The 105,454-nt window shown below is 38.0% G+C and overlaps 9 protein-coding genes and 2 long non-coding RNA genes across 14 annotated transcripts; 5 read left to right on the forward strand and 6 right to left on the reverse strand.

Moving 5' to 3' along the window:
* The first annotated feature begins 13,694 nt into the window (after positions 1-13,694).
* LOC121328798 (cellular nucleic acid-binding protein) lies at positions 13,695-18,427 on the forward strand. Of its 2 annotated transcripts, XM_041273869.1 has the most exons (6): positions 13,744-13,804; positions 15,070-15,111; positions 15,448-15,609; positions 15,804-15,866; positions 16,032-16,230; positions 17,408-18,427. In XM_041273869.1, the coding sequence occupies exons 3-6, from the start codon at positions 15,471-15,473 to the stop codon at positions 17,523-17,525; spliced, it is 519 nt and encodes a 172-aa protein (XP_041129803.1). In that variant the 5' UTR covers positions 13,744-13,804; positions 15,070-15,111; positions 15,448-15,470; the 3' UTR covers positions 17,526-18,427. The 2 variants fall into 2 exon arrangements, with proteins under 2 accessions (XP_041129802.1, XP_041129803.1); XM_041273868.1 differs by lacking the exon at positions 15,070-15,111 and having other exon boundaries at positions 13,695-13,804.
* On the reverse strand, positions 18,345-21,849 carry LOC121328801. The gene is made up of 2 exons (XR_005951720.1): positions 21,765-21,849; positions 18,345-20,770 (listed from the first exon to the last, which is right to left on the reverse strand). It is a non-coding gene; the product is annotated as an uncharacterized LOC121328801 (long non-coding RNA).
* LOC121328797 (coiled-coil domain-containing protein 150-like) lies at positions 20,769-23,268 on the forward strand. Its single transcript, XM_041273867.1, has 2 exons — positions 20,769-22,288; positions 22,461-23,268. The coding sequence occupies exons 1-2, from the start codon at positions 21,293-21,295 to the stop codon at positions 22,746-22,748; spliced, it is 1,284 nt and encodes a 427-aa protein (XP_041129801.1). The 5' UTR covers positions 20,769-21,292; the 3' UTR covers positions 22,749-23,268.
* A 70-nt stretch (positions 23,269-23,338) lies between these two features.
* On the reverse strand, positions 23,339-29,956 carry LOC121328800. 2 transcript variants are annotated; one of them, XR_005951719.1, is made up of 3 exons: positions 29,909-29,956; positions 26,026-26,122; positions 23,339-24,970 (listed from the first exon to the last, which is right to left on the reverse strand). It is a non-coding gene; the product is annotated as an uncharacterized LOC121328800 (long non-coding RNA). The 2 variants fall into 2 exon arrangements; XR_005951718.1 differs by lacking the exon at positions 29,909-29,956 and having other exon boundaries at positions 23,339-24,293; positions 24,749-24,970; positions 26,026-27,190.
* Positions 29,957-29,981: 25 nt separating this feature from the next.
* On the forward strand, positions 29,982-37,952 carry LOC121328437 (pre-mRNA-splicing factor ISY1 homolog). Its single transcript, XM_041273095.1, has 11 exons — positions 29,982-30,054; positions 30,711-30,733; positions 31,038-31,089; positions 31,340-31,405; positions 31,774-31,816; positions 31,915-32,027; positions 32,499-32,616; positions 33,521-33,643; positions 34,825-34,946; positions 35,793-35,879; positions 36,755-37,952. The coding sequence occupies exons 1-11, from the start codon at positions 30,052-30,054 to the stop codon at positions 36,860-36,862; spliced, it is 858 nt and encodes a 285-aa protein (XP_041129029.1). The 5' UTR covers positions 29,982-30,051; the 3' UTR covers positions 36,863-37,952.
* Positions 37,953-38,678: 726 nt separating this feature from the next.
* On the forward strand, positions 38,679-51,415 carry LOC121328715 (haloacid dehalogenase-like hydrolase domain-containing 5). The gene is made up of 8 exons (XM_041273711.1): positions 38,679-38,915; positions 42,810-43,013; positions 43,885-43,997; positions 45,412-45,505; positions 47,227-47,260; positions 48,277-48,451; positions 50,320-50,508; positions 50,977-51,415. Exons 1-8 carry the CDS (start codon positions 38,811-38,813, stop codon positions 51,371-51,373), a joined length of 1,311 nt encoding a protein of 436 aa, XP_041129645.1. The 5' UTR covers positions 38,679-38,810; the 3' UTR covers positions 51,374-51,415.
* A 5,029-nt stretch (positions 51,416-56,444) lies between these two features.
* Positions 56,445-60,505, reverse strand: LOC121328716 (ras-related protein Rab-43-like). The gene is made up of 3 exons (XM_041273712.1): positions 60,244-60,505; positions 58,623-58,806; positions 56,445-58,222 (listed from the first exon to the last, which is right to left on the reverse strand). The coding sequence occupies exons 1-3, from the start codon at positions 60,430-60,432 to the stop codon at positions 57,972-57,974; spliced, it is 624 nt and encodes a 207-aa protein (XP_041129646.1). The 5' UTR covers positions 60,433-60,505; the 3' UTR covers positions 56,445-57,971.
* Positions 60,506-65,422: 4,917 nt separating this feature from the next.
* Positions 65,423-70,601, forward strand: LOC121328238 (kinetochore protein Nuf2-like). 2 transcript variants are annotated; one of them, XM_041272797.1, is made up of 12 exons: positions 65,424-65,577; positions 65,804-65,878; positions 66,173-66,249; positions 66,512-66,573; positions 67,292-67,365; positions 67,947-68,040; positions 68,363-68,425; positions 68,646-68,783; positions 69,142-69,282; positions 69,374-69,549; positions 69,955-70,090; positions 70,325-70,601. In XM_041272797.1, the coding sequence occupies exons 6-12, from the start codon at positions 68,017-68,019 to the stop codon at positions 70,409-70,411; spliced, it is 765 nt and encodes a 254-aa protein (XP_041128731.1). In that variant the 5' UTR covers positions 65,424-65,577; positions 65,804-65,878; positions 66,173-66,249; positions 66,512-66,573; positions 67,292-67,365; positions 67,947-68,016; the 3' UTR covers positions 70,412-70,601. The 2 variants fall into 2 exon arrangements, with proteins under 2 accessions (XP_041128730.1, XP_041128731.1); XM_041272796.1 differs by lacking the exon at positions 66,512-66,573 and having other exon boundaries at positions 65,423-65,577.
* An 88-nt stretch (positions 70,602-70,689) lies between these two features.
* LOC121328239 (platelet glycoprotein IX-like) lies at positions 70,690-72,520 on the reverse strand. The gene is made up of 2 exons (XM_041272798.1): positions 72,379-72,520; positions 70,690-71,710 (listed from the first exon to the last, which is right to left on the reverse strand). The coding sequence occupies exon 2, from the start codon at positions 71,707-71,709 to the stop codon at positions 70,966-70,968; it is 744 nt and encodes a 247-aa protein (XP_041128732.1). The 5' UTR covers position 71,710; positions 72,379-72,520; the 3' UTR covers positions 70,690-70,965.
* Positions 72,521-73,411: 891 nt separating this feature from the next.
* LOC121328329 (platelet glycoprotein IX-like) lies at positions 73,412-74,014 on the reverse strand. Its single transcript, XM_041272947.1, has one exon. It carries the CDS (start codon positions 74,012-74,014, stop codon positions 73,412-73,414), a length of 603 nt encoding a protein of 200 aa, XP_041128881.1.
* A 3,497-nt stretch (positions 74,015-77,511) lies between these two features.
* On the reverse strand, positions 77,512-99,644 carry LOC121329400 (EF-hand and coiled-coil domain-containing protein 1-like). Its single transcript, XM_041275000.1, has 8 exons — positions 98,697-99,644; positions 97,658-98,073; positions 83,351-83,469; positions 82,550-82,685; positions 81,361-81,526; positions 79,528-79,686; positions 78,997-79,066; positions 77,512-78,870 (listed from the first exon to the last, which is right to left on the reverse strand). Exons 1-8 carry the CDS (start codon positions 99,381-99,383, stop codon positions 78,737-78,739), a joined length of 1,887 nt encoding a protein of 628 aa, XP_041130934.1. The 5' UTR covers positions 99,384-99,644; the 3' UTR covers positions 77,512-78,736.
* Between the last annotated feature and the right edge of the window lie 5,810 nt (positions 99,645-105,454).

The following is a 105,454-nucleotide window of genomic DNA, read 5'->3' on the forward strand; positions in this document are numbered from 1 at the left end:
ATTTTCTTTAGTTATTCGATAAGTAATAAGTGTTTTACATACATGTAACGGTAGTTCCTCACACCCATCGGCTATCATATTTTTTCTAAATGTGATACACATACATATTTGTACTTACATGGTAATAACAAATTGTGTGTAAATCGTTCTAGCGTTATTCTTAGGTTGTCTGCAATTTTCTCATTTTGAGTAAACGAGCCTCAGATTAAGCCCTTTTATGTACTGGTATTTAAAATAGCAACAGCTAGTGTAACAGTAGTTAATGTCATTATTTGCACGGTGATGTTATTATTGTTCGGGCAACTTTACCCCACTATTTAATTTATTTTTTTTTACTCGTACCGAAGCAGAAATACTGATAGCGAGATCAATAGAATTAGTTCATGCAAATCACGTAAATGTGTAGAAAGATTCCTCAAAGTCTTTGAGGTGGTGCTTAGAAACAATAGAATGTTGCTCATGCAGACAGGGATAATAGATGGGGGTCTAGTCTTCTGCCTGCACCATAGCAAAGGCGGTGTGGTAATCTTAAGAGACGCACAGGTGTTGCATGAGTGCCTGAAACAGACAGAGCCTGGGAAGCAGCACGCACGCTCAACGCACTGCCCAGAATACAGATCCCACTCTACAGCTGCTGCTCCGCCCCTGGCCTGACAGTGGCCAAGTCTGAAATAAAGAGGTTTATAGTTCATTTAAACCAAACAAAGTTATCGCTGGTTCATTACAAGTCAAGCTATCTGTTGTTTGCACTGTATAGAGTTCATGGGAATAAAGTCAATCCTCACCATAAGACACTTTAATGATGCTTCCTTTAAAAGGTAACTAATTTTGTCCTCAGCTATGCTATTGACCATGTGTTAAGCAGATATGATGTTAAGAAGATTCTTCTTTTGCTGGGGGCTTAAGGGGACAACAACCCTTTTATGTGCCTCCCCACTATTTATTTTGTTTTATTTTTTGCCCACCACACGCCACTGCTTATATATTGTTTAGGCTTCTCCTAAGATACCTGCAGATCTTCACACTTTTATCAGATGTATATTAGATCAGCAGGATCGCAGGTGGTATTGATATCGGTGCAGACTGTTGTTGACACTGCTGGAAAAGCGCTGCGCTGCTTGACTAAAAGGGTGCTGGCACAGAGTGCTGGGCATTGTGCCCTCATGCAGAACACTAGGCAACGTATTGACTTACATGCTTCCACGACCTGAACACCACCCCGCACCCCACACCCCACACTTCACTTAATCACCCAGACAGAATACCTCGGAAACTTTCAGGCTGATTCAAATTCTTCTTCCTTTTTTAAATTAAAATGATAAACAGCTAACAAATACATAGTCATTTTGAGATTCAGCAGAACAAACATCATGATTATGGGAAATCGAGATGACTCAAATAGCAACGGTATTCATGGTTTGCCTTAACGATAAACATGGTTTATATTTATAACAGATACAGAATATAATGTAATATTGTTATCCCAATGTAACTACCTGAGTAATTAAAATGGAATAATGTAAAATTTTACTGTTATTATCATGTGTTCATATATAATTACTTTTTTTTTTAAAATAATGGAAATCAAAACAAAGCATCGCTGGAATAACAGAATTTATCTTTTCATACAGAATCATTCATCGTCTTTTTGGAAATATTGTGAATATGTTTTTAACTGAACAAATTTACCATACAATGTGTCTACAATGACTTTGTTTCAAGTAGAATTTGACTGGAGATGTGCATAGTTAATTTGACCCTCATATCATGGACAACATGATCAGTTTACTGTACTTCTTTTCTTTTTATGTTATAATTAAAATGTACATTCAGATATGCTGTAATGAAGACATAATTTGTGAATCAGGTGATTTATTTCATATGTGGTTTAAAATATGCCTATCATATTATCTGTTGCAATTAGTCTACCTATTATTATTGATAATGTTGATATACTATACATGTTACTGTATGTAACCTTTCAACAAACACCCATTAAACATGTAACTAATGGGTAAAGAAAGCACACTTACAGCACTAAGTGTTGCTTTTAGCACAGATGGACGTTACATGCTGTCCATTCATACATACAATTCAATTTCATCTATATCAATTTCCACAAACAGCCAGGGGATTTTGTCTTCAATAATGCAACGGCAGGTGATTATATTCTTATGGCAGAGCTCTGCCCTTTAGAAACTGGCAGGGATGGGGTTAAATCCCCCTACCTGCCTGGGTTCATTGTGTTCAGGTGGCTGGGGTTGATTAGTTGATTAGATGATTAGTTTAATGATCAATCAGCGCCCAGCCACCTGACATAAAAGGAGGCCTCTGCTTCCCAGTAGGAGGAGGGAGCTGAGGAAGCAGGTTTCGGTTTCGGTTTCGGTTTCGGTTTCGGTTTCGGTTTCGGGTTCTGGTTCTGGTATCCAGTGAAGGCATTGCCCAGCCTGGAAACCTTTATTTTTGTGAGTTTTGCTTTTTGCTTTATTTGCATTTAAATATCTTTTATTTTGCCCTTGTGCACTTTTGTTTTGTGTTAATTTATGATAAAAACATTATTTTTTTGAACTGCAGTCTGTCTCTGGGCCTCTATCCACTCACCAGCCTGTCACAATTCCCCTCATTTAAAAATTGCTGGACAAACAGAACCTGTTTCATTTCAGGGCAACAAGGAACCACAAGAAAGCTTGTGGAGATGAAATTGAACGCTGTCATTATAAACGTCCACCACTGCACTGCAATTAGAGAGTATGAGCAGTGCTGAGTGACTAGAAACTGAACCGCACTCAGCAACTGCACTGCAGTGGAGCCCCTCGCTGATGGGTCTCCAGGCTATTTAAAGGTGCAGACATTCAAAAATAAAGGTCCTGTATTTTTAAGGATTTTGGTGCTCAGGAAACCAAAGCCCCTGCGACAGATGTCTTGAGGGTGAGAGGGGCAGTTTGGTCTTCATGTTCAGACAACCACAGGCATCTCTTTGCCTTCCAATGTGCTGCACTAGCAGTACTTCTGTCATTTGTTTCATTTAAGAGGGTTATAAAGGTCCCATGTATAACCCTCTTAAATGAAGCACAAGGAAGCTTGTTTGTCTAAAGCTAAAACTAACATTCGAAGAGGAGACACACACAGAGTTTGGCCTCAGTTCATTGTGAATAAACACATTTACAAAGTGTCACCAATATTAATGTGCAATGTGACGTGGAATGATGTTATACACATATAAATTCAATATGAATTCATCAGGAAAGGTGTTAGTTCAGGGTCATTTTATGACATTTCAGCTCAAAGGTCTTTAATTTCAATGTTAGTAAAAGTGCATATTGATTGCATTTGTCAATATTTATCAACTGTTTAATTAAGCAAGGGCCTATGCTTTGTTAAGCTCTGGAGAATTTTGCAGATGCTGATGAGTAAAGGCATGATGAAACAATTTCCAGCCACTGAGTTAAACACTCTAATTATAGAAACTGTGGTCCACACCTCGATGACTAGCCCTGTTACTTTTTGCCACTGTGAAATCATTTTACACCCTCTTTCAAGTGTTGGGCTGTCACAAGTGTATCCGTTTTTAACCACCTTTGAATCATATTACTCGCATGCTCAACTTGTATTATGCATTCTAATAACAAACTGTGCTGTTAATATGGTTGGCTTGTAAGGCTGTGTCAGTGTGATTCAAATTGTACAAGCATGACTAATCTGTTGCAAATTAATATACAAAGTCAGAAAAATTGCAATGGCTAAACAATGCAGCTTTTGAAGGCTGTGATCACCTATTGTATTCACTGCAGTACCTGTATGCTGACACTGTACTGTACAATACTCCAAACTCGCCCCTTAGAAAGTGTAGAAAACAATAGTTAACACAGGGTAAAGCGCTGGGAATATGGGAATATGGTCTATTATTTAATAGACCATGTAACAACAATTTAAAATTAGTCAGCTAATCCAAAAAGCTTTCCAGGTGTCAAAGCCTTTGACTGGGTGTTCAAATGCCCCCCCCCAAATGCCTTGATCAAGCTAAACATCGGGCTCGTTTCATTTAGCACAACAGTGTATTACTTGATGCTGAAGAGATAAGGAGTTGTTTATTAAAATATTAGGTAACTGTATTCACTGTAAGTGTTTATCACTGTTGGCTGTACAGCGCAGACTCTGTTCAAGCATTCAATTGAAACCCAGCAAAACAAAGCCACACATCTCTATAGCTGCTGCTGTGCTTTTTATACAGACTGCACACTGACACTGACATGTTTTGCTCACTGGAATGAAAAAGGGCGCCACTTACAGGACAGAACATAACACTTCAGCTCGTGAAGATTCAATTTATTCAAACAGATAAAAGGTGTTCCTCTCCTCGTGATGTCACTTGCTACGATTACCTTTTGGAAGCCTCACCACAGTAATTAACCGCAATTAAATCTGCAAAGCAAGCTACACAGACACATTGCAAAGGTCTTTTCAAACCCACCTACTTCTAAGTGTTTCCTGATAACTTACTTCCAGCTAATTAACACCTTACTGCTCTGTGCTTTGTAAACTGCACTGCACAATCACATGGCATGTAACATTCACATAGCATGCTGTGTGCTTTGTAAACTGCACTGCACAATCACATGGCATGTAACATTCACATAGCATGCTGTGTGCTTTGTAAACTGCACTGCACAATCACATGGCATGTAACATTCACATAGCATGCTGTGTGCTTTGTAAACTGCACTGCACAATCACATGGCATGTAACATTCACATAGCATGCTGTGTGCTTTGTAAACTGCACTGCACAATCACATGGCATGTAACATTCACATAGCATGCTGTGTGCTTTGTAAACTGCACTGCACAATCACATGGCATGTAACATTCACATAGCATGCTGTGTGCTTTGTAAACTGCACTGCACAATCACATGGCATGTAACATTCACATAGCATGCTGTGTGCTTTGTAAACTGCACTGCACAATCACATGGCATGTAACATTCACATAGCATGCTGTGTGCTTTGTAAACTGCACTGCACAATCACATAGCATGCTGTGTGCTTTGTAAACTGCACTGCACAATCACATGGCATGTAACATTCACATAGCATGCTGTGTGCTTTGTAAACTGCACTGCACAATCACATGCTGTCACATGTAAACATGTAACATTCACATAGCATGCTGTGTGCTTTGTAAACTGCACTGCACAATCACATAGCATGCATGTGTGCTTTGTAAACTGCACTGCACAATCACATGGCATGTAACATTCACATAGCATGCTGTGTGCTTTGTAAACTGCACTGCACAATGCAACATTCACATAGCATGCTGTGTGCTTTGTAAACTGCACTGCACAATCACATGGCATGTAACATTCACATAGCATGCTGTGTGCTTTGTAAACTGCACTGCACAATCACATGGCATGTAACATTCACATAGCATGCTGTGTGCTTTGTAAACTGCACTGCACAATCACATGGCATGTAACATTCACATAGCATGCTGTGTGCTTTGTAAACTGCACTGCACAATCACATGGCATGTAACATTCACATAGCATGCTGTGTGCTTTGTAAACTGCACTGCACAATCACATGGCATGTAACATTCACATGCATGCTGTGTGCTTTGTAAACTGCACTGCACAATCACATAGCATGCTGTGTGCTTTGTAAACTGCACTGCACAATCACATGGCATGTAACATTCACATAGCATGCTGTGTGCTTTGTAAACTGCACTGCACAATCACATGGCATGTAACATTCACATAGCATGCTGTGTGCTTTGTAAACTGCACTGCACAATCACATAGCATGCTGTGTGCTTTGTAAACTGCACTGCACTGCACAATCACATGGCATGTAACATTCACATAGCATGCTGTGTGCTTTGTAAACTGCACTGCACAATCACATGGCATGTAACATTCACATAGCATGCTGTGTGCTTTGTAAACTGCACTGCACAATCACATGGCATGTAACATTCACATAGCATGCTGTGTGCTTTGTAAACTGCACTGCACAATCACATGGCATGTAACATTCACATAGCATGCTGTGTGCTTTGTAAACTGTAATGCCCAATCACATGGCATGTAACATTCACATAGCATGCTGTGTGCTTTGTAAACTGTAATGCCCAATCACATGGCATGCTGTGTGCTTTGTAAACTGTAATAACTTGCATGTAATATTTTCATAACACCGCCTCACAGTGTATTTAGTTTTATTTCCTAGGATAAAAAATACAAAAGTGTCTGATCAATTGTCCAACCATGGCTCTCAATGGTTTAATATCTAACATATGTTTTAAAAAAGGTATTCCGTTCCTCTCACACGCTCTCTCCAAGTTATTAGCCATTTATTATTCTGCTTATAAATAATAGAATCTGTTCACTATCCAACTAACATCAGTGTTGTATCCAATCACTCTCAATCTGTAGCTCAGCAGGGCCTTTTTTAATCCTACAGTGTCTTTCTGCACAAACTTCATCCAATTGTATCGTTTTGGCACCTGATCTGGAAAGAATCCCAATTCATGCAACACCAGGTGGAAATCCAGTTCCCTGAAGAGTTTAATATAGGTGGCTTTCAATCCTTGAGACCCTTTCTTTAGCTTTAGTTTGCAAGTGCACATGGAGAAGCAGCTTTAGATTTTGCTGGAGATATATTTGGTAATCGCAGGCCCTATAATCCTACAGAGACTCATGATATGTCACTGCATGGTCTGTGAAGATAGAAACTGAAGGACGGCGACAAACAGGTGCTCAAATCAATTGGTTTGTGTTACAGGTTAGCACTCACAGCCTGTGAGAGACAGTAGTAACACGCATGCAGCTCAAAAACTTGAACTGCAGTTCACAGCAAACACTATTAAAGTTCTTTACAGGCTTATCACACAAGCCTCTGACATGATGTCCCAAGGGAAAGGGGGTTGGTGATCATTAACTTAAACGACACGTCTCCTGGGTTAGAGACAGAAACAGGTTCAGAGGCAGACAGGTGGGCATATTACCCTGTGCATGCACACCATAGACAATAAACAAAGCAAACAAGACTCCTGCCGTCACTGGAAAGCTCCTACTTCAACAAAGCAGCCCCCCCCCCCCCCCCCCCCCCCCCCCCAAAAAAAAGAAACCTCTCAATTTAGTTTTAAGAAAGAATTCATTTAATTAATCCAATAGGACGTTTTGAGAATAACCAGAACTTTCTCTTATTCTGCGGTTTCAGAAAAAAATCTCTCTCCACCGTCACACAGCTGTTTACAGTTGCTTAAAGGAATTGGCATCTTCCAGGACTGTTAAAGTAGGTAATGAAGGGCTTTCTATCACACATACTAACTGACTGCCAGTACTAACATATCAGTTGTCATCACTTCTAGGCTGCTAGCTGGTCAAAAGCAACTTATTAGTTAAACAGGTGCACTGTAGCACAAGCAATTCAGGTTTATTTCAGAACTCACCTGAAATATCCAAGGCAAGCATGACTAGTGAAGCAATCCCCCCACAACAGGTGACAATAACAGACTGCAGGGGGCTGTGCCACTGTTGAGCTGAGGCAGAGCCGCTGGTTGCATTACTTGCCCTGCTTCCGTGTCAGAACAAGCGATTCCTCAATAGCAAAGCACACTGGCTTCATAAAGACAGATGAACGCTGCACACACTGGACACCAGAGCCACTTAAATGCTGTTCAGGGTTTTTCTGTGAAAGAAAAAGAGATTTCCGTTGTCATCTTCTCTGTAAAGTATTGGGGAGTCCCACTTATCCATCATCCTCCAGATTCATAGGAAACAATGCTAGAGCCAGTAGCTCACATGATTACAGAGTGATGATGATGAGCTGCTGTCTGTGACAGAGAATCAGAGGGGATATTTAAGGTGTTCCCTAACCATGGCTTTTTTCCATTCTATTACTGTACATTCTTAAAGGGGTATAGCAGCTTTCGTTTTATCAGCTGGTAACACAACTGTAAACTGGATTCTGTAGGGGGGGGGGGGGAAATCAAGGCTAGAGTGTGATTTCTATATTTGAGCCTCTCAGTCTGATAAATGCCTGCTCTCTTCATTGCTCTTGCTATGCATGGGATACAAGTCCTCCAGAAGCAACAAAGAGAGAAGGATGGAAACACATACATCTAAGCTACACTTGCATTTCAATTCAGTACAGTATGACATCCAAATCTAGTTGTGTATGAATTATACATTGGCTTTAATTGGAAGTGTTTTAAGTCATGTCTCCGACTGAAAAATATTAGTATAAATAAAACACAGCCACATTCAATTCCAGATCTGCAAACAGTGATCACACATAGTCTTGTCTACATAGCAGTGCAGTTGCTTTGGACATCAGAATGCAATCCACCTTAAACCACTAGGTTGCTATCTTATTGATCTCCAAATAGTTGAAAAGGGTTAGCAGAGACTAAAGAGGTTGCTTGAAGATCAATCAATGACATGACTCATACATAAACAAGCCATACATACTTAAAGTGTTCTCCAGAGTGGGAGCTTAGTAACAGCATGCAAGGCTTTTAACTCTTTCATGGCTGAATGAAATTACACACAATGTTTGATTTTCAGATCTGTTTTGACAGACCAAGGCAATGCACTGCTACACACTGTGAGATGAATACCACTCCTATCTGGTACAGCAGCATTATTGCATTGCTATGATTTGCATGATTATTATTTTCTTCTAAACATGCTGTCTAATGATAGAACCACAGATCTGTAATCAACCCATTCCAGGCCACTGAATCTTGGTACTGTCCATGCTTTCAGACAAGGCAGTATCCCTGGCAAGTACCTTTTAGTTGATTCATTATACAGCTTTTCTTGTGGGGGGGTTGGCTACAGTCAGACAAAGTCAATTTACAGAGCTAAGAGGACACTTAGCACTCTCTTCTTCTCACACGCTATCATTTCATATCAGTAGCATCATCCCATGTGAAATAATCACCAGATCTGGATGGATAGCAACATTTTAAGTGTCCTTTTATTCCAGAGTATCCTTCTCTTCCACTCAAGTAAGTCAATAATGAGCTGGCCTTCTTGAAAAGGTTATTGGTATTTAGCAGTTTTTGGGTTTTTTTTTTTCAATGTGTTTCCACAGAGAAAATGTTTTCATACAATATTAATGGAATTGAAAATTCATAATTCATAACAAGATATTTTGCTTTGAATTGTACTACTGTACTGTACTATTACATAATGAATTGCGAACAGAGGTTGTGGTATTACAGCTATTTCAGAAAAAGTAATTTAAATAAAGTGTCATCATATTGTATACATCCTGCACCTTGCCTTTCCAGAACTGGTCACATTTCACACAGTAGCATTGTTTGCCTTTTTAATATGCAGCCTTACTAAGAACTTTGTTTTAATATGTTGTAGTTGAACATGAATTACTTGATTTATTCACTGGTATTTTACAACACGTTCAGAGCTAAATGGTTGTAACCTCAATACCAGTTATATATAGGCCTGCCCCCAATGGTTTTTGATATGCTACTTCAGATTTGTTTTAATTCTAAGGTAAAGATGTGTGTATCTGAGGGAAATTCATGAAAAAGCGTGTGCTACCTATTCAGCTCCTCCAAGTGGCGGCTTGCAGGTACTACCCATTAAAACAGAGGGTCTGTTTTTTATTGCACCTCTAGAGAGAGAGAGAGAAAGAGAGAAAGAGAGGTATGGCATCCATTGTTGTAAGACCATCTTAATAGATACAAAATTAAAGAGCTAAAAAAGGCAAAATATTAAATACCAAGATAATCTGAACATAATTTATTCTGACAGTCTGTGATTAGTAATGGAGTTCAGTTTACAAGTACAAGCTATCCTCCTTTGTGGAGTAATTTCATGAGCCTGTTTGTCGGTTTAGGGTGGAACTGAGTATAGATGCTGCACCCAAACACCTGTTTTTTAAAGGCAAAAAGGCATTAAACGTGCCACATGCTTGCTCAGACTTTTTTGGCAAGAAATCTCTTGCCCTCACCAGTATCTTCCTTTTCCAGCAGGGGTCACTGTTAAAAAATTGATTGAAATGGATTGAAATGAGAACAGATATCAAGACAGGAAAAAGGAAAAAATACAAAAGAGCTGTATCATGAAACGATGCTATGTCCTGGCATCATACTTTTACTGTTAAACTGCTTTGTAATCACAAATAGCAAAGTAGCTATATCGCAGTTAAACTTAACTACAGGTCAGAGTAAATCTGTCTTTTTTTTTTTTTTAGTAGATAATTACAGTATGTAGAATCAGAAATGTTTAAAAATGGTTCTTGTTTGTACAAACAGATATTAGAAATATATGATACACAAAATAAATGATACACATTGTTATATAAGACTTAAACGTGTCGTCACGTATATATATATATATATAATCTGTATATCTATAATAATATATAATATATCTATATATGGTAATGTGTGTGTGTGTGTATATATATATATATATATATATATATATATATATATATATATATATATATCAGAAACTTTAAAAAACTTTTGAACACGACAAAACTCAAAGTTAAACCTATACATGGGCAGCTAATATGAAGTGTTGTAGTAGCTAATCCATCACATTTGACCAATGGTTCTCAACGGGGGGGGAGGGGGGGCTGCAAGTAAAAGGTGGTCATATAAAAAGTTATTTATTTATTTATTTAAACATTTATAATGTATACGTGACACGACGTTCTGTAGATGGCCCCAAATGTGTACAATGTCTAAGACTTTTTGCACAGCAGTGTAAATGTAGATAGATAGATACTTTTTACTTTTTGAAAAAACTTTATTTAACAATTAAATAGAATACACAAAATCAGTATTTATAAAACAAATATTGTCACAAAATCAATTCAGATCCACCCAAGGTGAACAAAACAATACATAAAATACTGTGGACACAAAAAGTCACATTACAGATACTCCTCCAGATCACCATCCTTAACAGCACACAACATGCTCTCTACACACCAGGCTTCCTCAAACACTGCTACATTATGCATTGCTTTATAGAAATTAAAATCCAGTCTGACCTGTGTTAATACAAGTATTCTAAAAATGACAAAAGGATCAGTATTTAAAACGTCATTCATTTTGTAGATAGATAGATAGATAGATAGATAGATAGATAGATAGATAGATAGATAGATAGATAGATACAAACTCTAGCCTTCAATATGCAAACTAAATGAATTCCATAGCTATACTATAAATCTAATAAAATTGTTCACTGTTTGTTTAATTGTTTATCAAAGTAGAAACACTGTTGCTGTCTACTGGTACATTCGTAATTTCCTCATGAGGATATGTAATAAAATGCCCTTCTATAAAATACAGATAAAATAGCCCTGTCTACGTGACTTCTTAATGCATACATGCAGGTTCGTGCAACATAGTGTGGCTCAGAGTCACAAACATGGCTGTCTAGGCAACAGGAAAATCCTGCTCTTTGCTAGAAGTGAATCCGTTGAAAGTCAGTGTAAGACTACAGAAATGTATTCATTTTAAATCGTCAACACAACATTTTCGTTATTGAAAGGCAGCGAAGAAATCTGTGCAACATATTTAGGCAAACTATGGTGGGCAAATTAGTGAACGCCAAAACAAACGTAAGCACAGAACAGGATCTCTTAGCTTTGGGGTGTTGAATGACAGCATCTGCCTTCCAGTTACTCCAGCAAGATCTCAGACTGATAGCAGCAGATGTCTGAAAGTTTTGCAGCTGACATTGTGGTCAAATGCATGCATGTGAAAAATTAGTACCTTCTGACCTCTGGCCTACTTTAGCAAGAAGCCTGCCATGATTTACTATGGTGATAATTCTGAATATTACCTTATATATCTCACACAGCCCTCATGCATGTACAGGGGTGGGAGTGGGGAAGTGCTCACAGCGCCATACTAAACATGCACTCCGTTCACACCCCAACCTTCCTTTTTCACATATTCATATAAGCCTGGCCCCTTTCTGATTTAATGATGTATCTCCTTCTGACATTCCTCATGAACCCTGCCTTCCTAAGATAGACGGGGCAGGCCTCTTGCAGGCTCTGACAAGGCATTGTGCTGTTTTGTTACCAAACTCCAATCTTCTCAATTCTATTTCAGATTTAAAAAAGAAACATTTTGATTGGCTGTGTGATTTTTCGACCAAATATTGTGTGTTTTTCTTAAGCAGTGTTTTTATTATTATTATTGGGAGACAAAAAGCAAATCCTGTTATTGAACTAAACAAATGCTATTAAAATAATACACCAATTATTAATCAGAAAAAAAGCAATGTTTTAGCTCATTTCTGAATAAACTTTACCACTACTTGTGTCAGTAGAAACACTTGGCGCTAAGGAAGACATATTCTTTACATATGAAGTAGCTTTTCAGCAAGTGTACAGTAACGTTATTGCAAGATTATGCAGTAATTCTAGTAAGTTGAATATATGTACCACACATTTCTACATCTGTGCGTAACTGTACCATATTTGCCATATTCCCTACCACTGTTAGTAAAGAGGATAATGTTAAGAAAAGCAGACACTGTTTGGCTTTTAATTTCTAGTGCTCAGTAGAAAACTCATTCAAACCCTCACTTTTAACTTTGAGATGTATCCCTTTCTAGCTCATCGTCTGCCTTGAAGTGCTTTGAAGTGTAATTTTCCTCTGGGATATGATACAATGTAGGGTACAGAAAGCTGATTTATTCGCCACTCACAGTGAATCTTTTTACTTGCTTTAAAATGTACCCCAGATACAGAGCTATAGACCAATCAGGGCACATCCATCTTGTTTGGATTAGTGCAAATGGAGGCATTTCCAACAAAATGCAAGGATGGAAATAAAGACTCCCATTGCATAGCAGTCTGATCAACTCCTGGTTTTACTAGGCGTTTAATAAGACACACCTGAGCTTGTTAACGATACACTGTGGCTAATCAAGCTGGTAGTAAAACCTGGAATGGGTGAGACTGCTGTGCAATAGGAGTCATATTTCCATCCTAGAAAGCCTAAACAATTCCTAAAATATAAGAGGAATGATATGTTTTTTTTTTTTCTTTACTGAAGTTAATACAAACAATAAGTGTAAGGGTGGAAATCCACCAAATTAGTCTGACATCTATATAGTACTGGTCCTGCGTAATCAAGCTGCTTGCCTAGAAACCTTTTGATGCATTTCGTTTTTTCTTCCTGAGATGGTCTTGCCACGTTGTGTAGTTCAAATTGATTTTTGAAAGATATGTAAAGACATCACACTCGTTTGTGCCTGCGGTATAATACGTAACCTTGAAATCTAATCAGAGCAAAGGTTAAGTTTTATGTTCATATACTGCTGATTTAAGAGCTGTTTGATAATGCACTGCACTTACAGAACCTGTACTTCGGCAGTTTCTCCGTGACCGTTATTTACAACGTTTAAAGTCAAATACACAATAATGTACAGAAAATCTGTTTTGTAAACTACTACTTTGCTCTTACAGACTACGGGAAAGAACGTATTCTTTATTTGGTTTAATGTAAACCCAGCATTTAATTCCTTATCCCATGCACCAACGATTACCTTAGAAACAGTCCCACTTGGTTCCACACATGGGCTAGTTTAGGCAGGGAATTGGCCGCCTCTCATTGGACTCCTTTGTGGTTTGCAACACTCGCTTGCCATTGGTACCTGAGAAGCATCGAGCCGTGTGCAGAGGCAGCCTGGGTGGGGGAGGGGCGCGCAGGAGGACCGTGTGCAAACCGCGTGTGGCGCAGGGGAGAGGAGGAACGGAAAATAAACAGCGGCGAGTCACGTAGCAAAGGTAAGTGAAACCAAAGGCCAGCATACGAAAAAAATGCGGTTTTACAGCTGTGTTTTTGCGTCGCATTAATTGTGGCACCTCTCGAGTGAGAAACAAGCCAAAACAACTGAGTTGAAACCGAGCAAAAATTAGAAGGTAAACAGGTAAAATTTCCGACGGCGCACTTTGGCCTGCTGCGTCAGGCTCCGCGCGGGAAACACGGTTAATTTAACCGATTACAAAGCTTCGTTTAAAGTTTTGTATTCCAGTAATCGATATTTATATTGGGTTTTGATTTATTTTTACGCTAAGGTAGGCTTAAAAGCGAATTTGAATGTCCGTGGCTTATTGGGAAGGTTGAGTTATTTTACTCTGTGAGGCCCGGGCGTGGGTGGGCGGCGCATTTACTATTCCAGTGAACTAGCTGCAGTAACACGGCGTGGGGCTGGTTTAACTGGACAAACGAGCACTAATCGAGGTGTTTCATTTTCACAAACATAACTGAATACCAAGTAAATCTAAACAATAAGGCGTATTTTTACCAAAGTGTGTTGACCATGCGTCTCGTCGCGATCTCACAGTTCGCACGTGAAAGTAATCGGTGAGATTAAACTATCGAGGTTTTAACTTTAGCATTTCCTGCAGTGTCAAATGTACATTTTTTATTATTATTATTTTATTTTTAAAGGTATCATTTTGTTCGGCGTGAATGTCTAGAAACACATTTTATTAGCGGACACTGGTGATCTTAGTACTACTACAGAAGCAGGGCTGAATCTTACCATGTGTAAATACTGTAATGTATGATATTTCAACTTGGTGAATCTCTTGATGTATAATCTTCACGCGAATTGAATATTCTCATGAAAATTAAGGCACATTTTAATACATGTGTTAGTTTTCTTACATTGACAGTAAATGGGCCTAGAATGGCCTACAACGTTCTACATCAAATCAAGGAATGAATCAAACCGTTTTAGTTTCGACCTGAATTTGTATATCATATCATGAATGCTTATCTTTAAGTAGTTTCTTAAATGCACACATCTTAATTCATAGTAACTTTAACAGCGCGATGTTAGCTGACATTTACTGATATTTGTGAAATGTGCATCTGTTTTGCTGTGTTTGATAATATTAATGTATACATCCTAAACACTAGAAAATTACTACATTGTAGTTTATAGTTTGTTTTTTTCCGGGGGGGGGGGTTCTGATAAAGCCAAACAAAGGTACTAAGACCCTTTTGTGATCTAAAAGCTGTCCACTTTTGGTCTTGATTGCAGAATAGAAAAAACAGCTGTTGAACTGACTGATTTGAGAAACAGGTGCAGTAATGAGTATCTTGACTTATTACCCAAAGTTTCTAAAAAAATAAAAGCCCTGTGGTTGTAGTAGACAAATGCCTTTTGTCATTCTGAAAAAATGTTGATGGAAACAAATGTTACCCAAAGAACCCCAGGATAGTATGAAGATTAGCTTTATATTGTCTTAATGCAATTCAATTTCTTTTTTGTTCCCACATGCCCCAGAATTAACATACAGAAACCCGCAGCTTGTATTTACTACTTTGCTGGTTGCATTCATATTGTCTGTGTTTATTTATTTATTTAATCTTTCAGCATGGTCATTGTGCTAAATCTCATTGAATGTCTTATGTTTAGTTTTCAGCTCACATACTGTGGAAATGAGCAGCAACGAATGCTTCAAGTGTGGCCGCACAGGCCACTGGGCCCGTGAATGCCCCACTGGAGGTGGCGGTGGTGGAGGACGTGGCGGTCGTGGGGGTAGGAGCCGCGGAAGAGCTGGATACAGTTCTGCAAGAGGTAATCTGGGGGGACTTGGCTGGCACCCAATATCTAAAACTGAAGACACCAAAGGTAGTTTACTAAATGTTTATTCCTTGCTGAAGATCCAAATAGAGTAAAATAGCCAACAGCCAAAACACATTGTATAGATCACTGTCAGGATAGTTGTGCATAAACTGACCCCCCCCCCCCCCCCCCCCCCCCCCTTTTAGACATCTGTTATCGCTGTGGAGAATCAGGCCATGTTGCTAAGGACTGTGAACTTCAGGAGGATGGTAGGTACCTGCTGTTTTAACTCCACAGCAGAAACATACCCAACCAATGTTAAAATAAATGTTTGTTCTTGTGTCGCTATGTAGACTTCAGTGGTGGATATACTGGGTAGTATAGTTAATATAATAACTTGTGTCTCATTTTAAGACTTTCTTCCTTTTTTTAAGCTTGCTACAACTGTGGCAAAGGTGGTCACATTGCCAAGGATTGCAAGGAGCCCAAGAAGGAGCGGGAGCAGTTATGCTACAACTGCGGCAAACCAGGGCATCTGGCCCGTGACTGCGACCATGCAGATGAGCAGAAATGCTATTCTTGTGGAGAGTTTGGGCACATCCAGAAAGACTGCACCAAAGTGAAGTGCTACAGGTAAATGGGAATACCATTTGCTAAGACTGCAGTAAAGCAGTATTAAAGTGATGCTTTAATACAGGAAGAGATAGTGCCTTGCAGTGATCTCAATTGTTGTAATTTGCTTTGAAAAGTGTTTTTTGAATACAATGTGTCTTTAATAAAGTAGATCTTCTCAACATGACTTGACTGCTTTGTATACTAAGCACATTACAAAATTACTTCTAATGTAGAGGCAATAATATATTAAGGAGAAGGTTTGTCCAGGTGGGGAGAGAACCTGGCTTGAACATCATAAAACAATTTTTGTATAAAGAGTTGATCCCTTAAGGCCAAATGGCTTTTATTACATAGTTTGCTGTTGGAGGTTTTTCGACCTACATGTAAACCCATGGTGTCAAATCTCCCGAATCCTAGCATACTGTTACAACCTGCATATTAGCAAATAGACTTCCCATCAATAGCTATTCTTTGGTGCTGAATTGAACAACTTTTAAGTTATCTTCACTGGTATTCTCTACCTTTTTTCACTCGAAAGTGAAAGTAGACCATTGATGCACCTCCTAGGAAGTGGAGAGGTCCTTTTTTTATATTGTAGTGTTTTGTAGGAGTACCTTGGTGTATGAATTGTTTTAAATAATAAGATTGTTCGCCAAGAATTAACCATTCCCTTGAGGCACAAAGGTGATGTAAAACACAACGTCAAATAGCTGCACAGTACACATTTTCATGGGACTCTGACCATTTTACAGTTGGAAAATCAAGGTCCACTTGATTTTTGAATGCATCCAAGATCAATCTGACATACATTTTTGCATACAACAGAATATTTGTCACGGCTAGACAATATCTGACCAAAACAACATGGGTGTTCTCTTTTTTTTTTTTTTTTTTTTAACATTTTTTTTCTTGGAGATTGAGGGGGTAGTCGTCTTTCTCTAAAAGATAATTACGAATCCTAGCTTGACATGCTTTGACTCTAGGACAAGTCCTTTCACCGTGCCTATGGAATTTGGTACAAGTCAGCACCCAAAGTAAGCATCTGAGTTGGCCTATGGTAATAAGTGTTATTTTTGTTTTGAATATATATATGTATAATTTTTAAATAACATTTTTAAAGGTAAATTATTTAAAATGCATTTTCAGTTTAACTGACCATAAGGAATTTCTGATTAATTGTGATTTCTCTTGTTAGATGTGGTGAAACCGGTCACGTTGCCATCAACTGCAGCAAGACAAGTGAAGTCAACTGCTACCGCTGTGGCGAGTCTGGGCACCTGGCAAGAGAATGCACCATCGAGGCTACAGCTTAATCCTTTTCCTTTGTCGCCCCTCCTTTTTCTGATTGATGGTTGTATTATTTTCTCTGAATCCTCTTCACTGGTCCAAGGTTGGCAGATAGAGGCTAGTCCCAGGCCAGTGAGCTTTACTTGACATGTAAAATGAGGAAAGGGGTGGAAAAAAAATCGACTTTCTGCATTTAATACAAAATGTTTATGTTTAGTTTGGTAGAGGTGTTATGTATAATGCTTTGTTAACGATCCCCCTTTCCATGCCACTGGTGAAATAGGGATTCATGAGTGTAAAGAGATGTCAGATAAAAACCCTCTCCGAGTTATTGGAAGTGATCCTGTGTGAGGGGGGAAAAAAAATAAATCTTGGAAGTTTCTGAGAACTTCCACATATGATTTAATTTTTTTTGTGGAAAAGTAAATGTTTGGCCTTGGAATGTTTGACCTCTGAAGCAGTTCACAACATGAGTTACATCAGTTTCGGGCCCTATAAGCAGTACACAGCTAAGTGGGAGCTAACTGAATATGAAGTAAGTTATAAATAACCTGTTTAATTTCAGGAGAAAAAAATCAGGATACATTCTTTTATAAAAGCAAGCCGCTCGCAGCGACCTCGTCGGTGTTGGAGCCACAGATTAGGTCATGGTTTCGGTCACAATTTTCAAAGTAGTTTAGATGAGTAAACCCTGGGAGAAAAACAAAAAAAAAACTTCAAGAACAGAAAGCAGCATTTGAAGTTACTTGAGTAAGAACGTGTTTTCACAGAAATCAAAATGTTATTTTTGTACAATATATCAATTAGACTACTGTAAAAAATATCATTTGCTTGTACTCAGTTTTAAGTCGGAAGGTAAATGCAACTGAAGTCCTATAACATAGAAATGTAATTTTAAACTATCAATAAAGCTGGAGGAGAAAGGGGAGAAAGACTAACGTGTGGTTTTTTTTTTGAGGTTTTTTTTGGTGGTTTTGTGAATGAGCACAGTACTGCATCACACAAAAAAAATGCGTGTTTGTCATCTTTGTGATGAATTATTGAAATGAAGTAAATAAAGTTACTTAAAATAATGGAAAGTTAACATACAACAGTGTCTTGTGTGGCACATTTTCCTTTGGATAACTTCAAATAGTTGGAATGCAGAAATGTCTGCTGTGGAAAACTACACTTAAGTGAAAACTGTTGGTAAAAAAGAAATGTCAGTTTACATTTTTGTAATTTGCTAAAGTGTTTATTTAAATTTAAAAACAAATCCATAAGTTTATATACAGTCTGTGTGGTGGTTGTGGAATAAAGCCTAGGCAGGCTTGTGGATATGCTCGGATACTGGGTGAAAACAGAGTACATTTGCGTGCTAGTTCGACAGCATTTATTAACAGGCGCATGTGTTTCCTGTTCATTCAATTGACAATCCATTTTATAAATTAAAGCTTAAAGTACACTAAATTGTCACCTAGTGCTTGCTAAAAAAAAAACCCTTGTATTCAGTCAGTAAACAGTACAGATGGTAAGTTATTACTCCTAAAGTCAAATATGCTTTTCTGTATACAGGGCGATTAGAAAGTAAGTACGTACCATATCATTAATGTGGTAAACTTACTCTCTAATCACCCTGTATAATATAACTAGTTCATTTCAATACATGAGTACGGCATAACTAGAGTATTCTTTTACCACTAGTGTAATATGCTTTGGGTTATGCAGGTGGTTTCAGAACCTGACTGGCAGTGATCTTGGACTAGTTTAGGTAGGTAAGTTAGTCCAACATTAGTGCTAATTGAGATTCCTGAAACATGCTGTTCTTGTGTTACAGTAAAGTCCACAAATATAAATACGAATGAGGCAAAGGAGGTCCAAATGCCATTCCAACTAATGTTGCATTAGCCGATGCATTCTCTCATCTGTAGGATCAGGTTCAGCACTGAAGTTCATACTGATTACACACAGTATAAAATTAGTCACCATAAATAAGTACTGCAAGTTTCCACAACCCAGTCTGCAGTAATTATTTTTAAAACCATATCAAATGCTGGTAGTTTGTTGTTGTATACATGTAGACTATACAGAACAGTATCCCATTTCATGTTATTGTTCATCTTTAATTATCTTCGATACAATATTTGCATTTCAGGGATAGTGTGTTTCTATTTTGTTGAAAAATGAGTTCTATTTGTGTAATAAAGAGAATAGACTGTCTGGTCCGTTGGTTTTGCAGGTCAGTATTTCTTGTTCTCGATAAAGAACAATAAGGTAAGGTAATACTCTTCCAGTTTGCAGCCGCTTCTACAGAGATGCCTGATATTTTGTAAAACACCGTACCTAATTAGTCATACTTCTTTAATAAAGTCTAGAGTTTTTATTTGATCTGAGATATTTTAAAGGTTTTCTGAGTATTTAGATACCTAATGGAAAAAACGCTGCCTTAAAACACATTTTTCAAAGGGCTCTACCATAGCAAAATGCTTTCCACAGTATACCGGTCATGTTGTTCCCGTAAGTGAAACCGATACCTCTGTAAAGCAGTATTTATGGCAAGCCAAATTATCATTGACATATCTCAAATTGCATTTTAAGATATTGTGAAATACTCGGAGATACCGCTAATGTTTTTTTTTTTTTTTTTTTTTTTTTTGAGTATCTTAAAATTATTTACAGGTATCTAAATGAAAAGCAAGTAATTTCCAGATATCGTAAAATTAAATAGACAGGAAGTCACAGTGAGATATCTGAATATGATTTAGTGATATTTCAAAAACACTTCAAACTTTTGTATTCAAACCCTGGTCTCCAGAAGTAAAAGAAACGAGAAACACTATGCCAGCTAGCTCCTGGGTCGATCTTGTGTGAATTCTGTTCCACGCTATTTTTTTATTTAGTGTTTTGTTATCAAGCAGGTGATGGTGAATCTGTAAAAAAAAAAAAAAAAAAAAAAACAATACTGCTTTCAAGTGTTACCAGCCCATTTCTAATAATGAATACGGGATACTGTTACGATCATAACCGCTTCTTAACTTTACAGTAATCAACAACAAATTGCTGTGAAGTGCACACTAACTTTTATTTTGGACACTTGGGTAGTTCATTATAGTGCTGAAAAAAACTAGGTATGATTTGAGTGTGATGGTGATGAATCACTGGCTGCAGTTCATACAATGTAACTGGATCCTTGATCACCTGGTATCCTTTAACAAAGGCGGAGGTTTTCATCAGTGAAGGAGAGAAGGGCTGAATAGCTGATAGACTCCTGGGAAGAGTCAGATCTGGAGGGCTGTGGGAGATCACGGGTGGTAGAATAAAAAACACTGGAGGTAAGGCGGCAGGATCTTTTCGGGGATTTTTCTTAGTTTTTATAAAACTAACAAAACCATGACAAGGCAGCTTTTTTATATGCATTAAAACAATGTCTTTTAACATTGCACAGTACTGTATTTGTCAGCATAAAGAGACATCTAAATACTGTAATGTGGTTTATGTTTTTAGGAGTGTAATACAATAAAAAATAAAGTATTACTATAGAAAATAGTATTTTTAAATATATTTGCAGTTTATCAGAAACCCTTTTTCCTTAATATGCGTAGGCTGACTAGAGAAATGACATTCTTGACCACTGTGACAGATTTTCAGTGAATCCTAAATTAAAAAAAAAAAAAAATCAAAATCCTCTTAAGTTATTCTTTAATTGCAGAAAGTATTTGTTTAAAATTGTATACATTTTTAGGTATTGTAAAACTACCATATCTGTTTATACTGAATATATCTAACTGTGACTCTTTTCAAAGCGTTCTACAAGATGAGTGCTCTTAATGTGGTTACAGTCCATAACAGCATGCATTTTGAAGATGTAGAAAAGCATCTAAAATGTGGAGAACAGGCTGTGACAGATGAAGATACTGAGGAGAATGATTGCATTGGCTCTGAAAACACTTCCAGCAAGAGACAGGAGGCAGTGATCACACAGGAGCTGGGTGAAGAAGACACTTTAGAAAATAAAGACCATCTCCCAGACAGTATGAGTGACGTGATTTACTATGTATCTCCTCTGGAGTCTATTAAAGAGTTGGATGAAATGGATGGGAAAGAGGAAGTGTCTACAATTGAAAGATGCCCAGGAGATGGGGCTGCCAAGATCAAAGAGAAAGCTGCTGATAGAGAAGTCACTGCTCCTCAAGAGGAAGAGGAAGAGGAGAACTATCTGGCAAGCATGGATGACTCAATGCAAGCATATTTAGGAGCTCTCCTTGGTGATAATGGAGGTGTTTTACCTGCAGATCACGCCTATACAAACACTGATAGTGCTCACTCTGATCATATCACTCCTGGAGGTGAGGAAGACCATGGGACTTCAGTGAGTGCACTGCTAGAGGAGGGAAGATGGGAACAAATTGTTGCATCAGACTCTAAGGGAGGGAGCAAGGCTGTAGAGGAGCATTGCCCATTAATCGAGAAAGTGGGTGAGGACAACTTTTGTCACATTACAAATTCTACAGATTGTAGGCTGGATTGTGATTCTCTTGGGGAATTGCAGGCTCTCAAGCTAAAGCATGCTTCTCACCAGACTGAAATAAACATACTGTGCGCTGAGCTGAATGACTCCAAAGTGAGGATACGGGAGCTGCAATCAGAGCTGAACTCTGTGAAACTGAAAGACGAGGACCATGTCCACAGAATCAGGGAGCTGGAAACTGAAGCAGCTAATAGTACTCTAATTGAAGTGCTTACTGAGTGCAAGTCAAAGGTGGAACAATTGGAGGAGCAAAAATATTCATCACAACAACTGGCCATTCAGGTAAGTCTCATTCATGCAGTTAACCAAGTTAATCATTTTGAGATAGTATTTAATAGAATTGCAAACCAAACCTGTGGTTTGTTATCACTGAACTAGATCTACGTTTTCTAGCACACTTTCCTAGGAAGAAAATCAGTCCGACTGATTTTGTGTTGTGTGTTGTCCATTTCAGCTTCAAGAGGTGAACAGGATCGTCGGCCACTTGCAGAAAAGAATTGATTATCTGGAGGAAGACAAGAATAAGAAACCTGTGGATATTGTCAACCTGACGGATCAGCTGGCAGAGACCAGGGGGGTGAGAGATCAGAGCGAGGAGATGGAGAACACCAAGGTGCTGGTGCGGACCTTGAGCGAGCAGCTCGGAAACAACCCGGATCACATGAGCAGCCACATTAGTGCTCAGTCTCGGAGACAAGCCAAACAAGACGGAAGCGATTCCAAAGTCTGTGTGCTCTTGTGATAACAAACCAGCAGCACCCTGCCCAAAGTAAGCTAGTGGCACAAATTGTTCCATTGTTCTGAATGTAAGAGTGTTGAAGAGATGATTATAAGTTTAGATCATAAAGACTAAATAATTCTAAATCTTCTGTACATAGTCTAATGTATCACGTGCTTCAGCCGTAGTGTTCTAGTTTTTTTTTTTTAAATGTTTGACATGTTTGCAAAGGGTGTTGAATTTGAAAAGGAAAATATCAGCTGTGTAGGTGTTTCATGTAAAATATGATCAGTATCACGAGATGAGAATGCAGGTTCTATACTGAGGGGTAGTGCAAGGGAAGCTATAATCATGTGAACCATTGGTACACCAGTGGTAACTTTATTTTTATATCAAAAAGTCTGAACCAACACGCAAGCAATCTGTTGCATATCCCAAATACCTCCTGGTTCAATAACAGATCAACTTTGAGCTTTTTTTTTTGTTGATGATTTGCATTTTAATGGATTAAGGATATATGTTTTACTTCATAAGAAGATTTTGTGGATTTCCTATGGAGCGACCCAGTGGATTTGGAGGCCCAATGGATTTGGAGGCATGCATATTTTGTTTACCTGTAGGGACTTTTATCAGTTATTCAAATGAGCGTCTCACCAGAATTTCAAAGCACTTGAAAACCGCTGTGCCTGCCAAGTTTGTGCAGCGATGACAAAGGAAAAAGCAGCAGGTTGCAGGCATTATCTCAAGTGCCAGCTGATCAAGAGCGCCTGTTTTTCTCCTCATTTAATTAGACCTGCAAAGTCTACACAATTAACCTTGATTTGGCTGTGCTAGTAAACGCTCTGATTGGATCCTGAGGGCTCTATTGAGGATGTATTAACAAAGTTAACGGGGCTCCCAGCTATTAAAGTAATCAACGCATTAAGGTTTGCAATGATCAAACAACACTTTACCAGCACCCCTTTTTTATTTCTCAGCAATTAACAGTAGACAAAAATGAGAAACGTCTGCTGCCTGTACATCTGTGTGAATGGGCTGAGATGACATCTGGTATGTACTATGTATTCAAAAGTTGCCAATGCTCAGTTCAGTACAAGTGCCCATGAAATAAATAAGCTGCATCTTTCTTTTATCAAGTCCAATTCTGCCAGGATGGTCAGAAAGTCTGGTGCACCCCCTGTACTGGTTGGAACTATCTTGGTTGAGGAATTGGAGAAACGGTTTATGGTGAAGGTTTTTACAGAGGGTTTTACACTGTAAAACAATTGCTCTTCTCCTGTGTCTGTCTAATTGAATTGAGAAAGACTAAACATAGACCTGGTATCACAGTTCACTGTGTGTCATACAAAATGGAGATTGGAATTATGGTTCCGGCCCTGTGAACGGGGTGCTTGTGGCTCATGTCTCATCCTCTTCTCCAGCCTCACTGTGTGTACGATGCAACCTCAGGTGACCTTGAGGGTAGACAGATCTCCCATTCACTCTTACGGAAAGGTATTGTCTGTGTACGAAGCCAGTCCCTGGCGTTTCATCACTTTCTGTTTTACTAGCAGATACAAAAGGCTGCCACTGTGACGAAAACAAAATGCAAATCAATTATTCATACTTCGGTATCAATAATTGCTGCAGTGTAATCAGGTTTGTTGCTTCTGAGAATTTTTCCCCCGCAAGTAGGACTGGAAACCAGTGAAGCTCAGTGTGGCTGGAGCTTGGTGTGGAATTTCATGATGATTCCTTTTTGCAGTTTGTTTGTTGGGCATTAATTAAAGAAACTTCAGAAAAGGAGCCTAAACAGTGTAGAGGGCTGGGGCCTTTACCTTTAGCACTTGTGTTGAATCTGACCAGCACACAAAGTGAATTAGGTTCTGGTGTTGTAAATCCGTATCACTGAAAATTAAATTAGAAGCTTAAGCAGAAATTTGGTCGAGGGATTCTTGAATCATGGCGCTCCCATCTAGGGTTATTGAATAATTGCCTCATTAGATCACTTCCTCGTACGTTGTATAAATCTCAGATAAACTTACCAGGGCGTTGCCGTTGCAATCCAGTTGTAACCCTACCCTTCACCTCCATAACTTCCACCTTAATGCAGGCAATGCCCTTGTTGGGGGGGAAGGATGTGGCTTCGTCAGATAATTTCCTCTTTTCAGAAGGTGGTGGCTTCTCCTTCTCCCCTTAACAGGCGGGACTAGCATCCAAATAGTCTATAATCACCTCTCACCATACCCATACAAGCAGTCATGATCCTGACATTGAATATAAATACAAACAAGCACACACACAAAATTAACAAGATATGTCACAGATATCACATTACAGGTGTCAGTGTCACTGTGACCGACTTTCTCAGCATGTAAAATAGTATATCATAACAAGGTAAGCAGTTCCCAAAATACAGCTTGCAATACCTTAGATCAGGTGTCAGTACTGTAAAACTGTAGGTCACTATTGAGCTACATTCAGTATGTGTAATAACTTAATCTGAGTGGTTCAGGATGAGAACATGTGCTGCCAAATACCCAGTGTCTCCATCTTTGGAAAATGCACAGAACTGTGAACAACCTGGCCAGTTTACAATGTCTGCTTTCTGGTGAAACACAGTTATGGGCCACAGTGTCTTTTTAAATATTCCTCTACATGTCAAATGCTCCTACTGTTGAAATGACAGTTCATTTAAAACGTGGCTACCACCATCTCCCCCAGGAGAGCTATGGATAGGGTTTCTCTGCTGAATACTGGGAATTTGAATCCTGGCTGTGTCTACAAACAGCACTGTCAACAGCCATTGAGTTAGTCAGCGGGCTGTAGAACCTGTGACAAAGGACATGCCATCCTGCAGCTTCACCGAACTGGCAATAATAAAGGACAGCATTCTCTACGAGCAATGAGATACAAGGACAGCCAACGCGTCTCTAATGAAAATGGATAAGCTTGTACAGTGGGGGGTCACAGGTGGAAGATGTTGCTAGTATTTGGGTTATTGTCTTCTTAAAAGTGCAAACTCTTCTTGTTAATAAGATTGCATTGTGTGTGGCCAGTCACCAAGACCACTTGGAGTCTAGTGGAATAAAACAGCAAAGAAACCAAGAGCCAAAATTGCACTTAGGCAAAACCAAAGTGCAATTTAAAAATGGCATTGTCATATGTCCAATATATTATGAAGTATGCACTGACCAAAAATGTTTCAAATGTTCTAGGTAGTGTATTTTTAAAATAGTTTTTAAAAATGGCCAATTTCAGAAAGCCAGTTCAGCAAAATTCACAGAAAGAGAGGCCAAAGGTTGGATGGGCAAAGACTGACCTGTTCCCTCACATGGTATTACTGAAGAGGGTGATTGCAGGTTGCTGGTCAGGCAATGCAGGATGCTGACGTTGCTGGTGTTTGCACTAGACCTGCTCTGTGGATAAAAAGCAAGGATTTCAGTAACCTATGTTGGCAATCCAGCACCTTTTGCGGGCATTACAATTATACAAATTAAGAAATTAAATCTTTAAATCCAGACTGAGCCAATTGGGTAATGTGGTTAGTGCAGGTCACAGTCACAAGAGGGGAGAATGGTGCCTGCAAAGGAAGGTACTGGGAGGAGTTGGAATGAGCAGAAGACTTATCCCATTGTTTAACCATGACTGCCAATTGAAAAATAGCTTTCTCAGATCCTTTTTTATGAAATTGTCACAATAGCCTCTGTATCTAGCATTTCTTGTAGACAATTGTTTTTTTGGTTTGTTTTTTTTCTTACTTGCTAATCCTCAAAATCAATTTTCATTACATTGCTGACATTTTATTTTTCCAAATTTTCATTTGTAAAGTTTCTGATTAGCATTGCACATCCTGAAACGCTATCTAAGGTAAATAAAAACACTGTCATCGCCCCCTTATCACGTGTACGCTGCTTTCAGCGACTGCAAGAGGATGACACATAATTTGATTCTTCCTTGAAGGGCAGAGAGTTGCATCAGCAACCTTAGCACAGGGGCAATCACTCAACAGCACTCCACCTTTGAGAAGCTCCGAATACATTCATCAGCAGTGTGCAGCAATCAGTATGTACAGTACATACCTAAGACAAGTGTCTTTCATTTTTGTTTTAAAAGAAATGCCCTTGCCTTATGTAACAGGTAAATTGTTATTACGCTGAATACATTTTCTAAATGGATAATTCTAGAGGTATAACTTTATTTTAGTGGAAGCATATATGATTTAAACAAGCAGGAGGTGGCTTAAAGAGTCTGAAACAACTGGCTCTAGCTGTGGTTGTGAGATCAATTTCCAGCCGAGGCTGAAGTCTAAAACGAGCGCTCCAAGAATGGCTGGCCACCTGTCAGAGGGGTACGGATTTCCTACTGCAGGGCTTGATAAAAATGAAACACACAGTGTGCAGCCCACTGCTTAACAATGTCTGTCATTTCTTGTAAGAACAGGGTAGACAGCTTTGTTAAATGTCACAAATTTTGTCAGTTTTTCATTAAGTATATGGGAAACAAAGTGGTATGTAATTTAATATGTTAACGTAACATTATTCAGTAGGTCTCATTCAACTTTAAAAAGCTAAATTAGTTCATTCTATAGGGTGATTCTAAACTTTTGGCCATAGTTGTACACATGCCTAGAATATTAACTACCACAAAATAACCCTTTTTTGGAGTGATCAAGTACATTGTAAGTCCCACTTTTTGGAAGACTGTGCTAACTTGAGTGACATGACCAGTGTGCTGCGACATCCTCTTTTGAGTACACCAGTTGTTTACAGTATTTCTCACTTCCAAACGGAATTACTGTCCTAGAAAGCACTAAGAATAAATCCAGCAGTACAAAATTGCATTTAGAAAAGGTATGCATAATAAAGATTGAAACTGACAGTACGATTATCTTGCTATCTAGTTTGCTTAATAACAACTATACATGAGCAGAGATCTGAACACCCACCTCTTAACACAGAATTTGTTTCCTATGTAAGTATAGCAAAGTATTGTTTTTGCTAATATTAATTGATATACTTTACCTGCTTTTAATTTCAACATTTCAAGTAAACCAAAATAGTACTGATTCCCCTAAAATGTGTAAGGACCATCAGGAAAACAGGTTTCTACTAAAAATGATCTAAACTTTCTTTCGTTTCAAGTGTCATTTTCAAATGTGTGTGTGCTTGTTTTAGCTCTCAACTTGAAAATAAGCGCCACCTGGTGCTGACAAGGCACTTTACAGGAGCATGGTATGTTAAAAAAAAAAAAAAAGACATGGCTTGCAAGTCAAACCAAGTCCTGTGTTTGTGAACTACCCACAGTTAAGTATTTTTTTTAAAATGTATTTTTAACGATTCAGAGTTGAATGTTTAATAAATTGTTCCACTCTAGCTGCATGTAAAACTACAGACACAGCAGTGATTTATTCATGCTGTGAAGTGCGATCAGTTCAGAGCAGATTTACCAGGGGCTTGTTCAACTACTACAACTGGCTCATTTTAACAAATGACCAAAACAAGGGAAATTCTGAAACCCAGGACTGGAATCAAGGCTAGTGCAAGTTTAAAGCCCTAACACACATATTATTATTATTATTATTATTATTATTATTATTATTATTATTACATAAAATACAAATGGTAATTTAAAAAAAAGTGATCAAAGTCATGTCATACAATACAATGCCATACCATACCATTCTGGACCGGTCATTTGAATCACAATAAATATATAATAATGAAGATTTCTAGATTTAAGGAAACAATTTATTTCAACAGGCCAATTTAAAAGTATACATTGTTGTTACTTCATGCAAAGTTGTTTATATGTATGATAGGTGTTAAAAAAATCACTCATCATGAAAATACATACAATAAAATGTAATTATCAAAAAGTATTATAGCACTTCATCTTCTCTGTCCACTGTGAACAGAACAGGGTTTGCTCCAGGTGAAGTGAGAAAGCGAACAACTGCTCTTTGTTCCTTTCACAGAGAATCTGGTCATTTCTGAAAATGACACTTGTGTTTTTTTTTTAAAGAAAAAAAAAAAAAAAAATTCAAACAAACAAACAAAAAATGCAAATTAAATAATAGAAACCAATATAATGCAACTGTGTCTGCTCCTTTCAGCCAAAACAGAAGCAGCCACTGATCTCAGTCAGTTTGCATTTTTTATACCGGGTCAGTTACTTTTAAAACAGCGACCTGCAGTCATCTCGCATATAATGTCTGAATATTAATGACAGCACCACTACCTCACAACTCAATGCAGCGGCTGCGCAATATTCATGCTGTGCTCTAGCATTTCCAATACAATACTTTACCGACAGTTATGATTTGAACTGCAAGCATCGCACGTGAAATGCAGTTTTATTGGACTACCGTTTTTATCTTTGGGTCTTGACGAAGCCTTGGGAAGATAAAATTCTCTTTAAAATCACCGACACACAATAAGGCGCGTTCCTGCCACACATTGGCTCAATGTGTTCTACAATTCATTAGAACTTTTTTTTTTTTTTTTTTTTTTTTTTTTTATAAATCAGTATTTCTCACATTAGCTTTTCTTAAAAAAAAAAGAAAAAAAAAAGGAGGTATACCATTTAACCCCCCGCACCTATACTGCTACTATTTTCACTGTACCTGTTTCAACAAAGACTATCCGTTATAACTGAGCTTTTTTCACACCCATTGCAGCCTTCACCTCTGAATCAAAGGAACCATTTGCTAAGAACTCGGATACACATGGTTTAAGTCATTCACGTGTTTCTAGTTCATTTTTGTTATCTTATTTGACAAAACTATTACATTAAATGAAGCTACATCTTCAACAGATCAGCAATGTGTATACATTTCGCATTTTGTATGATTATTTTTGACTAAATAACGTCTTTTCTAAAAAAAGAGAAATATCCAAAACATACAGTAATCTTACATTTTGCAAACACAAACATGTTATGTTAATTAAAACAGTTATTAACTTACGTGCATACATGAAAAAATACATTTACAGCCTATGGTGTACAACTACTCGAATTGGTACTACAGAGTCGAGATACACTTCAAACACCTAAAACAACTCTTCCAAGCAATTGCATAGTTCTGTTACAATAACACAAAACACATACTAACTACGTGAATAATTCCTTACCGCTTCCTAACACATATATTAACCCGGTAAATAATTTCTCAATCCTTCTTAACAATCTCTACAAATGTTTACCTGCTGCTGTTACCGTACTTCGAAACACTCTGTGCGAACTCTCAACCCTGACCCTTGTAACAAGCCCTTCCTGTTTTCATTCAGCGTGGGGAACTTGGAAGAAGCGTCGCAGGATTCGCTGTGCTGTGCGTTGAATAGCGAATATGGTACGTTGTTAAAACTGTGTTTTCATTATTTACATGTATTAGTTTGGTCTCGATGCTTTCTTATAGGAAATATTGTGGCATTTACTGTAGCTGTAACTAAGCACACTTTGAGTTTGATGTACAGTCCTTCACAAATTCACAGTCACATACAACTGCCCTGAAACGTTAACGTACTCAAATACCACTTTCCTAAATACAAATACTCTTGGTGTGTCACGTGATTATAAAACAGATAACATCTTTTTACACATTTTGAGACATAATTTTCAATGAATTAAAGATTCACTAAACTTTCCTCCTGCATTTGCCTGAAAATGAAAGTGGATCCCTGTTGTGATATGCCAGATAATATGTAATATGCACTAGAAACCAGCCTTCTGATTTGCACCACTGTTCAAAGCTGGCACGGGTCATGGGATTTCACAAACTAATTTGAATTATATTCCAAGGGGGGGGGGGGGGGGGGGGGATTTAAACAAATTAGCTAAAATTTTGTTGTAAATTAATTTCACATATTACAGTGGGTACAATTATGTTTGAAGCAGAGCAAAAATGTGACCACACTAAACCCTTAACAGAATTTATGATAGAACAAGGTGGTGTATAGTCATGATGAAATAAACTTCTGTTTTTTTTTTTTTTTTTTATAACAATAGGCTCGAAATGCTGAAAAGGCGATGTAAGTATAGTCTTTTAACCTGTGGTGACTTTTACCTATTTTGAAAATTGACTGGGGATTTGCATTATGTTGCTAATACACTGATATGCATGTCTTGTAATTTTCTAACAAAGAGTAAGAGTTATCGTAGTATTTTCAAATATTATTATTATTATTTATTTTAATTAGATGTTTTGTTTAATCATGTGCCAAGTTTACTTTTTATTTAAATGTGCAGACTATGTTGCTGCCTGGAAGTGCAGTTTTATGTTGTTATAAAATGCAGATATTTTTCTCCCTGCCTAATGTTGTTTTTGTCATGCAGGACAGCCCTAGCGAGATTTCGCCAGGCTCAACTCGAAGATGGAAAAGTTAAGGTGAGTGGAAAATTCCTAGAAACATTATTAATGTAGTGGCAAAAATCATGACATTGAGGCCATCTAAAAATGATGATTCTTACCAATAATTCAGTTCTGTTTACAATACTTAAAAAACGTCAAATAACTATGCTAAATATGTGTAAATATAAAGGGCATCAGTGTTATTGACTTTATGATGTTAACTTGCATAACTAAATCCTTCTCGCTGTACCCAAATCATTCACTTTAAATGTGTTCAATCCAACAGGAGAGGAGGCCTTTTCTTGCTTCAGAATGCAACGAGTTACCGAAAGCAGAAAGATGGAGAAGACAGGTAAGAAGATAAGGCAGTGTTTGTTAGGAGTCGGAAATTTAGTTTAGAAGGTCTGTAACTTTAAATTGACAGTACTGTTTTTTCACTAAGCTGATGTAACTTCACCTGTCACTGATAATGACATTAATGGGATTGAAACAGGACCATGTTTTTAAGTGGGCTACATCTTAAATCCATATCAATTAAATTGTATGTTTTATTTCTTTTGAAACATTAAAAGCCACAGGCTTGGTCTTGTATGATTTTTTTTGTGTTAAGTCATTCTCTTGAATTATTTTGTTTATGGTTAAAATATTGAAGCTAGGTCGCATGCATGTATATTTAACTGTGAAATCTTTTTTTTTTTTTTTTTTTTTTTTTTTTTTTAGATAATCAGTGAAATTTCTAAAAAGGTTGCACAGATTCAAAATGGTAAGGAATTTGATCGTTTATTTTATATATATATATATATAATAATTGGCCCTATATCCTGGCTCATTAATAATCAAAGCATCCTTTTCATTTACTAGCCGGCTTGGGGGAGTTTAAGATACGGGACGTTAACGATGAAATCAATAAGCTTCTCCGAGAGAAGGGACATTGGGAAATTCGGATTAAGGAGCTGGGAGGTCCTGATTATGCAGTAAGTTGCTTTCTGAAGTAGAAGAATTCTGTTTCAAATACACACGTGACCCTCTCAGATTTATAAAACACCTTGTTTTCCATCCATATTTAAACTGCAAAATAATTTTCCTATCAATTGTTAGATGTGTAACTTTCTTGACTTTGTTTGGCATCATGCTTCCAGTGATACGGCTATCAAAGCTGTTGTACAGTAATCCGTGGTGTATCTGGTCTAGCCGTTTATCCGCCATGATCAAGCCCTTCAGCAATGTCACCCACGTGTACAGCGCTAATGCAAAATGACTTAATTGATTTAATTTTTTTTTTTTTTTTTCGTAAACCGGTGTATTTTGCTACTGTGTAAATTACCAGACACTAATGTAAGTGTATACAGCCCTATAAGCTGGTACCTTTAGTGCTGATCCTGCTGTGTCGCTTCAGTTCTCTGTAAGAGCAAACTGAAATTCTGTCATTTTTTTCCCCTTCCCAGAGAGTTGGACCTAGGATGCTGGATCATGAAGGGAAAGAGGTGCCAGGAAACAGAGGCTACAAATACTTTGGTGCTGCCAGAGATCTACCAGGGGTTCGGGAGCTCTTTGAGAAAGAGCGTAAGTACATTTAAAGGACAGACGTCCGCTCCAAAGCTGTGCCAAACTCAAGCTTAATTAGCAAAGATTATAGCTATGTTAACTATACAGTAAATGACTGGGATGTTGGTCACACAGAACCTATTAGCAATTTTCCATTTAAACTGTGTAATTGCTTTTTTAATCTCAGAAATGTTCTTTCGGTCTTTCGGTTTGTGATAATAACAGAAAAGGCTCTGTACATATTAGTCGGGATGCAGTCATTTTTTATTTTTGTGAATATACCAAGAGCATGATATTTGAAAATTGACAACGGAAACAGGTCACAATTTTTACATTTTTTTTTTAAAACTAACAATGTAATTTTAAAAAAATGGGCAAATTACTAGGTATATATTTATCAACAGGTATTTATATTTGAACTAAGTCGGGATAGGGAGGCGGGAATACTGTGTGGCAGGGAGTTGGTTGAAATCCTCCTTGCAAAAACACATGGGGATGTGGCTGGAGCGTCAATTGAATACATAATTAAATGATTAATTAGGCTCCAGCCACAGGTGTATTTAAAGGGTGATCAAGGGTGTTCGGGAGAGGAAAGGATAGATTTAATGTTGGTTGTGAAGGGGAAGGTTTGTGTTCTGTGTTCCATGCTGTGCTGTATTTACGTCCGTACCGTGCTGTTTTATTTTGTTAATGTGTTTTGTTCTGTTTAATGTTCAATGTTTTTGTTGAGTAAACGTGGGCATTAGCGCTTCACTGCAGCTTTTCTGTGTCTGAGTCTGTCTTCCATGCCGGTAACATCCGGGCCATGACACTATCCTGTAACAAAGCCATATTAAACCTCCAGCCAACCCAAAGCTGAGTATATATTTTTTGTGTTGCATACTGACTGAAGCAAGATTCATTTTCTTTTCTTTTCATCTAGCACTCCCTCCTCCAAGGAAGACTCGTGGAGAGCTTATGAAAGATATTGATGCAGAATATTATGGCTACAGAGATGAAGATGATGGTGTTTTAGTGCCTTTGGAACAGGAATATGAGAAACAAGGTATATGCCCGTAGTATTTTCAGGTCTTGTAAAGTTTAGAACCAACAGAAATGTTCAAGATCATCCTTTAATTCTGTCCATGTGCAGCTATATGCACAGGACCCAAGTTAGAAAGATTGAAATGACACACCCTGCTAAATCCTGTCATGTGAGCGCTGTTCGATTCCTGTTCTTGGATGGGGGCATACAGGTAGCAGGGCATTGAAGAGGATACTGCAGGTTTAGGGACAAAAACAGCTGGAACAACCTCATACTGGTCAGGTAACAGACTAACCTGACAGGACTTGAGTCCAGGGATCAGAAGCTGATCAGTTATTGTGTAGGAAAAATGGCAAAATATAGGTTATATTATGAGAGCCAAACAGGTTCTTGATAGATATTTGACTAGGTCATTTGTTCAGCATCAGTTAACTTGTCTCATGCAAGAGAATAGTTTTTATTTCAGAGGCTCATTGCAAAACTTCGAGGAGTAAATACTTCAATTCACAAACAGTGGTAACTTCAGTTGAATGTAAATAGAAGCCCAATGTGTATCAATCAGAATATATTTTTGTACTGCTTGTTCTTCTAAGTTCATTCAGCCATTTCAAAGACAACCATGTGACAATATTCATTAGCTATTGACTGCACAACTGTTTCAGTCTCATACAGTTCAGCTTAATCACTGGCTTGCAGCATTTAATTACTAGGATGCATGAGGAAATGCAGAGCATTACCCATCATTATCTAGTCTAATAAAATCGTGTATATTAATTGCAATCACGCTTGAGATGCTGTCTTGTGCTTTAACACATGACCACAGTCAGATGGACTGCGTTTATAAATTACTACTCAGGTGTATTTTTGGGGCTTGTTTGGTTTTGAGGGGTGTTGAGTTTTTTAATTTTTTTTAAAATGTATTCTTTAATGTATATTTTAAATACATAACATAATGCTGTGAAAAAGTGAACAGATATAATTTATAAAAATAAAACAAAAACATTATAGTTATTAATGTTCAGTAGTAGACAGCAAAAGTTTCGTTTAACCTTTTTATTACAGATTTAAAATCAGATTGTCATTATTAGAAGCACGGGTGATTGTTTTGCTGGTGTAACATCATTGCAGCAGCAGTCCCACACAGCCTCATATTGCTGGAATACTATTTGCACTGGAACTTTAAGCGTTGAGTCTTGTTTCAGTCTTAGCTGAGGCTGTGGAGAGATGGAAGGCAGAGAAGGAGGCTCGCCTGGCCGGGGAAGAAGCAGGGGACAAGGAGGAAGTGGAGGAGGAAGAATATATTTACGCGGTTCAAGAGGATATGGTAAATGCACAGCCTGCAGTACACTACTACAGTCAAACCTGCATGAAAGGCCACTATGAAAACGCATACCTGTCTACGTTGACCACTGGGATGAGTCGCAACGTATATGCCCTCGTTTACCAAAATGTTATAAAACTGGTTTACTCAACTCTGACAGCTTGTCTACTGAAAACTATGGTATCCTTGAATAGCTCATCTCTGTTCTTCAGATATATTCTTAAAAAAAACGTTTGCCAAGTGCAGTGGTACCCCCAAAACGTATTACTTTTCTAAGAATGACCAACAGGTGGATCAGATATTTAACACCAGCAAAACACCTTAGTATCGCTGATTAGGTAACTGTCCCCTCTTCAAAAGTAGTCAAAGCATTTTATATAAGCAAGACATGTAATATTGCAAGTGCAGTGGTTCATGGTCTCCTTTTTTATTGAAACTATCTGCTTTCTATGTAACATTACAGTGTAGCAAACTGGAAACCCGTTCACCTACTCGGTACTTGGTTCTAGCAAGCAATACATATGTATTTTACAGAACTGTAAGCAATTGTGGAAAAACCCACCAGTTATTCATTGTTGTAAAAGTGTACCAGAAATAGGCTGGTTCTCATAAAATAGGTCTTTGTTGCATAGCATTACACATCAAAGTGGAACCATATGCTCTCATTAAAAATATAAATACTACAAGTAAATAGTTTTGCAGCATGGATGTGTACTGTCTACCTGAGACTCATGAACAAAACCAGCGTGTAAAAACGTATATAGTGAATGTGGTATTATTGATGTTTATGATATGGGACACAGAAGATGATAGTTATTTCTCATAACCCAAATCTGTTTGTTTATGCAGTCTGATGAAGAAACTGGCGAACCTCTGGAAGGCGAGGAAGGATCACAGAAATTTATAGCGCATGTCCCAGTGCCCTCCCAGAAAGAGGTAAGAACTTGCTGGTGCTCTACATACAGAGCATCCACACGTAGCTGCATAATACTTGCACAATACCTGGTTAAAATGTGTGTATACAATAGAGAGTTTATTAGACTCTAGCCAGATGCAATCTGAACTGTCTGTAGGAGGGACAGGAGTGTATGAGTAAAGACAGGTGTAAAATGAAGGTAGTTATGTTCACTATGACTCTAATAATGCATATGCATAGGTAGAATTTTGCTTTCCTGTTGGAGAAAGATTTACAATTTTGAAATCGTAGCAAATTTATATAGGCTGGAAACTAAACCTGTTTATCCAAGTTATTTTGGTATTTTAAGTCAAGAAATATGCAATTATTTTCACCAAATAGACTTAGACTAATAAAGGTACATTGTGAAGATGAACATTCTTCAGTGTGTTTCTATGAAAGACGTTGACACACATGAGAGTACGAAGGCTTTTAGTTTTGCTCATCAGCTATATAACCTCCCCTCTGTAAGTAATAGAGTCACATTGCACAAGCCAAGGATTAATTTGCTTTAGGTTCATAGACGTGTATTGTGTCCAGAATATGTACTAAAATAGTTTAAGAAATTGGTGTCAATATAATTTTTAATTTGGGCAGACATTTAGGCTTGCGTTAACTGCTGACTTTTATTGAGGTCTAAGACAGATATCAAACATAGCAGCTGGTCTTGGGTATACATGCATGACTTTAAGTTGGTTTGCTAATTGTTGTATGTACATTTCGTGTATTCATTATTTGAGAAAAGGTTAAGAAATGTTTTTTTGAGGAGCCACGTAAGATATTTGTACCAAAGTGTTGATCGGTTTCCAGCCTTTTAAAAAAACAGTATTCTGAAATGTATTGTTTGCGATTCTAGATTGAAGAGGCCCTGGTCAGAAGGAAGAAGATGGAGCTGCTGCAGAAATATGCCAGTGAAACTCTAATGGCACAAAGTGAAGAAGCGAAGACACTTCTAGGATTGTAGCATCAGCAGCCAGTGGATGGGTGGAACATGTTTGTTCTGCAATTATGTGTCAGACTTTTATGAAAGAAGATTGGCTTTAATACCTCTGGGGTCAAAGACTGTTGGCAACATAACTCTTGTTGTATGTCCCCCACAGGAACTCGGGTTTCATTGGAAAGCTACATAATGGGATAAAATGTTGTGTCATTAGCTCTATTGACATAGGTACCAGTGAAGCCAACCACTTACGTTGCACCGCAAACATCTCACAAAATATTGTACATAACAAGTTTTGTTTTTTCGTTTTGTAATAGGAAATACTTTTGTGGATCATTTTAGTAAACTTATTTTGTAAAGAAAAAAACAATTAAAACAATTTTATTTGTTTTAAAAGCATGTCGTCTTCTCTCATAAAGAGTAAAAACTAGACATCAACTAGAATATTAGGATTGAAACTTCATTTAAAATAATATATTAACATATCACTATTCAGCAGGTTTCATTCAACTTTACGAAGGAAAATTAGTTAATTCTATAGGGTGATGCAAAACTTTTGTCTAGAGTTGCACAGATTCTATTGGATTTTGTATGACTGTTGAAGTGTTTGTTTTGGTTCAGTGACCCCTCTATAGTTACCAAGGTGCTGATGCTAAGATACAAATCTGCTGCCCTTGGAGCTGTTATCACAGATTGGAAGATAAGAGGCTGATAGCATCTGTCAAAATGCAGGGTACACCAATGATGAACTGGATGTAAATGGTATTTACATTTCACTTTGGACCCTTCATACGCTACATTAACACAGCATGGTTCAATAACTACGTGTACGGTAATTACATCTTTGCTGTATGCATTTGAATGCTATGCCATCTGATTCTTAAAGAAATGTATTTATAAATGCATACATTGTATTACTGGAAACAGCATAGGAATGTTTTAACAAGCACCATTTGGAATGTACCTGCGGGGCCTGTATCGTACTGGACCAAACCGAAATAACAAAACTTCTTTAGCACATACAGGGGAAGGTCCAAAATATCTGAAAAACTTGAACTATGAAACACTGTTGTGTAATGTGTCTTGCTTCACATGAAGGATTAGTTTGTTATTCTAATAAAATTCCTGAAATGCATTCTGTAATACAGTATATAAAAGCTGCATCTCCCTGTTGCACAGACTGATAGTAGGTGTTTGGTTGGCAGGTCCAGTATTATTTGTTTATTTTGCACACATCTTTATCCAAGGTGACATACAGAGACTAGGGTGTGAGCTATGCATCAGCTGCAGAGTCACTTACAACAACATCTCACTGGAAAGAATGAGCACAAGGAGTGACTCAGGGTCACACAATGAGTCAATGGCTGTACCAAAATTTGACCCAGGGACCTCCTGGTTACAAGCCATTTTCTTTAACCACTGGACACAGCCTCCACAGTATCCAAGATTTTGCAAATATATCACATTTCACAAATGATAATTCTATGGACCTTTTGTTTCAATCATAAAAGTCAATGAAGGAATGGGACAAAGCATTTTTAATAGTTCCTATGTTGGGGGCGGTTTGTGTAAGATTCAAAGTTACTTATAAGTCGATTTTGTGTGTGTGTGTTTATTTATTTATTATTATTTTTAAAGGATTTCCTCACAAAAGAATCTACACGTCCATTACAATTCTTAAAAGGACCAGGTATGTCATTACAGCTGCGCACGACTATTTCGTGTCCTAAAAGCACCCCATCCGCTCGTTGGCTGACTCACTGCCAGAGGAATCTAATGTTTCTCCCCCGGCCCTGAAAAGGTTTTGGACACCTCCCTCTGTGATGGCGTCACAGTACGTCCTTGAGAGATATAACAGAGGCATAGAACAGTGGGGGAAGAAAGAAGGGTATATCCGGCATTTTGGTTAGTTTTACGCTCACCGGTTGCATTAATCTTAGTCTGGTTCTCCGGTGAGCTAAAGAAAACGACAATGAGAGGTTTCTCATATTTAAACCGGGCTGCCAACGCTATTTGTAGCCCGCGAGTTGAGAGAACGGTTCGGCTGGGACGCTGCGGTATTGCCTCAGACAGCAAGGTAAGCGATCGCATCTGTGAAACATTGTGTTTGTTGTTGGGAGTCCTTTTTTTTACTCGGTTGTCTTGTGTATCGCTGCTGTATATTACTCTATTTGCTCTTTACAACACCACCTTCCGATAAATAAACACTGTCTTGTGTAATTATTTGAACTTTTCCAAATATAATCAGGTTTTAGTTTTACAGTAATCAACAAAGGTGTTTTTATTTTTGTTTTTAAATTATTGGTTTGTTTAACAACATATTAAAATGCACTACACTGAGATGGTTTGTAGTACACAGATTATGTATAGAAAATAACATGTACTTCGAGAAATGGTTGGGTATTTTTGCTCGCGCTGTAAATGTATCGGCTGGTGTTTTTTGGTGGACCGTGAAGGTAGCTCTTGTTTTCTGTAATGTGTAGTCCATGCCTTATTGTCTCTCAGCTGCTCACTTCCTGAAGTTGTGCTCCTCAGCAGTAATTGGTGTGCTTTCTGAACACCAGCCAAGAAAAACATCCCCAGTTTTCTCCTGTGGTCGAAGACAATTAATCTTTAATAACAGTTTGCCTGCCTGTACAAATGCACTACACATGGTAAAAGAAACAGAACATGTATTGCTTCATGTTTATGATACATTCATTTGAAACCACAATCAGTCCTGTGTAAGTCTTCTTACCTGCTTTTTTATTAACTCCTTAACACTAATGCTGTCTTTCCCTGCAAGTTATCTTGGCGTTGTATCTGTCAGATGGGGTCGCATGTTTATTTTTAAGTTCAAAAGATATCCTTTCAGATTGCGTAAGTGATTTAGATCCGCTGCGAAATGTAATTTAAGATGTCAGAGCAGCGCACATGTGATCTTCCCCCTTGTTTCACTTGCTGAGTGGGCTGCGTTTATTACTGTGTTTCAGTATCTTGCATTCGTAGGCATGGTTTGTCATTTCCACCAGTATTGGTTGCTATGCACAAAATGTAACTGTCAGATTGCAGTATTTCCCAGATTTTTGCTCCTGATTTGGAATGCCCAGTCGCTTTTCCCCTCACCACAGCAATTCACCATGTGGCTCAGGAGACCCGAAGGTTCAGTTGGTGTCTTCTGATCCCATGACAAAGTCAGCTTCCTTTTTCACCCTGGACAAAGGCCAGCCCTGCAGGTGTCCCATGCGGTTTTACCTCCCTAACTCACGGGAGCACCACAGCCAGGACACGAACCTGCGCTGAGCGACTCGCCCTGTGCACCACACGGCTCTGTGTCTACCAGATGGGCCACTCAGGGACCCAATACTAAGTTTTCAACAAAGTCCAGCTACAGCTTGCATGTCATTGTACTGTGAAAGGGGGTAGAAGTAACCCCTCCCCGGGTATTGTGGTGTCTGAGCCGCCAGGGTTTGGGTGAGAGCGTGGGAGTACAATTGTCAAGATTGACTGGACTGGACAAGTGCCCCATCTATTATATAAAAAATGAGGAGATTTATTTGTTTTTGAAATGGTAGCAGAGGTATTGTTTGGCATTTCGTTAGGCTCTGGAACCTAATCTGAATGTGGCCTATTTAGCAGAGCATTGGAAATCATGTTTTTAAAATGATCTCTGCTGGATGTGCACTGTTCAAAGCAAAATCCCTTTCACTTGGGCATCACACAAATGTTTTTTTTGCAAATGCGAGCAGACTGGACGAAATCTGTGTAATCCCCAAAGAGGAGAAGAAATGCACTGACAATGAAGCTTAAAGCACAAAAACAATGAAGTTACAAATGGACACAATTTAAAGCTGTTAGGCGACACAAATGATGCGAAAAGTAAATCTGGAGTCTGATCTACTTTTGACATTTAGGATCAAACTGCTGTCCTTCATTTCATGGATTCAGTTTTTTGTTTTATGCCTTAAAATGAATACCAGAGAAGACGATGCACCTGGAGATTCGGGAATGACACATTACTGGTAGTTTTACTACTGAAACATTTACTAGTTGGTGTGGTATACTGTTTACATATTCAAGAATACACTCAGGAGCCAATGTAAGGATATGTCCAAAGTGATTTGCGGCTGCAAAACACCCATACTGCTGCCAAAAAATGTGTTTAGGTGGCGTAAAGTGGGACATTAGTGACCACTAAAAATGCGGCGTATGTAAAGAATGTTTTTCACATGGGGCTTTGCACCCACTATCAAATTAGGACTTTTCCCTCATTAATTAGTTTTAAGTGATATCTACATGTATTCAGATAAAGAAAAGAGCATGAATTGGACAGGAACCTGGAATACTAAGTGGGTGTAAACATTATAATGAGATGTAAGGATTTTGCATTGCACTTGGGCAATTGTTGACCCTCCAAAAACTTTTCACCTCTTCTGACAAGGTGCAAACCATGGTAGAAGCGAGTAATTAAGAGCTGTATAAAACCACACACCTTCAGAGACCTGTCATTAGCCTCAGGATGGTAGCTGTGGTACACTTCTTGAAGCGGCTACGCCTGGCTCTTGTTGAGGAGCGGCAGGAAAACCTTCGGAAGAGAAGGGCAATGGTATCATAACTGATGTTGGTCATAAGGACTTTCAGCTCCTCCTCAGAAAACTTTTTTTTTTTTTTTCCATGTGCCAAGAGGACTTTGCTTCCTTCCTTAGACATTTTTTTGGTTTGGTTTGATTTTCGTGCTCCACAAATCTCATACAGAGCCTACTGCTCTCAGTACTCCTAACACATCTCACCTCTGGGCTGTAAGTGTGTCCGCTAAATAGCCCGATGCACAGGCGGCTCTCATTGCGACCCTCATTATTTGTGGGTGTTGCATAATTTGCATTGCTGTCAAGCTTACATAGGCCGCAGTGAAAAATATTTTGGATTTTGCGGCTACAGTTGTTTGCATTGCACCTATCTTTACATCAGCCCCTACTAGTCCAATACACTAATCTGCACCTTATTTGGAGTGTAAAATAAGATGGAAAATTTGATTTTCCACTTTGATCACAAAAAGACTGTTGGGTTCACTGTGTGTTAAATTGCTTCCTTGGCGTGCTTAAGAACATTTTGTACACTTTATTGAATTACATTTTCTTTCATTTGAGACTTCCTTTACGTTGCGGCTGGGAGCAAATTTAAAGCTTTTAAATTGGGGTTGTAATAACAGATGCTTAAAAACAGGGAGGTTAATGCTTGCCCTTATTTCGGCAGGAAGGTTATTCTAGCTTGATGGAGCAAAATAAGCAAATTGAATCCCAATTATCTCCTGGTCTAGAAGTTTTCTAGTGCAGTGTTTTAGTTTTGTTTGTTGGGAGTGTTTTGGTAAACGGATCCGTGATCCATGGCACTAATTTTCCAGGACTGGCATTGTACTGTAGCCGTATCTTCAACGCACCTGATCCCAAGCTACTTTTAATTAAAGTCTCCACATGTCTTTGTTCTTTTAAGTCTCTCTGAGTTTACCCTAACTAAATAAAAGATAAGTGTTTGGAGAAAGTGCCTGTTAAGTCCTCATGTGAGGCTAGTGGGGCAAGTTGATCAAAAAAATTAATGATGGCACCTGTTGCCTGGTAATTAATGATGGCACCTGCTGCCATGCGAATTGTAAATAACTGTCCCTACTATATTGTTAGGGCTCTTCGTTTTTATTTTTGATCACATGACGTCCCCCATTTTTTTTGCTGAGCTGACTCCGTTCAATGAAACTCTTGGACAAGTGATTGTGAAAAGCAATGTAACTGAACTCTCTTTTTGCATTCGGTTTGAATTTAAAATTAAGGAGCTGATTAGTGTAACTTGGCTTTGCCATGTAACATTTTATGTATTGAATTGTGACTATGTAGTATTTTACAGTGCTACTAAAATGTTACATTAAAGCGTGATCACCATATTTCTGGCTTTACCCCATTAAAAGTTTTTTGTTAACTGTTAATTTATTTTTTTCCTTCAGTTGCAGCCTGGCTTTGGTCTCCTGTTTGACATTGATGGAGTGCTGGTCCGAGGAAAGACGCCCATCCCAGCAGCGAAAAAAGCCTTCCAAAAATTAGTTAATCCTCAAAGGCAGTTCCTTGTGCCTGTGGTGTTTGTCACAAATGCAGGGAACTGCCTACGCCAGACCAAAGCAGACCAGCTGTCTCATATTCTAGGAGTGCCTGTGAGTATCGGTTTGGCTTGATTAAACCTGTGGGATGGTAGTGTGGTTTATGTGTCAACAGGTCAGCCCCCCCCTCCCCCCCGCCCCCCCCCCCCCCGCCGCCCCCCGCTCCAGGTTGTCAGTGCTTCAATTCCCATGATTCCCCCCCCCCCCCCCCCCCCCCATCTGAAGATACAAGCCATTGCTTTAACAAGTGGTGGTCACTACAGTACAATAGAAATGTTAGAATGGTGCCCCATGACACATGGTGTCAAATACCACCAAGGTTCATTTCCCTGTATAGCACATGCTTTCCCTCATGCGTATATATATATAGATATAGATATAGATATATAATATGTGTGTGTGAACTGGGCAATTGACCTGTACTATTACTGTACACAAGTGTCTGTCTCTTCATCTGCAGTCTTGAAAGTTACTCTTTTCCCTTTGAGGTGATGCTTCCTGCCATCAGTTTTTAGTTTGTTAGTTTTGTGGTGAAAGGGTTTGAATTGCTGATACATCCCTATTCCTTGTTTTATGACTGTGGATAAAAAAAACAAAAACACAGACCATCCTGTTTCAGTGCTGACACATGACATCCAATGAGTGTTGAGACAGAAGACGACATAACAGTGTCTTTCATGTTAAGGAATGATAAAAAAAAAAAAAAAAAAAAAAGCCCTTAATATGCAACACAGGATTGAATACAATATGATCACAAGGCACTTGACATGAACTAATACTGACACATCACATTAACATCGCACATGGCTTCAGATCTCTGTGCTGTAGTGACATGCAAGTTCATCTTTTAACAGATATGTAATGTATGCATATTTATTTATTTTATTTATTTATTTATTTATTTATGTATGCAATTGATTTACAGATTTCCCAGGACCAGGTGATGATGTCACATAGCCCTTTACGAATGTTCAGAAAGTATCAAGACAAGTGTGTGCTAGTGTCTGGACAAGGACCAGTGCTCGATATTGCCAAAAAGTATCTTTTTTTTGTTTTGTTTGTTGTAGACATCTTTTTATAATTGCCTCAACTGGTTTGCATGTTAACATACAAGCATACTTTAATATCGCCCACTAACCTCCACATTCAATGCATTATGCAATCTTTGCCTGGCCATTTTTATTTTTTGTAGCTGAACAGATTCAATGCATGCTTGTGTACTTCTAAGTACAAGCTATCAAGAGAAAATGAATAGTTATGCAACAGCTGACCAAAATGACGCATGTACAGAATATTGGGGTGTTCCTTTGTAAATACAGGGTTTGCAAACTGATCTGACAATCTGGGCACTATTGTGTTTCAGATGGTGAGAAGAAATTAACTGACACCTATATATGTAATTACACTGAAACAAATCCAACTGGTTGTTAAATCTGTTTAAGTGCTTTGAAAAGTACAGGGAAGGGTTCTTTAATTACCTAACCTTTTAAACACAATAGTTTAATGTTTTTGTTCACTTTAGTTGACCTGTTTTTTTTTTTTTTATTAATTATATATAATATATATATATATATATATATATATATATATATATAAATATATAGATATATATATATATATATATATATATATATATATATATTGCCTCTCTACTGAAGGGCTGTAGAGCCTCTTAATGAAGGGCTGTAGAGAGGCATAGAAGTATTTTGGCTGTGATAGAGATCACTGAACATTCCAGCTAAAAGTTTATTTATTTAAGGTTTCTGGTCAAGTTATATATCTTGTTATATTATAAAAGGTCTGTCACTGTAAATAACTGCAGTGTCATACAGAAAGAAGCTTTCCAAACCCTGTTCTGGTGGTAACAAAGGGATACATTATACCTTGCACTTTCTAAATATAAAGCGGCTTGTGCTTAAGTCATTATTTACCAGGTTTACTAACCAATGTTCTCTAACCCTTTCAGTCCTGGTGGAACCTCAAGGTGAAAATCAGATTAGTTTGAAAGCCTAGTGAAATAGTTATCTAAGCAGAAACAACAATAGAGCATGAGATGGTATAAGCAGTGTACTGAATAGGGATTGGACAAAACCATGACCGGCTAGAACACTGGGTATATTTCTTGTTGTTTCTTGTTGTGCAGGAACACAGCACTATGCCTGCATGCTTTCTGAAGCATCAGTCTGCTGTCTGGAGTCCAAACCAGTAATCTGGGTGTTCTCGGCTAGGAAGTATCTGCCAGTCAAACACATGTTCTAAACCAAGCCTGGCTGATTTGATAATGGATAAAACTTGCTTTAGGCAGGGTGATGTAGCATTGATATAGCAGCGCAGAAAAATACCATATGGTCATACAACTCTGAGCAGTAACCATGCCTGTGACTTTGTTTTTTTTTAGAGGTATAATCTTCTATCTGTTATATTTGTTTATCCTTAACCAACCTTCCAAAAGCTTAGGTTTTTCCAAGGTTGTTACTATTGACGCACTCCGAGAATCATTCCCCTTGCTAGACATGGTCGACCACAATAGAAGACCGAAAGTACTGGTGAGTGTTCAGAGTAATAAACCTCTTCATTTTCAGTGGCAGCAGCTGCTATTTCCCAGTGCGCCTGCAAGAGTACTTCTCATCTAGATTGGAAAAACCTTGATGCAATTGTACATAGATATGGTCTGTTGAAAGGTGAGTAATTGTACTGCAGAGAGAAGGCTGTCGGGTTCAAAATGCATGGAGAAATTCAGAGGAAGCATTTCCTTTTCATTTCCGTTAAATGCAGGTGCTGTAAAATTCTTTGCCCACCATGTGAAAATGTGTAGTTGAGTTCTGGTGTGGTAGGAGAAAGCACTTCAAAATGCCGTTCCATTGGTCAGAAAATAATTTCACTTAAATGTATGTCTTAGTAGGCTTATTTCAGAAGTTTCTTGCAGGTATATAGTTCAAGCTGTTAAGTGATAAGACATTGATAACTGAAAGGATTACTATGGAATGAAATTGATGCATACTACTTTACATGCATTCTAAATTCATATGGTATTATATTACCTTTCTACAAAGAATAAACTGCACTCTTTTTTTTTTTCCCCCTCCAAGAATATTTTGTTTTGGTCTTGAGCAAAACAAACGAGCACAAAGCTCATTGATTTCATTGTTTTACATTGACTGAAGCCAGTTCATTTTGGATGCAGCCTCTAGTTAGTGGGGCAGAAAATGTGTTTGTAGCCTTACAAATTTTTATTTTGTTCTAATGCTGTAATAACCACAGAATGAATGCCTGTTGGTAGCTTACAAATCAATTGCACAGTTACAATCAATACCAACCTTTTGAGGACAAAGGCCTTGGTTTGAGAGAAAGTAAGTAGTTCATAACCTCTGAATATAAAGGAAGCTGTCAAGTTCCGTTAGTCTGTTGTGGCCATATTGTAAAGTGTGGCAATCATTTGTGGTGGAAGGCTCTGGCTATAAATTGGGCTGGGGGAGATAACACTTACCATTGCCAGGAAGCAGGACATGCATGAACTTTAAGATTACAGCTTTAAAGACAGATGTTGTCGAAATAGGGGAAAAATAAATAAAAATAAAATTGCGTCCAAAGGTATTCTATATCTGTACATGTCCAACAGATTCTATATATTTTGTTAACCAAGGTATTTAAAATTTCCTATAAAATAAGAACCCTCAGAATTTAAATTCGGTGCTAAATTCGGTGTTGTGTGTGCATTTTTAAAAAGACTGTTTTTTTGGGGGGGGGGGGGGTTGTGGTTTTTTTAGGGTCTGCTTTAACCTGCACATGTTGTTTTTTTTCCCTTTTGTACGACATGGTTGGGGTTATTCTTCAGGTCTTTGTGGAATGTTGTAGGGTAGCCAAAACTGGCTGCACATGCTCTGTCAAAGAAATCCATACCAGATCATTGGTTGAAGTTAAGAAATTACAGCCTTTCCATTTTGATGAGACACCTATCAATGTAAACATTATTACTTATTCAAATATATGCCTGTCTTATTAAGAGCCCAGTTTCTATATGTCCTGTTTTTTTAAGATGATGGAAGTTACATAATTCAGCCCAGTTGTAACTGGTTTCAGCTGGAAAAAGGACAGGCGAATAAGTGTCTGGGTTTAAAATGTTATGCATTAACTAACCAATCTGTAGCGCTTACAAAAGATCAGTCTTTTGAATATGCAGCCACCTGCATAACAGAAATAAAAATGTATCTCAAATTAATGAGTGTTCTCCCCCCCCCCCCCCCCCCCCCCCCCCCCCACGCTGTAGCCTTCCTCTGATGTAAATCTGCCGAAAATAGATGGTAAGTACAATATTTCATGATGAAAAACAAAAATCGATTTGAAGCTTCTTAGATTTTCCTGTTCTGTTATTTGAATGTCAGTTATGAAAGATTACTTCTCATCGGTATCTGTTTTTAAAATTATGTAAAATTATACAAAAATTGTGTATTTAGTACTATTGTATATTTTTAACTTAAGGGACAACTCTCTCCATATCACTTCACAGACTAATTTGGGTTACTGTATCTTTAAGAGAAAGTTACTCCCCAGTGTCTGGGGGAAGCATCATTTTTCAAGAGAGGGTCCTGTAGCTGTGATTCTCTTCTCGTGGAGAAATGTTCTGTAGCTGTGTTGATACCGCATACATTTTGAAAGCTGTTTGTCTCTTTACTTGCCTCTTGACTAGAGTGAACTGGATGATCCATTAACTGAATGTCACTGGCCTTTTTAAAGGGGTGGATAACAGCATGATGTGCTGTACAGACCTTGAAATGAGGTGGTTCATTTTAACCTGGAACCTTTTTAATTGTCTTCATACCTCCTTGAAGATTTTTAAACAAAGGGCAATTGGGAGTCTTATTAGGTGTTGCCGTCTTGTTCAGCATCAAGACTACGGACTTCCATCCTTTTTCCAAAATCAATTGTTCATACAATTGCAAAATAATCAATTTTAATAATGAACAGTCTGAATAACACAACAAAAAAATGGCTACATGACACTTGACATTGCAGTAACAGATATTAAGCTAACAACCTCCTTGAAATGGGTTTTACCTCCTGTGTTTTGGTTTTTTTCCCCAAGTTGCATATTAAGTGCGAAGACTTCATGTAGTCCACCTGGTACTTTGTTAACTAGGATCAATTAAAAAAAAAGTCACGACTTCTGGGATTCGGCGCATGGTCTCCCCAAGTTTATACGAAGTAATCCTCCATTCTCACTGCAGTGTAAATGTGTTGCTTCGGTTTTGAATTGGTCAACCAACAGCTATATAGATCGGTTAGTTGAGGAGGAAAACAGTATCTCCTCTTCTTGCAGCTGTAATTCTGTTTGGTGAGCCAATCCGATGGGAGACAAACCTACAGTTGATTGTCGACGTTTTACTGACCAATGGGAACCTAGGAGGTGCCCACAACAGCCAGAGCTACCCGCATATACCTGTGCTGGCCTGTAACGTGGACCTCCTGTGGATGGCTGAAGCACAGTCACCAAGGTAGGCCTTGTCTGATCTCGAAAGAAGGGGGGCAGCTCTGTGCGCAGTGAGCATGGTCTCAAAATTCTGCTGTCTGTTTTACCATTCAGCTGAAAAGCTTTCTTGGTTCCCCGATTCGATTCCTATGCCGCTGTGTAGGAACAACTTGGGGGCTTGGTTACTTGCGTTCATTAAACTTGGAACATGCCTCAATCCTTTATTTATTTATTTATTTATTTATTTATTTTATAAATGTCCTTTCTGTTTTCTAAATAAAAGTGGAAGATTGTCTTCTATTTAATTCAGCGTTATGATTGTCTGTGTGCGAGAAAGCATTTATTGGCATTCACAATTGCTCAAAACACTTGCGCAGTAAAGGGTTAAAAGAATGGTGTTAGTATTGGTTCTACATGCTCTCTCACCTTGGAAAGGGCAAGCTATCATAACCACTAAGGAATAATGTGCAGTCAATCCCTTTTAGTACTGTACATGCCGCTGGCCTGCAGGGGAAACGAAAGAAACTGGAAATGCATTTTATATATATATATAATTTGTGTGTGTACTTATATTTGGATTTTGCACCTTTTGGTACACACGTTTCCCACTGAGTGTGTGTCTCTCCCTGTCTTTCGTGAGTGCGTCTTATTTATTTCATTGTTTTGTAGAAATCCGCGTTCTCATTGATTACAAAACAATTTGTTTTTTTAATAATTTTGCTTGACCACAAAGGAATAGGTGTAAAATATCTCCTCTGTTTATGAGAAAATAATAGATGTGCTTTCACAATATCATGAAGACCAGATCAGAGAGATCTAAACAAGGTTGATGTAATTAGGCTATGCAGTGGGGCATAACGCTTGCATTTCTAAAACCTTGCTTGTTCTTATGCTGCCTGTGAACCCTACTCGTTTAATGTAGAATATAAAAAAAGAACAATGAAGAACTAAAAGATTATGAGAACAGTTAATCATAAATAGACTTAAAGCTTGCTGATGAAAAATCAGATTGCCATACTGATAAATGTAATGGTACCACTTGTTCTACTGGTTTATAGCGCCCAGGCATGCTTTTGGAATGACCGTTGACCAGACATGACCAACGTCTTTGCATCATTGTTAATCAACCTTAATTTCAATACCTTCAGGGGGAGCAGATAGTACAACAACAGAATACTTGTTGCAGTTTTGTCTTAATGTAGTACAGTAGAAATATTTAAGTACTGGCCAACTGGAATGCAACATGTTTTTCTCATAGTTCCTGTTGCAGCGTGTGCTTGAGCACAGAATCATCTGGTCTCGTGATCTCCTGGCTTGTCATACTGGTTGGGCTGCTGGTAAATATGCTGGCCTCCAACTAGCAGACCAAACATAAACCATTTGTTAATTATTTCTTTGTCCGTTTTCCCAACAATCAAACTAGGTTTTATTCCTTATATATATATATATATATATATATAAACAATGCATACGTTCATTATAGTAGTCCAGTTCCTCTCTTTGTTTATTTATTTATTTTTGTGTGGTGGTCTTATTAGTATCCAAATTTAGCTTGGGATTTTGATCTTATCTGCCTCTGGGGCCTGGATAAACATACAGCGTGCTGATGTGAACAGAGATCAGAACATGCTGTGTTTCACTACGTGACTTGTTTCAGGAACATAACATTTCATTTATTTCCAATGCTGCTGTGGTAATGTGCCAACACCTGGCTTCCTGTATCTTTTTAAAGAAGACAAAAACATATTTAAGCCCTTGCCTTCTGAAAAAGTATTTGGCAAAAGCAGTCTCAACCACACACCTCAATAGAGAATCTTTCTTGGTATTTGTACTTGCTGCATGGCTTCAACTCCAGGCACTGAATATTCACGACAATGTCGTTTATTCTTTCAGGTTTGGCCACGGGACGTTCCTAGTTTGTCTGGAGAACATCTATAAGAAGATAACGGGCAAAGAGCTGAAGTACGAGGCCCTGATGGGCAAACCTAGCGAGCTTACATACCACTATGCAGAGTATCTGATCAGATCTCAGGCTGCGAAGAGGGAATGGAGGAATCCGATTGGAAACCTGTATGCCATAGGGTGAGAAATAATCCACGTTTTCCAGTATGAGTAACCATGTACTATATTAGCAACATACCTGAAAGAATTGTATATCAAGGGCATGGAAACTGTCAAGCTGAATTGAAATACCACCCCACCCCAAAGAATTGAAAAACTAAACTCAGATCGCCTAACAGAACCCCTTCAATCACGATTTTTTTTTTTTTTTTTTTACATATTTTGAAATTTAAAAACAGTTTGTGCGTACTCTATGGTGTTTGAGAAGTTGCCCTGCCACAAATGTGGAAAAAAAAACCCATTATAAAATAGATAGGGAACATAGCATGGTACAATTATGCATGCAGTGAATGAAAGGGATGTATATTACCACAATAATCCCCTCCACACAGTCATATATTTGATACACATTTTTGATACACTGTTGGTTTGAGCATGTGTACAGTTTGCTCATCTATAATATCTTGTGTGAATTATTGAATCTTACAGAGATAACCTCATGACCGATATCTATGGTGCTAACCTGTACAATCGCTACCTGGAAGAGAACTCTAGAAAAAGTTCCAAAGCACTGGCCAAGGTGGTGGCGGGGACAGGGAGCAATGCCAGTGCCATTTCCCAGGAGGAAGAGTCGGACAATGCCTGGGAGAGAGAACTGGCCCCCCCCTCTGCTACCAGCTGCAGGTCTGTTCTGGTGTGCACCGGAGTCTACAATCCCCACACGCAGGTACCGTCCGACCCCAGCCAGTGCATTACAGAGACTGTGTTCCACGGCCACAGAGACTTCCGCTTCGACCCGGCACTGGTGGAGCCAGGCTATCTAGTGCAGGATGTAGATGCTGCTGTACAGCTCATCTTTGAACAGGAAAACTTTGCGCCTCTTTAAAGACCAGTTATTTTTGTTTTGTTCTACCATCCTGATTTAGAAGTTGTTAGCTCTCCCGATGCCAAAAAAAGAGAGTAGAGTATAAATGATGTAAAGGGTTGTCATCTGATTTTGTGGACATTTTACTGGTGCATAGACTTTTTTTTTTTTGTGAATACATTGGGTACCTACTAACCAGAAATGTTCTGACCACCCTCCACCTCGTAAGTGTTTTCAACACTGTTCTGTGGGGTTTTTTTTGTTTTGTTTTTATAAAAGCTTCATCATTAACTATTGAGAATCATTTAAAACTCTTTTTGTCCTGTCAAGAAACAGATGAATAGACATCTATTGTAAACCATACTCTTCAGCATATTAATAATGCCCCTTTCCCATTCATAAACAGCAGTTCTGTTTCAAACATGAACCATGTATGTACAAAGTAACATAAAGGTTTTAATGATCTGCCCATTGGTAATGGTTGACCTAATTATTGGACCTGTATACTTGATAGATTTATCTATCTATCTATCTATCTATATATCTATCTATCTATCTATCTATCTATCTATCTATCTATCTATCTATCTATATATATATATATATATATATATATATATATATATAATCTCTTAACTCCATCAGAATAAACAAGATTTTTGATTCAGGTGTTGTGTATATGATGGATTTTCAGGGCAGTTTTTAAAAGCTTTGTATGTATGTTTTACTGTACATATAAAAGAAGCCTGGTCCTTAAAAGGTTAGTTCTATGTTTGTTTTGAAGATTAAGAATCTTCAATGCAGTATTAGGAATTATGATTTTAAGTTTTAAATTCACAGATGAACACCAAAACAAACCAGAAAGAGTTGGTCAAGTCACTCGTAGACCATAAATTTATATATACAGTACCAGTCAAACGTTTGAGTACACGTGTTGGAAACTAGGTTTTTTTCATAAATGACAATGTTTTACGTTGTATGTGTTTCTGTAATTGAAAATGGAAACACATGTTACAAAATACAGAACAAAACATAAGGAGTATCAAAGCAATGTTCAGGAAAATTGAAAATTGTCTCTAAATCTTGGATTCCTCAAAATAACCACCCTTTGCCTTAATAACAGCCTCACAAACACGAGGCATTCGGTTAACAAGTTTCAGCAGGAAATCACCCGACATGTCTTCCCAGCTCTTCTGCAGCAATTCCCATAGATGTAGGGCACTTGTGGGTAGCTTTGCTTTGACTCTTCTGTCCAGTTCGTCCACTACAAGTTCTATGGGATTGAGGTCTGGAGACTGGGCAGGCCAGGTCATTAGATTGAGTTGTCCTTCACTTTCCTTCTTTGCCAGATAGTTCTTGCACAACTTTGAGGTGTGTTTGGGTCATTATCTTGCTGAAGAATGAAGGACTGCCCAACTAGCCATAATCCTGATGGAATGGCATGCCTCTGAAGTATGCTATGATAGCCATGCTGGTTGAGCTTGCCATGGACTTGGTAAAGATCACCAACTCTGTCACCAGCAAAGCAACCCCAGACCATGACACTGCCTCCTCCATGCTTGACAGTGGGAACCACACATGCGGAACTCATGCGCTCACCCTCTCTGCGTCATACAAATACTCGGCGGTTGGATCCAAATATTTCAAATTTTGACTCATCGGTCTATAAGACCGACTTCCACTCCTTAAACGTCCAGTTTCTGTGTTTTTTGGCCCAGGCAAGTCTCTTCCTCTTATTCTGCACTCTTAACAATGGTTTCTTTGCAGTAATTCTTCCAGTTAGGCCAGCTTTTATTTTAGGGGCAATTAATTGCCAGTTTTGCAGACTTGTGACTTGAATGAACTTCAATGAATGTTCTCTGATTCTGAGGTCACCCTTGGCCTGCCTGATCTTGTTTGGTCCTTATGAGTGCCAGTTTGTACTCAAACTTTTGACTGGTACTGTGTGTGTGTGTGTGTGTGTTTATACTGGTATATATATATATATATATATATATATATATATATATATCCTATATATGTTATATATATATATATATATATATCTATATATATATATATATATATATATATATATATATATATATATATATATAAACAGTTGACTATTAGTAATCATAAAACAAAATCTTGAATTTTAGATTTTGGGTAAATGTATTCACACTTGAATCATGTTAGTGGGAAGCATTTACTGTTAACTGTTTAAGAACAGTTTTGCCAATGGTGTACACCCTGCAGTATGTGTAGTTTTTGCAACAAAAAAAAAAAAAAAGTGAAATGTGTGTATTTCTGTCAAATGTAGCTGTTGCACTATGTTCACACATTTTGGTTAAATAACCCGTAAACTGCACATGTAGTGTTATTTATTTAGTCTGTTACATTTGTATATGTAGGTGTGTTTCATTGTGGAAACTTTAATATTAAGTTTGGTTGTGAAATAATAAACATTAACAATGCTATTTTTATATTGTGTTTTTTTTTGTTTTTTTTTTTTAAACTTTAACTAATGTGCTGTTCAGACTCTTGCATGCTGATTGCTACAGGGATGCAGTGTTTGAGTCCCAGGAATTGTTGCAGAAATTTAGTTCTTGTTTTAATTATACAGAAATGTTCTAATTTAAAAATGTCTTAAACTGCCATTAGTGAAATCCTTTTATTGGACAGCAAGACTGTAAACCTCTGCCATGGCAGGATATTAAGGGGTTAAAGTGTTGCTCTAGATAACCTGCTGCCTTCAGCCAGAATAGACAGTTTGGAACTGCCAAAGGCATACCAAGGTAGCTGTACCTGCACAGATGTGTTCTGTTATTATAAAAACTTTTTTTTATGTATCTAGTTTTCTGCCATTTACATTAAATATGACCTGTAATCTGAATAGAATAAATAAACCTCAACATGAATTGAAGACCGATACAGGCTTGTTGTTGAAATGTTTGGTTTATTTTTACTACATCCCATGTAGGTCATGGTGCTCATTTTCCCAGTCCTGACATCTGATTGGCTGAGCTATGTATAGAAGACGGTCTTGGGAATTGCAGTATATATTTACATACAGTATTAAACGTTTTGATCAATTTGCTATCTGTGTTGTGACAGGCCAGGTGAGTGTATCGAAAAATCAAAACATTGACCGGATCATCTCCCCATAACATTTTAATAGAGGCAAGGACTGAGGGGGTTCTAGCAAAGCATGTTCATTCCACCTGCCTCTTGTGTTTATGTAACCATGTCTCTGTTTTGCTGCCTCATGTGACCTGAGAATAAGCTCATTTCCTGTGTTAGTTGGTGCAGCTTATAAAAGGAGCTTTACTGTTTTGACTAATGAATGCAGCTGTATGACAAGCGGGGCATAGAATGGTAATTAAGAAAAGGGTTACAGCTGTTGGATGTGAGCACAGAGCTTTATTAACTACATTTGTTCTGCAAGTACAAGGGGTCTTCATTTAAATACTTAATTCTCTAAAAGACATTTTTTTTAAAGTATTCCTGCTGAGAATACTGTCATTGCTAGGGTCATTAAACCACGTTGTGCATTAAATCATGCAGGCTCTGCTCACAGATGCTGCCTTACCTCAATCAGACTTGGAAAGAGCCCCCTCTGCTGGAGACAAACTGCAAAAGCAAAAAACCAAAGCTTTTTTTTTTTTCAGAAAACTATTTATTTCAGTAAAACCACACAAAGCCCTAACATTTACAATTTAAATTATTTTGTGTCTATTAAAAGTACAAATGGAAAACTGATTCTTAAAAGAAATAAATATATTATAAGCCTATAAAGTTAATTAAGTCAGATTGCAAAAATGTCAACATGTACAGTACATGTGCAGTTACATGCAAATTTCAAACACCAAATCACCTTTTATAAACATTTAAATCAAACCATAATTACAAAACTTATTGATTTTCCATCTCTTGTTTTATAAAAAAAACTAAGGAGTAATCATACATTGAACGCAAACTTCGTCAAAAGGATTTCCATTGTAAACGCAAGGCACAGAGTGCTCTAGATACGTTTTCTGATATTAATGTTTACCACACAAACCTCTCTTAGAAACTGCTACAGCCATAGCTAATTTCAGCTGATCTTTATTAACCTTAACAGAACAGTACAAAAAACAGTTACTGAAAAAAAAAAAGCTAATTTGAGAAACATTAAACAAATTTATATTCTACTGTGCCTTTTGAATGAACAGTTCAAATTAAATTTAGAAAAAAGTTACAAATTTCTTCATTATTGGAAGACATACAACACAAGAGAAGCTGAAACAAACAGGTAGCCCATGATTCAGGCTAAGGCTCTTGGGTCTGTGTGGTTTTAATTCTCGGTAGTTGTTACACAAAGGCACTGCTAATGGCTATTATGTTCAAAAACCTTTTGGAAAATAGACATATACTGGAAATCACAAAAAAAAAAAAAAAAAACTATCAGCAAGCCAAAATAATATCCGCAATTGATATGAGAAAATTGAATTCAATATGAATCATTCAGCACTACAGAGATGGTGCGTATAGTATAAGGCTCATTCAATCAACCCACAGAGTTTCTTGTAATTCTCTCAACCAAAACCAAGGGTGTTTGAATAACACTGAAATGTGACCAAGTTTCAATAAGCAAATAAATTTCTTTCTTTTAGCATGCTTACTTGCAGTCACAACTAATGAAGTCCTGTATACGTCACGCAATGAGCATCTTTTAACTGGTCCACAATTGACAGTTTAAGTTGGGCTGTTATGTTATCCAGTTTACAAAAAAAACACGCCTAAATAAAGTTTAATCCTAAAACATTGTTAACGTACTTTTATATTATACCACACAATGTGCAAACAACTACTATCAAATAGATCACTATAAAAATGTACAAAATATTAATATTGGCAGATATAAGGTATTCTTTTGAATGTAATTCTACCAATGCTGATGATAATATGTTACCCATTAAGTATCTAATAATTTTTTCTTTGAAAAAAAAAAAAAAGCTGTATTTATGCAATTTGATACATTACATTTAGACTTAACTTTTGCAGTTAACAAAATTAAAGTTATAACAATATAGTTAAACAGAAAATGAAAAAAAAAAAAGATAAATGCCAGTTAAAAATGCTCCAAAAAATTAAAATAGCCTTCCCTCAAATGAGGACAATGGACTTAATGGGTTAAACTGGTCCCAAGTACAGCTTTGCTTTTGCACATTACCACTGTATTCATGTTTTTTTTTTTTTTTTTTTTTTTAAAACACATTTTGTCAGGGAACAGATAAAAAGGTCCATATAGTATTTCCTTCAGTCAGTTATTCTCAGTTCTCTTTGGTTATAAATCATATTTAATACACTAATATAATACAAACATTCATGTAAGCTTTAACTGTTATCTGTGCATACATATCATTGTGTTCCCCTGTTTTCTGCTTCTTTCAAGTAAGTGTTAAGCAACCAAGGCTTGGCGATGCATTGCCTTTTCTTGGCTACAGACTGGCCAATGAAGAATGTGCGTGACATCATCACAGAAGTCATACTCTAGCCTCTAGGAGGAAAGCAATTGAAATACAGCACACCACAGATAACACCCCCCCCCCCCCCCCCCCCAACAAACTCATTATAATAAAGCCATACAAATCCATTCTTTCAAATCAAGAGGAAGGAGACACTGAAAATCATAACTGCTACTGCTTTAGATTATACTAAGTGAATAGAAAGCTCCCAAGAAATGTACACTAGATACCTCTTTACTTCAGCTCTCCTATAGGCGTCTCCCACTGCAAAAGCATATCCTCGTCTGGATTCAGAAGAGGCCAAAGAGTTGTATTAACCACAGCATCCATACCGCTCTATTATTATCACTATTAAAGACATGAATATGCCACTCCTGTGCAACAAGCAACAAAATCAATTCCCATCAGAACGCAGCCGTGATTAATACATTAAAAGCAGGGTGCTGAATCTGTATAGAAAAAAATGGCTTGCCAAAGAAGGTTATTTTTATTTATTTTTTGCAACCAGACACTATTTACAACCTTGAGTTTTGTTTCCATGGCAGCACAGTAAAATATTGATAAGAAAAAATACATAATTCTCAATGCTGTGTATACACACATATTGCAATTTAAATAGCTGAAATGTTATTAAAATCTACAAATAATATCACAAAAGGTATTGGTCAGTGATAGTAAGGTTCAGTCCACTCAAAAGGTGGCAAACTGCTGGAATGATACATCAGGTTCTGTAAGCTTCTAACCACAGAATTAGTGCTAATCAAAGGCAACAATTGGGCAGCATTGTAGAGCTGTTACAAGTGATAGCCAACCAGTTCTTAAAATCGCCTATAGGGGATAAAGGGTGATCAATGAAAATATAACTTCATGGCCTTAAAAATAGTTATATTATTGCAGTTCCTCCACTTAGTGACATTATTCAGCACAAGCCTTAGGTTTAATTAAGTTCAGTTTCTCTTTGTTTGCTTAGCAGTGTGACCATCTTATGTACATCTGCCACTGGGAAAAATAAATACTAATACGGAATCAAATAATTATCTCCAAAATTGGTCCCCAGGAGAAAAGAGATTAACCATTGCACAGTCAGTCACCTCGGAGAAAACCCAGGAGGTCTCCATCCAGCGTGGATGTCAACACCCACAGCCCCAGCTTTCCCCCGCGTCTTTGCCGTTCAGCTTTATGCTGTCGGTCACGTTCTCGTTGAACATGGGGCCCCCGTGCCTTAGCATGAGCTCCGAAGCCACTTTAGCAAAGGCCTCCTCCACATTGCTGCAGTCCTTGGCTGAGGTCTCCACGGTATCGAAGAGGTCAAACTGGCTGGCCAGGGCCTGGGCCTCCTCAAACTGAACTTCCCGGCGCTCGGTCAAGTCCGATTTGTTACCTTTTTAAAAGATATTAAAAGAAACTGCAGGTTACAGTTTAATTCTGGATTCAAATGGTACAAAGTTTGCACCAACCTGAGGCCGAGAAGCAGATTTGATAAATACATACATTAATTTGTTCTTGAAAACTTGTTGCTAGCAACCCAACTGATATTTGTGCTATGTCCTGAAGCTACTGTGTGCTCTTTAAAAACTGTTTATCATCTTGCTTTATCTTTGTGAATGTAGCCGTTCAGTCAGTGTAGAATATAACACACTTTATACAAGATGTCTTTCATGTTTGTGCTTAAACACAGAGGCAAGATGAACTGAGACTGAAGCGCCTTGAGTCACGCACACAACTGAACCAGACTGATTTCTTGCCCCCCCAATCACTGGACTACGCTGCGCAACACTCACCGACTAAAAGCTGCACAATGTTGGAACCTGCATACTTCTTGACGTCTTCAATCCACCTTGGCACGGAAGCGAAGGAGCCCTTCTTGCTGATGTCGTAGGCTATGATGGCTCCATTAGCGCTGTGGTAGTAGCTCTGTGTGATGGTGCGGAATCTCTCCTGCCCTGCGGTGTCCCAGATCTGCAACTGTAAGCAAGGGGCATGCACGTTACTGAAGAGGACACCACCAGTTTTGTGATACTAGTATGGTCATATTGACACCCACTGTGTTGCCTGCCTACCTAGCACTCACAGCTCCCTCCAAAATGTATAAACAAGGGCACACTTTAATATCTCAAACGAGTACTCTGTGGTTTGCTGCCTGACGTACATCAGAGCTTGATTATGTAATGTACGCTAAACAGCAGCAGATGCAAACTTTTTCAGCTTATTATGACATTAGAAAGCAGGAACCGCGTGACTAAAGCTAAAACTGTGGATATAAAACAAACTGATCAACTTGGTCTGCTTCGTGAAACCACATGGACGAAATCACCAAATAGAAAACAGGTAAATATCAGCATCACAGGAGCGTTCATCGCAGGCTAGGTGTGGTGTTTCCAAAGAGCACAAGTTCCTGCTGTGTGCTTGATGCTGAAAACCTTGTTTTAATGTGATGCACAGCTAATCATCTGCTCATTGTCAGGCCTTGCCCTGCTTCAGCATAGTCTGAGTCAGCAGATGCATCAGCAGAAACACAATGAATACATGAATGAATGAACTCCAGTGGAAATTAAAGCTGTTGTGGACTGTCATTCTAGGAGACTACCGAAATACTAAACATATCATAATGTGTGCAATATTCTTATTGTTATTATTATTAGTAGTAGTAGTAGATACAGTAATATTATTAGTACTGTATGTGAAGCAGATTGCAGTTAATAGGAAAACCTGAAAGAATTAATATCGGTAATAAATGTCAATCATGAAATATTCTTATCTTGAACGTTAATCCTTCATTTACAATAGCTGTCTACAAGCCAACCGGTGTCCAATATATGTGACAATGCAAAAGTCATTGTGTCACTAATGCTTAAGCACTGTGGTAATAGATTCAGTTCACAGAGCGTTTCTCTATTATGATTATATCACGTGTCAAACTCCTGTGAAATAAATATCAGTGTTAATGTACCATGCAAAAGTGACACATTGCTATAACTATTTATAAAAGACAATGACAAACTGTTTGTGAAAACGTCAAAAATCTTTCTAAGAAACTAAGTAAAAACATGGCAATGACAGTGTGTTAATAATAATCTCAGTCGTCGTAGTTTAGTACTATACTAATCCTATCTGTTACTGTGAAATTCCTGACAATACTTTGGCAGGTGACTCGATTTGTTGTGGAAGTCCTGTAAACTGCTCAAATGACTCACCGATGTATCAGCTAGTCTCAGTGCAGTAGTACACAATACGCGGTGATTATATATATATATATATATATAAAACTTTCACGATTTCAATTTCCTTAAATACATTTGGTTGGTTTTGAAAACGATGGACAACGACACCACATCGACCACCATGTCTCGTAATAAAAAGGTCAATTTAAAAAAAAACAGAAACTCCCTCAAAGACCCATACCTTAACTCGTTTTCCTTGAATATCCATGGTTTTCATCGTAAAATCGACTCCGATGGTACTGCCTTGTCTTTCCACGAAAACCCCAGACTTAAACCGTTCAACTATGCAAGTTTTCCCCACACCGGCATCCCCAATCAAAACTATTTTAAAGAGAAAATCGAATGCATCGTCTGAATCGACGGTTGACATTTTTTCTTAATAATAATACTGGCTTATTTGGTACACGCAGATTTTTTGGAGGGTCCTCATTAGGTATCCATGTGTCGCGCCTGATCTTTTTAAGATGGATTTCGTAGACCGTTTTCACAAAGTTGTCCAATAGTTACAAGGACCCCGATTCATTGGAACAGCTGATTATGTACTGGCCGACAATGCTTTCACGAGTGAGTTTAAAGAAACTGTAATGGTTTAATTTCAAATATTATTTATTTAGCAAACACAACACAACAAAAATACACGCAAATATATAACAGAAATTGAATTTAAACAGACTTAAGTGTTCATTATTATAACACAACAATACAACAAAACTATAAAAATGTACATGATCGAATATTGTACTGTTCCTAATGTATAACATGCAGTCCCAGCGCTGTTAGAAAAAACAGTTTTAAAAAACTAAAATTATAACATTATTATAAATCCATAAGCATGGATATTTTTCACTTTTTGTCTCTCTTCAGTTTATTTTATTTTAAAGCCAAGCTCATTCAGCGCTTATGTCACGCTGAAACTCACTTTATTGAGCGATGATTATACGGTACTCGATCGCAACTCGAAAACATTAGCGGTGCATTAATGGTGGAACACACAGCGGAAGTGGGAGAGGAAGCGCCAGAATAAAATAAAAACTGAATTAACGCTTGTATTTGGAAGATTGATTGCCGGTACTGTAACGTTCATACAGAACTAAGTCGTGTACGTTTTATTAATATGTTTACAACATAAACTTTCTGAGCACGTAATGATTTTAGGGTTTAAAATATCCCTTAAAACCACAAAATGATATATGCCTTATTTAGATATTCGAATTTGAGTTTTACCTCCTTTGGCGGGTTTGTATGCATAGCTTGTAAAAAAAAAAAAAAAACATTTTTATTTACGACACAGTTTTCAAAGACTAGAATATCTCCGATTATAAATAGTTTGTGAATATTAATACCGTTGTTTTGGACTGATTCGTGGGTGTTCTTTTTCTGAACCTGTACGGACAAGTCAACTAGAAACTCGCAGCTGAGACTAAACATGAGCTGAAGTTAATAATACTGTGTTCAAACACCGCTGAGCATGGTTGCCAGATTTCTGCAGGGTTTCTAGCCAAAAGTCCCTTAAAAAATAGCCCAATTATTTGTTTTAATTGAAAGCAAGCTTTCAATTAACCTGTACGGGTACATGTTTGCAGCAAAAGACAGATCATTTCCCAATTCTATTTGCCATCAGCTAAACAAAGTATTTATTTATTTATTTGTTTGTTTATTTATTTATTTAATTTTATAGTTAAAATGTTTTAACAAACTACAGCACCATGTCCTTTTGAGCAAATAGTATATCTTAATACTGTTGTATAACATTGAGAGTGTACAACTTTAGGGTTTTTTTTTTTAAAAAAAAAAAAAAATATATATATATATATATATATATATATATATATATATATATATATATATATATATATTCTGATTGTCTTTATAAAAAAGAAACATACCAAGTTATTTGGCGTAGTAAAATACTAAATACCAAATGTTTAAATCATTCCATGAAAGGAAGTGTGTTTTGTGCATTAGTCTTTCTTCATCTGAGCCTTTATTTGATAACTTGCATGATGTACTACTGCATACCGTGATATTAAGGTTACCACGGTATTTTTTTTTAATGGTTATCATACCGTGCAAATGTCATACCGTCCCATCCCTACTCCTCAGTCAGGCAAGAGGCACACTTTGGCACCCGGAATCGGGTAGGCTCCAGCTGTGGGACTGGCCCCTGAATGGGACAGCTGGTCAGCCTTAGTGCTGTCGGACGCGGTTGTGGGTACCTTGCAGAATGCTAGGGCACATTCCACTAGGTTGTTGTATGTGGAAGTGGAAATGTTTCCAGAATTGGTACTGGACTAATAGTCATGACCCAATCTCTTGCCCCATGCCTGTCATCTTGCAGTTTCTGCAGGATCTGCTTCAGGCTGTTAAATCACCTTCCACATTGAAGGTATACCTAGCGGCTATTTCTAAATGTCATGCCCCCGTTGACTCAGTGTCTCTGGGTGCGCATTTTCTGGCTACCTGGTTTCTCCGAGGCGCTCGATGATTGCGCCCTCCTAGGAGGGCTACTCTCCCCGAATGGAGCCTTGGGGTTGTACTGGAGGCTCTCACGCAGGCCCCGTTTGATCCTATATACTCCATCGAGTTGAAGTATCTGTCTCTGAAGACAGCCTTCCTCTTGGCTATCACCTCCACAAAGTGTGTTAGTGAGCTGCAAGTGCTATCTGTGCATTGCTCCTGCATGCGTATTTGGGATGATGGTATCATAGTGTCACTGCGTGCAAGCCCTGCTTTCTTCCGCAAGGTGGTCACAGTCTTCCACATTAATCAGTCTGTGGATCTTGAGTCCTTTCTTCCATCACCGGTTACTTTGGAGGAGGATATGAAGTTGAATTTCCTCTGCCCAGTTCAGGCATTGAGATGCTACGTGGATAGGACGAGAGCATTGCATCATTCTGACCAGCTGTTTGTCTGCCACGGGACAGCCCCTCGAAGCAGCGACTGTCGCATTGGATTGTGGACAGTCTCGACTGCGTGTGTTGGTGCTGGCTTACCCCCGCCTGGGTGGATATCCGCACATTCCATTAGAGGTGTGGCTATGTCATGGGCCCTCTTTAGAGGTGCCTCCATTGCTGAGATTTGTGATGCGGCTGGCTGGGCTACGCCGCATACTTTTTTCCAGGTTCTATTGCCATAATGTGATAGATCCCTCATTGCCTTCACTGGGCACAAGGGTCCCTGAGGTTTGCACGCTTGTACCGCTGACCTTTGGTCAGGCAGGACTGAGATGTGTGGTGCTGTTCTTCCCTCCCTCGCGACGGCTTTGGTATTCATTTTCCCATAAACAATGTTTTGGTGGCCATCTTCAAATTGAAAGGGAACATTAGGTTACCTACCGTAACCCTGGTTCCCTGAAAGAGAAGATGGCCACCAACCGCAAAATCACGTCGGTTGTCATCAAGGTTTCGACGCAAAAAGAGATCGGAGCCTTCCCTGCGTGACGGTGGAAGGGGGCCTATCAGCAGCTTTGATAGTAAGAGCTCAGTGACACCTACCAATAGGCAGGCGTATATCCCATAAACCATGTTTTGGTGGCCATCTTCTTTTTCTGGGAACCAGGGTTACGGTAAGTAACCTAACGTTATAATTCCTGTTTTATTTTTAGGCAAGTCCGATGTAGATTTATCAGATCACATTTATTTTCTTATTTGTACAGAACAATGGAGGAAAATCTTACCTTTCCTGTTTATAAAGTGGAAGTAATTCTGGCCTTCCTTCAGGGTGATGCCTTAGCTTGGCCAGAGGCAAGGAACTTTACCAAAAGTGACATCAACCCCTAAAGTATGCAGTATTGCACGATTGTTTTGTTGCTGGCTGAATAAATTTTGTCTGCATTACATAGCTATGGCCAAGAGTTTTGCATCACCTAAAATTTTGGGATTGAGACATAATTTTAAGAAACATAATTGAGAATGTTTTATTTAACACCATTTCTCAAATAAACTACAAAATGTTATCACAAAAGTACCAGAAGCCATAATAGTAGTACAGTATTTCATGTTAGATTTTGAAATGTCCCTTTTTTTTCAAATTCAGTTATTGGTTAAAGTATATGGGAAAACTACAAAGCGGTATGTAATTCAATATGTTAACATAATGGTAACACACCATTCAGCAGGTTTCATTCAACTTTATGAAGCAAAATGTGTTAGTTCTTAGGATGATGGAAAACCTCTGGCCACAGCTGACCTGTAGAAAGATTGCAGTGTATATCTGGAAGCGTAATACTCTTGAAGTTGGAAACTAATATTTGTACGGTACTTTCTAGTATGGGATCCTTGAACAAGGGCTTCATACAGCAGGTGTTGTAAGCTGAACTTCTAGCATCTTGACAGGTGACACCAAAGTTAATAGCATGACACATTTCAAACTTGGTGAAGGATGGTGCTGTATGCATGACCACGGTTAAGTTTCTTTTTGCAGAAAATTGATTCTCACACACACACAGACAGACAGACAGACAGACAGAGAGAGAGGAAGGAATGATATTGCGTGGAATGCAATGCTAATATAAACATTCTGAAAACCAGGGCAGCTAGATGGTATTTATTTGACAGTAGGTTTGTGTGATTGGTTGTTTATGGTCAGATTGTTTTCATTTATTTTTGCTTTTCAACGAGAAAAAAAAAATCATCAGTAAGAATCATGGTACTGTTAAGCAAAAGTAAGCAAAAAAAGCAGTTAAAAACTACTTTATTATATACAATTCTACGTGTTGCATAGATGTGTTTATTTGTTATGTTATTTTACCCTGCCGGCGCTCTGCTGCACTAAGGCAGGGGAAATACACCCAGTGGGTTTGTAGTCAGTGTAGTTCATTTTTCAGATATATAATGTGAGTATTACAATGAGTTAAACCAGAATTTATTTTCTTCAATTTGATTTTTGTTATTCACAATGCTTTTGAAGTGAGACATTAAACCTTAAATAGAGTAATGAGACCAAGGATTGATGACGGCTTTGACATCCAATCAGTGTCCAGGAAAGCGTTCAAACTATTTTACAGCTGTGGTCAATTGAACCTGAATTCTGAAGACGAAGGTGCCGGGTAGGTTTGGGGTTTTCTGAGATTAATGTACTTGTATGTTATAGAGGAACATCTATTGTTAATGATATTATTGTCAAACTTGTTATAAAAGCATGATGTTGGTACGTAGGAGATACTCAGATCTCGTTCCGAAGTGAACCAATTCAACGAACAATGCGTGTCTTTAAAATGCTGCTGAGAGGTTTAGTGGCAGGATATATTTTCCAAAAGAGTTTTGCCAGGGAGCATAACATTAATAATGTATTCTGGGGAGACGAAACGAACGACAAGGTTTATTAATATGTCTCTCTCCGACCCCCCCCCCCCCCCCCCCTTCCCTTCCCTTCCCTTCCCTCCTACAGTAGAATGGAAAAAAATACTTTTCCTGAGTTTAAAGTTGATGAACTTCTAGCTTTCCTGCAGAATGGCGTATTGGATGGGCCAGACGCAAAGAACATTGTCAAAAGTGATATTTTTCCGAACCCTAAGGTATAGCGCAAACTGGAAAGCTTGATTTTATTATTGTTTGAGACGAATGTGTGTCCACAGTATATAAAACATCTAGAAGTATAATTCATTTACAGTCGGGTGTTAATTCACTGCTCACCTTTCTCTCTTGAAAATAAATAACTTGTTTATTACGTCAGAATTGCATCAGATGTGTTTTAAGTGTGTGTGTGTTTTTTTAATTTTAATTATTTTTTTTTTATTACAGCCAGATTTCATTCAGAGACTGTACATGAGAATACTGCAAATTGTGTTTGGCTTCAGGCCAGATAGCAACTACATGGTTTGTATTTATTTTTGCTGTGTAATAATAATAATAATAATAATAATGCGCCCTGGTCAGTTTTGCTGAATCTCAAGTAAACTTAGTTGGTAAAGTGTAAATTAAAATAAACCCAAAGTTATCAAAACAATGGTTTCTTTTAATGCTTCAGTACTGTATTAAAACAGCTTGGTACTAAAGCCTTGTAGAGATGAGTCAAGCTTGCCAACCAGCAGAACCTAAAAACTTGTGGCAAGTCCTGATATTATATCCCTTTGTAATGTGAATGCTTTATTCTCAAATTGAAACTTGCAGTTGCCGGTAAATGAACACATACAGTACCCGATGCTTTTGGAATGCTTTCTACCTGTTTGCAACATCTACCTTCGCATGTAAGTGTTCCAGTTTGTTTGATTTTACACCCCATGACTGGCTAATAACAGTTCAGTCTTTCCTAGTGCTTGAAGTTAGTGATTTACATTTATGATCACATTTTAATAAACAAATAAATACATATATGAAACTTGCTTTCATTGTAAATTGGGACTTAAATCTTAAATGTTTGAATTTGCAAAAAAGGCATTTTAAATCGCAACTGCAAAGTACTTTTAAATGTTTAATTGTACCCCTCCCTACACGCTCTTCTGTTTTAAGGAGTCAGTTTCTGCCACTTTGCTTGGTTCATGACTTTCAGATGAGTGACCTTCTCAATCCAAGTTAGTTACTCGCTGTTTTCTGATGTGTGTGTGTTTTTTTTTTATAATATGTAAAACCCATGTCTGTTTATTGCAAGTTGTCTTTGGTCAGTTTGTGAAAGCAGTCACTGTCTTCACTGGTGCTTCTGTATACACGCCTATGTAAATAACTCACCTGGGGGTTAGAAGCAATTGGTATTAAGGAACGTTTTTGAATCTGAATCCTTTTTTAGATGCAGTAAATTAACTATGTTTTGATCTAGAAATTATGTTTACTTTAAGTTTATATAAAATGTCTTTTTCAATGTTTCTTTTAACAAAAGTTTATTTTGACTGTAGAAGCAAAGCGGACTATCTTTATTTTGAACGGCATCGTAAATTTCCTGAAATTTAGAAACTTTCGCCGTGAAATTTACTTGGAGCACTTGCAGAGTTATGTAAGTGCAACTGATTGTATAGTGGTTTGGGCAAACAAAGTCTTTGGGGCGGTTCTAAGAGAGAAACACATAAAACAGACAAAATACTAAATCAAAAGAGTTTGAGAAACATTACTTTAGTAGTAATGCGTATTCCTCCATTGAGCGCTTTATAACTATGTTCAAAGTGTGGGTAATTTGTGGCCGGCACACTGTATACATACCCAGCTGACAGCAAAATGTATTATACTTTTAAAGGTATTGTAGGACAGCACCCCAGAACACAGCGACATTCTGACTCATAGTAATTTGCACAATTTCAGAAATCTGCTGGAGAAGAGTCGCAGTATGTTGTGAAAGGAATAAAGGAAGCAGAATTGAAGATTGTCAGACTCGCGTATGTAACGTGCTTGCCTTCTTGTAGTGCTGTATTAAGCATTAAAAACTGGTGTGGAATTTAACACAACTCCTTTAGCATAGAATTTGGTAATACCGGATATCCTGGCCTTGGTTTTTAGAATGAGAGTGAAAGGGGGTCACTTCACTTTCATGTTGCTCTGTACAGAGAGAGAGAGAGAGAGAGAGAGAGAGAGAGAGAGAGAGAGAGGGAGGGTCATTTTTAATCAAATTAAGTGTGGAGAATGATAAGTTAAAGTTGTTTAGGGAAGGTATGCATATTTTCTTCTGTAGCCTCCCATGGATAAATTCAGGCAGCTAACATTGCTACTTACTTGAATTGCTACTTCAGATGGTTGTTGGTGACCAAATAAAAACAATTTATTTTGTATTTTAAGTTCTTTAACTTGCCCTCCCAAGGCTCAGACTGAATAGCATAACTGCATGCTTCTATTCCCTTTTTTATTTTATCGTATCGATCCTCCAATTACAATGAAATGTGATCTAGACATTCCTTGACATTTGGTGAAGATGTCATTTTGCTTATGTTGAGAATTAATCTAGTGATGCTCTGTGTTGCAGAACCACTCCACCAGAACAGCAAGCAGAGTTCAATAAGTTGTCTTCAGAAGTTTTAGATCTTCAGCATGCAATGAGTGAAGAATCTCAGAGGGTGGTGAGTGTCCATGCAGATTCTATCAGTTAACCTGCAAGCACATCAAATAAAATGAGCAGACCTCTAACAGGGAGAGATGCAACTAAGCGCAGTGACAAGGAGTATATTGTTCCTAATGTGAAGTGTATGTGGTATCCTTGGAAAAATAAAGATGAATACCTGGGTGATTGTTTTATGTGTTGGTTTAGATAGGGGAGTGCGGTGATGTGTCACTTGTAAACAGTGTTTTCCATTGTAGTATTTAAATGGAATTGCAGACATTCTTAAAATAGTAGTTTGGCTCTAGTGACAATAACCATGTATTCTTTTATTCTGGAAATAGAGTGCTATCAATGAACAAATTGCACAGTGGAAATGTGAACATTCGGAGATGACCCAAATGTTGGTAAGAATTGTTTGTAATTCATTGTGCATTCTATATATTGAGAAAAAATAAATACTGACGTTGTGTCAATCTACTGGTAATTTTGTCTTGAGTTGATCTATTGATAGTTGATAGTTCATTCTATGTAGAAAACAGACCATTTAGGCATGCCTTGTGCTACTGCTAGCTGCAAATTAAAAATGAAAGCAACTTTTTAGTTATTCTTTCCATTCCTTAACAGAGCAAGAAAAAAGTGGATTTGGCTACTTTGAAGGAAGATCATATTAAACTGGAATCTCTGATTGCGAAATCCCCAGAAGAGCTCAGGAATGAAAAGGAAAAGCTGAAGGAGACTGTGAAGAAGATCAAGCAGTCTATTGTAAGAACTGATTTAGAAATACTGTGCTTTGATACAGTCATGTCCAGCGTCTTTACAGTGACGGCGTATATCTTTAGTTTTGTATTTTACCACTGCAATTATTTAAGGTTTTATTTATTTATTTCATCCATAAACTCTAATGCTGAGTTCAGATCAGAAATACTCAAACAAAAATTCAATGGCAAAGGTTTTGACTAGAAGTCTTTTTCAAAGACACTGACTAAGACTTCTGGTCAAAAAATGTCATTCAATTTTAGTTTAGTTTTTTTTTTTTTTTTTTTTTTTTGTATTAATACCAAATGTTGCAAAAATCCATTGATATACACAGGATGATTTTTTTTTTTTACAATTTAAACAGGACAGTAAAAATATGGCGTTGGTGGAACATCAAAACAAAAACCAGACTTCAAGCCTGTGTCGTGGAACATTTGAGTCTTTTTACAAACTTTTGGAAGATATAGAAGGTTTAGTGGAGAAAATGAACGCCTTGCAATCCGAGGTGAGTTAAAATGAGTGTTTAAAAACATGAAGTGGTGACTGCTGGGATAGTATAAAAACAAACAGTCTGTCGTCCCCCCCCTCCCATACAGATCCGAGATCTGACTAATCTCATTGAGAGACAGAGGAAGGATCTGAGGAATATGAGCACCGACGAGACTCAGTGCAAACGAGCCATGGGCATGAAGATGGACAAAAAGACCAAGCTGCAGATCAGAAGGCAGAAGAAGCAAGAAGTGAAGGATCAACAAGTTCAAATAGTCTTCAGGTTCGGAAGAAAGTCTGAATATTGTATATTAAGTTGTCTTTAACTTGAAAATCCTGCTGTGTCTTCTGTGTTTATCTGCTTAGATCATTCTTTGCCATGCTTACTAACTATTCCAGATGAAATGACTTTTTGACAAGACTTCTCAGATCCTGAGCACGTAAGTGTTGCACAGGCTTCCATGCACAATGCTTCAAATATGGGCACTGTCAAACACAAATATATTTCTCCAGTTTCCTTGTGATTTATTTTCAGATATGATTGTTTGTTGGATTAGTTGGTAAGCGGGTGAAATAATGATCTAGGCAGAAATCATAATGAACATATTACAGGAATTCTTTCTCCAGCATAGGTAGTGCACTAGATTGTGCTGATCCAGGCATTCTGTTTGATCTCTCTCTGCATTAGTGAGTGTAACCAGGTTCAGGAGAAAAGAGAGGATATCCTGAAGCAAATGAAACAGCTTGATTGTGAAACTCAGCAAATTAGGGCAAAAATACAACTATTAACTGAGACCTGCACATATGAGACGGAAAAAGCCCAAGTAGGTATTTAAAGAAAATACATTCTCTGTGACTGGCACAAAATACTTGCATGCGATACCACACACTGTGATCTAATATATTAATTTGACTTAAAGCAGTACTTCATTTGGTCTAATATTAAATGTATTTGAAAAAACAATGTTTGGGTGAGTCTTCTAAAACTGGCGTGGGAGGTATATATAATTGATTTGGATGCAAGTCAGTGACTTGGTTTAACATGGCTCTCCACACAGGCGATGCATGACGTTCTGGTGGCAGTGGTGAATCAATACCATGAGCGTCTGGCAAGACTTGCAGAAAATGGCACAGAAATTGAATGAGCCTTTTTGAGTATGTGAAGTGTGTGGTTTCCTCCATATTTCTAAATGATCAATAAATAATTTTTTTCCACAGCAGCTTGGTATTTTGTTAAATTTTTTTAAACGGATACTCCGTTAAGATACGGTGTGTTAACAATAGTGAAACATGACGGTATCATTTAAAAATGTCTTTATCTTGAACTACAGAAAGGAAGATGAGTCACAAATGAATTTTCCCACTTTCGACTTGCGCTCTGTCTCCGTGAAGGGGTGCTGCGTACAGTATTTCACAAAAGCAGTGAAGTATTTAATGTTTATTTCATCCGAAACGCATTTACTACCACATACAAAATTCAACATGTGAATGTTTGAGGGGGGAGGGGCAAAAAAATGTAAGATTTACAATTCTAACTGGGTGTTCCAATGTACAAATCCAAACAATAAATACCTGGGAGTAAGCGCTGTATGGCAACAGCATTCCCCAGTGTCTTCCTTCACTGATTGATTAGTTCATAAACATATTTTAATTCTCCTTTTTTTGACCTTCAAAAACAGTACATTTTAATTTGTCTTGGTCATTTCCTGTCATGTAGCTTTATGTTGTGGTTTGTTTGCAAGATGTGTAATATCGGGTTCAGGATTTCCATGTTATCTGTTGGTAAAGGTACCTCAATTACACCTTCCTCCAATAAATCCTTGGAAAGGGCATCAGATCTCTTCCATCTGGGCTTGGGATCCATGGATTTTAATGACTCGAGCTCCATGTCTGCATGCCTAGCATTGAGGTCATAGATAAAAGTGGATGTCCTTGTAATCTTAAGGCTCCATGCTAGAAGGATAATGAGAATACAAAGTGAAAGCAATAGAAGTATATTGTTGTACACTAAGTCAGGGCATTTCTTGATTTGAGTGCATTGGGCTAAGTCGTGGCCCCTGAGTTGGGACAGGGGTTTCCCTGCAAGGGATGCTGGGGTGAAGCACTTGACGTCTGCACGAGAGATGGCTTCCTGGTCGTCTAGCCTGGTCTTTAGGTAGATGATGTCACACCCGCAGTCCCAGGTGTTGTTGGACATGTTGACTTTGTTGAGGTGCTGAAGCTTGTCCAGTCTCCCGCGAGGCACTGTTGTGAGCAGGTTATTTTGCAGGTAAAGTTCGGTGGTTTGAGGAGGTAGCATTGGCACCACAGTAAGACCCCTAGAGCTGCAGTTCACTTTGTATCCATAAGAGCCGAAAGAGGTGCACTTGCAAACGGCAGGACATGGCTGTGTATTGGAGGGACTGAGGAAAAGGAGCAGGGCTAAACCTGGGCAAGCCAACATGCTGCAAAGAACAGAGAGGTTCCATTTAATCATTCTAAATGATAGTAATACATTATGGCAGAGGGGGGAGATGTTAAGACTGAGAGTTTTACAGCTGTTTAATGAGAGAAGTCTGGGCTTGTCATGACTGCTCTTCAGAGGACAATTTGTTGAAGTTATACTGGAGGCCTTGTGCTAGAGCCAAGTTAATGATTCATAATTAAATAATGGAAATATTATAATAACATTGTCTGTTCACTGATTGCATTTTCTTGTCGTGTCTTGCAAAGGCTCAAATGGTAGTTACTTTAGATTTTGTATTATTTAACTAAAAGCCAGTCTGCAATATACCATGACACTGGGCCCTATTAATGAAACTTTTTTATAAGAAGTAAACATTCTTTGGGCAGTGGCTGTTTTTTAAAAGAATGTTCTGAAGTACCTGATGTTGTTTTAAATAGTTTGGTAAGATCTCCAAAACATTCCAATATGCACCTTCTTACCTTTTTAAAAGTACAGTAATAGTACTGTATAAACTGAATCAGCAATACATACAGTAAGGAAAGCTGCAGCAACTATGCAATTTACCAAGGTTATAAAACTGTCTTGCAGTACCACACTATAAGCTTTATAATATGCGTCTAAATGTAAATGGCTTCTCTGCCTTATAGAGCAACAACAATCGCCTACCTTTGTTTCAAGCCGGATAAACAACCGTTTTAAAACCCTGCATCGCTGACGGCGATACTACACCTGCCAGCCTGTCCTTATTTAAACTGCTAGAGACCACTGCAGTTAGCTCCTCCAGAGGCATTTGAAACAAAACATCTTGCCAGCTGCCTATGTGATGACTTAGGTGTGACAGCTTGCTGACGTTTTTTCTTTTTTTTTTTTGACTGATTCTTCAGTTTATCGCCCAAACATGCTAATCATTTGTACCACAAGAGCGCAAAGCCTCAGAATTGGCTTTGGGTAAACCACGCTGGATCATGTGACCAAAGAAAGCCCCCTTGTGTTCTAAAGAGATAAGGACCCCTCAAGTAATGAACTGCAGTAGCAGAGAAAGCCAACCACTCCCAGCTGAAGCTTTGCTGTAGATTAGACTATCGGGCTGCTTTCTGTATCTGCCATGCTGTGGGAGTTTCCATATATTAATGCTGGCCTTAATATCGTGTAATGACATTGCAAATCAAATACCTATTTCTTTAAAACCTTGTATTCCCTAAACAATCTAAAATGTCAGTATTCGTAAATGTTCACAAAGTGTCATCCCATATTGTAATGCTGTATGAAGCTCTATTGAGTTGGTTAATTGGTGGTAGATTTTCTTTTCCATATCTTTTTTTTAAAGAGCCTCACTTGCACTCTAAACTGGTTTACTTCAATACATGGTAAAGATGAGTGTGCAAAAGCAACTTTGACCACCTTAAATGATTTGTAGCGCCAATGATTTTTCATTTTCAAGCAGCTGGACCTGGACCTAGACACTCTGATCTCCTGCAATTCATATACAACACGCCATACCAAGCAGAGGTCGAGCATGTGGATATCCCTGAAAAGGGTACATAGCTGCTGTAGATTAAAAGCAAAAACAAATGCTATATGATTCTGTTTATTCAGTTGAAGTGCCAAACATTATACATAGGATCTCTGCTATACAATGGAAATGTGCCTGGTTACTCTGTGTGTGTTTATATAGAATATGCCCTACTTGTTTGCTTTGTTATTGGGATTTTAGCCTCCTCACTGTAGTTCTTCTATAAAGTACAGTGTCCATTGTCATCGCAATACAACAAGCTAATCGTTTTGTGATCAAATACAAATAAGCCACCGGAATGAGTACCAGCAGGACAAAAACACCTAAGATGGTTAGATCAATTCGGAGGAGACCCCAGCAGTCGATCGGATTGGTGCTTCTGCAGCCCGCAAACTCGTTGCCATTAAGCTGGGTTATAGTGGTCGGTGTCTCTGGGCTAGCTGGGTCTTTGCAGGTGGCTCCCGTCACAGACACATTGGCATTGTCATCCAACCAGTGTTTGAGGTACACGATATCGCAGTCACAGCTCAAGGGGTTCTGGGATAGGTTCAGACGCTGTAGGTGATGCAGTCTGTCGAATCTACCGGCCTGAATGCCCGTTAGCATGTTGTTTTGGAGGTCAAGTAAGACTGTTTTGTCGGGCAGGGTTGGCACCTCCTTCAGCCACCGGGAGCTGCAGTCAACCTGCAAGCCTTCATCTCCCAGCAGGCTGCAGTCGCAGGAAGATGGGCAGGGCTTGGCATCAGGAACGCAGCAGATTAGGAGGGTAGCAGGTATCACAAAGTTCATTCTTGCTTGGTATTGAGCAGAAAAGTCACTGTTTTAACAAGAAATTAAATAAATCGGAGGTAAGGTTTTTAAATTCAAATTAGGTAATCATAGGTGTATTTTAAAAAGTGAAAGAGTTATTCTTATAATCATCCTCAAACTCTCACCTGTTTAGAAAGAGATAATATGCTATACTTTCGGTAGATATTTGTCCTTATCAACAAGCCAAAAGTCAAGTTATGTCAGACAGACCTCAAACAGGTAGAATTTTCAATGTAGCAGAAAGGTTAACAGCCACAGGATCACAGAGCAACTCACACACATTAACACATGTCTTCAATAAAAATAAAGCTATTTTAATACAGTGGCACCCCAAAGTATTCTTTCAGCTCCAGGCCCAAGTATAAACCAGGGATTTGTTAAACAATAACAAACAACAACACATTGACAGTTTAGTAAAACTTTCAACTTAAACTGAAAGGATAAAAGAGAAGTAAAAAGGAGGGATATAATTAATGCAATAAAAATAGTCTTAATGTGTTCCCCGGGATAAATAATTATAGGAAGGTTACTGGCAAAAGTACCCAAAGGGCAGTAAAATAATTACATACATAAATTAGAATAATAAATAAAAGCTATACAGAGACATTTGTTTTCGTGAGGGTCAAATATCATTACAAAGAGTTATGTGAATGTAACGCTGGCCCCGATGGAATGACCCTGTAGCTTTGCAAGTGTAATAAAACACAGGGAATGTACAGTAAAGCATATTAATAAACATGGCAAACCAGGGTAACACTATGGTAAATGCATTCTACAACGTGGGAACACCACTGTGTGCTGCTCTACAAGCAATACAAAGAAAAAAGCAGAGCCATTATCACGGGAAAGAGGATGATTTTTTAAAAACAATATTAATTTATTAGTAATGAAAATGCATTAAACTGCCTCTTTATCACAACTTAATAATAAAAAGACCCCTATCTTGTAGTGAATGTCTTAATGTCACAGCTTAGAACAGTGCCAGCAAGCTAATATAAAAATGTAGAAATTGTAACTGCTTATCTTGGCCTTCAAGACTCAGGAAGGAAATTGTTTATCACCATTTGTATTTAAACACCAGGGAACCATTTTATCATGAGGTAAAAACAAGTGCACTAATGCTGGACAGCAAACAGTGCATATTATGTATTTAAGTTAATTAGCAAAACATTTGTTTTTATACTTTTCGTTCTACGTACATAATTTACTCATTTATATGTGTGTGTGTGTGTGTTTCCTTAATGTTCTAAAGATAATCAAAGTTTCTAGAGTAGTAAAACAAAAAAATGCAGTTCTCATATGTCACCACAAGAGGTCACCATAACACTGCTGCTGTTTATAAATGTTTCCACTAAAGATATCCTAAACCTATTAGGATCTCGTACCATACAGGTTGCTTGAAGGTTCGAAACGTGGTTAAACTTTTATCAAACTTATTTTTGTTTTGCAACAGACTTAAACGACAATTGTATGAAATATTGTATATTATGTTTAAATTGTATTCGTGCATTGATTTGTGTTAGCATTGTGAAAGGGAAATACAACAAATCATGCTAACATTTTGAGGCTGTTTTTTATGTTTCGGGACAGAGGAGGAGAAGTTACAGCAAGCGCTGTAGGATACCCGTATACATTAGACTTCCTACTCCATATGTGCAGTAGTAACTTATCCTGTCTTGGCCATTTGTTTCTACTATCACCTTTCCCAATTGTGCACATATGTGTTTGCAGAAGGGGAAATTCACAATATGTCCAGATACAGCAATAGCAGGGTGAGACCAGGAGTATCGGAAGACTTTGTATGTTTGTGATGTGAAGAGACAGTGTCTGCAGAAACCAGGATCTCTGATGTGAGAATGGAAAGTTTGAATGATGAATATATATTGGGGACGATATGTACTAATACCAGTGTTGGTTGAGAGAGTGCTACAGTATGAACTGGTAAGAGCTATAAAAACTTCAATGAGGTTTTGACAGGCAGAAAATCGGTAAAGGCTTTATTGCTTCAAATGCTTTTTTAAAGTTTGGTTTCTCCGAAGTGGTTCTCAGTTCTGTTGCAGCATCGTTGAGTTTTATTGTATTACAGGATCTGTTAGCTTCCTATAAATTCACGGTTGCTGTGGACAGATAACTGATCGGACATTGTTTTCGCAAAGACATGGTAAAGACGCTCGTAACACAGAATTTGCATACATATATATGACCCTGGGCTATCTTGGAAAGTTTGTTTTTTTTGGGACACTGTGTGGCATCACATCAGTCCCTATCAATTTCTACCACGTTTTAAAGTGACAGGATATTGGTTTGATCGGTTTGACAATAACAATGCAATGCCAATGCAGTCAATCCCTGGGGAGACTTATTAATAATGATGAGAGCTTCTGTGGCATCTTCTGTATTTTATTACTTTTCTGTTGTTTCCAGATGATGCCTGGAGGCAGTTCTGCACCTGCCCGCTCATTAGAACAGAAAAGTGAGTTATGAGTTTGGAGGCACAGACTAACATTTCAAATTCACTTTCATAAGAGCTGCACCCTACCAGACAGCCTGGGGCCTCCTGCGCTGTGAAATGACAATTTAGCAAATCCCTTATTTGGTTTTGGGTAATTCTGAATATAATTAAATGTCCAGCAATGCATATACAAGGTTGATGTTTGGGTATTATGCATATTTCACACAATCTTCATCAAAGATTGCACAGGAGCAATCACAGGCTTAAAAGATTCGGTGTGATTCTTGTACTTGTCCAGAATTGTCAAGCACTGTAAAAAGGGAAAAAGGAAAGTTGGAACTTATTAGTCATTTTCCAGGTATTAATGCGTTTGACTTGGCAGTCTTAGGTTACACATATAATTAGCGCATGCCCCGTGTATGCATTAACTGTGCATCCTGCGCAACTTGTATATTTATAAAATAATGCTAATGTATAGATTACCTGTGCATACTGCCCAACTTGTATATTTATAATGTGATGCTAGTTAGATTTGGTATCATCATCTGACACATGGACATATGGCAGTGTTCAGTTTGGATTAATGTCGGTGCTGGTTGAGTTGTGTTGTTTATAGTTGAGCTAGCTATTACCTTTAACATAAGACTCAAGAAAGCAGGTTGGGAGTAGTTACTCCACGATGACGTGATTAAACTAGATCCTGGTGTATTTGAAATCTAATCCTGCACCACTTCTTTTTCTGGCTAAAGATGGTACAATAAATCTTTTTTCTGTTGCATCTGCTAATACTGGAGTCACTATAGTACGGGGAGATCGATCTTTTAATCACTTGTAATGTTACCCTCCTTGACTGTGACTGTGGATTGCAAAGGTTCTTTGAAATAGAGAAAAAGTTCACTGCTGTTCTTTGTAATCCAACTATTATCTAGGATAGATATTGGGGGATATCGAGGAGCCATGTACTGCTTACAAGGTGAAATTATATATTTTTTGTAATTAAAAACACACACACACACACACAGAGTCAACTTAAACAGTTACAAACTTTATTGAAGAACTACTTTCATGCTAATGCAGTTAATATGCAATTCTTTATTTAAAAGCCCCATCTAGTAGACATTTGAGCAGTTCTAAAACTGCATTTACTTCTTCAGATAGGTAAACAAGTGCATTATGTCTGAACAGAGGCTATATCAATCAGCACAGCTTATTTGTGTGTAATACAGTATTTATCGTAATTAGGTCTAGTATATGTACAGATTTTCTAAATTGAGAAAATATTGAATATACAGTTGGATCTAGAATCAGATTGGATCAGATTTATTTCTTTATTTTTCATAAAGATTACATTTTAATTCCATGCTGTTTGTGACATGGACCGAAGTGCACAAATTAACCTGTGTTCAACCGCTGAATTTGCATCTTTTAATTATTATACGATGAACCAATTATATAATTATGTAAAAGTTGCCTAAATAAATTTGCAGCTGAAAGAAATATCAACTGAAGTTTAAAAAGGGTTACTATTTGGTAGCTTGCTACTCTTAAAATAATCTATGCAGGTAATATCACATATTAATAAAGGTGATCTTTTATAGATTTCCTGTGACAGCATATTCAGAGATTACATTTTTTTTTTTAAATACTAATAACAGTTTAGTGCTACACAAGCGGATCTATTTTAGTGTTTCACAGAGACAGCAAAGATATTGAAGTATTACTACTTCTAAATATGGATGGTAAAAAAAGTTGGATCTTACACTCCCCTATAAGCTGAAAGTAATTCCTAGTGTTTTCTACTGAGACCGCTTGTTACAAAGGTAATAATTACACCTTAAAGGTTAGAGTAGAAAATAGAAAAAAAATACATGAACCCACACGCTCTTCTCAGCTAATAGGGCGTTAATAAGGTGCATACAATATTATTTACAATTGTTTTCCAAACAGCTAATGCAGCGCTCTTGTGTTGCATGCACTGAAGCATTTCTGAAGAGATACAAAATCACACCTGCATTAGTTTCAGGTTGCAAAGTGTGTACCAAAATGTAATTTGACACAACCTTTGAGCAGACAAGATAGCGAGGCCCTCAGTCCTGTCGTTATGTTATCAGTAGGCTGACTTTTATTGAAGTACTGGTATAAAATACAATTCTGAACTCAGGCACCAATGGGGTCAGTGTTTCTTGGTTTCAAGGTCTTCAAAGTGCTTGCAGAGAATATGCTTGCAGACCAGCAGGTGGCGCTCCATGTCAACATGAGATGAGAAGTGGATTTGACAAGGACTGATGACTTGGAGTCCTTTCCAAAGGAGGGCTGGTTAACAGCTCACAAGCTGCTAGTTCATGGTACAGGGCATTGAGAACCTCCAAAATGTGAGCCTTTCCTACAAGCAAAACCCCAAAACAGATTTCTGTTATTTTTTGTGTTCACAGGGCGTATGATTTTAGAAACCCCACAATCACAATTAACATTGTAGAAAAGTTTGTAATTGGAAATAGACATTCCATACCATGCTGTGGGTCACTGCAAGATTCCAAAGTACTCAACAATATCTTCCCCAAAGATCTCCGCGAAACATTCTGAAAACAATGTACATATTATTATGGGTTTTTTTAAGTAGCAGGAAAGTGTAGTGCATTTAGTTTAATATATTTAAAACCTATTACATCAATGAGAACCAGTACACTTTTCACCAATTCAAAATTCACTTCAAGATCGTTTTCAATTTCAAACTGACCCTAAAACAAATAAATGTTGTAGTGTTCCATGAAAACACAACTCTCACATCTGTGATGCTGCTGGTCAGTTGGCATGTTGTCACAATCACCAACTACTGCCGGCCCTTAAAGGGACACACAAAGCTAAAATAAGATTCCTTGACAGACCACAAAAGCCATATGCTGCAGGAATAATTGTGATGGACACTTGTACGACTGCACTGTGTAACCCAAGCATTCTTCAAGTAACAGGAGCAGATGAGTACTTCAATTTCTGCACTATCCCCGAGGTGTGTTTACAGAAGAAAGTGCCCCCTACTGACCAGATCCCTAAGCTGTTGCAGGAGCTGAAGCACATCCATGAGCTTCTCCTCCACCAGTGACAGACGCACTCTCTCCGTCTCCAGCATCTGCAGCTCCATCTGAAGCAGCTCTGTCTCCTCGGCCTTCTGCTGCAGCTCCAGCAGCAAAGAGTCCTTCACCTGCAGAGCAAGGGAGAAAATGTGATTAGCAACCTGCCTTACAGCAAGGATACAAGGGCGGAGTGACACGCACAAGGGGTTGGGTAAACCAGTTCTCAGCATTAAAAAAATAAATAAAAAATGAACCCTGTTAACCAATGGTGATGCATTGAATGCCAATGCAACAGTAGCATTATAATTGCTGCTTAGCTAAATTAAGACCTGGAAGTATGCTGCATTATCATTGCAAAGGTTAGATCCTTTATTCTGTAGAAAGCGTCAAAAGTCATGGCATCAGAGGTTTCTGTCACTTGCAAAGGGGGTGGCGAACTTTGCAACATTATCTTGGTGTTGGTGTGTAAGTAGAGAATATGAAATATGCTGTTTTTGTGCTTTTAATCTGAGTACAGCAAAAGCAGCTAGACTCCCTGCAAGAGCTAGTACTCCATTCCTTTGAACATCTCATTAAACCGCAGGCTTGTTTACCACTGTTTACACGGCTGTCAATCCATCTGAATTGATGGCATAGGCATTGCTGCTTACCCCCCTCACTGTTTTTATCATCCTTTTCGGTCTTCTCTGTCTAACGCTTTCTTTGGCACACAATAACCCCTAAACAAGTCAATGGAATGCATTGTGTTTTTGCACAGGGTTAGGGGGTTTGATGCACCAGATTTATATGGGGGGCGGGGATGTACCTCAGGGGAAAGACAAGGTCATGCAGTTACGTCACTCATTAACACGATTACAGATCCATGTTACTGGTGGTGCAATAGAAATAAGTAATGTAGCACCTAGGACTCTAACTCGCAGTGCGTGGCCAGAAATCGGTTTTTGGTGGACATGACTACAGAGATAACAGCAGCTTTTTTAAACAGAAAGTTCAGTAGAAGGGGTATGGAGTTTTCTATTTCCCATTGTATTCGTTTCAGTTGTATGTTCATTTCAGTTGTCATTTGGAGCAGAGTGTAGCTGTAGTTATATCCCGGGCAAGAAAGTGTGAGCGGAAGAATTGCAGACCAAATCAGTAATTCTGCAGCTGAACAGACAACAGAGTGCAGAGACGGATAGCAGTGAATACTATGGTAATTGATGTGGATGAGTTCACAATGACCTTTGCACAGATTAAAATTCAAACAGGAGTTCCCATACTTTTAATCCAATAGTTGCATACACCCAAGCGTTGGGCATTCAGGCAGTTAAAGTATGCATTATTGCATGCTCCGAGCCATACCAATCTGAGCAGTCTATTTGGGGTGAAATTTAGAGTTTAACGCAAACACAGCGATTAGACAGGCAAGATTAGGGTAACAGAGGTGTCTGATAAAACCTGTATAGAAATCTGCCCTGCCCTCCTTATCCACAGGTACACCTTTCTAGATGTCTTTTTCAATGAAGACATTTGAGAAACACTTGCCTCTTTAACGGGATTGGATCATTTTGATGTTAGTTGTTTGTTTATTTTACTGGAAGAGCACGCTTGCGATATATCCTATTTCTATGGGGCTCTGATTTCAGACACCTTTAATAGTATTCCCCAATTCCTTAACATGACTGTTAATAAAGGCAGCAGAAGTTTTATATTTTGATTACTAAGCTCGACAGACAGCGGGCCTTCACGTGTTGGGGGGTAAAGCCGTTTATACAACGGAAACATGTTCTTTTTTCTGCATAAAATTCAGTAGCAATGTTTACCTGGTCCATGTCCATCTCCATTTTCTTGGCCTCGCTCTCTTTCAGCTCAAGTTGCTTTGTCAACTTTGTAACTTTGTCCAAGAGCTCCATGACTGCACTCCTGCTCTCTTCATTCTTAGCACCTCCGAAATGTGACAACAGCTTCTTCATGGTTTTATCATCGCATCTGAGAAACAAGGCACAGCTCTTTAAGTGTCAAGTTAGTCTCTTAAGCACACTCACAAGTGATCTCTCAGTGGTGAAGAGTCTCAGTGGGAATACAACTTATTATTATTATTATTATTATTATTATTATTATTATTATTATTATTATTATTATTAACAACAATGCAAAGGGGGTCCATGCCAATTCAGTTGATTTGGACCCAGGACATGATAGAGATAGATAGTAAGGATTCAAACAAACAGCACAGGGATTGTGTGGACAGTGAACATTGCAGTCACCATGGCATGCACTCACATTCATGCTCTATAAAAGAGTGAATGCCTTGTGTGACTTGCTTATCTGGTCCTGTAGTTTGAGTAGATACGGAATGCTTGAGAGGTTTCTTGAAATAAATCCTGAACACACGACAGGTTCACTGGGACGGTGGGGAGATTTGATTTTCGTTCTCACTGGAGCTCCTCAAGCAGGACAGCTGTTTCTCTCTAAACATAGAGCTACTTTGACCCAGAAAGCAGAGGTTCAATAAAATGTGAAGCGGTTCTACTTTTTTTCCAGGAAGGTAATGTAGCTAGCAGATATAAATCCTTCTCAAACTGAGTGTCTGCTTCCTTGCTAGGGGTCATTTTCACTGGCTGGTTTACACTTAATTCAAGCCCCTTTTGGTAAATCAATCTTCACATGTCATTCATTGAACCAGTAGCTGATAAAACAGTATGACAAAAAATGTACTGATCACAAACACAATGCTGAGCAAATACAGCAGTTCCAAGTTTTACTGTAAGCTTAATTAGGCACAACTCAGAGGCTTTTTGTCTAATTATAATTGTACTGAAAATATGTCAAGAAGTACATTTAGTTGCATTTTGACTTCTAAGAAAAACTAGGCAATCAAAGGCGATCAAACCCATCAACAGCCTTGAGTTGCTTGATACTTCACCTCTAAACCAAAAGAGACATATTGGGAAGCCCTGGGCTATACAGAGCAGTCCTGGATTGGAACCCGAGCCAGTGGTGAAGACGTACCCATCCCTACAGCAGGACAGCCTGGTGAGGATCCTCTTGACCTCGTCCACCTGGGATTGCTGCTCTCCCGTCCACTTCTCCTCCTCCTCGTCTGAGGCAGCCTGGCCCTCCACAGAGCGGAACAGCTGCTCTTCCACTGGACACACAACACCACCCAGCGTTCATTAGACACGAAGCCCCGACTTGTCAAGAGCAATCCAATGGAAATCTGCACTTGCATTTCTTTACTGATAACCAATCCTGTTTTTCTTCATTTGTGCTTCACTAACCAGTACGCAGGGTCAGGCTCAATTTCTGTTTTTAAATACCAATTCCATGCCCAGTTCCTTTTAAAAATCGGTTTCCAATTCCTGTTCCCTTTGAATCGATTCCAACACATCGTTGACCAAAAACTGAAGTCACTGTTAGTCAATTTAAATTGGCTTCCAATGATGTTTCTAAAATATCAATTCCAATTCCCATTCCTTCGAAAGGAATTGGGGTTTGATTTTAAAAAGGAACTGGAAATAGAATTGGAATTGAAAGACGGGACTTCACTCTAACCCTGCCTGTACTGCGCAGCTCAACATTTAGATTTTTTTCTTGCTGTGTAGAAGTGTTAGGGTCGGTCATTGAAATAGCAAGGAAACAATGCCTATGTTTCTCTTCCCTAGCACTGAGGGATGTCCAGAATTGTATCATTTTATAGATAAAAGCACTTCACCTTCAACTTTGTTTTTACTTATCTTCACTTCTAAATTGATTTTAGTACATATAGCTGTGCAATGTTGTAACAGAGAGTAACGTATCAGATATCCTTACTGTTGTCAGGCGCTATCTCTGCACGGCCGGTGGGGGACCTCCTATCCTGCAGGGCGGCAGCACCACTCTTCTGCTCCAAGGGGTTGCATGGAGGGAGCTGAAGCTGGATAACCTCCGACCTGCAAATGAAGAGTTTTAAAATGTAAATATTTTATTTTACCTTGCTTACAATGATTCCTTATTCTGAGTTGCAGAACATAAGTGTTCTGCCAAAACATTTGACAGTGATTTGCTGTAATTCTTTTGCAGGCTATCAATAATTCAGAATGTGTTACGTGGTAGCAGGTAGAGCTCTGTGATCAATTTTGGTGGGTGAGCTGTGTGGCTCCAAGTAAGAGCACAACAGTCATGATGTTCAAAGCTTGTGTCACTACTGAAAAAACTATTAATAGGAGAATGACATTAAGCTCATTTTGTTTGTCAGATGCACAAATTCTAGCCAAAATATAACCGAATACCATGACAATCTGATTCCACTTATTTCAGTGGCTTGCAAAAGGTACAAACTAATGTTGTTCTGCTGAGGCACATTTTAACAATCAATGTGTGACATTTTAGTGTAACAACCTGTAATCGTTTTATAAAAGTCTGTACTAAAGTTTTAACAAAAACATAGACGTTGGATACTTTCTGAGGCCGCACATATTAATTGTTTTGAAAAAATATATATAGTGCAAAAAAACCCTTTCATGTACCTTGACTATTTCACGCTGTTTTTTAAAGTGTGCAAGCACATTCGTTTTTTTTTTCTTCAGAGATTTAGTTAAAATATAAAAGCTCAATAATAAAACCTTGTGAAAGTCTTTTAGAAAATGAAGACTCACAGCTGTCTGGGAGGATGTGAATGGCACACAAACAGACACTCAGGCAGCGTTTCCATAGAGACACTCAAGCACCTCACATTCATCTTAAGCTTTTGTGCTGCTGGAAAATGAACTGCTCGGGCTGCAAAAAAATGAGGTCACAGGGTTCGTCAAGTGATGGGTCCCAAAGTACTGCCCATGACTAATTGGACTTTAATTGATGCTGCAAAGTACAGGGAATAAAGTTTATGGTAATGGAGGGCAAATAAAACCACCTGCTTTTTAAACGAGATAAAATGAGAAATGAGAAAATGTTGAAAGCCTTTAAGTCCATGACAGTGGAAACTGCCCAGCAATGCAAATTGAAACTTTTATATTTTAGTGAAACACTGGAATTTGTTTGAATGTTTGTCTGAGTGGTTTATTCAAAGGCCTAATAGAAATACTTAGACTTGCAATTCACTTCTGGCTACTGCTGATGAACAGCTCTTGCGAGTGAGAAAAAAAAAAAATCAGAGAGAAATGTTAAGAGCTAAATTATTATGATTTTATTTAGAAGACGCAGGCCAGAATTCCTCTGGGAAAACTTGTTTAAATGTTATCTTTAATATGATTTAACATGTTTGACATACCCAACCCTGAAAATTATAAACATACTGGTTCCAATAAATGAACTCTCTTGGAACATAACACTGCTCCCATTTGTGTTTCCGAGTCAGGTCCAGTGGGAGTTCAAAGAAGTAATCTTTTAAAAATTCACATCTGAGCTGTTTACAAGTCCTTAGAAACAATCATAAGTAATAGAACAATTATATAGGGCAGTCCATTAAAACAGCAATCATCTATTCTCCTTAAAGCCCCTCACTCATTGAATAAAAAGACCATCATGTTGGGCAACTGGCTTTAAAAAATATGAAAGATGACAGTCTAACTGCTATTCACATGTTCAATACTCACAGTCCAGTCTATATTGCTGTAATATTTTTCATAGTAATAAATACCATGGATGATTTAGATTAGATTACTCCTCCGAAGACTATTTTAATGATCTAAACAGTGACAGATCTTAATAGCACCATCCTCACATGAATTACCCAGATCTTTTGCTGAGTTCTTTCCACTGTTTTTGTGATGTTAATAATGGCGTCAATGAGTCATCCCTGGAGGATAAGCACCAGAAGAATCATTATATAGTTAAAGGGATGGTGATATTTGGAAAAACTTTATGGCAGTTTGAGAATGAGTGCACATGTGCATAAGCACATTTTTCCACAGAAAATCGGCCAAAACAGAAAGTCAATCCCCCATCTGCGATCAGTTAGGTATCTCCATCAGGGGGTGTTTCTCTTTTCTAGTTCCTTGTTTTTTTTTGTTATCCTAATAAATGACAGAGGCAGGTCAGGTGCCATTTTTCCAACCAGGCTGATGGTTTGTGGTTGTCTGTCTATGGGGGTACTTTCAGGGGGCCAAACTAAGGAAGCTCTTTTCTGGCTATTACTATTAAAAGATAAATAGCATTCAGGTTAGGAGACCACACAAGCAGTTAGGGTTCACTTAAGTATTAGAAGTGCAGTGCCTTTCGACAGACCATAACACCCTTATCTTTGTAGCCGGATGTGTGCAGTGCCTCAAGACACGCTCCAGCATCCAATCACAGAGGTGGGTGAGCTACTAGATCTTCTCCAGGAAGAACGAGGAACTTCAAACTGAAGAATGCCTATCGGCATAGAGGTGCTCCCACACTATATTACGCACAAAATATTCGAAAGTAGCACATACATACCCTGAAAATTATAAAAGTAAGAAAGAAGTGATAAAAAAAATAGTGATCTTGCATGCTTCTTCTGTGGTGTGATCTACCTGGACAGTATCTTCAATTGTCCAAATGTACATATAAAGTTTTGTTAAACTCAGACACACTGCCCCCTTGATATACCCTTCATCAGTGTCACCAAACACAAGAAAGTCATGCCTAAGTAGATTCTGAGAACTGTTTCTGATAAAGGATGCGTATGCTGAACTTCATAGCAATTTCGACTGTGGGAGACAATAAGCAAGGACCCACACGAGATGTAAGCCTTCTGCAGAGGAAAAAAATGAAGTTTGACCTTTTTCATTTCTTGAGGGATTCTTAGATTTCTACTGCTGTATTGATTTTTTCCAGGGATTCACTGTGCTGTTATTTGCGGTTATTAAGATAGATATTTCATGAGCCTGTTCCATTATTTCCTCACTCAACTGAAATTCTGCAGTCCCCTTTACTTTGCAAAGGCTGCAATGATATTTTAAAATGTCAGAGGCTGATTACCTTACCATACAGACATTTAACTCGCATATCCTGCATACCATCATTGATCGCCTGTCTGCATGCTATCCCAAACGTCTTGGTACGGTGAAAAACAACTTTTTTTGTAGCCAATTTCATCTGCTTTTTTTTTTTTTCTGGAGACTTGATGCCTGTCTGAAATCAGAAACAGATGCTAAATTATGTTGGAACACGTTAAATTTCTGCTTCAGTCACTACAATTGTAGGCATTTCCACCCTGGCCGTCTGTCTGGTGAGATCAATAAACAGGACAACTCGACCGTAAACCTCACACATTTATATCCAGTTATTTAGGCTTAATGAAGGCTGCTATATTATTTTCCAGAAATAGTAGCTTTGAATTAGACACTCTTTCTTTTATCTTCATGTTTTTTACTACAGGTATGTGACACTGAAATGTAGAAGGAGCTGGTTTAAAAATACAGTATACAATTACCTAATAGAGTCACATCTTATACATTATTTTAGATTTAATATAACATCCACATCACTGTATCTAACCACATTAGAGTGATATAATCTGATTTATTCATGGGTGTGTCAAAATGCTATGGAATTTGCTAGGCTGCCAACATAACTTCTAATGGTAAAATCAGACGCGTGCTCAAAAACAATGAGAGCTTCATATGAACGGCTTGTAAATTAACTCATATAGATATAGAAACAGTAATAGAAAATAACATTTTTTGTTTTATTTTATACAGAGCCTAAATTAGAGATCCAAGTAAAATAGCCATTCACTAAAATGACGTGTCCAATAATTTCAAGTGTAGGAGCTCTCTAAGCAACATATAATAAGTTACCAGTCACTGAGAACACATGAACCATGTCGCTGTCAAGCATAGGTTTGGTAAAACTGCTTTCGTTATTGGATCCCATTTCCCAGTCAAGACAGGGAATGTCTTTCATGTGTTACCTTACTCCATGGGTAACACACACAGATCAAGGGGATTCCTGCACTGATAACCCACTGACACATCTCAGCACCTCTGCTTTCAAGAACGAGTCTGTAGGTGAAAGAGGCGGAGGAGGATAGATCCTTAAAATATCCTACCACACCTTGTCACATGCCAGGAAGAAATCTAACAATAAATAAAAGAACCAGACTGAAACACTCTGTTTACCAACACAAACCTGTCCGCTGTTCCATTGACGTTCTCAAAAGGGAGCTTTTTGTTTACGCGTGGGACAAGCAGTGAATTAATTGGGAAAGGAGTGAAAATACCCAGACATACAGTGGTGGTACTCTTGATTTCCAGGACTCACAGTTGTGATGTATAAACATGTCCTGAAACTCCATGGTCTGCAATGAAAATGTGTTGGAGTTGAACCAATCATTGTCTGGCAATGAATAATCATGGGAAACCATAGCTGACCATGTTAATAGTTCATAGGTTAACCATTAGACAAGCATGATGTAAAGATGATACAAATATCTTGGTGTTCCTGTCAAGCTGCACAGTATCACTGAAAAGGCCAGAAGTGTGGACGTGACTCCCAAAATACATTACTCAAGATATATCGGGCTGTGGGCTGTGCTCAGGACTGTCACATGCAGGCCCTGTCTGATGTTCATGTGTGTGGGTGAAGAGTTCACATGCAGTATCTGAATCTCCTTTTTAGAAATCATTAATTTCCTTTGTGCTGTTTAACCTTTGTTCAGATTTGAAAGAACTAAGACACATTTTGTAATGGTGTTTCATATGGCAAAGAGTTTCAACAACTAAAAAGTCTGTGGACAAGCAATGAGACCAGCCAAAGAATCCATAGTTTTTTTGCCAGTTTGGTGCCATGGGCCCAAACAATCCCAAAACCCCTCAGCCACCAATAATCTCTTTGTTATAATCTCTTTGTAATTATACTCTGCTCATTTGTTGTGAGTGTTTTAGTGCTTTTATATTTCAACTGTAATAATTATATTCGTATACAGTGCCTTTCCTTCACTATATAGTGGAATCGATGTCCAGTAAATTATAATGATGTTATATAACACAATTAACATACAGTCTGCTGCTGTTTGTATTCATTTACTACACTACCGGTACCGGTACAGTATATTGTCCTGTTTTTTCTCTGCACAAATGCATTGCTGCTGTGCAACACAAAAATAACCATAGGAACAGTGACTTAAGAGAACATGTGCAGGTAAAAAAAGAAGCAAAATTGATGTTTGTCAGATCAATGCAAAACATTTCAATATCCATAACTTTTTTTGATCACTTAATGTATCATTTACCTGATGATAAGGACATCGCATAAAAGTCTATAAACAATACAAATCCATTAAGTTTGAAGCTATTTATAACAGGATACATAGTACACGGCCATATTTATATAAGAGGGACGGCTGCTTTTAAGCAATGGCTGTTCCAGCTGTTTGTGGTTAGAGTGTGAGGACACAGGGCCATTTCCTCTGTTTATCACAGAGGGCTGGAGCAGCACATGGTGCTGGGTGGACCAGAAGGCCTCCTGCGGGATTCTAGAGCGGAACCACATTTGTAGCCTGGGGGCTACTCTCAATCCGCACAGCCCCCATTGAGCGGCTACGAGAGTCCTTTATACAAAAGGGGATCTGACAGCCAAGCGAATTAGAACAAAAGCTGATTAATAGACACTGTTACACAATGCCTATACAGCATTCCATTTCTGGAAAGCAATTCCATTTATTTTTTCCTTGCAGCCCAGATAATATTTTTAGAAAATGAACAACAGGGAAGGACCACTTTCTCCTAAAGCATGCCTGCCAGTCGATAGTTGCTAAAGCCCTGATTTAATACCAATGATGCCACCGCTTACTAAAAAGCACCTGCCCTCCCCCTGCAATGATAATAGTTTTGTGGCTTACAATTCCTCTTCAAGCTGTGTAAAGAGAGAGCCCCCGCTTCCAATTGTCTGTTGCACCTGCATCTTAAACAGAAGCACAAACAAGGGACAGTGTTAAGTGACAATCGACGATGACTTGTTCCATATTACCGGAATCTATGTTCTTGTAATTAGACTGAATGGCAAGCAATGCTCTTTAGTTTTTTTTTTTTTTTTCGGATTTTACATATTTGCTTAAAAACAAAACTGAACATGTATATTCCTAGATTTATATTCCTTGATATTACTCATCAAGTCCAAGTAAGCATACACAAAATCTATAGCTTTGTCACTGTAAATGTTTCTGGCAAGACAGTACTGTTTGTACAATGTATATTTATTTTTATAATCAGGAACTAATTGTATATTGCTTGGCCAAGAGATTAGAAATGATAGCTTGTGTCACATATTGGACACCTGGGTGTCTTAAGACCACCTTAGCAGCAGGTGGTGTTCAGAGCTGGGTTAACTAGGGACAGGCTGTTGGCCGTGCCTTTGTCTGAGAATAAAGCCGCTACCAAGTAGATAAGCATATGTGTTGCGCTAGGTCTTTAATTCTGTGTTAGATATTTTTGCCTTTTGGGTAATGAAACTGGGGTCTAAATAAACGCAGACATTATAAATCAGTGACACCCGAACTTTATAGCGTTGCAGTTTTAATCATGTCCCTATAAACATTTGTAAAGGAGGCGTGCGGGTTGCATGCATGTAAATATTTGCATGGCACAAACATCCAGCATGGGTGTAAAAAGGACATTTAGGCGTCTGCCTCAACCTTATTAGGACATTTTATTATTAGAAGGAGGGGAGAGAGGGTTTGGACTTTACAGGGCCGTCCAAGTTTATGGAACTTTATGTAAGGGGTTGAGATCTGCAGAGCCGGAATTTATGCGAGTTGGACAGTGGAGTAGGGAGAGGGAAGTCTTCCAAGAAGTTTTGAAACAAATACAAGAACAGCAGCGCCACGTAAAAAGAAAGTCGTGGTTTGGGGAAACTCTTTCAGTCCCCAGTTATAAACAAGGATCCCTACATTGTAAATACAGTATTTTGGAAAGGTGTCAGGTATTAATAAATTGGTAGCAGCAGATTTGAACTTATCTTTGTAAAGGGTCACTCTATTTAAGTGACATCTGTGATGATTTTACTCAATCTAACCTAGCGGTCGAATTGTCAGTGTTTTGTTTTCTAAAGCTGAATTGATCAATTTCTGGACTTTGTCTGAGAGAATGCGGTCAACCTGTATTTTGTTAATGTATCTGTTTTGGTTTTTTTTGTGTCTATGCACCTCACCAGTTGTTGATGAACGCCACACCTCTGAGCGTAAGGGGTATTACTAAAGACAGGGGCTAAAATATGCTTAGTAATGGGTGGTGGGGATAGTTTTTGTGTCCATCTTACTTGGCAACATGTTCACACATTCAGCTGTGTTGTAAGATCAGTAAAGTGTATCATTTGTTCATCGTCACCATTAAAACAGTTGTTTTATTATGTTAAAATATGTCCAAAACCAGATATTATAATATTATTTATTGTAAGTAAAGAAAATGAGACTGGATTTAGTGTTTTTTATTTTATTTTTAGTCCTCCTCTGCTGAGGGTAAGGCCCACAATGCCATTGATCTCTAATAGACGCAATAAAGATGCTATAAATTCACCTTAGAGTGTTCTGATGTGTGTCTCTACAAGACAGGGGATGTTTAGAGACAGTCATTCTGCCATGAAATGGAAAACAGAGGCCTATGCTTGGTTATGCTAACTATCGTGAACATTCTTCAGTTAGAAACTAAAACTCTGATCTTTGCAGACAGTTTGAACCCAAAACTCTTAAAGGTGTAGTGCCAGACCCTTATGATCCAACTCCCTTCAAATTCAAGGTGCTAATGCTTTTGCAGCATACCAAGGATATTTTAGCAGGCATGTGAATGTAATTAAAGACAGCAGTCACAGGCACACCATGCAAACTTGAGCTCTAATAATTTCTAGTAAAAGCGCTGTCCCTTTTAGAAGTGTGACATGCCTGTCAGCTCTTCATTGCAAAAATCACAGAACCGGTGAATATAACTCTCTGGAAGTGAACGGCCGGAAGCTTTGTAAACTTTTCTGTTTTCTGAGAGAAGAAAAGAATGAATGAAATAAAGAGCATGAAAAGAGGGGGAGAGGGGGAGCCCATCTCTCTCATGTGGCCGTTAAAAACGCCTACTTTTGGGGAACAGAACCGGCTAACAAACAGCTGAGCGTTTGTTCCTTCATCCAGATGGTAGGGTTTTTTTTTTTTACCTCTCCCAACGGCCTCCATTGTTTCCAAGAGTAACCCATATTTTTTCATCAGTCACTCTCTGACTCTTTGATTTAAAGCCTCACTTTTCCTGGGTCAAGAAAGGCTCACAAGGATAAAGGATGAAAGAAGGTGACACTCTGCTGGCCTCTCTCTTTTTTTCTGTTCTTTCTTTTTCCCACCACCACCCCCTCTCCCTGATAGCCAAGAACAAGAAGCCTCTCCCTGCCTTGGCTCTGCACTTCACTAATCCTTTTATCCCTCCCATGTACCAACTCAGAACACTCTCAGAAGAAAACCAGTGATACAATGTTGAGAGGGGGCTTACACTGTAGCTTGTCTTTTTTGGGGCAGCTTCAACAATCCGCCATCTTAAAAGCCATTATTATTCCCCTTATCTTTGTATTACAAAGGGAGTTCGATATTAGCAGGATAAAGCTAGTGCATCTTTCTTTGTACATGTTCGTACACAGCAGTAATGCAAAATAAAAAAAAACTGTAAAAACCTCTATTTGTTTGTGTGCCTTTATATTTCTTATGAAGGACAGGGAAACCATATTTGATATTTAACCCAAGTTTTTGTGTACACTTGACATATTTAAGTTATAAGTTGTAGAACTTGCTGGTGTAAAGGCAATATAATGTATTCTCTACATGCTCTTTAACATACTCTACTTGTGATTTTGGAAGTATTTTTTTTATGACAACTCCTGAATGATTGTAAATATGGCTTATCAAACAATAAACATAAAAGCTGGCTGGTGGAGTACTTTTCCATGTAAGAATGTTCATTTTCAAAGAGGCCTGGCACATGCCAGAGTGAGGAAGTTAGGTTCCAAAGGGTTGCGTTGGGCAGAGCACCATGGTCAAAAACCCTGACCTTATTGTTTTAATAAAGGCTGTCAAATCAGAAGTTTTCTCATATCAGATGGAAATTGAATTTAGGGCATCCCTTCTGCCATGAAGTGATTTTGGTGTTATTTTTATGCCCAGGTTTTGTCCATAAACATATACTGCTTTATAAAACAAATACAAAAAAAAAACACCTGAGATATTGGTTGAGACTCAACACGCAATGTGCACCATTTCTATTTAGAAAGGAAATGCACACTGTAATGTTCCAAAAAACATGTAACAAACAACTTAAGTACTCTTTTGATTCTCAAATTAAACTGCTGAGTTGTTTTTTTTTTATACTAGTTTGGCAGCTTTTATTTACATTTATTGTGGGTTTGGCAGCTTTATATACATTTATTGTGGCATAATATTATATATATATATATATATATATATATATATTATAATATATTATGCCCGTATCTATATATATATATAATCTATATATATAATATATATATAAGACAATATATATGTTATATATATATATATGTAACGAAACTTTTCCGAACAAGGCATTAAACTGACAAAGGACCCTTTCCTTGAGTAAGTTCTGTAATTGAGTAAATTACATGTTTTGTGCAGGCTTAATTAAACAACTTGACATTCCATCGAAGAAAACAGAACTCTAGCCGAGAAATGCTTTATATGCTTATGATTTAAAAAAATAATACACTTGTTTTTTAAAGTCTTTAAGATGTTCGTCAATTGAGTTACATAGCATTAACACTTTGGTTTTCCCATCACGAAAAAAATTAGCAAATTACATTTTGATCACCATGATGGTCCAACGTGCCAGCTACAGTATTGCACCAAGACAAACCCGTGGTTGAGGATCCATTGAGCTTGACCAGCGGGTCAGTGGGTCTAGTTTCTGATTAGGACCTCTTGCTCAGGTCACTTCCTGAAAGCCTTTAGATAAGTGAGCAGGAGTCGTGCTGTGCTTTAAATTTTTAGTTCATCATATGTCTGTTTGAAAGGTATGACCTCATGCTTTCAGATGATACTTTCCTGGCACATGTAGAGGTATCAAAAGGTTGCACTCATTTGTCTCCAAACAGCTGCAAGTCTACTGGACTCCCTCCAGGAGTCTTTTACCGTTCTTTCAGGACATTCTACTTTTCTCGTTGTATTCTCACAGAGATAACTCTCCCTCCACTGGTGTCTAACGTAGCCTTGAAATTATTAGAGCAGATTATTTAGTTACAAACAATGCACATTAGTGTTTTCTTAAGCCGTAACAGATGGCCTTTTTGGAAATCCTGTGCAAACTGCCATAACTCCACAGTGACATACTTGCGAGCTGGCTGGATATTTCCAAATTAGGAAGGTGAGAGGAATCTGTCTGGAAGTTTACAGGACTTTTGTCTTTTCTAGCTTTCTCATTAAAGGTGCAACACATCTTTCAGATTCTACTCTTTTCTCGTTTTGTCATGTTCTGGTTTAAACTGGGCTGTTTTGCTGTTGTTTACACAAAGTTGCTAAATACTGGGAGTTTAGTCCAGAAAGCATTTGTCTGAAATCTATCACCTTGGGGTGTGCAGCCAGTTGTCTGTGTTAACTGAGCTTCACGGCTGTCCCATACAGTAATTATCACCTTGATAAAAATGACTGTTGTTTGAGAACTCTTCTGAAGTTCACTAATACTTGTTTGAAGCTCACAAACCTTTGCACATTTTTGTTTTCTTTATGTTGTTTTACAAGAACGTTAAGAACTGAAATACTTCTAGATACTGTAGATAGAAAAATATTGAGAGATAGATATAAAATTACTTAATAGCTTTATACATATGGTTGCTGTAGATCTTTCATCACACGTTGTTGGGCTGAACAGACTAGGCTAAACACTTATGTACACAGCAGGAAATAAAGGAATTAGATGGCTAGACAATTTATAAGATGTTAGAACTATTTATATAGTTATTATAAATCATGTTAATGGCAGGACGACAGTACCTGGAGGCAAGAAAAAAAAAATCCTTGAAGTCCAGGAAACATGGATTGCTTGGCATGAACACTACTGTGCAATAAATTTAATAGGGGATCTGAATTTTAAAACCTATTTCACTAGCTAAGATTTGGCATCAGCAATAAGACCATGCAGATGACAGCACAATCTCCTTGCCAGCATGGCATATTGAACAAAATATAATAAGATGATAACTTTGCAATAAGTTCACTTTTTTAATAAAAATATTTAGCTTAAATAAAACTTTTTTTTGGTATGTAATAATAATTAATTTAATTAAAATTGAATCAGAAATAATATTCTATTGAAAAGCGTTGCAGCTTTTATGTTGCCTTCCTTAAGCTTCCAAATGAAACGCGTTCTTCAACTGTAACTTTTATCAGAAAAAGGCAACGTGATGAAGGAAATGCTGCCCTTTTTTGTGCTGAGATCTTAATGAACAGTGATCCCGATTTCTGTTGGGTGCATTTGTCGAGATGTATTGCTAGGAGACTGCAAAGGAGTGAGTGTCAATTATTCAGGGACTGATGAAAGTGGAAAAAAAACTGTTTGGAGATTGATGGGGACTTTCAGTGTGTTTCAGGCAGGGTCAGCAGCAGTGAATGGAGAGCTCCCACAATGTGGCACAGCCATTGCCGTGTGAATGAATCACTTTGCTCTCTCCACATAAATCAAGGGGGGGTGGAGGGTCTGAAACAAGCATGCTGGCAGAGACCCAAACTTTGGATATAAAATAGAAGGGTTTTGAGTTCTAAAGAATACAGCACAGGTGGGAATTATTGTGTGTTTACTAAATGCGAGTTCAAAATACATGAAGCAGCCTTGCAATATCACCAGACTTACAAAAGCTAAGGAAGTTTGTGTTATATTCCCAGACAATACAGATTCCTTCATTTTGATTTAGTCTTCTATAGGCGGATTTATATCTTAAAAAAAGCATGTATTTTTTAAAACACTTAATCAGACTTTAAATGTGCACGTTTCTCATTTTAATATACCTGTGGGCTTTGCTTAAGATTAACAGTGAAGCCCCATTGAATCGCTAATAAAACTGATCGCAATTGACCCACTAGATTACTAGTGACCCTCTGTTTCCAGATGGAAAACATTCAGAGCAGAACTCCTTCAGATGTGCAGCCCAGCACTCGTTCAGAGGAATGCTGTATATCTATCAAAATATGTAATTTCCAGAGCAAGGCCCGCCACAACAAGCTGTACAGCCCAGCAGGGGTTGTGCTTACATACATGTTTATTAAACTGCTGGTATTTTATAACATTGGTTTAGCTTCGTGGAATCTTATTTATTTGAACACTGCATGTGAATTCCATGTATCAGTGCAGGCTCTAAAGCATAATTATTTGTAAAATGGGGCTTTTTTTTGTTTAGAGACTGACATCTGAATCTGTAACAATTGCTCAGCTGCAAATATCATATTTTGTTTTTAACAGAACAACGTTTGCAAGCGCTCCTTTCATGGAAAGGAATGGTCATGTCCACAAAGGCAGTTAATACCTGTTCAAATGAGCTGCAGAAATCAATCACAGTGTCAGAATACACATGTTTATTTAACTATCTGCTTAATATACCATCCTTACCATTTACTGTAGGAGCGTCAGAACAATGCCTTTTAAATGAAACGAAGCTCCAGCAGTCCCAGCTCGCCAGTCTCCCAGTTACAGTAGCAGAAACAAAACGCTTTATTCTTTTCCGCCACTCAGAGCTACAGCTTTGACCCGTACTGGTTGCCATAGCCTTCACAAACGTGGGACCCTACACTTTCAGTGTGGAGATTGTTTTGTTTATCTTCTCTGTACAACCCAGCTCTCAACCTATTCTCCTCCACTGGCAAACTCAAGTACCTATAGTGAGAAGCGAATTCATTCAGCATGACCTGAACCCGCTAATGATCACTTTCAAGGAACTTCTCTTGAAGAACTTACTGCATCTTTTTCAGTGTAAAATATATGAATAACCCAGAATGACTCTTCTTAAAATAAATGAACAACTCAATTAACAACTCAATTAACCTCAAAAAAACATCACAGGACTTTCCATGTTTATACTTAGGAGCTTTAAAGATATGTCATTCTATTATATATGATTACAATCATTTTTCTCGTATAGTATTCAGAACATACACAGAGCAATAATTAAAGTAGGTTGTCTTTGTCGATACAGGAACTTCATGTGTGGTACTAGGTTGCCAGCTGTGGTGTATCTGGTAGTGTTTAGCTGGGAAAATTAGGTAGCGAGTGCTTTCCTGGGGACAGAAATATGAGGGCTGCTTGTAAACAGTATGTAATCAGAGCAATCCCACACCAAAAGACTGGGCTTCTCTGTATGACTGTACTGCTACGGTTTCTCAATGCCCTGATATAACTCTGTCATAATAAAAACTGTTATAGATACGCTGCCTTAAACAAACATCATTTGAAATGCCAGATGACTGCGAACTTGTGAGTCACCACTGACCACAGCCTTATTAAAACTCTGTGCTTTGAAGTTTGTCTTCAAACAATTTGTTGTGTAAATATTTAGTGCTTTGTAACAAAAACAATAAAGTGCTATGATAACAAAAGATATTGGTCAGCAAAGCCCATTTCACAATTGAATGAACTTAGCAATTACTATATATATATATATATATATATATATATGTGTGTGTGTGTGTGTGTGTGTGTTACGTCAACAACATGCTTAGAACAGTTTCATGTATATGCAGAACTTTATTTTATTCATGAATAGTGCCTGAAAGAAGTAATAAACATACAAAATAAAAATTGTTTCTGAGTTTGTCAATAGTCCACGCAAATGATAACATTCTCAACATATCTTGAGTAACATTCATTGTGCTGCAAATCACTTACACATTATTTTTATGAATACTCCATCTAGACAGCTCTATTATGTAAATGTAAACACTTACTGCCATATTGTAAAAGCATATCAAAATACAGCAAATCAATCTGAGAGACTGCTAAAGAGGAGCGATAAATACATGTGCACAGTGGAAACCTTTTCTCAAAAAGCAGAGAATAAGAATATGCATGCTGGTCAGTGGTGGTCCTCCCCCCCAGTAGTGCTGAACTTGTACAGTATAATATAGTTAAGCAGCTATGGTTGTCTGTTAGGTGTACACTGGCTGGCCAGCAGTATAATTCATATTCCTCTTACCTGTAATAGTTGAGTTCGGACTCCAGTTGATGAACATGCCTCTGCAGCAGTGGCACGTGGTTGGCTTTGGCCTCCAGTTCCTTGACTTTTCCCAGGCTGCTGTGCACTGCCTGTCTGGCATCTTCCACTTTCTTCCTCATATCTGCCTGCTCCCTCTTGAGGTTTCTGTTGCAGTCCTCTAAAAGGAACAGAGCCTCCTGCGACCTCCTCAGCTCCTTCTCCAGTTCCTGGTTGAACCTCATGGCCTCTTCGATCTGCCCATCCCTGGAGCTGCGGATCAGCTCGATCTCCTCCAGGAAACTCTGCAAGCACTTGATGTTGCTCTGGGTGCTTGTTTTGTGGTTCAGTCGCCTCCTGCTCGCTATGAAACAGCCTTCTTCAGCGCCATGGTTAGCGTGGCTCTTCCACAACCCCACCTGTGTTACAGTTTAAAACAACGCTATGAACGTCAACCAAAACTGAAATGAGTAAAACAATTCTATTAAAAATCCTTTCGACAGTTTGTCTTCATTGGACATCAAGAACAGAAAAAAAAAAAAAAAAATATATATATATATATATATATATATATATATATATATATATATATATATATATTTAGTCACAAAAATAATTTATTGTCGATATACTTGTAAAGAGTTTATTGTTTTTTTTTTTTTTTTTTTACCTAAAACTTTGAAAGAATTTAATGAGTTTCTACAGTGTCACTAATGTCAGTTTAGGGGTCCTTTTTTTTTTTTTTTTTTTTTTTTTTTAAATCAAATAATATGCAGATCTACTGTTCACACAGCGGTGTTATAATTAAGTGTCTGTTTTAAGGATAAATTCAAACTTTCCAGATGGTCATAAATATGGTCATTAACTCTATACCCAAGAATGTATGATTGAACTCTTCTCAATATCAGATACTGTAGCATTAATAATAATTAGTAACGTCATAACTAAAGTATTGTCCCTGACATAAAGTCAATAGCAACCGCCATACCACTACTGTGTTGTATCAAACCTGGTATCTTGTGTGCAAAGCTCCCGCTCTCACCTCAAGGGCTAAGGATCGGGCATCACTGCTCTGTAGAGCAGCTCGCATGTCCTCTACAAGCTCCCTTAGACTTGCATTCTCATCTTCAAGTTTTACAATCCTGTCTTCAGCCTCTTCCAGAGCTACAATCTCCTCGTAGCATTCCCTGGTACAACTACAAGACCCCGGCTTCCTGCAATCCGATGCATGCCGCTCTGAGGCTGGGGAGGACCCCCTGCTCCCTCTCCCTCTTTCTCCGACAGAGAGCGATTTTGTCCTCCGCCTTAGAGGGCTTCTGAGTCGGATCTGGGTCTCGATGTGCTCGCTCTCTTTGCCCACCAGCAGCCTGCCGTTTTCATACTGGCACCCAGCTTTCGTACTGAAATAGCCGCAGAGTTTAGCGTGAAACTGCCTGAATGTAATTTCATCTGGTATGTCATCCAAAACACCAGCCCATTCCTCCAGATCACTGTTCAGCCCCAAAACCTCACAGAGGATTTTAAAATCTTCAGCCGAGACCTTGCCTTCACCCAGACAGTCCAGATGATGAAAGATCTCTTGCAAGTACTGGTCCAAACCGGTGGCCAGAACTATAATTTCGTTTTCCACTCCGCGGTCTAAACCGTAATGGTAAGCCAACGTGCTGACAATCCACTGTGTTCTTCGGGCTGGTCGGCTGTAGGGATCGCAGGCATCCAATTTATCCATATTTTAAAGTGCGATTATATTTTAATACACTTTTAACTTCCAACTATAATGAATACTATTTAACAGTCTGGAGTTGAACACTCTCTCGTCCCATCTTCGGTACAAAGCAATGCACCACACCACACCCTCTTGCATAGTCCCCCTTATTGATCCAGTGTTCCAGCGAGTAGGGTGGTATCCCTCCTTATCCTCCAAGTAATGCCGCAAGAAATTCAGACTATCAAAATAAAACCCAACATGTGTTTTGTGACGTCTGCGGAGAGGCTGGGCTTAATTCTTCTGTGCATGTGTTATCACCCGAGACGTAGTCATATTACAGCACAGGTTTGCTTTGGTAGTGGTCTAATTTGTGATTCACAAATGCGTGATGCAAAGCTATAAAACAGTATGATGTAGGTGCGTGCGGCGTTCCAAACCGGCGTTGATCTTTAAACTGGAGTGGAATACATGATGTCATTGTGAATTGAAACATCAACATACAACAGACAATTTGTAACAACTGTGGATATTCAGTAAGAGAGAGGTGAGCTTTTTAAGAATAAAGAATACACCTTTAAAAGCCTGCATTATGAAAAGTTCAATTAGGGTGATCATAAAGCCGTGACTGTGTGTAGACTGCGCAGTATATTTAAGGCGGCAGTAATATTACCATATATACATGTTGAACTCGCTACTGACAAGGGTTGAAAAGGGGGTTTGACCAAAAATATTGAGCAATTTATTCAAGCAGCTTGGCTCTTTTATTTTAAATTTGCAAAAATGTCCCCAAAGTGCAAATAATTGATTTAAAGACTGACAGAATTTGTCATACCGTTATACATAAGCCAACATAAATGTCCCTACGACACCTGCGCTTCTATCCACGCGAGTTGCGTATTATTGATTTTTTCTCTCTCTCTCATTCAATTAGGGAAGGAAAAGCACTAATATCGACGGACTTTAAGTTCTTTGTTGGACCCTTTCAATATCCATCTGATATTTTGATTAAATTAAAATAAAATATATTTTTGGCTTTGTAAGCTGTTGTTGCTTTTAGCTGCTGCTAATGCAATCAGTATGATAAAAGTTTTTTTTTTTTTATAGTAAAATATGTTGTATTATTATTAGGCTATATTTTAAACAGACATAGCCAGTTGGTCATTTATTGTACTCTGATACTCCACTAAAGACAGAAGGGTCTATTGCGTTTAGACCCAGCACATATGGCCCTTTTAAAAGAGTTATTTATGATCATGTCAGTCTTTCAAAAATGTTTCTCATCACCGTCCATTAATTCAGTTTGACTTTGAAGTATAAAACTTATCAGCAATGCAAACCACATGTTTATTTTATATTTCAACAACGAGTTCATTAAATCACACACCTTGAACATAATGTACATTCGAGAGTAAAATAAATACACATTCGTAACAGCCTCCGCCTAATTAGCTTATTTGGTAAACAGGCACGCTAATACAATAAATAAGATGCCATAATGTCAAACACAATGTTTTAATAAAGGCTACAGTGCCGAGAAGAATATAAGTGCTTGTCAGAAATTTTCATACTGATTTTAGAACTATTCCATATATTCATATTAGTCCTAAATTCAACCACTGTAAAATATACAGATTGTGACTTAATCAGAGTCACACAATAACACAATAATGTGTTAATTTAAATGTAATGGAAACGTTTCATTAAAATGAAACGTTAACCGCTATATCAAGGGGAATACGCCCAGTGGGGGAAAAAACAAAACAAAACAAAAAAAAAAACCCAGCACCTTCACTCAATATTAAATAAAGATAATTTCTGTCAAAAGAGAGTCGTTGCAAAGTGCGTTTAATCAGCCACCTTTCGTGGCTGCCCATTGTCACCCATGTTGCCTTACCAACGTTTATAGCAACAACGAGACGAGTTACACGAATTATTCTGCTAGACAGGAAGTGAATAGTTTTTATTATAAAACAAATTCAAGCATAGTGTAAAATGTATAATGATTACAGTCCTAATCTGTGTTTAACCTACATAAGCAACACGTTTCCAGAAAAACTCTAAAGGCGCAAATGGTTTGTTTGGTGGAACTAGTTGGTGCTGCTGGAATTGGCTGAGCTCTTTCTACGCTGTTTGAGAAGTTATGCGGATGGATGCTATCGGAAAGTTTGCTTCGTGGTAAAAAGTTTAGCAACAATTCAGCTCACCTGTTTGAATAGGGAAAGGTAGGCACTGTACGCAGCCTTGACTGGACGAATTCATAACAAACAACATTCAATCTTAGTCAAGAAAGAAAATATAACAAACAGAAGGTGTTCACATCCTGTCAAAAAATGTAGTTTGTAAAGAATGATTTTTCATAATTAAAGATTCTTTAAATTCTTTAAAAATGTAATATGTAAATCTGTGTTTTACGTTCCAGATTATCCAGGGCTTCTCCCTATCTGTTATTCTATCTTTTACACCAGAAGCTACAGCTGCTGTCTAAGGAACCTGTATTGTAAATGGAGTCTAGTGATGCAGAAAACCCGCTGCTGTCTGAGAGCTTTAACACCGGAGCTTCTCTGGAATTACATTCTCCCATAGGGTATGACAGTGGGGTAGCTACAGATGTCGGGGCCATCTGTGGGGTAGCTACAGATGCCGGGGGGCGAGAGACTGAGGGGAAGGTTTCATTTTAAGGCAGCGAGGAGGGAGCTGTGGAAGTCCAGCACCTCCACAGTCCGAGTCCACGTCACAAATCCAAACACAAGTGACAGAGAGTTCCATACAAACAATGAATGAACCATCCGGCCCATGTCATGCTGTTACTTGTAGTGTCTTTTGCAATAGCAATTCCTAAAGGTATGAGGCACTATAATATTATATATATATATATATATATATATATATATATATATATATATATATATATATATATATATATATATATTTAAATTGATTGTTAATCATTATACCACCTGTTTATTTAAATTTAATTTTAAAAAAAGTTTGCACTACTGATTCTGAAAGGAATATAACTGAAAGAGCTGTGCAAGACAAGTGATGGCCATGCTGAGTTACAGCGCTCCCTCTAACCCAAGGTGATAGTTTCCTGTTTTCTGGTGTCTTGACCTGCTAGATGTCTCTCTTGCCAGAAATAAAACGTATGTTTTACTAGACAACTATTTCATGACTGAAGCTGCATATGAAAATAAGATAAATGTCATGTCTCCTCAGGGCACGAAGAGTGAAAACAATGCAGTAAAACAAGGGGAAAAAAGAAATCCAGTAACACAGCTGAAGCTCCCAAAGCTCAGAGTTACTACCACATGGAATGACCCCGAGCCAATGAAAGTGGACATAGTGATGTATGGCATGGCTGCAAATACTTTCACAGAGAATGAAACTAAGGTAAAAAAAATAAATAAATAAAATACAAATCTGCAAGGTTTTTAGTTGTTTCTTGGACAAAAACCACAGAAAAGTCTGAGCAAAATACACCTGAACGATTGTCCCTGGCAAAACTTTTGTGCAGTAAAACTTTTTTTTTGGTGCAGATTTTTTTAGCACTGCATATTAATATGAATTTAAAATCTTGTTAATCTTGTTAATAATCTCCATAAGGAGATTATTATCTGTGATTGCTCCAATACCCATCTTGTTTGGAAAGCATTTAGTTATAAGAGAGAAAAGGCACAGATCAAACATATGTTTAACCTCTTGGTTGTCAAGTATACATTTGTGCATGTCTTTAAATAATTACTTGAGCTTACTGAAGCAAAAGTCTTGTTTTGAAGTTTCTTATGAGCAGGATCAGAGAAACTCCAATCGTAATGTTTGCAGTGGATTAACATCCTTCCTGCAGCTGTGTGTTATTACGAAGATTTCTGTTTACATTTGTTGGAGACTTAAACCTTTTCTATTAATGTTCCTCAATTCCAAAGTCTAAATAGTATTTACAGTATATTTCTGTTATACCCCTTATACAGCAGTTTTATATAAAAAATATAGCTAAATGTATGCTAATGCTAAATTATCCCATTTTTGTCAGACATAGTCCTTGTTTTTATGTCAGACCAGTGTTTTAAGTATAAGACAACTTAGCTACCATATTATTTTAGGAAGTATTTGTTTTGTATATGGTTTAAAATGGACTACTTGAAATTCATTGGGGAAACACAATGTAAATTCAAATCTGCATCAGTATCAATTGATAGCGCAATTCAAATACAAATACTTAATGAACTGCAATGAGTCTTAGTGGCACTTAATTAGCAGTGTGATTAGACGTGTGCATTATAGGATAGTGTTGTATCTTCTCCCCTTTCACTGTTGACAACAACACACAACTGGAGTCATGCTAGCTCTTTATCTCTTTATAAATAGTTTAAAACATTGAAGAAAGGGACCGTTTTGAGTTACTGCCTTGAAGGATAGTATTTCAGCCAATTCAGAGTTCCTTTTGAAATTAAGCTATTTGCAGATTTATTCATGAAATGGTTATTTTGGTGTTCTAGAAAAAAACAAAATGCTTGTAGTCATGGCATACAAATTTCACACATTTGTATATGTAAACATTACACTTTTTTTTTTTTATAATTGTAGACTTTTTATGATATGTCCTTATAAGAAATGTACATGAAAAATGTTAATAAACCTCTTCCCCTAATAGCTGTCAATACAAAAGACCTACATTCATTGTAGGGCAGTATTTGCAGTATTTTATATGTACCTTGCTTTCCTTTGCTGCATTTTCTGTTCAGGTTGTAAAACCATGGCATGAAGGAAACCAGACGTGGCTTTCCTGGGCCAGTCAATGGAGATTAAAGTCAATAAAAATAGACTTCAAGATGTGGGACACTAAAGACAGATTGTCTGCAAAGGCCAGGTGTGACCAACCCAAAGCCTTCAGACTACCACAGAGAACAAATGGAGAGGACCCTGAGAACATGGGTGAGTGTGTTCTTTGAACATCGATATTGGAAATGCGTTCTTCTAGTCCAAGTGTGGCCCAAAGGTTTGTCGGTTTAGCCAAGGAAGGCCTTACTAGATCAGTGAACTGAAATTAATGATTTGTTACTCTTTGGACACTTCACATGTGCATTCTTAATTATATTTTTATAATCTGTATAAATGTCAATTGTGGTTTAGTTTTACAAGGATATATTGCTGCTGTTGGGCTCTGTGCTCTTGCTCGGTAGTTGCCCTGATATATAGTATTTGCTATAGTATTACTGTTGTACAATTAGCTTTGGAAACTTAAATATCTATTTTCTCTGAGAGTGTTTGATTTCTGAAAGCCAAGTACTTCAGGCACTAGGCTACATCACAATCCAATCAATCAATTACTCAATCAATCAATCAATCAGTCTTTATTTTGTATGGCGCCTTTCATAGTGGACCACCATCACAAAGCATTTTACAAGAAAATACATAATACTTTAAATACAGAGAAATGCATAATACATGATATACAGTAAAAAACAATGCATAATAGATTAATCTGTATTATACTAATCTGTTAATCATTGTCAGGATCTGATAGTCAGAATCAGCTGGGGGTTTGCAATTCAAAACTGTATGAGATTATCATATTGAGCACATTATATGATTGCTAGGCCTTTAAACTATGTACATTTATATGTAATGAAAATAAAATAAAAAGTGAAACCTTTGTTTAAGAAGCTAGAAATTACTGCTTATCACTACAATAGTTTTGTACTGTCATGTTTAAAACTTGTTCAAGTCACATTATTATTCTGAGGTCTGCACATAGCAAGGAAGCTGTTTACTGGATGTTGCTTTAAAAATAAAATTGTGTCACTTACAAGGTAGATATACTTGATAATGACCAGACCAAACAGCCATGCTATTAGGGTACACTATAACAAGTCTTGAATTTCAGTTATTGGAGAATATTTACGGTACATTACAAGTGCTGTGTATCACTCCTTAACTTTCTGGAGAAGGATGAAGTAAATTCCTTTCAAAATGTACCAGGTATGTGCTTTTGAGCTTCATAAAGACCAGCTTTTTTCCTTTCCAATTTGAACTACTTACCTATTGATCTTCACTAACTTTTCCCCTGATCTGAGTCTTGTTTGCCAGCATCT

Source organism: Polyodon spathula, chromosome 16 (genome assembly GCF_017654505.1).
Source record: "Polyodon spathula isolate WHYD16114869_AA chromosome 16, ASM1765450v1, whole genome shotgun sequence".
NCBI classification, from domain to species: domain Eukaryota; kingdom Metazoa; phylum Chordata; class Actinopteri; order Acipenseriformes; family Polyodontidae; genus Polyodon; species Polyodon spathula.

Excerpts from the sequence above, each read along its gene's own strand:
- LOC121328798 (XM_041273868.1), top strand. The coding sequence starts at position 15,471 with ATGAGCAGCAACGAATGCTTCAAGTGTGGCCGCACAGGCCACTGGGCC. Across the intron at positions 15,610-15,803 it reads TGGATACAGTTCTGCAAGAG|ACATCTGTTATCGCTGTGGA; the intron begins GTAATCTGGGGG and ends CCCCCCTTTTAG. Across the intron at positions 16,231-17,407 it reads ACCAAAGTGAAGTGCTACAG|ATGTGGTGAAACCGGTCACG; the intron begins GTAAATGGGAAT and ends TTCTCTTGTTAG.
- LOC121328797 (XM_041273867.1), top strand. The coding sequence starts at position 21,293 with ATGAGTGCTCTTAATGTGGTTACAGTCCATAACAGCATGCATTTTGAA. Across the intron at positions 22,289-22,460 it reads CACAACAACTGGCCATTCAG|CTTCAAGAGGTGAACAGGAT; the intron begins GTAAGTCTCATT and ends TGTCCATTTCAG.
- LOC121328437 (XM_041273095.1), top strand. Across the intron at positions 31,406-31,773 it reads CAGAAAGATGGAGAAGACAG|ATAATCAGTGAAATTTCTAA; the intron begins GTAAGAAGATAA and ends TTTTTTTTTTAG. Across the intron at positions 34,947-35,792 it reads ACGCGGTTCAAGAGGATATG|TCTGATGAAGAAACTGGCGA; the intron begins GTAAATGCACAG and ends TTGTTTATGCAG.
- LOC121328715 (XM_041273711.1), top strand. The coding sequence starts at position 38,811 with ATGAGAGGTTTCTCATATTTAAACCGGGCTGCCAACGCTATTTGTAGC. Across the intron at positions 48,452-50,319 it reads GCTGAAGCACAGTCACCAAG|GTTTGGCCACGGGACGTTCC; the intron begins GTAGGCCTTGTC and ends TTATTCTTTCAG. Across the intron at positions 50,509-50,976 it reads GGAAACCTGTATGCCATAGG|AGATAACCTCATGACCGATA; the intron begins GTGAGAAATAAT and ends TGAATCTTACAG.
- LOC121328716 (XM_041273712.1), bottom strand. The coding sequence starts at position 60,432 with ATGTCAACCGTCGATTCAGACGATGCATTCGATTTTCTCTTTAAAATA. Across the intron at positions 58,807-60,243 it reads TTCAAGGAAAACGAGTTAAG|TTGCAGATCTGGGACACCGC; the intron begins GTATGGGTCTTT and ends CCTTGCTTACAG. Across the intron at positions 58,223-58,622 it reads CATTGTGCAGCTTTTAGTCG|GTAACAAATCGGACTTGACC; the intron begins GTGAGTGTTGCG and ends TCTTTTAAAAAG.
- LOC121328238 (XM_041272796.1), top strand. The coding sequence starts at position 66,214 with ATGCTTTCTACCTGTTTGCAACATCTACCTTCGCAT. Across the intron at positions 69,550-69,954 it reads CAAGTTCAAATAGTCTTCAG|TGAGTGTAACCAGGTTCAGG; the intron begins GTTCGGAAGAAA and ends TCTCTGCATTAG. Across the intron at positions 70,091-70,324 it reads ATGAGACGGAAAAAGCCCAA|GCGATGCATGACGTTCTGGT; the intron begins GTAGGTATTTAA and ends CTCTCCACACAG.
- LOC121328239 (XM_041272798.1), bottom strand. The coding sequence starts at position 71,709 with ATGTTGGCTTGCCCAGGTTTAGCCCTGCTCCTTTTCCTCAGTCCCTCC.
- LOC121328329 (XM_041272947.1), bottom strand. The coding sequence starts at position 74,014 with ATGAACTTTGTGATACCTGCTACCCTCCTAATCTGCTGCGTTCCTGAT.
- LOC121329400 (XM_041275000.1), bottom strand. The coding sequence starts at position 99,383 with ATGGATAAATTGGATGCCTGCGATCCCTACAGCCGACCAGCCCGAAGA. Across the intron at positions 98,074-98,696 it reads CCCGATCCTTAGCCCTTGAG|GTGGGGTTGTGGAAGAGCCA; the intron begins GTGAGAGCGGGA and ends ACTGTAACACAG. Across the intron at positions 79,687-81,360 it reads TGGAGATGGACATGGACCAG|GTGAAGGACTCTTTGCTGCT; the intron begins GTAAACATTGCT and ends CTTGCTCTGCAG.